The sequence below is a fragment of the Globicephala melas genome, chromosome 19, assembly GCF_963455315.2.
Source record: "Globicephala melas chromosome 19, mGloMel1.2, whole genome shotgun sequence".
NCBI lineage: Eukaryota > Metazoa > Chordata > Mammalia > Artiodactyla > Delphinidae > Globicephala > Globicephala melas.
In genome coordinates this window covers 29,154,981-29,297,770 of record NC_083332.1, presented here as the reverse complement: position 1 = coordinate 29,297,770, position 142,790 = coordinate 29,154,981, and the positions used below count along the sequence as shown (strand labels likewise).

Below are 142,790 nucleotides of genomic sequence, written 5' to 3'. Positions count from 1 at the left end.
ATGCTACCAGAAAACTACTAGAGCTAATCAATGAATTTGGTAAAGTAGCAGGATACAAAATTAATGCACAGAAATCTCTGGCATTCCTATACACTAACAATGAAAAATCTGAAAGTGAAATTAAGAAAACACTCCCATTTACCATTACAACAAAAAGAATAAAATATCTAGAAATAAACCTACCTAAGGAGACAAAAGACCTGTATGCAGAAAATCATAAGACACTGATGAAAGAAATTAAAGATGATACAAATAGATGGTGAGATGTACCATGTTCTTGGATTGGAAGAATCAGCATTGTGGAAATGACTCTACTACCCAAAGCAATCTACAGATTCAATGCAATCCCTATCAAACTACCACTGGCATTTTTCACAGAACTAGCACAAAAAAATTCACAATTTGTATGGAAACACAAAAGAAACCAAATAGCCAAAGCAATTTGAGAACAAAAAAATGCAGCTGGAGGAATCAGGCTCCGTGACTTCAGACTATACTACAAAGCTAAAGTAATCAAGACAGTATGGTACTGCCACAAAAACAGAAATATAGATAAATGGAACAGAATAGAAAGCCCAGAGATAAACCCACGCACATATGGCCACCTTATCTTTGATAAAGGAGGCAAGAATATACAGTGGAGAAAAGACAGCCTCGTCAATAAGTGGTGCTGGGAAAATTGGACAGCTACATGTAAAAGTATGAAATTAGAACACTCCCTAACACCATACACAAAAATAAACTCAAAATGGATTAAAGACCTAAATGTAAGGCCAGAAACTATCAAACTCTTAGAGGAAAACATAGGCAGAACACTCTATGACATAAATCACAGCAAGATCCTTTTTGACCCACCTCCTAGAGAAATGGAAATCAAAACAATAATAAACAAATGGGACCTATTGAAACTTCAAAGCTTTTGCACAGCAAAGGAAACCATAAACAAGACCAAAAGACAAGCCTCAGAATGGGAGAAAATATTTGCAAATGAAGCAACTGACAAAGGATTAATCTCCAAAATTTACAAGCAGCTCATGCAGCTCAATAACAAAAAAACAAACAACCCAATCCAAAAATGAGCAGAAGACCTAAATAGACTTTTCTCCAAAGAAGATTTACAGATTGCCAACAAACACATGAAGGAATGCTCAACATCATTAATCATTAGAGAAATGCAAGTCAAAACTACAATGAAATATCATCTCACACCGGTCAGAATGGCCATCATCAAAACATCTAGAAACAGTAAATGCTGGAGAGGGTGTGAAGAAAAGGGAACACTCTTGCACTGTTGGTGGGAATGTAAATTGATACAGCCACTATGGAGAACAGTATGGAGGTTCCTTAAAAAACTAAAAACAGAACCACCATACGATCCAGCAATCCCACTACTGGGCATATACACTGAGAAAACCATAATTCAAAAAGGGTCATGTACCACAATGTTCACTGCAGCTCTATTTACAATAGCCAGGACATGGAAGCAACCTAAGTGTCCATCAACAGATGAATGGATAAAGAAGCTGTGGCACATATATACAATGGAATATTACTCAGCCATAGAAAGAAATGAAATTGAGTTATTTGTAGTGAGGTGGATGGACCTAGAGTCTGTCATACAGAGTGAAGTAAGTCAGAAAGAGAAAAACAAATACCGTATGCTAACACATATATATGGAATCTAAGAAGAAAAAAAAGAAAAGGTCATGAATAACCTAGGGGTAAGACCGGAATAAAGACACAGACCTACTAGAGAATGGACTTGAGGATATGGGGAGGGGGAAGGGTAAGCTGTGACAACGTGAGAGAGTGGCGTGGACATATATACACTACCAAATGTAAAATAGATAGCTAGTGGGAAGCAGCCGCATAGCACAGGGAGATCAGCTCGGTGCTTTGTGACCACCTAGAGGGGTGGGATGGGGGGGAGGGAGACGCAAGAGGGAAGATATATGGGAACATATGTATATGTATAACTGATTCACTTTGTTATAAAGCAGAAACTAACACACCATTGTAAAGCAATTATACTCCAAGATGTTAAAAAAAAAAATGTCAGGCACAGCACTAAGCACAGAGGGGATCCAAGGTGGCGTAGACACAGCCCTGACTCCTCAACACGGCACATGGGATTGAGCCTCTGCTCTCTCTGGTTCAAGTCCTTCCCTCGTCGCAGGCCTGGGTCTCAGGTTGCTGATTCCACAGAGGAGTTTTCCACCATGGGCTTGAGTATCAGAACTGTCAGAGCAGGCCCCTTATCCAGAGACACCCCCAAGTTTCCTATCAGCTCCTTCCCCTTCCTGCTCTGCACCCTCCTACCTCCCATTTACTATGTGCCAGGCGCTGTGCTAAGTACTTTACATGGACGAGCCCCCACTTGAACCTCCTGGACCTTCTTCTGCTGGGCCCAGCCCTCCCCACACACCCCCAGGAAGAGGGATTGGAGTGGAATTCAACTTGGCTTTAAACAGATGTGGTTTCATGCGCTGGTTCTACCTTGTCCTAGCCACGTGACCTTGGGCAAGTCATTCCACTTACCTGAGCCTTTGTTCCCTCATCTGGTAAAGAAAATTCCACTGGTACCTACTTCACAGGGTCGTTGGGATTACCAAGGGGGCTAATACATGTAAGTGCTTAGCACAGCACCTGGCACACACTAAATGGTAGTGACAATGGTTCAAATGTCCCAGATATACATTAATTTAAATTTCATAGGGAAAGGTCTCAAACAACAGATGTAAACAGCCCAAATGTCACAGTGAAAGAAAGTCTTAGCCAGAGGATGAGGGCAGAGGCACGGGCCCCCTTGCCTCCTCCTTGCCCTCTGAATCAATGACTTGGAGAATTCTGTTAGGAGGACATGGGGAAACAGGAATTCATGGGCATTGCTGACGGGAGAATAGACTGTGTAGCCAATCTGAGAGCAGCTGGAGGGATTCAGCAACATAGGTCTACTTATGACCTGGTTCAGGGGTCTACAAACTTGCAGGCCAAATCTGGCCAGACCCTGTCTTTGTAAATAAATATTTATTAGAACATAACCATGCACATTCACTTACATATGGCCTATGGCTGCCTTAGTGCTACAGCGGCAGAGTTGGGTAATTGCAACAGAGCTGTATGGACCACAAAGTCAAAAATATCTACTATCTCACTCTTTATGGAAAATTTGCCAATAGATATAAGTATATGTGTAACTGAATCACTTTTCTGTACACCTGAAACTAACACAACATTGCTAATCAACTATACTCCAATATAAAATTAAATTAAAAAAATAAATTAAAAAAAAAGAAAGAAAATTTGCAAACCCTGACCTAGGACGCGTTGACCCCACTCCTGCAGGGAGAAATCTTCCTGCTGATCTGCACGAGGTGCTCACTGTTACATTGCTGATTGGGGGTCCATCTCTAGGGACTCAAAAAGTAAAATGTAGGCAATACACAATGTGGAATAAAATTAAAAGCAAAGAACCAGATATACATACAGCAGTATGGGTGCTTCTCAATATTGGGCTGAGTGATAGAAAACCAAAAACTGAGAAATAGAATAATGAAAATAGCTAACTTTTTTTTTTTTTTTTTTTTTTTGCGGTACGCGGGCTTCTCACTGTTGTGGCCTCTCCCATTGTGGAGCACAGGCTCCGGACGCGCAGGCTCAGCGGCCATGGCTCACGGGCCCAGCCGCTTCGCAGCATGTGGGATCTTCCCGGATCGGGGCACGAACCCGTGTCCCCTGCATCGGCAGGCAGACTCTCAACCACTGCGCCACCAGGGAAGCCCAACATTTTTTGAGCATTTAGCATATGCCAGGCAGTGTTCTGAGTGCTCCGTATTACCTCATTTAATCTTCCAGATAGTTCTATGACGTGGGAACAAATATACCATCCCATTTCACAGATGGAGACATTGAGCCATCAAACGGCTAGTGAGAGACAAAGCTGGGGTTTTGAACTCAGGCAGTTTGAGTCCAGAGCCTGTACTCTTGACTGCTACACTGTACAGAACACAGTACTTCTCTCTATATTAAAATTACGTACACCAAAAAGGTAAATTTTATGTGTATTTAACCACAATTAAAAATAAAAAAAGAAACACACATCCACATACAAAGCAACATTATGTATTCAGGATGTTTACGCAACACACTGAGAAGGCTGCCTCCCTGCTGGCAGAATGGGGGAAGGGATGAAAGTGACGTGACGGGGTGCGGGGGAGGGGGTATAAAACACAGACAAATGGTAGTAGCCTGCTACGGACTGAGACTCCATTCGGCGCACCTGAGATCCATACTGTCTTCAGCTTTAAGATGTTTAAAGAGAATTCTAGCACTCCCAGTCCGGCATGAGGGTCCGATCGCAGACCGTGCCCTGTGCCGCCAGCTGCCTGGTCCCCCACCCTCCTCGCCCTCACCTGCGGCCTGGCAGCTCGGTGGGCCGTCCCGGCAGCCACCAGCAGTGCGGGAACTGGGGCTGGCACAGGGGCCTGGCGGGGCCTGGCGGGCTGGCTGCCTTATCGCGCCGGACAGAACAAACAGCGTGGGGCCTGACACGGGCCTTCCCCGTGGCCGCAGCGGGGCAGCCAGCTTTTTTTCCTGACCATCTTTGAGCTCGAGATCAGACACAGGGAAAGATTAAAACAAATATGAATTTAATCAAGGGATTCTGCTGTCCTGGGGTGGAAACAGGAGCCTGCTGGCATAAAGAGGGGCTGAAGCGCTGGGGAGCCAGAGTCGAATCAAAGCCGCTTGCTTACCACTAACCGCTCAGATGATCCATATCATAACAACAAAAAAGAAAAACAATTATTTATTCTTTTTGATGTTGCAGCTCAGCAGCGACTTGCTTTTTGAAGAGAGCAAGGTCAAAACCAAGTTATTGTTTTTGCCTGAAACTTTGACAGGAACTCTGAGTTCTTCCGTGTGACCTACTTAGATGAGGGATGTGGGAAACTTGGAGATGTTCATTTCTTCTGGGCCACGGATTAGGGCCTCCTTTCTTCTCCTGCCCTCCCTCCTCCTCTCCGTTCCTCGAGCCCCTCTCTTCCCGTTAAGGACCTGAATAAGATGTCCTGGGGAACACAGAGGCCGCCAAGCAAAAGTTGTCTCCTCCAGGAAAGCCTGAAGCCAAGCTCTCTGGATGCACTCCTCTGGGCCAGGCCAGAGAAAAGTCACCCTTCCACTGCCTGAGTCACTCCCCAGACACTACGACATCCCCAAAGGCCAGGGACACGACCAGGAACAAATCAGATGCGGCCCCTGTTCAAAGAGAGTTCACCTTGCGTGAGAGCAACGTGATTAAACAACAGGTTATAATCCAGGGGATTACATCACCACAGGGGTTCCTGAGAAAACAGGCTCCTGTAATCCAGACTAGGGACCCAGAGGCACCCGCTCTGGGGAAGTGGCGTTTAAGCTAAACCTCAAGGATGAATCGAGGTTGGCCAGGGGAGGTGGGAGGAAGTGTTGGGGGCAGAGAGAAAGCAAGCGTTAGGCTAGCAGGTGAAAGAAAGTGAGTCCAAGGAACTGAAAGCACTTCTGCCCTGTGGGCATGGGCCTCCAGGTATTAAGGGGAGGGGAGAGCCTGGGGCCTGGAGGTTGGACAGGGACCAGCTCCTGGGATGGGGGCGGTGGGGAGCTTGTTAGACCACAGCAAGGAGTTTGAGTTTCCTCTTCACGGAGATGGGGAGCCACAGTCGAGGCCTTTCAGCGGGGAGCGATGTGGCCAAGGTTGCTTCAGAAGGAGGGGTTGCAGGGTCACAAGACTGGAGATGAGAGGTGATGCTGGCAGGGGCCAGAGAGGTGTCAGGGGAGGTGGGGAGAAGTGGAGAGCTTTGGGAAGGATGCACAGAGGACCAAAACAAGACCCTGTGTGACCGCGGGAGAGAGGGGTTGGCTGCAGTGTCTGTCTTCGTTGCCTGAGAGGAGGCATGCTGGGTGGGGAGGCAGGGGAGGGGTGATAAATTACATTTTGAGCTTTGGCCCAGGTGGAGGCATCTGGTCGGATGCTTGGGTCTGGAGCTCAGGAAACAGGGGCCTGGGCATGCAGATTTAAGAGGACGCAGCACCTGTAGACCGCATCGTCCCTGTCTGCCCTTCAGCCTTTAGCTGGGGCCTCCTTGGATCTGGACTTTGAAGTTGAAACCCTGGTGAGTCCCTCAAACTGTGCCAAGCCCTGAGGGGAATCAAAAAGCACCATCAGACACAACTCCCACCCCATCAGATTAGTCTCGTTCAGAAGCCAAGAGGCATGACACACTGTGTCCCAGGATGGGTTCCCCCGAAGCAGAGCCTGAGACAAGAATATGACTAACAGGGAAGTGGTCCCAGGAAGCCCCGGTAGGGACGTGGGGAAGCGAGGCGAGAGGAGAAGCCAGCCAATATGAGAGGGGTTACTGAGCAGGTGACTGCTGCTGTGGGCGAAATGGGTTCCATCCCGACCAGACCCCTGGGACCTGCCTGAGGGGTGTCCCACCCAAGGCGTAATGAAGCTGAGAGATTCATCCACCATTTGCCAACAGTCCTCCACTAAGGCCGCTCCTGGGACACTTCGGGCCCGTCCCACATGGGGCCACTCACCCTCTGGCATTCAGAGAATGAGCTCAGATAGTTGCACAGTTCTTTGTGGTGAGAAGCCGGAAGTGAGAGCTGTGAGTAGCAGGGCATCCACCATGTCTGCTGCAGGCAGCAAATCACCAAAATGAGTGAGTTCCCAATAAAGGAATGGATTTTTGCTATTTAAAATAAAAAAAACTACGGAGAGCATTTTCTCCAGACTCCCCAACCACAAGAAGGAAATACAAGAGGGCATAAGAAAAAGCAAGAAATAAATATAATTGACCCCATTTCCACCCCATCGAGGGCCAGACAGAAGCCCAGAGAAGGGACACATCTGAAAATATTCCAGAGAAACACCTCCACATCCAGAGAACAACAAAATGGTTTCATTGAATGTGTTAAAGATGTTTACTACATTTCTTGCTCGAGGGAAGCAGGTAATGTTTCTTTCAACGAAGGAGTAGTATGCTGGGGGAGAACGGGGTCCAGAACCTGGTGAGGGTACCCTGGAGGCTGGCATGTTGGATGCTTCATTTTTTTTTTTTATTTTATTTTTAGAAAAATGAAATTTTTTTAATAAAAATGCAAAATTCAAGGGTTTTTTTTAACTGTTAGATTTAACAGATATACAATTACTCTGGCAAATTGCTAGCAAAGTCTCTCAATGCTATACTTATCTCCCCGTGCACCAGTAACTGGCACCTAAGGACCATATGTTGAAGAGTACATATTGCTAAAGAGGTTGTATTATCTCATTTAAGCCCTCGTAGAAATCCTACGATGTAGTTAATATTTCCATTCTACAGATGAGGAAACCGAGGCACAAAGCAGTTATCATGCTAATGAGGCCAAATTAGATCCTTCAGCAGTCAATTAGCTTTGCAAAGAGGAAAATCTCTATTTTATAGCCGTGGAAGTGTAGCTCACCTAGTCATTGTAAAATTAAGAGTAGCTTAAGAAAAACAGGATGCTGCATTCTTTGCTCGCAATTCTCCAGTGGCCCCCATGGCAGACCTTACCATTTCCACATCCGCTGCGGCCCAACTGGCAACTTCCAGCCCCTGTGCAACCAGAGACCTGGCCAGAAGTGCCAGAGAATTACCATCCCCTAGGGAATACCCCCACCGAACAATGGACGGGGAGTTGGTGGGTGGTTACCCCAGCCCTTCTCCCCATGAGGTAACACAGAGCCCGGTGCTTCACGCCATTTCCAGCCATCCCAGTGGTACTGAGCTCTAGGGGCTCGCCTTGGAAGCTGGCTTCCGGCCACCTTCCTTCCCTGCCTCACTTACAGAGGTGTGCTGAAGCCAGCTCAGACCAGCCCATGACAACCCATTTTCCCCATCTCTTCCCAGCTCCTCATTCAGGTACATCATGCCAGTAGCTTGAAATCAACCATGGTGGAAACATTTACACCATGAAAATTGGCAGACACTGGAAATCAGGGTGGTTTTTTTTTTTCCAGAGAGCCAGTTTACTAGCACAGCATGGCTCCCCTATCAGTGTTTCTTGGCATTACCTCCCAGATAAATTAACTTGCACCCAAACCCTTGCTCAGGATCTGCTCCTGGGGAAACGAAAATGAAGACAGCTCCCCTGAGTCTGGAGACCGAGAATGGTCATCTGGGTCACACGGTGGTGTCACAGAGGCAGGAGGCCTTTTTCCAGTCCTTACATTATACTCCAGCCTCTTCTCCTGCAGGCCCTCCTTCCCTGCTACCCACACACCCAGCACAGCCACATCCAGCCCCCTCCCTCCCAACACCCTCAGTGGACATCTATTGTTTATACTCACTCAGTAACCATTCTCCTTCTGCTACTGACAGTGCCCTGGTTTTCTTTAGGGAAGGTGCTGATTTGTTTCCATGGTCCCAATTCTTCTCCCTTCTCCACACCTAAACCCTTCACCTTCGGACTTCATAGTTTATCTCATGAAAGAAGCAAAGCGTATATTCCCACCCCTGGAATCTGGGCAGAGTCCTGTGACTTTCTCTGGGCAATGAAATGAGGCAGAACTGATGGTGTGTCCAGTCCAAGCCTAGGCCTTATGAGGGATCACTGTTTCTCACCTTGTGACTTTGCTGTCACCCCGAGGAGGACATTCTGGGCTGCTCATCTGGTTCCAGGAGGAGAAGAAGAGAGAATGGGAACAGAGGCATCCCACCTAACGGCCTCAGATAAGCCCAGCCTGAAGCAGAGCCTCCAGCCAAACCACAGACATGCGAGAAATAAACATTTCCTGTTGCAGGCTACCAGGTTCTGTGGTTGTTTGATACGGTAGGGAACCATCCCCACCCATTCTCAGTCCACGTGGTTCAGGGGGAGAGAGAGTTGACCCCATCTCCCAGCTCCAGAAAGGACAGGTACCAGTCAGTACACTCTGTGCCCCAGCACGCTGGCCTCAGTTGCTATTTCACAAAAGGGCATGTGATCCAAGCCAGACCAATGAGACCCAACCCTGGGACATTTTCTGGGACTCCTGCAAAAGAGGTACTTGCATAGGTGCTGGGATGTCAACCAGCTGCTGTGGGCAGACTTCTTGCCACTACAAAGGAAGTGGCTTCTGGAGAATGGAGCCATTGTGTGCTTGTGAACTAGCTCTCCTCCCACAAAGAAAAAAGAAGAAGAAGAAGGAAAGAAAGCCCTGGTTTGCAGCATTTGCCAGTTTCCATGATATAAATACTCTCACCATGGCCAATTTCATGCTACCAATGATTTAACAACACTGCCCAAAATTCCTGAATGTTTTACAGTTGGCTCCAGCACACGCCTGGAATGGAACCTATACCATGGAAAACAGAGCCAAAAGATGGAGAGATAGACAGTATCCTGGTGATATTATTTGAGCCTCTGGATCAAGCCATGCCTGAAATTCATTAGCGCCCTTAGACTTTACTCTCATGTGAGCCAACAACTTCCTTTTGTTCTTTAAGCCAGTCTGATTTGGTTTTCTTTTATTTGCAACTGAAAGAAGACTGATTAATACACACCCCCTCATGCTCCTCCATGCTTCCATACCTTGAGAAATAATAATAAATAATTTAAAAAATAATAACAGTAACAAAGCAAGACTTTATTGAGCACCAACTATGTGCCAAGCACTTTATAGAAAAGTTCAACCTTACAAGACAGACATCATGGTGTCCACTTCTTAGATGAGCAAACTGAGCCATGGAGAGGAACTTGCCTTAAGGTCATCCACTTGAGCCATTCTGCCTCATGGGGGCCCCCAAAGCTCCAGTCTCACTTCCCCTCGGCCGTAGGTCTACTGGAAGATAGAATTCCCTTTCCCTAACTCACAAAAATAGTGGGCCTGAACTTCATTGCCCCAGATTGGGACAATGGGCATACTTAAACCATTTCCTGTGATCACGGGATGGATATATGAGTTAGCTTAGGCCAGGGTCACAATCTATGCCCTAGGTCTGGGTGTGAGGTCAGTCCCACCCACACTCTACAGACTGAGTTTGGAAGAGGAGTGGTTTCCCCAAGGAAAATGGGGACATTCTTACCAGAAGAAGCAAGAATGATTGCTGAACATAAAAACAACAAATTCCCATGATATCCATATCCATTCTAGGCCACCAGCCAACTCTAGACGGCCATCATTTCTCACCCAGTCTCCTGGACAAGTCCCTGATTTCATCCTCCCCATTTTAACTGTCCTCTACACAGCTCTGCATCTTTCCACCTCACTCCAAAAGAAAAAAACAAACACACACTTCAATGGCTCACTGTTGTCTAACCCATAAAAAATCCAAGGCCCTAGACCTGAAGCTCAAGACCTTCCCTGCTCTGACCCCAACAAAACTCTCCAGCCTCATTGCCTCCAGGTTTCATTTCCCCACTTACCTGACATTTCATCCAAACCAAACTAGCTGCTGTTCTTCTAATCCATGTTTGCTCTCCTCTGAGCCTTTATAGCTCATGCATTGCCCTTCCCCTGGAATGCTCACCTGTTCCCCTCTTCGTTTCTCTGAGACCCTGAAATCAAGCCCATCAGGAGGGTTCATATTCTGCTGAATCCATGCCAACTCCGATTCTCCAGCCCAGCCACCCTTGCTTCTGACTCCCAGCCCTTCATCCTCTGGTCCTCCTCAGCGTTCGTCTCCTGGTGTAGCTTCTCTGTTGAGGAAGCTATGAGTTCCTGTGAGTGACAGTAGCGTGAGCGTGAGATCAGGCCTCCTAGGCAATCAAGCCAGCCTTGCCACTGATCAGGACTCTTTCAGTTGCAAGAAACCCAAGTCAAACGCTTTAAGAGCCAACAGCAATTGGCTCAGCCACACACACATGCAAAATGGGGACACCTGCATGGCTGGATTCAGGGTTTCATTCTCTCTCCCCCCTCTTCATGTGTTGTTTCTCCTTTCCTTGACCAGATGGCCTCATTTCCTCCTACTGTAGCTTCCTTCATGCAGCTGGAGAAGGTGGTTTCTAGGGATTCCAGCTCACAGCATCCTTCGAACATGGGTCTCAGAAGATGGAAAACCATCTTTCCTGACAATTCTGGCAGCAAAATTCTGGGGAGGACTCTTGCCTGGTTTGGATCCTATGACCCCCTTAAGCCAGTCGATCACTCTGGCCTGAGGAGTAAGGTTCTCTAATTGGCCAGGCCTGTGTCACATGGGCCCAGCAGGTGCCACACCCCCTTTAGAACTACACGGAATAGGCCCCCAGGAAAGAGGGCCTGTTGTCAGAAGACAAGGAGAGAGAGAAAGAAGACAGTTGACTTACCCCAATAACCCAACAACACCCAAGCAGGAGAACTGGTTCACAGTGTGGATTGCCAACTGGGTTGTTGCTGACAATGATGGCTGAAGAGATTTAGATGGGGACAACAACAACAGTAGTTCAGATTTGTTGAGTACCAGTGTGTGGGCACTATTCTAAGCACTTTACATGTCATAAGTCATTTATTCGTCATAACAACCCTATGAGGTAAGTACATTTAGTAGTCCCATTTTACAGATAAGAAAAGTGAGGCACAAAAAGGGTAAGTCATTTTCCCAAGGTCCCCCAGTTAAGAAGTTGAGGAGCCAGGATCCAAACTTCAGGAATGTGGTCCCAGAGCCTGTGACCCCCGCAATGTGCATTACTGTCCACAAGGGGAGCTTGGTGGTGTCAGGTGTGCACCATACACACAGGAGAGCAGGAGAAATCCACCCCCACACAGTTAGAACCTGTAATCTGCCCAAATTCTCCTTCATTACAATAGCCCAGGGGCCTGGCAGGCCACTTCTGCCGGGCTCTGCCCCAAGGGAGGAAGAGCGATGTGACATGCCAGCCCTTGCCCCAGCACCACCCCTCCCCCCCTCCAGCGAGCCTGCACCCCTCAGTATCCAGAGGTTCTCCACCTCTCAGCACCCCGAGCTCCTCACTCAGCAACAGGCGCAGCAGGGAGATGAGGCACCTGAAGTACTGGGAGGCTATGGGGACACAGGAGGCTACAGAGGCCCCAGTGCCAAGAAAAAAATACCAGAGCCCCACGGACATCATGGGAGAGGGATGGGGAAGAGACAGGCAGACAGACAGACAGACAAAGTGGGAGACACACAGGGAAAGAGCAAAGGCAGAAAGAAAGAAAGAGATGGGACTACCGCCTCCCTCGTCCACCTGTCCACACATCTAACTCTCCCCTCGCTGGGGCTGAGAACGAGACGGGGAAAAAGGAAGACCTTTTAACACGAGCAGGTAAACATTGCACGGCTACTTCTCTTTAGTTTCAATTCTCCTCAAGTCTCAGATGCACTGCAAGAGCCTCCAGAGGAGAAGTGAGCAAAGACACGCCCACGGGGCGATGTCCCTCACTTGATCGCACCCCGAGCAAGGGACCTGATGCGCAGGGAGCCCCGGGAACACCTCTCGGCCAAGGCTCCAGAGGCCAAAGCCCACGGCCACTGAGCCCCGCCAAGTGGCAAAGGGAGAAGGCGGGGGACAGTGTGGAGGGAACGTGCCAGACCCTGTCCAACTCTCTCATCAGGCTCTGAACCCCCTTCTGACCCCACGCCACACAAGTCCCTCATTCTCACAGAATATCTGAGTCCTCCTGTGGAACATGGACTTGAGGGCTTGCTTGTCCCTAACCTGCCGTGTGACCTTGATTAAGACCCTCCCCTCCCAGGACCTCAGTCCGCCACCTGTACAGTGAGGGCCCTTTTAGGGCTGGCATTCTGGGGGGCCTGTGAGTCTGTCGGCCTTCACCAACCTTCAAAGCCAGTGATGCCTTCACAAGGAGGGCATCCCCCAAATGTCCACCCGGCCCCTCCCCTGGAAGCCCCCTTACACAGTCCAGTTTTCTGCCTCTTTCCTTCCCCGCCTATCAAATCTTAGCTGTCCCATTCCCACAAGGCCTTGCCAAGGAGCTGACCAACCACCCACAGGAGCTAAGATGACCCATGGGGAAATGGGAGGGGAGGCAGGAGCTGAGTGTAGCCCGGTGCACCCCCTGCTGGAGAACACGGCGGCGGCACAGGACAGGCTGATGGTGGGCATTTAAGACAGTACGTGCCGTGGGAGGACGTCTAGAGGCTCCCCCACCCCTCTGAGTCCCCTAGAACAGCGGTCCCCAACCTTTCTGGCACCAGGGACGGGTTTCCTGGAAGACAAGTTTTCCACGTGGTGGTCGGGGGCGGGGGTTCGGGCGGCAACGCGAGCGACGGCGAGTGCAGACGAAGCTTCACTTGCTTCCCCGCCGCTCACCTCCTGCTGTGCGGCCCGGTTCCCTGGTTCCTAACAGGCCCAGGACCGCTACTGGTCCGCAGCCCGGGGGTTGGGGACCCCTGGCCTAGAACAGGGCAGATCCCTATCTGAGAGAGCGTGTGCGGGCAGAATCGCAGGTCAGAAAACCCCTCCCCGGGTCCTGAGAGACAGACCTTGAAACCTTAAAGAAGGGCGAGCGGGAAGGGAGGCTGGCCCGTGGGCACCTTGGCCTTCTTCTCACGGATGACGGGCGTTGGCGGCCAGCGAGGGCGCTCGGACCCTCATGTGATGGAACGACGCATCACACAACACAGCCTGTGCCAAATGTCAGGCACGTGGCACGGCTCCCCGCCCCCATTCCCAAAAACCAAAGGCATCCCTTCCAGAGAAGAAAGAGGAGGAAGCTTCATCATTAACAGCGCTGGCGGCAAGGTAAAGGCACCCGCCCGGCGCACCCTCGCCCATAATTATGCCAGCCGGGCTTTCATCCCCACGCGCACGCGGAAAGTTTATTGTTGTATTGCGGCCTTTTTTCAGTCTCCTCTGCCTTTTATGCAAGGGGAAGGGTGCTGAGGGGTCAAAGCATCCTCCCCCAGCTCCTCTCCTTGCTTCAGTCCTTTTAGAAAAACACCCAAAGCCATAATTTGTCTTAGAATTTCTTTTGAAACAGCTACAAGAAAGACTAACGACTGCTCCTTTCCCTCTGTTTCTGATTCCAGCCATCCCTTTATCTGGCTTTCATTAGAGCCTCGGCCGCGCCTCTTTTGTGGGAGAGACTTGAGGGAGCCGAGGCAGTTTCCCAGCCGCTGTGATGTTGCTAAAGATTAAAAAGGAGCTTTGAAGCTGCACCAGTTCTCTCTGCGCCCCCTCGGTACAGGACCTCAGAAAGACCCAAGCCATCTGGCAAACCTGACATAAAGACAAAATAAAGTGATTGAAACAGTCTCTTCAAAGCCACAATGGCAGATTTGTTGATTTGGGCGTTATCTTTCATGCGAGGCCCTCAGAAGTCACCAGAACACCTAGGTAATCTCAGGCAGGCCTGACTGCAGTGGATGGAGCCTTCCAGGCCGAGGCTCAGAGACGGGCCTGGCCATGCCGGGCGGGACTGAGGGATGGATGGAAGGCCGCTGGAGGTGGGCCCTGCGCCCCCAGGGAGACTCCACAGTTGGATCCAGAGCCAGGCCCTGGCAATGGTTTCCAGTTAGGCCTGCTCATCCGGGCCCCCCTCTGGTGTCCCACCTCAGGAGGGGCGCCTGCCACCGGCCAGACAGGGTCAGGACAGGACGGGAAGCTGATGCGAGGCTGTCCTTAGCAGGAGGGGAGTGGCAGGGAGATGAAAGGCCGCTGCCCTAATTGCAACCGACAGCCCGTTAGTAACGCCCTGGCAGCTTCCACATAGGAACCTGCTTCACACAGCTCCTGGCTGGGCGAAGCCTGGGCAGATGGCTGTCTGCCAGGGCCCTTGGGAGGGTCTCCATTGGCTGACTGAGCCTGGGACAAACGAAAATCTGGAGGAACAGAACCAAAGGCAACTCTGACCCAGTGCTGCATTGACACCCTGGCTGCCATCCACGTAATCCAGAGGCTGGCCCTCTTGGGATCTCAGATGGCCCTCCTGCAAAAGGGACAGGGCCTACCCTCACAGGCAGAATTTCTCTTATCCTGTTGGGTAGCAGTGCCCAGAGACCAAAGCCTTGGTCACGGGTGTTCCACTGGCCCGGATGGGGAGCCTGGAGGAGCTGGTACCACAGCCAGTAGTACAGCTGAATAGACACCCCCATCCACACTGACTTTCAGTCCAGGAATTTGGGAGCTATCACCCCGCATACCCATTACTGATGCAACTTCAGACAAATCATTCCTCTCTCAGTGCCTCGGTTATCCTAGTAAAACCTGAGAGTTGGAGTTCACCAGAGACATTCAGGTGCGGGGAAGAATGGGGTTCTATGAACATTCCTCAGGGGGCCAAGGTGGGGTCAAGAGAAAGCTGAGCGGGCAGTCCTCTGGGTCCCTGCTTCCCTGCTTTTATCTGTTCAACACATTAGGCTTCCGGTAAAATCTCCAGGCTTGTTTCAAGGTCCTGCTGATAAAAACACACATATAATTTAAAAGGCGCAGATCTAGAGGGTCTCCGCTCCTTCCTGCTGACCTCCTTGAAGCTGTGATTCTAACTGGACCCTGATGAACTTAACTAAGAGCTACACTTCATTCTACCCAGTTTTAGAAAAATGATGAATTCGCAAAGTCTGACCATTGATCAACAACCAAGAATCTATGGAAGACCTACTCTGTACTTCCACCCAGGAGAATGTAGCACCTGCCTGTCTCCAGAAAAGATATCTAAGGGATGTCCACACTCACAGGGGGATGCAATAAACTGCCCTCTGTTTTTGAAACCACAAAGAGAGGGCCACTGGTCACGGGTCTGGGGGACAACTCGCCCATCCCCATCTTCCTTGACCTCCTCCTTCTGACCAGATGCAGGACTTGGGTCCCAGCTCCTCCTCCACTGCCCTGCCCTTTGCAGAGGGCCCAAGAGGAAATTTCTCATCAGAGCTGGCCCCCAACCATCCTTCCTTCTTCCTAGAAGCCCAGCTGGCCCTGGCGCCAGGGTGGAGGCTCACAGCAGAGACTTCCTGGCATCTCAGCAGTGATGTGGCAGCATAAGATTAGGCTGTGTGTCCTCTTGAAGAGAGGGAGGAAGTCCAGCTCCCGGAAAGGCAGGGCCACAGAAGAGCACATGAGGGAGGGGGCAGCTGCCCAGAAACCCCATATGGGAGTCTTCCAAGTAGACAAAACATCTCTCCTTTTCTAACCATGCCTCCCCATCTTCTTTGTCTGGTGAACTCCTTTTCATCCTTCAAAACCCATATCCAATGTCACTCATTCTTTGAAGCCTTTCTCTCCCTCATTTCACATGCCACTTCATACACACCTGTCTTAGGTAGCTCTGAAATTAAATGACAGTAATTTTTCCACAAAGAGGTCCTATGTCTGGAAATCAAAGAACCTCAGTTCAAATCTCAACTCCCTTATTTATCAGCTGTGAGACCTTGGACAGGTCTCTGAGCCCCAAGTTCTTCATCTGTAAAGTGGAGAAAATAAAACTTTTCCTCTAGGGTGGTTTTGAGGATTAAATAAGGTAATATACGTTAAAGAGCCTAAAATTGTGTCCAGTGCATACAGGTATGCAAGAAAAGTGAGCTTCATTCCTTCCCTAGCAGAGGGTGAGCATCTCAAGGGCAGAAACCAGGTCTTCATTCATTCATTCATTCATCATTCAGCCATCATCACTGAGCTCCTGACAAGGAGCAAGCCCTGAACCAAAAGCTAGGTTCTCCAGCAGGTCGCAAGACAGCCACTGGCCGGATGCCCATCAATCTCACAGTTGGTCTTCTTCTCCATGTATCTCCAGCACCCACTTTGGCTGACGCTGTCCCACCCTTCCCAGGCGGTTGGCTAAGGGCAGGCCTACAGAGTCCAGGATGAAAGCTGCCTGCCCACCAGGATTGTCCACAGACATTTCTCCAACACCAGACATCCGTTGCAGACAGACCCTTGTCTGAACACTCTTGGAAGAGAGAGATGAAGAGATGCCATCACCCCACTCTCAGGGAGCCCTGGTCCGATGCGGGAGACACTCACTTCATCCCTGGGGAGTTTTCAGCCTAATGGAAGAGACAAGTACATAGTTCTCAACCTTGAAAACGCCCAATCTGATGAGAGAGTCACATTTTCCTGACTTGGGGAACTCCTAGTCTGAGAGCTGAGAGCAGACTCTCATTTTCCGCGATGGCAGAGACATATTTATCCCTGGACTGTAGAACTCCAAGTCTGATGCAGGAGACACGTGGCTCCTAATCTTGGCCCAGTGTATCACTGATGGGGATGAGATTGTTCATGTCACAGGAGGGCACCTCCTCTGATGGGAGAGGCAGTCTGTGCCCATAGATAGCTTGAGAGTCAGATAAAACAACATGCATGGAAAAAAGAGATCAATCTAGAGTCCCTTTGAAAAGCTAGCCGTGCAGTGTCTCTGTTTGTCTGTAGCCTCAGAAGTGATATTCCTGGCTCTGCAGATGCACCATCCTAATCCACAGGGCTGGACACAAATGACACAGAATCGTCTGCCTCACAAGCATCCAGCCAAGGCCCCTCACCAGAGGATCCCAGCCAGAGCTGGCCCGAGGCCCCCATCACTGGCATCTTATGCCAGGCTTGCCACGGGAGCCTTTCTCAAGATCAGGGACATCTGGGCTGGCCCAGCTCCCAGAGGCCACCGACATAAAAAGAGAGGGGTCGGCGGAAACGCCATCTGCACATCATAAAGCCTCTTGGTGGTTCCCAGAGGCTGTCTCCAGCTGAGGCTGTGCTGCCCGGAAAAGCAGAGGAAGGTACCAAGTGGCCACGAGGGGGAGAGGGGGAAGGATGGCCAAGAGGAGAAAGCTGGGCTGCAGTTCTTCCACCCAGCACCTGACACACTTTGTAAATGAATGTCACCTGTTTGTCTTCCTGTCACTGCCCGGGACCACAGGTCATGCTTATCCTCGAAGGTGACTTGGTGACATGCGCAGTGTACAGGAGTGGTCATGCACTCCGATTTTAGAGTTGTACTGCCTAGGTTCAAATCCCAGATCCACTCTCCAGGCGAGTGAATGGACTTTGCTGAGCCTGTTTTCATACCTGTACATTAAAGATAATAATCATCACACCCGTAATCATGGAGTTGCTAGAAGAATTGCAAGAAATAATACACGTATTGAGCTGTACGCTTTATATTCGTGCACTTGTTATACTCTGATAAAATTTCATTATGAAAGAGGTAAAGTGGACTTCCCTGGTGGCGCGGTGGTTGGGAGTCCGCCTGCCGATGCAGGGGGCGCGGGTTCGTGCCCCGGTCCGGGAGGATCCCGCGTGCCGCGGAGCGCCGGTGAGCCATGGCCGCTGGGCCTGCGCGTCCGGAGCCTGTGCTCCGCAACGGGAGAGGCCACAACAGTGAGAGGCCCGTGTACCACAAAAAAAAAAAAAAAAAAAGAGGTAACGTGTGTCCAGTACCTGATTTAAAGAAGTACTCAGTCACTACTGACTCTTATTATCATTGTCTTCCCTCCCAGATACTGTCCTGAGGCTCAGGAAGCGGGCACCTAAAAGGGGTGGAGCTGTTGGGGATATTTCATTGGCCACCCACCCCCAAGGCCTCGCCCCCAGCACCAAGGCTACAGCTGATTGGACAAGAGGTGGGACCTGGTCCAAGGGAAGCTAGATATTGACAGTTGAGCAGAGCCTGTCAGATTCTCCGTGGAGAATTTGAACTGGGGTCAGTCTGTTAGGTCGTGTGGATCGATGGTCCTCTGAAGAACAGAGGAAGAAGACAGAGAGGAGGAGAAAGATACAGAAAATTGAGAACAGCAGAGATGAGAGAAACAAAAGATTCCTAAGAGACAGGAAGAGATGGGGGAGAGCCCCCGGTTTGGGGTTCTCACGTGATTTCCCAGTAGACAAATCTGTTCCGTAACTCCTGACTTTGGAGCCTGTGAGATGAATCCTGCCAAGAAGCACAAACACATGTGCACAAACACAAGAAGAGTACACACATGTGCACATACCACACACACACACCATACCCCATCCTACCAACGTTCACGCACTCCTTTTTACTTTTTCTTGACAATTCCCTCCCACATTTGAGCAACTTCCAGAATGGTAAATCTCAAAAGAGACTCATTTTGTTGAGTGGGTGCAAAAGCTGCGAGACGGAGATCAATCATTCTGGACAATAGAATTTTTGGAGAAGGCAGAGAGAGAAGAGAGGAGGTGGCTGGCTGTAGGAGAGAAAATACCGGTGCACAGAGAGATCTCATGGGGAATTTCATAAAGTGTCTGAACTGTGGTGTGTGATCCTAATAGCAAAACTTCATTAAAATCACCTCACTTGAGTAGCACAGACATATATACACTACCAAATGTAAAATGGATGGCTAGTGGGAAGCTGCTGCATAGCACAGGGAGATCAGCTCGGTGCTTTGTGATCACCTAGAGGGATGGGATGGGGGGGTGGGAGGGAGGCTCAAGAGGGAGGGGAGATGGGGACATATGTATACATATAGCTGATTCACTTTGTTGTACAGCAGAGACTAACACAATATTGTAAAGCAATTGTACTCCAAAAAAGATGTAAAAAAAAAAAAATCACCTCACTTGCCAGCTCGGTTCTGCTCACCTCCATGTCGGCTCCATTCTTGAAGGGTCTGCCCCCCGTGGCTGGCAAGACAGCTGCTGCAGCATCTCCTAGAGCTGCATCATCCCTTAACCATAGCCAACAGGTGTCTTGGTTTGGGTTCCCCCAGAAGCAGACCTCGAGACAAGGATTTGAATACGAGTCATTTATTAGGAAGTGATCACAGGAAATGCTGGTAGGGGAATGAGAAAGTGAGCCAGGGAGGGAAAAGAAGCCAATAAAGGATGTATTACTGAGCTAGTTATCTCTGCAGGCGTCCAGAGCCTAATCTTACTGAGGAGCTGTGAGAAACAGGGTAGAGCATGCATCCAAAAGGGAATTGCAGCATTTTTCTACCAGCTCCCATCAGCCATCGGTTGAGGGCTGCTCCAGGGCTGGGCCTCGGACTCCTTACATTTTACACACGAGGCATGCCACTCTCCTCACCCGAATCCCAGCCCTGGCGGTCCCTGGTAGAACTGACTCTGGTACTTTGGCCTGCTGCACGCATGAGCACAGTGGGCTCCAGCAGCCTGAGAGAGCCCTCAGGCAGAGTCCCAAACACTGGCAGTTGGAAGTTCAGCCAGCGTTCATGGAAATGGCAGATGCCAGGGGGCTATGGTAGAGGCACAGACAGCAGCTATACCGACAAAAGTCTCATTGTATCTCAAAGGTTCTGATTGGGTCATATGTTTATCCCTGGACCAATCACTGAGGCCAGAGTGATGTGCTATGCTAATTATATTAGGCATGGGGTGGGGGGGAGGGGGGAGGTCGGGAGGGGGTGGGCAGGGACATGAGAAGGTGGTGAGGAGGTGTTCCCTCTGTATTTCATTTAAATGGGTGAGGGTGGACCACAGCAGCCCTCAGCAATAAGGTTGATGGATGCTAGGTGGTCAGAAAAACAAAGCACGCAAAGGACCACTCCTCAATTGCCAAGTTAATTGGAAGGTGAGAAGGTTGTGTTTGGCTTGTCAAAAGCCCTTCTGGTCGAACATTTGAGCTGGCCACTTGCCCTTATCAGAGTATAAAGCATTAATTGAGTGCTGATTTGTGCCAGACACTGTGCCAGGCTCTGAGGGGGCACACACAAAAAGGTGTCACTTCTATTCTCTGAAAGCTCCTGGGCAAGGGTAGCGGTGGGGGAGGAAAAGACAATGACTACTGTTTCAACTACCATCTCATCATATCTGTTCATGAGATGCCCCTGATTGCAATACCCACAGTTTTTATGAACCACCAAGCAAAACTAAAAGCCACCAATTAAATTATGTTACACCACGGATTGTAATTCCTTCCAGTTTCAGAAATAGGAAATGTTTAAAAAGCCCATCTTAGAACTGATGGATTACAGTAATACTTTTATAGTTCATACAGGGTTTTTCCCAGGCATTATCCCATTAGATGCTTTCTACAAACCTATCAGGGGTAATATCGCTGCTATTTCCATTCCATGAAAATGCACTCAGAGAGGTCAAGTGACTTGCCCAAGGTCGTTAAGCTACTAAATGGTCAGAACAAGACTCCACCCCAGGTCTGTAGCTGCAGAACCAGGATACCATCAACCCTGCCTGGCAAACTTCTTTGAATCCTGGTTCTTCTTTTTCCCAGATGTCGACTCCTCCCACCTCTGCTTCCGTGCTGCTCAAAACTGACAGGCAGCCCAACGAGCACCACCTCTTTCTGCTACCACCCACCCACTTGCCCAAGCCTGAGATATTTCCAGTCCCAGAACCCTTACTCCTGAGAATATCTTCAATTAGAACTGCTTATTAAAGGTTTTTATGATAGTTTCCTCACACGTATGCCTAAATGGTCCCAGGCTGAGAACCAGGGCTGGGAGGAAGGCAGAATAGGCAAGGTCCCAGGACAGATGGTCATGCCGCACAATTACCACCAGAGGGCAGCTCTGCCTGGAGACAATGGTAAACAGGAGGTTAACACTAGAGGGCTGCCAGTGACTCCCATCCCTGCCTCAGAATAGCAAATAATAATACTTACTGCCAACCCCTACTAAGCCCAGCCCTGTCCTAAGCACTTTCCGTGCATCAACTCACTGAATTATCACCAGTGTGGTTGGTACATTTATTACCCCGTCCTACAGATGAGGAAACTGAGGCTTTGAAAAAGTTAAGTAATGGGTCGAAGGTCATACAACTAGAAAGGCGTAAGTCATGTATCTGTTCTACTAAAATCTGAGCCTCCTGAGCTCAGGGGCTGTGTCTTGTTCTTGTCTGAGGCCCCACAGACTCTAACACAATCACTATTTGCTTAATGAATTCTGTTAAAGTGAGAGCCTAGGGGCTCAGGGGCAGTTGCTGCATTGCCCCCCTCCCCCCCACCCCCGCACTCATCCCTGCCCCTGAAGGAGATCACTAGGCTTAGTTCAGGCACTACTTCATCTAGGTGTGCTGTCTCTTGGACAATGATTCTTAGAGCTTGTCCTGGCTCTGTTGTGTCAGAATCTCAGGATCCACAACTCACCAGTGGAAGAGAGAGGTTTACATTTTGCAATGGCTTGGCAACTCTGAAGTCTCATCCTGTAGGTTGCTATCTTTGCCACTTCCAAGAGTTGCTGGCTATGCAGTTGAGGGGGCGGGGGAAGAGCACAGGTAATGTGAATTCATTCAGCAATCCCCACTGGGCTCCCGCTGTGAGCCAAACACCAGGTAAGTGGCTTGAGGGAGATAGCAGTAAGTGTGACACGATCCCTAGTCCCCTCTTGGAAGAAAAAATCAGCCGCAGCCAGAAGGAAGAACACAGAGGAAGTCCTGCCCACCCTCAGAGAGAACCCCAGCTCTCTAATCATTTGGGCAACAAAAATGTATTATGCAGAGGCTAAGTGCCACGTGCAGGGGATATAGCAGTAAACACAAAAGAAAAATAGGACAGCTCTCGCCCTCATGAAGCTCTCTGTCCAATGGGGAGACTGATAATAAATAAATATGCAGTTACAAATGTGATGTATTTAAAGGAAACAGGAAAATGCAGTTGCAAATGTGATGTATTTAAAGGAAACAGGAAATGCACAGAGTGGTAGGAAAGAAACTATTGATAAAAGAGGCTCATGTCAGCAGGGTTTAGGGGGTTACCTTTCTGAGAATGATAAGAAGGAACCCGCTGTATGAAGAATGTGGGAACAGCTTTCCAGAATAAGAGAACAGCATGTATGAAGGCCATGCATTTAGAAGCATGTGGCATGTTTAAGACTAAAATTAGGGATATTGGGCTTCCCTGGTGGCGCAGTGGTTGAGAGTCCACCTGCCGATGCAGGGGACACGGGTTCGTGCCCCGGTCCGGGAAGATCCCACATGCCGCGGAGCGGCTAGGCCCGTGAGCCATGGCCGCTGAACCTGCGCATCCGGAGCCTGTGCTCCGCAACGGAAGAGACCACAGCAGTGAGAGGCCCACGTACCGCAAAAAAAAAAAAAAAGAAAAGAAAATTAGGGATATTATATCTGGAGTACAACGAGTCAAAATGGATTACAGCACAAGACTGGGTCAGAGAGGAGGGCCCAGGACAAAAGCTCAGATTTTTATAATTCAAAGATACACGCACCCCTATGTTCATAGCAGCACTATTCACAATAGCCAAAACACGGAAACAACCTAAATGTCCATTGACGGATGAATGGATAAAGAAGATGTGGTACCTACATACACTGGAATACTACTCAGCCATAAAAAAGCACAAAATAATGCCATTTGCAGCAACATGGATGCAACTAGAGATTATCATACCAAGTGAAGTAAGTCAGAAAGAGAAAGACAAATACCAAATGATATCACTTATATGTGGAATCTAAACTATGGCATAAATGAACCTATCTACAAAACAGAAACAGACTCATAGATACAGAGAACAGGCTTGTGGTTGCCAAGGCGGGCGGGAGGGAGAGGGATGAACTGGAGTTTGGGGTTGGTAGATGCAAACGATTACATTTAGAAGGGATAAACAACAAGGTCCTACCGTATAGAACAGGGAACTATATCCAATATCCTGTGATAAACCATAATGGAAAAGAACATAAAAAAAGAATGTCTATACGTGTATAACTGAGTCACTTTGCTGCACAGCAGAGATTGCCACAACATTGTAAATCAACTAGACTTCAATTTTTAAAAAGTTCAGGTTTTATTTTATTTTATTTTTTATTTTCTTGGCTGCACTGCGTGGCATCCAAGATCTTAGTTCCCCAACCGGGGAATCAAACCCGTGCCCCATGCTCCAGTGGAAGCTCAGAGTCCTAACCACTGGACCGCCAGGAATTCCCCCAAAGTTCAGGTTTTATCTGAGTGTGAAGGAAGGCCACCGAAGGGTTATGAACAGGGTGAGGTTATGGTCTAAGCTAATCTGTGTTTGTAAGGTCACTCTGGCTGTCATGGGGAGAGTGGATGGAGAGTGAGGCAGAGTGGAAGCTGGGAAACATGGCGGCTCATGCTAAGTCAATGTCAAGGACACATAGATGAGGGGGCTATTCCCTCCTAATGGGGACATATGGGAGGGCTTTGAGGAGGGGATTTTTCCCCAAGTGAAAGCTCAAGAGGCAGGAACAAAGGAGAAGGCTGCATTTCCCCCTTCCAAGCTTTTTCCTCCTGAATAAAGGGAAAATTTGTTTTTCCTTTTTCTGCCTCAGAAACTAGAAAGAGACGAGCATTCATCAATAAGTACCTTCCAAATCACCTACACGGAGGATTAAACAACAATTACAACAAACCATCGGCAGTTCCAAGTGAGAATAACCCAATGACATTATCAAATTTGGCATAAATAGACCTGGCTGAGCCTCACAGATTTTGTCCTGGGGCTGACAACGTCAGCAATTCCAAGTCTGATCCCCGCTGGCCTCTGAAAGACAAGATCACAGGAGAGAGAGGCAGAAAAAGCCTCCCTGGTTGCATTTCCCTGAGCAAATGGGCACATTCGCCTCTGGGATGAGCGGGGCAGCGTCCACGAAGCCGATCAGAATGTGATTAGTCAGGAAGAGTCTCTCCGCCAGCCCTTCGTTGGTGACCAGCCTCGCGAGAGCCAAGAGTCACATTTTGTGAAGCCTGTTGTGTTCGTTAAATACCGTATGTTTCTGTTCAACCAGGTATTGTCTGCCAGCCAAGTTTGCACAGCAACCTGCCTCCAGGCTGCATCCACCTCAGGACAGGGACCCGTCCTCCCTGTTGTCCACATCCTCCTCTCACTGGACCCTCACAACCGTGGTCCCCTCAAGGCAGGGAGAGAAACTGAGTTTAGAAACTGGTTTGTTTTTGTTTCTACTAAATGGCTTTGCCTATCCAGCATCCATTCTCCAATCCTGTGGTAACAGCTCCCTAATTTTTCTTGGGGATCTCAACTTAGGCCACATGGTTTAGGTGGCACCGGCCTCCCACCCAAGTTCCAGGGTGGACTTACGATCTAGACTTGGCTTGTCATTCAAATCCACCACTCAGGGCCACCTCCCCCCCCACCCCGCCCCTTCATGGTAATTGGTTCAGAGTGGACACATGATCTAACTCAGTTCAATCAGATAACCCCAAGACTTTTTGCTGGACCCCTGGGGGAAGGAGCATTCTCTTTTCTCTGAATTGGGATCTCTGAGGATGTCAGCGTGGAGCTGCTGGAGGCCATTAGAGCCTGTCTGAGAATAGGACCAGTGCAGAGCCAAGAGATAGAGAAAGCATGAATTTTTGACACCATTTGAGCTTCTGAATGGAGCCATACCTAAAACTCAACCTCATTAGGAGTGGGTTTCTGACACCGTCAAAAAAAAGCATTCTGACTTTCACATGAAGGCTACGATACAAGGATGAAGACCAGGCATTCTGATTTCTAGTCCGGTGCTCTTACCCTATATCATGTTCCAGGTGACTTTATCCAACCACATATCCAAACTTGACTAATCTGTATGGTTTTATGGTTTACTAAAAGATAAATATTTTTAAAACAAAAACATCTGACCACAACATTGTTTAATCTAACTGAATCACAGAGCCATGGGAGGATCCCTGGAGATCATATCATTGAGTGGTTTTCAAAGATTTTTAGCAACTTCTTATTTCAAATGAAATATTAAGCAGAGCTCTTGTGTGTAAGAAATAAAAGCACTGTCTCTTTACTGCAAATGTATTTTATCTTTTAAGTTAAAAGTTTTAACATTTACTTTTTTAATAATCAATGACCTAGTGGCATCCCTGGTGGCGCAGTGGTTAAGAATCCGCCTGCCAATGCAGGGGACACGGGTTCGAGCCCTGGTCCGGGAAGATTCCACATGCCATGGAGCAACTAAGCCCATGTGCCACAACGACCGAGCCTGCACTCTAGAGCCCGCGAGCCACAACTACTGAAGCCTGTGTGCCTAAAGCCTGTGCTCCGCAATAAGAGAAGCCACCGCAACAAAGAGTAGCCCCCTCTAGAGAAAACCTGCACGCAGCAACGAAGACCCAAGGCAGCCAAAAGTAAATAAAAAAATAATAAATTAAAAAAAAATAATCAGCGACCTAAATTTCAATGTGTTTGTTTCCAAGGTGTAAAAATTGGTTAAATAGGGAATCAATAGAGAAAAATCAATGAAACCAAAAGCTAGTTCTTTGAAAAAAAATAATAAAATCAATAAGCCTCTAGTCAGGCTAAGAAAAAAAGAGACACAAATTATTAGTGTCAGAAATGAAAGGGGGGGTGGGAGGAATTGGGAGATCGGTATTGACACATATACACTATTGATACTATGTATAAAATAGACAACTAATGAGAACATGCTGTACAGCACAGGGAACTCTACTTAATGTACTGTGGTGACCTAAATGGGAAGGAAATCCAAAAGAGAGGGGAATATGAATATGTATGGCTGAATCATTTTGCTGTACAGTAGAAACATAATATTGTAGAGCAACTATACTCCAATAAAAATTAATTTAAAAAAACAAAAAAGGAATGAAAGAGGGGATATCGTTACAGCTTGTACAGGCATTAAAAGGATAATAAAGGAATACAATGAACAACTGTATGCCCACAAACCTGATAACCTGGATGAAATGGACCAATTGCTTGAAAGATGAAATTTGCCAAACTCACAAAAGAAGAAATAGACCATCTGAATAGGTCCATATCTATTAAAGAAATTGAATCAATAATTAATAACCTTCCAAAAGAGAAAGCATCAGGCCCAAATGGGTTCACTGCTGAAATCTACCAGAAATTTAAGAAAGAAAATATACAAATTCTCTATAATCTCTTTTAGAGGATAGAAGCAGAGGGAATATTTCCTAACTCATTCTATGAGGCCAGCATTAGCCCAATACCAACACCAGGCAAAAACATTATAAGGGGCTTCCCTGGTGCGCAGTGGTTGAGAGTCCGCCTGCCGATGCAGGGGACACGGGTTCGTGCCCCGGTCCGGGAAGATCCCACATACCACGGAGCAGCTAGGCCCATGAGCCATGGCCGCTGAGCCTGCACATCTGGAGCCTGTGCTCTGCAACGGGAGAGGCCACAACAGTGAGAGGCCCACGTACCACAAAAAAAAAAACAAAGAACAGCTACCAAAAAAATCTACAGCTAACATCATACCTAATGGTGAGAAACTCGAAGCTTTCCCTCTAAGATCAGGTACGAGGCAAGGATTTCCCTTCTCACCACTCCTTTTCAACATTATACTGGAAATTCTAACCAATGCAACAAGACAAGACAAGAAAATACAGATTTGGAAGAAGAAATTGTCTTTGTTCACAGATTACATGATCATCTGTGTAGAAAATCTGAAAGAATTGTTTAAAAAGCTGGAACTAATAAGTGATCATAGCAGGTTGCAGGAATTAAGGTCAATATATAAAAGGCAATCCTTTTCCTATATACCATCAATGAACAAGTGGAATTTGAAATTAAAAACACAATACCATTTATACTAGCACCGCCCCTAGAAAAATGAACTACTTAGGTATAAATCTAACAAAATATGTACAAGACCCATAGGAGGAAAACTACAAAACTCTGATGAAAGGGATCAAAAAAGAAGTAAATAAATGGAGAGATATTCCATGTTCACAGATAGGAAGACTCAGTATTATCAAGATGTCAGTTGTTCCCAACTTGATGTATAGATTCAATGCAATCCCAGTCAAAATTGCAGCAAATTATTTTGTGGATATTGACAAACTGATTCTAAAGTTTATATGGAGAAGCAAAAGACCCAGAGTAGCCAACACAATACTAAAGAAGAACAAAGTTGGAAAACACGCAGGGACCTCCCTGGTGGTCCAGTTACTACTGGACCAGAATCCACCTTCCAATGCAGGAGATGCAGGTTCAATCCCTGGTCACGGAACTAAGATCCCGCATGCTGTGGGCCAACTAAGCCCGCACTCCACAACTACTGAGCTCACGTGCTTCAACTAGGGAGCCTGCATGCTGCAAACTACAGAGCCCACACGCTCTGGAACCCGCACTCCACAACTACAGAGCCCTGGAGCCTGCACGCCAAAACTACAGAGCCCTGGAGCCTGCACGTCACAACGAGAGAGAGAAAACCTGCAAGCCACAACTAGAGAGAAGCCCGAACGCTGCAACGAAAGATCCCACGTGCTGCAACTAAGACCCAACACAGCCAAAATAAATAAATAAATATTTTTTAAAAAATAGTTGGAAGACACACTACTCAACTTCAAGACTTACTATAAAGCCACAGTAATCAAGACAGTGTGGTGCTGATGAAAGAACAGACAAATAGGTCGGTGGAACAGAATTGATAACACAGAAATAGATGCCTATAAATATAATCTACTGACAGGAGTAAAGGCAGGATAATGGAGAAAAGAATCTTTTCAACAAATGGTCCTGGAACAACTGAACATCCATATGTAAAAAAATGAATCAGGACAGAAACCTTACACCCTTCGCAAAGATTAACTCATGTTTCCTATTTGATCGAGGGCTCCAGGTTTATCTTTATCATGGCAGAATCTGAGTCCAAATGACTTTGCGGTTGTCTGCAATGGGCACCGTGGCTTGGACTTACCACACTTGAGCAAGCGGCTCCGGGGCCACAAGGGCAGAGGCAGCCCAGGATATCTACATGGACAGCTGTCATCTGCCACCTCTCTTTTGTTCACTCAGAGGCAGGCGGCTGGGGCCTCATGAACAGCCCTGGAAGCTGCACCATCGACAGCCTGTCACAGCGAATCACCTCAGGCTGCTGCATCCCCAAAGAGCTGCTCATCGACCCAGCCTCGGCCCCCTCTGGGGCTCTCCCAGCAGCACAGACAGGCTGGTGCCAGGTAGGCCCATCCCTGCTGCCAAACTGGGGCACATGCTCCAGCTGCTGGGGGTCTGGGCTCGGGAAATGCCACCTCCCCCTTTACCCCTAGGGACAGAGTGCAGGGCACCCCCAGAGCATCTGGGAGAACAGCAGTTTCCTGCTCCATCATATTTACTTCGGAAGGCTTTCACTGTGCAAGAAGCCTTTTCACTTACCCTGACCCTCATGCCAACAACACAGGATGCACAGGGCAGGTTCTGCCCATTCCTCACAGGAGAAAACTGAGGCTCAGACAAAGGAAGACTAGAGAAGAAGTAGTAGCCCGAGGACAACAGGTGATGGGAGATCTTTGTCCTGCCTCTCTGCTGCATTAGGGGGCTTTGGTGAACACAGCAGGACAGAGGGGAAGGTCGTGGGAGCCCCTGATGTTCAGGCCTTTCAGTGTGTCTAGATCGGGGGTCGGCTCCCAGTAAGCATTTTTCATCTGGCAGCTATAAGGGGATTCCTGTAAAGGGTCCCCACCAGCTCTCCCAGAACTGTCCCAACCAAGGGAGACCACACTCTATCCCAGGGTCAGGTGTCCGGGACATCAGCTGTGTCCCAGGGCGCCCTCTCCACAGAGGCGCCAAGGTCAGAAAGAAGGCCCAGCTGTGGTGGGAGCCTGGCACACCTCAAGGTAATGAGTCTGCTCAGGGCCTGGCCTGCCCCGGCCTCAGGCCCACTGGGCAGCTGCAGAGAGGCCTGGGCCTGAGAGAGCCGGTCAGAGGCCATTTCCTGGGAATGCCACACCCCCCAGTGGCCAGCCTTCCCCAGTGCCTCTTCTCCCCCTCCTCATTCTCAGATTCTCCCAGAGGCCACCAGTTACCTCCTGTCCCCAACTAAAAGACCCTCGGAGAGGACAGAGAGGGGGGAATCATCTCACAAAACAGTGGTAATTATTCATTCCTTCATCCAACAAATATTTGAGGGCCTGCGCTGAGCCTGGCACTGTGCTAGGTGCAGAGGACACAGTGTAAGGGAGACAGACCCAGTCCCTGTCCCCAAGGAGCTGGGAGTCCAGTGGAGAGAGTGGACAAAGACGCACGCAGACGGGTAACTGACACGTAACTCCATGAAGAGAAGCAAAGCCACGGGGGCTGAGGAGTCAGAAGTGCTGCTGAGGCAGTCACTCTGGAGCCCAGGATGGCCCAAGGGCAGGAGCCAGGCCAGGAGCTGAGGGGAGAGTATTCCAGGCACAGGGAAGAGCAGAGGCTGTGGTCCTGGGTGTGTCAGAACAAGTGAGGAGGCCGGTGTGGCCCAGCCACGGTGACAGGGACAAGAAGTGGGGCTGGAGAGATAATGAGGCCAGATCAGGCCCTGAAAGCCAAGGTAAGGGTTTGGCTTTGACTCTGAGGAAGAGGGAGAGGCACGAGACAGTTTTGAGCAGGAGAGTGACATCATCTGAATCACGTTTTTAAAGGATCATAGAATATTTTAAAATTAGCACTTCCCTGGTGGCGCAGTGGTTAAGAATCCGCCTGCCAGGGGACATGGGTTCGAGCCCTGGTCCGGGAAGATCCCACAGGCCACGGAGCAACGGAGCCCGTGAGCCACAACTACTGAAGCCTGCACTCTAGAGTCCGCAAGCCACAACTACTGAGCCCGTGAGCCACAACTACTGAGCCTGTGGGCCACAACTACTGGAGCCCGCACGCCTAGAGTCCGTGCTCCGCAACAAGAGAAGCCACCGCAATGAGAAGCCCGCACACCGCAACAGAGTAGCCACCACTAGCCGCAACTAGAGAAAGCCCGCACGCAGCAATGAAGACCCAATGCAGCCAAAAGTAAATAAATAAATAAATTTACTTTAAAAAATTAATGCTAGCAGCTGACATTTACTGAGGACTTACTCTACACCAGGTCTCACTCTCGGTGTTTTGATTCTGACTTCCACCCTCTAGCTGTGTAACATAGGTGGCTCCTGTCTGGTCCTGATGCTGCCTCTGTAAGATGGACACGCTATCTCCTCCTCTGGGTGTTGCAGGGAAGACACTGAGGAAGGGTCCAGGCTGGTGAGTGCACAGCAGATGCTCAACAGGTGTCACAGCAGTTATTCATGCCCAAAGCATCAGGGGCTGTGTTCTAGGAATCTGGTGAAATGCATCAGGCCAGTCCACCTTGGAAAGAGAAAGCATCCATTCAGCCTCCACGACGGAGGTGCGGCAAACCAGGCTGCAAGGGAACTGACAGAGGCCCACAGATGTAAGAAGGTGCTGGGTGGGACTAAGCAAGGTACAGAGCCAATCTTGTCCTCTCCCACTGTGCTCCTCCTTTTCCACCAATAAGGATGCACGAGAGAGAAGCTCCCTCTCCTTATGAGGGGTGACCAGCTGCTGGCAAGGAGCCTCCCCTTGCAGCCCAGGTCAGAACCAGACCCCTACACAGGTCTCATAAAACCTGAAGTTTGGGGACTTCCCTGGTGGTCCAGTGGTTAAGCATCCCCCTTCCAATGCAGGGGACTCGGGTTCAATCCCTGGTCGGGGAACTAAGATTCCCACATGCCGCGGGGCAACTAAGCCCGCGCGCTCCAGAGCCTGTTTGCCACAACTAGACAGAAGCCCTCGCGCCACAAGGAAAGAGCCCACATACCACAACTAAGACCCGACGCAGCCAAAAAAATAAATAAATACTAAAAAAAAAAGACAACTGAAGTTTGGCCATTAGAGAGCTGGTCCATCAAGTCAAGCAGTCATCTTTTTTTTTTTTTTTTGCGGTGCGCGGGCCTCTCACTGCTGTGGCCTCTCCCGTTGCGGGGCACAGGCTCCAGACGTGCAGGCTCAGCGGCCATGGCTCACAGGCCCAGCCGCTCCGCGGTATGTGGGATCTTCCCGGACCGGGGCACGAACCTGCATCCCCTGCATCGGCAGGCGGACTCTCAACCACTGCACCACCAGGGAAACCCAAGCAGTCATCTTTTATTGGTCAACTTCCCCTTGTTCCATAACAGCAAAACTATTTCCGTTCTTCAACTTACCTTCTGATCCTTTTCAAGGCACAAACATCCATTTCTACACGTTTATGTGAGTATATGCATCTTCTTCTGGAATTTGTTTTCATCTAACGCTACTCCAAACATGCAGGAAGGGACTTTGGAGATTATCTGACCCTCTTTTTGAAGAGCAGTGTGAACTAATGGTGAGAATGTGGGGTTCGGAGGTGGGCAGACAAGGATTCAGATCCCAGACAGGCAAGCTGTGCGACCTTGCATAAACCACCTGACCTCTCCCGACCTCAGTTTCCTCACCTGTGGGACAGGGATAAGAGTGCTCTTCTCACCCACCTAAGAGGTTAAAAGGGGATGGCAGCGTGGGCAACACTCCAGCCAAGTCCCCTGCACAGGCAATTGCTCAGTTTCTGTCATTTCAGTCCTTCTTATTGACATATGTAAGAGGCTCAGAAAGCTTATTTGTATAAACTTTTTTTTTTTTTTTTTTTTTTTTGCGGTACGTGAGCCTCTCACTGTTGTGGCCTCTCCCGTTGCGGAGCACAGGCTCCAGACGCGCAGGCTCAGTGGCCATGGCTCACGGGAACAGCCGCTCCGCGGCATGTGGGATCTTCCTGGACCGGGGCACGAACCTGCATCCCCTGCATCGGCAGGCAGGCTCTCAACCACTGCGCCATCAGGGAAGCCCTGTATAAACTTTTTATACAAATACCATATAACAAATTACACTAAGACTTGGTGGTTTAAGTAAACATACGTTTATTATCTTACAGTTCCTGTGGGTCATGAGTCTGAGCATAGTTTCCCTGGGTCTTCTGCTTTGGGGTCTCTCCAAGTCTGTAATCAAGGTGTGAGCCAGGGCAGAGGTCTCATCTGAATGCTCCACTGAGGAAGGATTCACTTTGAAGCTCGGGTGGTTGTTGGCAGGACCAATGGCTCAAGGACAGCTGGACTGACAGCCTCAGCTCTTGGGGGTGTTGGTTAGAGGATGCCCTCCATTCCTTGCACGTGAGCCTATCCAAAAGGGCAGCTTGCTTCCCCGAAGCGTGCAAGCCAAGAAGACAACAGAGTTGGCTAACAAGACGAAAGCCACAATCTTCTGGAACCAGATCACAGAAGTGACATCTCATCACTTTTGCCATATTCTGTGGTCAGAAGTAAGTCTCTAGGCCAGCCCACGGTCAATTGGAGGAAGTGACACCAGGAGGCAGGAATTTTGAGGGGTCATTTTAGACTCTGCCTGACTCTACAATGTTCACTTCAACTAGAATTTTCTGGTGCCTTTTAGGCGCCAGGCACTATCCTTGGGCTGGGAATAAAAAAGTAGATGAGTTGAGGTTTCTATCTCCCAGGAACTTTTTTCTGTGAAGTGTTCTCTGCTTCAGGTTCTTACACTGCTGGGAATACTTTGGGACCTAGGTAAGATCTCTGTTGCGAAAAGGAGGGAAATTACTAACTCCCTAATGTAAATGAGTTAACTGGACCCTTTCCCTCCATCACAGGGCGCTCAGAGGGAAGACACACACACACAAACACACACACACACACACACACACACACAGTGAGCTAGTTCTGAGGGGCCTTTGCAGAGTAGTGGTCACTGTGCTGGGTGCTACGGACACAAAGGTCCTGTGCTCCCCAGACCAAACCCTGCCCTGGGGGAGCATACTGGGTGATGAGGAGAAGGCCTGAAAACTCACAGGTTCAGCCTGGAGTGAGGCCAGACCCATAGGGGGAGCTGGCATAGCAGTTCTCCTTAAAGCAAAAACAGTTACAGCCAGTAGTTGAAAAGCTGAAACCAAGCTTTGCTCTATACTTAGGGGGCTTTGGTGGCTTGATTTCAGAGCAACAGAGGTTCCCTTCGCCAACACCTCTCTTGCTCCACTCTGACATCCACCTCACAGATGCCAGAGAGGCGTGTTACAGGGAGCTAACAGACACAAACTCTTAGCCTTTGTGGAAAAGCAGCTCCCCTCCTCTAAAGGAACCTCATCTTCACTGACTCATCACTGGGGTCTGGTGGGGACTGCCAGTCATAGACTCTTAACTCCTCTTGGCCTTAGGGGTGGACTTGGTATCCAAGCTGGATCACTTGGTATCCAAGCTGGATCAATCTCCCGTTCCCTTGCCTATAAAACATGTGACCCAAGCCAAGCCAGTCAGAGCCCTCCCCTGAAATATTTTCCTGGGTGAAGCTGATAGGAAAGAAAGAGACCCGTTTCCCAATTAGTCAGGATACAGCTGCTGGTAACAGTGTTTTCAGCCTTGTAGGGGGAAAAAACTGGAGCCCCAAAAAATGGAGCCCAAGGGATGACACAAAGAAAGAGAGAGAGACGTCACAGCATCAAATCCCTGGTTCCCATCTTTCTTCAGGCGACCTTTACTCCTGTCCTTCCTGGACATGTGACCCAATACATCTTTTTTATTTACTTGAAATAATTCAAACTGGATTTCTGTCATTATCCAACCATAGGGCTCTGAATTACAAGTGTACCATTTCACCACTGCAGTTCAAGTTAAAGCTACAGATCTTCCTGGGAGAAGTAATCCCGAGGTCCAAACTCTTACTCAAGTATAAATGATTAATGTCAGCTCCTTTCTTGAGAGCAAGCTGTGATTATAGGTTTATCTGAAAACAAACAGGGCACTGTAACTCTAAAGGTAGAGACAATCAAGACCTCCTTCATCAGGTTCACAAGCTTATGATTCAGATTCAGAAAACCTGGATTTGAAGCCTGGCTCTACCACTAACTGGCAACTTACTTAATTTCTCTGGGTATCCATTTCCTCATCTGTAAAATGGGAATAAGAATATCTCTGCCCTTCCTACCTTACAAGGTTGTCATGTAGAAAAATATCAACATCATTTTGTTTCCCTGCAGCCATAATCCCTGGATGTGCTATCTTAAACACACCTTAACATTTTATTCAGGTAAATGCCGGTGAGCAAAAATGTGAATAATTCATCTCACCAGTAAGGCTCAGCATCTAAGGATAAAAGTGAATGAGAAGAAGGGCTTAAAACAGGATTGAGGAGTGGACATCCATCTACAGAGCAATACTGTTAGTCTGGACCCCCACTTGGTGTGGATCCAGATATATTTTCATCATTTTTTTCAATCTAATTTCTAAATTTTCTTTCTTTTTATTTCAAAAAAATTAAACATGCACATGAGAAACTTTTCAAACCGTACAGAGAAGCATAAAACTAAACCAATCCATTCCACCTCCAGTCCTATTCACCTGAGATAACCACTGTTAACAGTTCTTGTGTATCCATCACAGCCTTTTAATCCAGATGACATTTATTTCCATGCATGCATCTTACCAAATACACTCTGCTCCATACTTTGTTGATGTTGTTTTAATTAAGGTCTTGGAGGCCTTTACATATCATCACATAAGTTTTCTGTTGTTGTTGTTTTTTAAGTTACAATCCTTCAGTTACCAAGGTGCTGGATTTGCTGGATCTGGCATCCAGTACAGGGTTCAACAAATAATGTTAAAGGGAAGATAGAAGCTAGGGAAAGTGGGATAAAAGGGAGGATTCAGGAAAGGAGGAAGGGTGATGAAAAGAAAAAGGAAGGAGGGGGCGAGGAGGAGGGAAGGCATCAAGGGAGGCAAGGAAGAGAGAGAGATGAAGATGAAGGAAGGGAGAGTGACGGAGAAAAGAGAGTTTCAGAGTGGTGGATCCCACCCTGGCCCCGCCCCCGGGCCGGACTCCGCCCCCGGGCCGCAGGCTGCAGCGCTACCTCCAGCCGCCAGGGGCCGCCACGCGCAGCCGGCCGCTCTCTGCGCGCGCGGCAGGCCCTCTCTCCCGCCTCCGCCGGCCGCTCGCCGACCCGCAGCCGCTCCCGGGCTCCGGCTGGGTCTCGCGCGCTCGGCCGCTGCTGGGTCTCTTCGTGCGAGGCCTCGCGCCGTTCGGCGCACGCCGTACCCCTGCCTCGAGGCGCGGGGTCTCGTGGGCCCCGCTCCCGCCCTCCGCTCGCCTGGCCCGGACCGGAAGCGGCGCCGCACGGCCTGGGCCTGGCGCGGGGGGCGGGCACCGGGGCCCGGTCGGACATGGGCAAGAAGCACAAGAAGCACAAGTCGGACAAACACCTCTACGAGGGTAAGGAGTGGGCCGCGGTGGAGGGTGGCGAGCCCGCGGCGGCTCGGTGGGGTTTTCGTGCCTTCGAGACTACCCTCGAGCGTCCGAGGCGGGCCGGGGGCCACGCCTCCCGCGGGAAGGACCGGACCCGCGAAGGGGACGCGACCCGTCTGAGCCGCGCATACCCCAGGCTAGGGCGGCATTCGAACCCGGGACCCCCGGTCCGGGCGGGTCTCTTGTTGAGGGGTGTGAGGCGGCCCGGGAACGTTCGGGGCGTCCACTCGGCGAGTGCCCGTCATTCAACAGGTGCTTCGTGGGGCGCCCACTGCGTTCCCCGGGCCGCCTCGGCCTGTGCGCCTCCTTCTCTCCCGTCCAGCGGTCACTCTTCGTTGTGGATACTGCCCTGCGAGTGCCTCCTTTAATTGAAGCCCTTTCCTTTCATTTAAGAGTATGTAGAGAAGCCTTTGAAGCTGGTCCTCAAAGTGGGAGGGAACGAAGTCACCGAACTCTCCACGGGCAGCTCCGGGCACGACTCCACCCTCTTAGAAGACAAAAACGATCACGACAAACACAAGGACCGAAAGCGGAAAAAGAGAAAGAAAGGAGAGAAACAGGTTCCAGGGGAGGAAAAGGGGAGAAAACGGAGACGAATAAAGGTAAAGGTCGTTGCGTTGCTTCAGCTCTGCAGGTGGTACCAGTTTCTGAGGGTTGCCGCCTCCCGCTGTCAACCTTGCTTTATTTTCTTTGTGTCTAGTGAGATGCTGAAACGCTTGTAAAATCGGACTTGTCTTGAGCAGGAGCAGGGCAGAATAGAAACATGAATCATCTGAGTTTCAACAGCTCTGTCTTTAATTATACTCTTAGTTGTACTCACACATCAGGTGAGTGAGCAGCTAAGTCCTGATTTTCAGGAGCTGCTTCCTACCATCTAGGAAAGGTAAAAGTCATGCTCAAGAAAGCCTCAGTGTTCGAGGTTTGTGGAAAATAGTCATTTCAAAAGTAAATGGGGGGCTTCCCTGGTGGCGCAGTGGTTGGGAGTCCACCTGCCGATGCAGGGGACACGGGTTCGTGCCCCGGTCCGGGAAGATCCCACAGGCCGCGGAGCCTGCGCATCCAGAGCCAGTGCTCTGCGACAGGAGAGGCCACAACAGTGAGAGGCCCGCGTACCGCAAAAAAAAAAAAAAAAAAAAAAAAAAGTAAATGGGATCTATTGGGATTCAAGTTTTGTTCTGAAATAAATACTATAATTCCAAATACATAATGAACAACTTTCATATTTTAGAACAAAGTTTGAGTCTATTGATGAGATAATTTGATCAGAGACCTTTAAGGGATATGACATCAGTGATGAAAATAAGCATTTTCTTAACCATTTGCAGCTAATAGAACGTAAAAAAGAAAGTAGCTGCCATCTCTATATAAATAGTAATAATAATTAACTTTCCTTCCAAGGATGATCACATACATACCTGGAATTGTCCTAGGCTTCTTCGGCACTTCCCAAATTTAACCTGTCACGAAGTGACTTGTTTAATCAGTTACTGGATCTTGAAGCTAGATTTCTGTAGGTTTAGTTTTATAATTTTTTAATATTTATATACACAACAGAAATGTTCTAGTCCGTGTGATGAAACACATGGGTAAGTCACTAAATCTTAGAGATTCTCTTTTTGGAATTTCTTAATTATATGCCTTTCTGCCCCAGTGTTTATTGCCTTTGTCTAGATTGTGACAATATATAGAACTGTCTAATTTTTTATTCCCTAAACTATAAAAGCCATATATGCCTATGATTTTTTTTTTAAAGAAATTCAAGTAATACAGAAGTGAACAAAATGGAAGGGAAAAAGTTTTGCTCACTCAGGTACCTCATTTAATCTTCCTCTTCAGAGGTAACCAGTTTTGTTTCGTTTTTTTAAAATTATTTACTGTTAGGAGTAAGGTAATTCATGAGTAGGTTTGACATAAATACACTACCATGTGTGAAATAGATAGCTAGTGGGAACCTGCGGTACAGGGAGCTCAGCTCGTTGCTCTGTGGTGACCTAGATGGGGGGGAGGGGGGAGGGAGGGGATACATGTATACATATAGCTGAGTCACTTCGTTGTACAGCAGAAACTAACACAGCATTGTAAAGCAGTTATACTCCAATTGAAAAAAATTATATTAAAAAAAATGTCAAGAGTACTACAAGGCTTTTAACATAAAAGCGGTGTCCTGCTCCATCCTGGAGTTTTACTTCCCAAACTTTTTTTTCTTTGGATGTTTATCTCCATTTCTAAATGTAGGTTTATATTGCTGTTTACTGATTTATGTGTACATCTTTTACTGACATCATGTTGCAAAAGATGAGAATTTAAATTAGCATCCTTATATTGCTCCACGCCCCCAATTTCCCTTCCTGCATTCTCCCAGTGTAGATACAGCTCAATATTCAGTTTTTATTTCTAATTATTGTTCACTGGAGACAAATGGAATATACAAATACAGATCTGATCTTGACCAGTTAATTAATTGCTTTCATTTGTTTAGTTATCATGTACTAATTCTTCCCAAACTTCTAACAGATTTGTAAAACCCATCTGATTTCTGTTTTTCACATGGTCAGACACTTCCCCTTTTTTGGAAACATCCATCTTGCAGCCCTCTGTCCCTTCCTGCTCTAATCTGGACTAGTTGTTCTCTAGGCCTCCTTTGCATTCTTTCTGGATCCCATGTCTTCTTCTTGATTTACTCCTTTGTTCTGGTGGAGTCTTAACTCTACGAACTTCCTAAGAAAGCATTCATAGGAGGTAGATTTTTGTAAGTTCTTACATGTTTGAACATCTTTATTTTACTCCCATATACTCTCCTCATGTAGATTGATGGTTTGACTCAGCATGGAACTCCAAATTGGAAATTATTTTCTCCAAGAATTTTGAAAGCATTGCGTGTTGTTTTCTGGCTTCTAGATTTGCTGTTGAGAAGTCTGTTGCCTTCTGATTCTTAGTCCTTTGTACATGACCAGTATGTGCTCTCTCAAAATGCTTAGAATCTTCCCCTTTATCTTCAGTAGTCTGTTGCACAATGGATATTCTTGCCTTCAGGTCTGAGATGTTTGCTTGAAGTATTTCTGTGATAGCTTCCTTCCCTCCGTTCTCTCTCTTCTCTCTTTCTAGAACCCCTGCCATTTAGATGTTGGACTTCTGGACTGATTCTCTAATTTTCTTACGTTTTTTTCTCCTCTTTTTCCTCTTTGTTTTTTGTGTTCTTCCTTCAAAGAGAGTTCCTAAACTTTGTCTTCTGGCTCTGCTCTTGAATTTTATTTCAGACCTTGTATTTTGAATTTCCAAGAACTTTTTCATGTTTTCTAACTGTCCTTGTTTTAATAACATCCTGTTCTTGTTTTTACATGCAGGATCTTTTATTTCTCTGAAATATTAATTGATGAGTTTTTTTGATATTTTTCTTCTAAGTTTTTTTTTGCTCCTTGCACTGTCTCTATTTCCCCTCAAGTTCTTCATTTTATTTGGTCTCTTCCTTTTGTGTTAAAAGCATCATTTAGTTATCTGTTGAGTGTTTGTAATCTATTTGTATTTAAATGTGAAGCACAAAAAGGCTGATTATATGCTTTGTGCCTAGACAAAGTTTGTCAGCTGATGGACTTCACTGTGGGCGTCACTAAACAGAGACCTGATCATTTTGATTGGGAGCCGCCAAAGTTTTGTGCTTTTCCAGGTTTCTGAGGTTAGAACTTTTCTCAGCGGTGTCTCCCTCCTTGCATGCAGGAGGTATCTTGCTTTCTCTGATCTGCAGACTCCTCCACTTGCCTTTCATCTCCCAAGTGTGTTGATATCTTTCACCCACTGTCATCTCTTCTGTACTCTTTTTTCCCACCATCATCTCGTTTAACTGGAAGTTGAACCCCTTTTAACCACTTCTGGGTTTAGTTCTGGCAGTTTCTACCATTATGCCAGCTGATATACTCATACTCCTCATTTCTTGTTTTATCAATTATCTCATCTTTTTATTAACTACATTGTATTTGGTTATATTACTGTACCATATTTTATTTTATATAACTTTTGAATGTTACAAATAATGCTGCATTGAACCTCATTGTTCACATCGCTTTGTATACTTTTATAAGGATATTTTCAGGATAGGTTCCTGGAAGTCTCCCCCTCTGCCCTTTCTTGATGGTGGCTCTAAGTATCATTAGCCACCTATATATTTTTATTTCATTGCAAATTAACATGCTTTCTTATCCACAGTTTCATTTGGAAATTACACCCAAAGTAGGGCAGGGAGGTGGATGATTTCCATTGTACAGAAGGTAAAGTGGAAACTCAGAATTGAAGTGAATTTGCCCAAGGTCCCACTTCCCCAGGACTCAGGGCTAGGGACTGTGGGATACTTCTGGGGTGTCACTGGTTCTGTAGAGCCTGTTTGGGTTATCCCTTTTCTCCAGGCTGGACTGGGGAGGGGGAAGAGGGGTTCCTTTGCTAGGGAGACTTCAGAAGGACACCTTTCTCTGAGCTGTACTCTGGATCTCCAGAGAGTTTTAGGAACAGCAGTTGCTTCTGGTCTTTTCTTGGGGAAAGTCAGCCATGTGACACCTGTGGGCCTGAAAGGGGCTAGAGTATGTGTGGTTCTGAGGGACTGGTGACTCTTCTGTTAGTTCATGTAGCAGGAAGGGGGAAGGGCACAAGGAAAAGATAAAACATGCCCTTTCCCTTTTAAAGTGTTTTTCTAAAAGGCATTCATAACTTCTGCTTATATTTCATTAGCCAGAACTTAATCACTTAGCCACCCTTGCTGCTAGGGAGGCTGGGAAATGTCTTTTAGTTTAGGGAAAGGGTTGGGGGCATTAAATCCTAATAAAAATCAGGAATCTTTTACTTAGGAAAATAAGGAGAAGGTAAAGTTTTGGGAAAGCACAGATGTTTACAACACAAAACCCTGTAATTTCTCAAAGATGTCATATAAAGTTAAGTAATATTCTTCTTTTGAGTAGGAAGGCTCTGATTATACTAGTTTAAAATGCCCCAACAGATAGTATCAGTATTGTTTCTCCCTGTAGAGCAGTGGTACTTAATACCAACCATAGCATTAAAAGCACACCATGCTTTAGTTTTTTGTTTTTTTCGGGGGGGGGGGGGTTGTTTTTTGTTTTTTTAAGATTTTTTTGATGTGGACCATTTTTTAACGTCTTTATTGAATTTTTTACAATATTGCTTCTGTTTTATGTTTTGTTTTTTTGGCCACGAGGCATGTGGGATCTTAGCTCCCTAACCAGGGATCGAACCCGTACGCCCTGCATTGGAAGGTGATGTCTTAACCACTGGACTGCCAGGGAAGTCCCCATGCTTTAGTTTTAATCAGACCATAATCTGCACAACACCGAAGTGTGTTGGCTTTTTTTTCTTTTAAACATTTGAATGCCAAGCAGTTGGCAAAGAATTTGCCTGCTGGCATAACTCTAGTCTTTAGAAATCAGGGTACAGTGATGTTAACACTACAGTCAACATGGGGTCAACTATGTATTCTGAGCTATTACTGTAGTATAGTAGAAATATTCTTTTCATATCATACTATTAAACATAAAGGATCATATGTATAAAGCCATGAGTATTATACTTTATGGGCTACTTCAGATATTTTCAGAGGTAACCTGACAACCCACTTTTCATTTATATGCTGACTTGAGAAGCTGATACCTGAACAGAATGGTACATTACTGCAGAAGTAAGGAAGCTTGCACACCATGTGGAGAACTAAGAACAATAGCATGAAAGTGGGTAGATGTGAGGGTGTGTACAAGGGACATAAAGTAGTTCTGTTTTTGAAGCACAGAATACGTGAAGAGGAGTATGGGATAAGATCTGAGAGGCAGTTGAGATGGCAGAGTAGGGAGTTTGAACTTGAATGTGTAAGCAGTAGAGAGTCAAAAACTTTCTGAGTGGAAGAATGATAAAATGTTGAGCCTTAGTAACGGTAATCTGTTAACAGTATCTAGCAGATATTGAAGAGAGTAGAGACTGGGTGTAAGGAGACCTACTTAGAAGGCTTTTTATTGAAGTAGTTCAGATGAGAGGTCTAAATTCTTTCATTGAAACTCAGACTTGTTCTTCAGAAAAGCATAATCCTAACCCGAATTCTGTCTTAACAACTTTGCGAGTCAGCTTCAGGTTTAGATGCTCAAAGAAGTTAGGCTAGTCCCGTTGCTAGGGATGTTATCAGAATAAAATGACAGGTGTTTTTCTTTAAATTTTTTAAAATCATGAGCATTAAATATATAGGATATTATTCACAATGCTAGAGTTAAGTAAAATTTTGTTTTAATCTATTTTTTATTGATGTAACATTAGTTTATAACATTATATCAGTTTCACGTGTACAGCATTATATTTCTACTTTTGTATACAGTACAACATGCCCACCACCAAAAATTTAGTTTCCATCCATCACCATACAGTTGATTCTTTTTACCCATTTCACCCTCCTCCCGTTCCCCTCTGGTAACCACTACTCTGTGCTTTGTATCTATGTGTTCAGGGTTTTTTTGTTTGATTTGTTCATTTATTTTGTTTTCTTGTTTGTTTTTTATATTCCACATATGGGTGGAATCATAACAATATTTGTCTTTCTCCATCTGACTTCTTCACTTAGCATAATATCCTCAAGGTCCGTCCATGTTGTTGCAAATGGCAAAATTTCGTCTTTTTTTATGGCTGGGTAATATTTCATCATGTATGTATACATATGTATATATACACACGTGTGTGTGTATATATGCATCCTTTTTTCCATTCGTCCATTGATAGGCACTCAGATTGTTTCCATAGCCTGGCTATTATAAATACTGCTGCACTGAACATAGGAGTGCATATATCTTTTCAAATTAAGTAAAACTTAAAAATTTTTTATTTATTTACTTTTATCGGCCGCGCCAGGCGGCATGTGGAATGTGGGATCTTAGTTCCCCGACCAGGGATCGAACCCACGTCCCCTACAGTGGAAGCGTGGTGTCTTAACCACTGGACACCAGGGAAGTCCCAATGTAAGTAAGACTTCTAATGAAAATTTAAAACTTATTCATATACAATAAATTCCCATTTTTATTAAACACTATACTAGGTCCCAAGGGGCATACATACTCATAAAAACTAACATTTGAGTGTTTACTATATGCTAGGCATTGTTCTGACTTCTTTATATTTACTATTTTAATACTTAATAGCTTTATGGGGTAGGTACTATTAGTATCTCATTTTGTTGCTGAGTTAACTGTAAAGTAGCTTACAACTAGAGAGGAGAAATGAATGACTGTAATTGTTGAGCAAAGTGGGAATTCTCTCAAAACACAATTCATTGACTTCTTTTGTATGAATCTGCCATACCCAAGGTCTCAGGGCTGCTATGGCTTATTTGGGCTGGCAGAAAATCCTCTCCGCTTTTTCCCATTTTGCTGTTCCCTCCTGAGGTGGTCCTCTTTCTTTTTTTTTTTTAATAAATTTATTTATTTATTTATTTGGCTGCATTGCGTCTTCATTGCTGCGCGCGGACTTTCTCTAGTTGCAGCAAGCAGGGGCTACTCTTCATTGTGGTGCGCAGGCTTCTCACTGCGGTGGCTTCTCTTGTTGCTGGCACAGCTCTAGGCTCACGGGCTTCAGTAGTTGTGGCTTGCGGGCTCTAGAGCGCAGGCTCAGTAGCTGTGGCGCACAGGCTTAGTTGCTCCACGGCATGTGGGATCTTCCTGGACCAGGGCTCGAACCCGTGTCCTCTGCCTTGACAGGCGGATTCTCAACCACTGTGCTACCAGGGAAGCCCTCTGAGGTGGTCCTCTTAATCACAGAAGATCTTCCCAGAGAAGAAAGGACTCTGACTAAGGGCATAAGAGTAGTGTTGGTCCTCTGATAGAAGGATTATTTATTGGTTTGTTTATTCAGCAAATATCTACCAGAAACCTATGATGCACTGGACTCAAATGATAAATAAAATATAGTTCCTACTCTGCAGGAGCTCAAAGTTGGGCTGGGAAATCAGACACAAAAGGATAAATAAACTTCATGGCCTGGCAAGTTCTAATAGAGGTATGAATAAAGTGTTCTGGGAGTCCAGAGGAAAGTGTTTCTCATTATGCCTTGGGGAAGTAGGGGAAAGCATCATAGAGGTAAGAGCTAAATTATGTGGCAGATGGAACGGAGGGCCAAAGATGAGGTGTAGCTTCAAAGTAATAAAACTGATATTTTCATTTGAATTCTAAAATCAGCTGTTAAAACAAAGTTCTGAAATTGTTTTGTACACTGGAAGCATTATTTGAATATAGACATAGATACCTATGTATATATATCTCTCCTACAAAAGTGACCAATGTGAAGGATAGTACCTAGAACTTCAGCTGTTACTTCTCATGCTTTCACGTTACCGTTTCACGCTGTCTCTTGTGATTAATTAATTCTACAAATATTATGTATTAGGTATTATTGAGCTTGGGGGTACAGAGCTGAATAAGACTTGGGCCTCTGCCCACCAGGAACTCCAGAAAGAGGCAAATGTGTCTATGACATGCAATGAGTGTTATAATATTAATAATATGAGCAAAGATTTACTTCAGAGGTGTTATGAATTAATAAAATAACTTGCCGTTGAGTCATGGATAAATTAGAATCTAGTCTGACATAAATGCAATGTGTTTGTAGTTATGGAAATAGCCACTGTTTTTCTCTCCTGCCTCAGACCTTCATACACACAGGATATTTACTCTCCCTAGAATTCTGTTCCCACCCTCAACCTGGCTAAATTTTCTCTCCTTCAGATCTCAACTCAGATGTTACTTCTTCATAGAAGCCTTCCCTTACTTCTCCAGTCTAAATTAGATTCACCCAACAGTTATCCTCTCCTTGAAATCTGTTTGGGTTTCTTTTACTAAGTTGTTTGATGTCTGTGGCTTTTTACACTGTTGGCTTCCTAAGGGCAGGACTGTGTTTGTTTATCCACCAGTAAATATCCACACAGTAGAACCTCATTTATTTATTGAATGCATGAATGAATGAGTATTCACCATGTGCTAGGTAGGCACTGTGCTAAACATTCAGATACACTATCTTCTTTAATCCTCAAAACACTCTTCTGAGGTAGGTATTGTTGTGTCTATTTTAGGGAAGAGGAAATTAGTCCCCCCACAAAAATTATGTACTTGATCCATGATCTCATAGCTAATAAGTGGCAAAGCCAGAATTTGAACCCATTTTATAAACTGAAATTATAAACCCTCCTACCTGAAGTTAAATGGCTTTAGTATTTTTGTTCAGTTTTCTCTATGTAATTAGAAAAATAAACCGCTCTTAACCAGAACTGTGTTAACTTCCGGTTTTACGTATCTATTACAAGTGGAGTTAACAGTAGGGTTCTATAGTATTTTGAAATCATAAAAAAAAAATTGGAAGGTAGGAATCAGAATGTTAGGTGGAGAGAGAACTATAGAGATCAGAGCCTCTTGTTTTACAGGTGAAACAGACTAAAACAGTGGAATAACTTGTTCAGGTTTACATTCTGGTAAATTAGAAGCTAGATCTCCTAATATCTAGTCTGGCAATAACATGTTACAATATCTCCTTTCACTTTAGGGTAGTTTCCAAGTATATGTTTTTTATATTCTTTTTTTCTTTTGGACTCTGGCCCAGAAGGCAGTATTCTCTTGCCGTACCAAATAGTAAAGTGGTCACTGTAGACCAGTCTAACTAGATAAAATTACCAGATAGGGATAGTACAGAGACACATTATACCTTCCCTTGGTACTTTTTCAGCTTTTCTGTTTCATGGTCATTTCACCATCTCATAAACTCTAAAATAAGAATCAACAGTTGAATCTGTATCTTGCAGGTGATAAAGAGGCCTAGTGAGAGTAAATGAGTGCCTGAGAAGGTCAGAGTGTGTTAAGGATGAAGCTAGAGCAAGAACTTGAGCCTCTAGACCATGTGTCAGCAAACTAGAGCAAGCACCACCTGATTGTGTAAATAAAGTTTTATTAGAACATAGCCACACCCATTCATTTACATATTGTCTGTGGCTGCTTTCTTGCTATACCAGCAAAGGTTAGTAGTTGCGACAGACATTATGGACCACAAAGCATAAATTATGCTACCTGGCTGTTCACCAAAAAAAAAAAGTTTGCCAGCCCCTACTCCAGACTTCTTGTACTATGGCCTTAGTTCTTTCCACCTAGGAGAGTGCTTACTGCCTTTTCAGGCTGTCCTCTATCCACAATTTATGTTTAATAGGAAGAGATCTTGTCTCTGAGGGTCTTTTTTCCATTGAACAGTTGTTCTAAACCTGCCAACCTATAAAAGATTCATACTAGTTTTTCTGGGGAAAAGATACAAAACTTTCCTGAGTCAAAAATTGCTGCTCAGGGCTTCCCTGGTGGCGCAGTGGTTGAGAGTCCGCCTGCCGATGCAGGGGACATGGGTTCATGCCCCGGTCCGGGAAGACCCTACATGCCGCGGAGCGGCTGGGCCCATGAGCCATGGCCGCTGAGCCTGCGCGTCCGGAGCCTGTGCTCCGCAATGGGAGAGGCCACAACAGTGAGAGGCCTGCGTACTGCAAAAAAAAAAAAAAAAAAAAATTGCTGCTCCAAAATATGAGGCCATAAAAAAGATAGCAGTCAACTTAATGGAAACTGACATCAAGTGCACAATGAGTACAGTTTATAACATTGTTCTCTGGAGCTTCAGTCAGTCATATATTCTGTATTAGATGCTTTGGGCTCTGAGAATCAAATGTGAAGTTCTGTATCAGTGATACTCAAAGTGTGATCACTGCATCGGCAACACCCACATAGCCTAGAAACTTGTTAGTAATGCAGATTCAGAGGCTCTACTCTAGACCTACTGGATCAGTAATTCTGGGGACAGGGCCTAGTCATTGGTGTTTTGTTTGTTTGTTTTTTGGTGGTACAAGGACCTCTCACTGTTGTGGCCTCTCCCGTTGCGGAGCACAGGCTCCAGACGCGCAGGCTCAGTGGCCATGGCTCACGGGCCCAGCCGCTCCACGGCATGTGGGATCTTCCCGGACCCGGGCATGAACCCGTGTCCCCTGCATCGGCAGGTGGACTCTCAACCACTGCGCCACCAGGGATGCCCGTCATTGGTGTTTTAACAAGACCTTCAGGTGATTCTGATGCACACTGAAGGTTGAGAACCATAATGAGACCTCAGAGTTTGCATTTCTAGCAATTCCCCAGATGATGCTGATGTTGCTGGTCTGGGAACCACACTTTGAGAACCACTGCTCTAGATACTAGAACAAGAAATTTGGACATGGGCCAAGAAAATTAAGCTCCTATTGAGAATCTTGAGCATAAAATAGACATTTTGGGACAATTTTACTATAAAGTTTAATTTTTAAAATTCAAAGAACAGAGAATTAAAAAAACAAAAACTACCACCTGGATACCAACCATTCAGCTTTAACAAATCGTAACATTTTGCCTTTTGCTCGTATTTTTGGGTTTTGTTTTTTTTAAGAAATTAGAGTACAGACACAGATGAAACTTTCTGTGTACCCTGCCAGAATCCATTCCTCTTCCTCATTCCCTACAGAGGACCATGAATTTGGTGTGCATCACATGAAAACTTGTCCTTAGAATTTTACTCCTTCTGCATACGTTTGTAAAATACACTAATATATTTTCAAAACTTGCATAACTAATCTTGTAATAATTCTCAACTTTTTCCTCCAGAAATTGTTTCTGAATATAATACATGCTGATACAGTGTAACTTTAGACTATTAATTTTACTTGCTATGTAAATATGCCATAATTTATTAATCCATATTCCTTTTAGTAGGTTGTTCCTAATTTTTTACTATTTCACAGAGTCCTGTAATAAACTTGCACATGTCTACATGTACACTTGTGAAAGGAAGTTTCTCTAGGGTATATGCCCAGGAGTAGAATAGCTGAGAAGTAGGATAAAGGTAGCTTCAGCTTCATTAGATATTGTTTATTGTTCTCCTAATGGTTGTACCTATTTACTCACCCATCTGCAAGGTATGAGAGCCCCATTTCTCCACATTTTCATCAAAACTTGACATTTTTAGACATTTTAATTTTTACCAATCATAGAGATGTGAAATGCCTTCCAGTTTTTAAATTCATAATTCCCAGAGTTCCAGGAAGCCTGAAGCTAGTTTTCATGTTTCTTAACATTTCCAGTTTTTTTTCTGGGAATTACTTATGATACCCGTTACCCATTTTCTATTGGGTTATTTACCTTTTTACATGAATCTGTAGGTGCTCTTTATGTAATCTTTGCTAATACTTTGAGTTATTTGTGTTTCTCAGTCAATAGGCTAGTCTTTTAGCTTTATAGATAAGAAAATCCCTCCTCTTGAGTCATAAAGATTCTTTTACTTTATCTCAAGTTTTAAAATTAAGTCTTTAATTTATCTGAAATTTACTTTTACACGTGGTATGAGGTGGAGATCTAATTTCATATTCTTTTTAAATGTAGATAACCAGTTGTCCCAGCACTACCCTTTTGTCATTGATTTATAATGCCAATCTGTGATACATCAAAGACTTTTCTATGTGCATGGGTCTGTTTCTGGGCTCTATGATACGTTCTATAGGTCCGTTTGTCCCTGTGTCAGACCCACGTTGTCTTAATTATCATTTTATACAAATACTTAATATCTGATAAGACATTTTATTGTGACCTTTTTCAAAACTGTTCTATTCTTGATGACTCACTCTTCAAGATAGATTATACAATTGGCTTATCAAATTTCATGAAAAATCCTGTCTTACAATTTTGATAGGCATTACATTTTTTTTTTTAATTTTATTTATTTATTTGTTGGGTCTTTCTCTAGTTGCGGTGAGCGGGGGTCACTCTTCATCGTGGTGCACAGGGCTCTTACTGTCGTGGCCTCTCTTGTTGTGCAGCACAAGCTCCAGACGCGCAGACTCAGTAGTTGTGGCTCACGGGCCTAGCTGCTCCGCGGCATGTGGGATCTTCCCATACCAGGGCTCGAACCCGTGTCCCCTGCATTGGCAGGCAGATTCTCAACCACTGCACCACCAGGGAAGCCCCAGGCATTACATTTTATTTATAGATTACTTTGGAGCAAATTGACTATCTTTCAGTTCATGAACATGGTATATCTCCTTTATTCAGATCTTCCACAGTGGCCTTTCAGTAATGTTTCATGATTTTTCCTAAAAGGTATTGCTCATCTTTTATTAGATTTACTCCTGGGTATATTATCTTGCTTTTGTGAATAGTATTATTTTTCTAATTGGTTGTTTCTACCATATAGAAGCACTTTTTTTTCCCCCTTTATGAACATATTATTCTCTCATTTTCCAGCAGATGGCAGTAAAATACATTAAGATTTCATTATTAATAATCTTTTCAGTGGTGTCTTCTTTTTTTCCACTGAAATTAAAATGATTTGTTTTAGAGGTATTGATTCTGGAGTATTTCTAAATTATCTCCCTTTGTTCCATTTAGGAAGATAAAAAGAAGCGAGATCGGGACTGCGTGGACAATGAGGCAGAAAAAGACCTCCAGTGTCAGGCCCCTGTAGGATTAGACTTGCCTCCTGAGAAGCCTCTTGCAAGCTCTTTAGCCAAACAAGAAGGTTGGAATAACTCTGAATTAACTGTTCTGAATGAGGAGGCTGAAATTATTTTAAAGATGGTAGCCAGGGAAAGTGACTGGGTTTTTAGCTTTTAAGTTAAAGTTTAAAAGCTGTTAAATTAAATTTTCTTTTAAGTTTTCTTATTTATATCACTGCTTAAGAGCTTTAAATTAGCTTCAGTTTTAAACTTGATATTCTCATACTTTACCATATTTGAAAGATAAATGGAATTTCTCTGAGATGTTTAATGATGGGTATGAGATAAGTCATATATAGAAAGAAAATAAGCTAAACAATACTCTCTAGAATCTTCCTTTTTAAAACACTCTGTTCCTTTCTTCTTTACTTTAGAAGTAGAACAGACACCCCTTCAAGAAGCTTTGAATCAACTGATGAGACAACTGCAGAGGTGAATGTTTTTTCCAACATTTTTATAACATGGAAATTGAAATGGGAAATACAGGATCCAAACCACGTCTTTTTATTATTATTATTTGTTAAAGCCATATTTTATGGCCTGTATCCAAATGTACTTGATTTTAAAGTGGATGATAAATATTTTGCCTGGCAATAGAAGTACTCCAAGAGACTGACTTCTAGATGTTCTCATTTGGTTTGTTTTAAATGGCAGCTTGAAGAGTGTTACTTAATACTCTTAATGGAAAATTTCTCCTTAATCTAAAGTAACTTCTGATGTTAAAGCTTTAAACCAGGATTAAACAATATAGATATTTCCATTTGCTAATACATAAACACACCTTCTGTATGTTTGTGCAGTGCTTATCACTGCTGTCAATATTCAACAATTACCAAGTCTGGGAGAAGAGACAAAATGCCATAAATAAGATTTGTGACCCTCTCTTAAATGCAGAAATTTGTTCTAAAAATTACAATATCTTGATAACACTAATGATAAGTTCTTAGAAAAGAATAACATGATCTTCATTAAAATATTTGTTTTGATACCTCTCTTTACTCAGAATTTGAATTCTCAGCTCAAAGACATTTACATTATTGGCAGAGGATTCATGGGTATAGGGCATGCATTCTCACAGTGAGTTTTCTTCTTACCATGTTGGCCTTGTATGTCAACCCCAGAACATATCATAAATAATTTTTTAAGGTAAAGCCTCTACTGCTATCTGTATTCAACACCAATTCAGCTTTGCAGTGAAAATCAGAAATTAGTGGTCTCTCTTCCTCTTTGGTGTTACAGAACAATTGAGATACTTACATCTCAAGTCTTTACACTTGAGTAAATCATTCATTACTTGTCCCAAAGGAGTGAACAGGTAAGTATTAAGCATTCCAACTCAATTAGAATGTGTGACTATAAAGCATTTTGGCTACCTTTTAATTTTGTTTCTTACAACGTAAGACCGGAATGTAGGGTAATGACGTCTCCTTAAAAGAAATCTACTTATCAGGGTCTCTCTTAGTCTAAGGATGTTCACATTGCTCAGGACATTTTGGGAATTAGAATCCAGAGCCACATTTTTTTGGAATAGCCTCAGTGATTCTTCATCCTTGAGGCTCAAATGCTGGTAAAGAATATAGTTGACCAAGTTTAATAATAGCATTTTTGGTCAAACCAAGTGGGACTCTGTATTAAAGTGACTGATTTTAGGAGGTATAGATAATTTGCTCTGAAGAGGCCCTCCAGAGATGCTTCATGGTGTTATTCACAGTAGCTTTCATGGATAATATGCATTTGGATGTATAAGTTCCAGACTGGACTTTTTTGCTTATTCTCGGTACTTTTTAATCTCACTGCTTAGGCGTCCTGCTGGGAAGAACAAAGGCAGATTCACACACACCTAAATTCAGATTCCATCTCTGTATTTTATCAGATTTATGACCTAGAACAAATCATTTGACCTCTGAGCCTCAGTATTCTCATCTCTAAGTGAGGATACCACCTCCTTGATGGCTTTTGTGAGGATTAGATATAAAATACTTCAATTCCCTACCACTGGCCCTGGCATGTGGTAAATACATCTTTTAAATTGTTGCTATTCTTATTTTTAAATAATAATAAATATATTTATTTAATAATAACCATTTTTATTGATGTGATTATTTGGAGTAAGAAAGCTTTGATATGCCAGAGTTCCAGAGGAAAATAACAGTCTAATGAACTAATCTTATAGAGCAGTGGTTCTCAACCCTGTCTGTCCTGGAAATATCAAAATTCAACCCTAGAAAAACCATTGCCTGGACCACCCTCCTATAAGAGATTCTCATATAGTGGGTCTAGGGTAAGCCTCCCACCCCACTGGAATTTTTTTAAAGCTCCTCTAATGATTCTCATGCACAGCCAGAGTTAAGAACCTATGATGGAAAGCGCTGGGTCTCAAGTATGGGGGTATTATGAGGACCTTTTTAATGTCAGTTTTTTGAGACCCCCCCCCCACCTACACACACAATAGAAGTTGTATCCATTGATTAAGAAAATATATATAGTCATCCCTTGGTATCCACAGGGGATTGATTCCAGGAGCCCCCGTAGATACCAGAATGCAAGGATGCTCAGGTCCCTTATATAAAATGACAGCAGTCCAGTGAATACAGTCAGCCCTCCATATCCACATTGAGAAACCCACGGATACAGAGGGCCAGCTGTACTCGTGAGGAGGCAACAGCTCTGTGGCCCAAGAGTCCAAGCCTAATTAGAAACCAACATGGAAGATTGCAGGTGTGCATTCATTGTTATTGTTTCTGCTTTTTCCTCTATGATTGATAAAAATACATAGTACTAATCTTCCAGAGTACAAGATATTGGTTAGTTAATCTAGATTTCTTATTTTGTTTCATCTTTCCCTGTGTTGGAGATGCTGTGAATTAATTAAGCTGCATATTTTAAAAGATTCTCTGTCTTAAGGGTACAATTTATATGTGAAGCATCTTAACCTTATTAAATAGTTAGTAGTCTTTAAAATTGTTACTTCAGTTTTCAGTGAAAAACGCATTAGCCTACTACAAATTCTACATCTGAAGGGTTTCCTCTGACTCATGCTCCTTGACCAGTAGATTTGTTTGTGGTAGAAATAAAATTGCCTTTTTCCTGTCTTCACAGGAAAGACCCAAGTGCTTTCTTTTCATTTCCTGTGACTGATTTTATTGCTCCCGGCTACTCCATGATCATTAAACACCCAATGGATTTTAGTACCATGAAAGAAAAGATCAAGAACAATGATTACCAGTCCATAGAAGAACTAAAGGTAACTCTAGCTACTTACCTCGTGTTGGAGAAATAGACTGAGCTGTGCTACAAAGTAACATACCTATTCAATTGAGAGTCAAACTTTTGGATCCTATATGTACAAAAATCCTGGCAGAAATCTGCACGTCTGGTATTCAGAATCTTTCTCAAGTTTATTTTAATACCTAAAATCTGTATTTTTTTGTCTTAGAAAACATCTTTGAGCTTGGTGATTAAAAAACCAGACAAAATAAGCCATCTGCTGTCTTTTATTATTTTGTGGGTTTTGGTAAAATTTTTAATTTCATGCATTCTATAAAATATTTTCTCAACCTTTAAAATGAAAAGATGTTTGATTTTTAATTTCAGATCAATGCAGGTAAAATGGATTTTTTTAAATTAAAGTATAATTAACTATTGTATTAGTTTCAGGTGTACAGCAAAGTGCTTCAGTTATATATTTTTTCAGATTATTTTCCATTATAGGTTATTAACAAGATACTGAATAGTCAGTATTTTAATGGAAGTTGATTTAGAGTAGTTTCTTTTTCTATTTCTAGACATCTTCCTAATACAGAATAAATTGGCTTGTCTAGAAATACTAAACAGAAGTTTAATTACATTTTCTTGGGGCTTCCCTGGTGGCGCAGTGGTTAAGAATCTGCCTGCCAGTTCAGAAGACACGGGTTCAAGCCCTGGTCTGGGAAGATCCCACGTGCCGCAGAGCAGCTAAGCCCGTGAGCCACAACTACTGAGCCTGTGCTCTAGACCCCACGAGCCACGACTACTGAACCCACGTGCCACAACTACTGAAACCTACACGCCTAGAGCCTGTGCTCCGCAACAAGCCACCGCAACGAAGAGTAGCCCCTGCTCGCCACAACTAGAGGGAGCCTGCGTGCAGCAATGAAGACCCATCGCAGCCAAAAATAAAAATAAAAAATAAATAAGTTTAATTACATTCTCTAGTTTGATGAAAGTCAGTTGCTCCCTGTGTTCACTTCGGCTATACTTGTTTAGCATATTTTCTTCAACTTTAAGAAGAGAGAAATTTATAAATTACAAGTAAAGAACCTACAAGCTACCAAGATGATGCATATGCCTAATGTTATAGTTGAAGTTTTTTCCATCTTTAAATAGCCTTGGTATATATGTTGGTTTCAGAGTTATACTTTACATTTTAGTCATCCGAAGAAAAGGAACCATGTGTCTTCTTTTTTAATTTGCTCTGTACCAAACCATTACAAACTTAACTGGTTTAGATAATATCTATTCTATCTTTGTTTTTTCTGGTTGAACATTGTAGCGTTCACCTGACCTAAGGGCTAGACCCTAATCAGTTACAGAAGGAAAATAAGACAGTAAACGTTTACTTGGTCTCTTTTTTTTTCATCCACGTTGATCGGTTGAAATTTATAACACTACCATTTAGTTCTGTCTTTACTATCAACTTGAATGTATAGATAATATTTCACTTTGAAAAACCTGAATTGTATTCTCTTGTATTCAAAGAAATGGAAACTTTTCTCAACTTTTCATCTGGTGAAAATTAGGCTAGAACTGTTTATTTCAGCATATTTCGGACCTTATATATTGCTTAATGGAAAATTTTTCACAGTTTTTTTTCCTTGGATCTTTTCCTTATGATGACATGAGGGACTAGAAGTATGCCCCCTAAGTGTTTTTGAGCTATGGTCAAGATTTATCATAATTGAAGTGAACAAGTATTTTTAACTTTTTGGAGTTTTCTACATTACTACACTTTTTTCTCAGGAAAATTCAATAGCCCAATGTAGTATTTATTAGCTTATCCAGCTCATTAGGCTGTTCAAGGTTTTTTTTTATTATTACATGAAAAGTATGCAGAAAGGTCATTCAGCTTTATGAATGATGAAGTGCCATTACACAAAAGTCCAGTAAAGCCTAGCACGTGGCAGTTAAGATTCATGGAATCTACAAATTGCCTTAACAGATCAGACCTGCAATCAGAATAGTCCAGTACTCTCTTGCCAGTTAGAGACCAATGGTCATTTAGTGTAATAGTCATCTAGTGTCTCCCCTCATTTGCTTCTCCTACCCCCAAATATATGTTTAATAATTCTTAATGGAATGGAAGCTTTTCAGAATATCTGTAAAAGGGTTCTTAACCTGGGGTCCTTTGGGTAGCCATGGATGAGCCTCTAGGGGGACCAGGAACCTTATAAAATGACATGAAAATTTTGTGTTCACCTTTGTATTACATGTATGTGCTTGAGGAGTGGATCCATAGCTTTCATCAGATTCTTAGGGATCCAGGACCGAGCAAAATCCTAACTGATTAGAGACTTGGCCAAGAACTGAGGAGCCACATATACTTCGTTTCATCTCCTTTAAATTTAATATCAAATTTATTGTGACCCTTGAACAGTCTTCTCATATGCTTTTAAATAATATTCAGTCTACCTATCTTCATTACATTAAGTGTTCTAAGCTGTCATCACTAGTTATTAAATAATGGGGCTTGAATGTTTCGTTTTAAATTCAGAGGAGGAGTTTGGGGCTCAGATTATTTTTTGTTGGGTTTTTATCATTTTAACTTAGCAAGGCCTTGGCATAATCGCCCTCACGTTTATACAATGTAAAAATTACTTAACCATGAAAATATGCAGTGGGATTGAGTTCCCCAGCACATGTGCATACTTTGAAATTTAAACCAAAAGTACAGTTTTGATAATTTGCCTACTGCAGTTACATGTTGTAACTCTTTGAGGTTGTATGGTTTTTCAGGCATGATTTTGCAACATTCTGCAAATTATGTTTAGCTTATAACAGTATCCAAACACTTAAAAGAAAATTAGTGTAAATGTTTCGCCATTTTTGCTCAGTTAATTTGAATCTGGTAGGAAATATTGTGATAATTTAATATTGTCCCAGTTTTCAGTCAGGATCTGAAGTAAAACATTTAACTCATAACTGGAGAATTAAGATGTTTGTTTTAAAACTAAGAATATTTTTTAATTAAATGAAGTACACAGTTAAAATTATTAAATATAAGATAGAAGTATTTTCTTCTAATTCTTTTTTTGTGCAATAAGATTGTACTGAAGAAACCGATTTTAAAATTTTATCTCGGGATCTAAAATTTATATAGTTACTATAGAATGTTTAAGAATTTGGAAAGGAATGTAGTAGGATATTTAATTTAGCAGTATTCGTTTTGTTAGTGCGTTTTATTTTTTTAATTTTTTTTTAAGTTTAAGTTTTTTCTTTCTTTTTTTTTTTTGGCTGCGTTGGGTCTTTGTTGCGTGTGGGCTTTCTCTAGTTGTGGCGAGCAGGGGCTACTCTTCGTTGCCGTGTGCGGGCTTCTCATTGTGGTGGCTTCTTTTGTTGAACAGCATGGGCTCTAGGTGTGTGGGCTTCAGTAGTTGTGGCGCATGGGCTTAGTTGCTCCACGGCATGTGGGATCTTCCCGTACCAGGGCTCGAACCCATGTCCCCTGCATTAGGAGGCAGATTCTTAACCACTGTGCCACCAGGGAAGCCCTGTTAGTGAATTTTAAAACTTAATAAATTGCTGTTAACGTTGCTTAGTAAACAGTAAAAGGATGGGAGCGGGTTTTGTTGGTTTGTTTTTGTTTTGGGGGGGTTTTTTTGGTGGTGGTGGTTGTTTTTAATTTCTTGAAGACCTGCATGATTTCAAACAGGACAGGAGGGTACTTTGTTTCATTTTAACGTATTTCTTCCTAATATTTTCTCTGCAGGATAACTTCAAACTAATGTGTACTAATGCTATGATTTACAACAAACCAGAGACCATTTATTATAAAGCTGCAAAGAAGCTATTGCACTCAGGGATGAAAATTCTTAGCCAGGTAAAGGAAATTCTTTGTCATAAATAATAATTGTTATAAAAATCTATATCCCTTTGTTTTTTGGTTATAGTGATACAGATCCAATACAGTACTGGTTTTATTTTATAGGCAGATGATATTAAAAGTAGGAAATATTAAATGAAAAAAAATTTTTAACATAGAAAAGAAAATTAAAGCAGGAAGATTCTCATTTGGAATTGATAGAAATAAATATTGGCAGTCACTTGTAATTATTTACTTAAGAGGCTCTTGAGTTGGTATTCACCAGATAGACTTACATTGGCTGTGAAACAAACATCAACATGAATTCCAGGACAGGATAGATTACATGAATTATGAGACCTTTTAGAAGGAAAGCTCTCTATTTCCCTTTGTAGGGATGGAATCTAATGTTCTGGTGAAGCACAGGAACTTCTTCGAGTAGAAAGAAACAAAATACACAAATGAACGATAATTTGGAATTGTCTCAAAGCCACCTCCCCACAGGAGCAGACTTTCCTTTGAAGGATAAGAACTGTTGCACATAGTAAGGCATTTGACATGGGAGAAACGTGTGCAGAGACGCAGACACATCATCATCATCAAGCTTCATGAGGGAGCTTAATCTGATAACTTATTCAAAACAGAGATACTGTAGATAGTGGCAGAAAGTGACGGGAGTCTCATCTCAGAGTGATGGCTGATGAATGACCTTGAAGGGCAAATTGAGGTGATCATGTGCATCTGCTGGGAGAAGAGGAGAGCTCACAAGATAAATCACGTCTTTCGAGGTTTTACTCACAACTCTGCATAGGATGGAAAATTAACTGAGACAAACCTGGCACCTTATCACAGCGGGAAGTCAGAAGACTGAGTTCTAGTTTTAGCTCTTTTCCACTAACTTTTGAACCTTGGCCCACCCTGGGCCCATTAACCACCCTGGGCCTCAGTGTTCTTATCTGTAGAGAAGAAGGTTTAATCTGAGATCTCAAAGATAATTGCTAGCATTAATGTGCTGATTTTAGAAAGAGCTAGAGTAAGGAGGAGATCAAGAAGAACAAGATGTGAGAGGGATTTTGCAAAGAGAAATGAGTGGGTATGAGGAGAAAGAAATCAGAATCAAGGGCTCGGGTTCAAATTCAAGGGAATTAGAGAATAGTAGAAATGAGTCATGTGTAGATGCACATGGTTTTCCAATTTTTATATCAAATGTGATCATTTGTATCACAGTTTTACATGTAAAGAATTGCCTTGGTGCGCAGATGTCTTAGTGTCTGTGTGCTTGGCTCTGAAAGATTCTTGTATCCACTTAACGGAGGAAAGAAAAACATTTGGATTAATGTTCATTCTTGCACTCCTAATATTTAGACAACATCAATTCCCACCCTTTCCTAGAGACTTGGGAAACTGTAATGTAAGCCAGTTACCCATCTTTGGCAAAATATGCAGAGGAAAGGAGAATATAAAATGTTTATCCCATTCTTTGCAGAAAAACTCAGAATCCAGAACCAAGCCATATTCCAGTTTTAAAAACCTGCAAATACTTGCTGTTTTTGTATTTGAAGTAAAAGTGCACCCAACAAATGCAGTGTTTAGTCACTCCAAAATATGTACATTGAATTTTTAGGATAAAGTTTAATTCGCAAACATAACATATACAAGTAAAATTTTCAACTTTGATCTACCACTGTTTCCTCATCTTTAAATAATGTAGTTAATATAACATGTAAACGACTCCAGTATCTCTTGTATTTTATTGGGGATGGGATGGCTGGAAGCACAGGAAGAAAACCTTTCTTTTCCACTTTCCCTTTTCTCTCTCTGTTGTCTTCCCTTTTTTCAGATCTCTTCCTGTTGAGGAGCCCTACGCATCCTGTGTTATAGCTTCCTGTTGACTGTTCTCTCCACCCTAGATGGGAGAGACCCTTACAGTAGTGATTTTTAAATGTTTAAATTTAGACCTTCTGAATTACTCTTTTAATAGCACATCTCCCAAGAGAGCCCAGTACACCCTTCCGTTAATGGTGTCTTTTCAAAGATAACTGTTTTTGAATTCAGTGTAAAGATTGTAGAGCAGTCATTCATCATTTTTTCAGTTACACACAAGTAGTGACTATTAGGTGACTATTAGATGTGTTACTTTTATAAAAAGTGGACATATGCAGAATAATTCTTTTGATCTCCCAAATACTAAATGCTGCATTATAGTATAAACAGTACTATTCATAGCATAGTGGCTTTGGATCAGACTAATCAAGGTTCAGGTCCTGGCTGTGTTATTGAGACTCTGTGTGATCTTACGCAGGCCATGTAACCTTTCTCAGCCTTTTTCCCATCACGTAAAATGGCATAACAGTAGTACTTACCTTATAAAATTATACCTGCTATGTGAGTGAGCACTCAGTAGGTGTTAGCTGTTATTAATGGCAAAGAATCAAACCCTTTAGACATTTGTAAAATTGAGAATTAATAAACAGTATGCTGATTTGGAGACATTTTAGTTACCAAAAAAGAAAGACATTGCTTTCAAATTAAAATTAATTAAACTCAATTTTTTTCCATGACTTGTGTTGAAATTTAGAAAATTTCTCTAATTGAATTATTTTAATTTTATGCATATTATGTTTTTCTAAAAATCTGAAAACATTATTAAATGTAGGTTCTGCTTTATAAAACTCTAGAATGGAAATTAAATAGGTTACTGAGAACTTTGTGATCTAAGCCCATTCATTTAACCAGCATTTATTGAGTGCCTACTATGTGCCAACCTCCGTTTCAGGTGCTAGAAATAGATGAGTTAAGAAGTGGCTTAAGTGACATGCACAAGGGGAAACACGAATGGCCAGTAAATGCATACAGAAAGAATCACTAGTATTTTTTAAGTGTGTATTAAAATAAAACCTGTTTTTAAAAATCAAATTAGTAATTTTTTTTTAATGGTACTAATCAGTTTGCCAGGGATTCAGAGAAAATTTCAAACACTGGTGAAACTTTCAAATACTATTAATTGTTACAGTTTTTCTAGAAAGCAGTTTGGTAGTACACATCAGAAGCCTTAAAAATACTCATTCCCTTTGACCTAGTATTTTTACTCCTAGGATTTATTCTAAAGAGATAGAGATTCCTGGAGACTTTTATTTATAATAGGAGAAACTTGGAAATAAGCTAAATGTCCAGTAAGGGTCGTTAATTAAACAATGAGACGCACTGGGATGAAATACTATACAGTTGTTAAGAATATTTTATGATACAGAAGGGAGATACTTGCAGTTTATTAACTGAAAAAAAAAAAGAAACTTTGCTTGTTACAAAATGTTCATTATAATTCCGATTTGCTAATATGTGTAATGCTTAGAAAAATACTAGAATGTTAAACCTGTTAACACTTTTCCTCTCCGGATAATAAATTAACAAGGTATTTATTTTCTCCTCTACCCATGTCTTTGTCTACCATAAAATATATTACTTAAATAGTTTTAAGATTATTTTAAAATTATAGTCCAGTAAAAATAGCAGGGTTCATTTCTTGAGGCTCTCAGTCTGTACTGCTAATACAGCAGAGTATGATGAGGAAAGTCCCCATCGTGAGAGACAAGAGGCCTGGTCTTGGTCACTGGTTCTGTGACTTTAGGTGAGTCATTTAGCATTTCTGGGCTACACTGTTCTTATTTGAATGACCTCTGGTCCCTTCCAGTTCTAGTTTCTATTATTCCACAGAAGTCTTCCCTGCTGTTGCTGTGCAGCCCTGAGGAGACTGCAGTCCATATTTTATCCAGTGACAACACTCAGAAATAAAACGCAGAACAGTCACTGGGAACAAATCTGCCTCTTTAACATTTGTCCAGAAACCTCAAGTCCTTAACCACCATGAAAATTTCACAGCGTATCGATGCAGTGGAAAATTCAGCATGTTTCACAAAACAGAAACAGTACTTCTTTGGTTAGAACATTATGCACTCTGAAAAAGAAACTATGCTAGCAGCCTTTTTATTCTCCTTGAGGCATGTTTTCACACAGAGAAAAATGCCAGAATCATCATTGATTATCCCAGGATACCAGAATGTAAGGGATCTTCACATGTTCACATGCTCTAGGTTTTAAATACCTGATAATTCTTAAATTTCAGAAGATAAAACCATTCTGTTAAATATAAAACTTTAACATCCTATTAAACTAAATTTTACTTTTTAAATTTAGTACTGCAAAGAATACTTAGTATTTATTCACACTTTCTCTTCTGTGAACTTTTTGATAATGCAGCAAAGTTATAGAGCATTCTCTTATGTTGGAAATTATCTGCATTGAAGGAATAGACTTTATTGTCCTGGTTCCTAAATATTCTACTCTGTTGGTATGATTACATTTAATTGTTTTTCTTCCCTAGTTAATAACAGGATAAGTGCAAACTCTGGGGGGGAAAAAATGCATTACTTTCAAAATGAATGACAAACATTCAATAAGAATATTCTTGAATATTTTTAGGAGAGAATTCAGAGCCTGAAGCAGAGCATAGACTTCATGGCAGACTTGCAAAAAAGTCGAAAGCAGAAAGATAGAACAGACACCTCGCAGAGTGGGGAGGACAGCAGCTGCTGGCCAAGAGAGAGGGAAGACTCTGGAGACACTGAGGCACAAGGCTTCAAGAGTCCCAATAAGGAAAATAAAAAGTAAAGAATCTTTGGAATATTAAGGTTAAGCTGTCTTTTTTACACCAGTATCGGGAGAAAATACTGATTGGGGGCCTGCCTTGGGTCCATGGTTGGTTGGGTTTTGTCCTGAAAGTCCATTTTGATGATTTGATACCCTTCTTCTCATGCAAAGCATTATATGGAATTGTCCAAACACAGTTCAGAAAATAGTTCTGAATGTCTATTCTGTATGAAAGTAGTTTTAAAACCAGTAAATTACCTTTAGGGACTCATAATTGTCTGTGAGTTTATTTTAGTAGAACTATTTGTTTAAGAAAAAAGTGTATTCATTATTTCATTCCACAAAGGAGTTCAGACCGTACTTAAGCCTAAGCACAGTTAAAGCTACCTTCTAAACAGATGGGCTATCGCTGAGATGTGTGCATGTTTTCCACTCAGTGTCAGCTGGTAGGAGCAGTAATGAGCCACTGGTCCTACTGGACAGCAGCTGGCATGGCCGGACGCAGTCGTGTATATCCTGCTCACACCACTGCCTACTCTGATGCCCAGCACCTCGCTGTCAACTCTGGGAGAAGGGTTTAGTTAGCAGTGTGCGATTTCTGCTGTCATAATGCAAAGAAAGTAAACTTGTGACAAGTTTTTGTTATATTTCTAAGATTTATACATTTTAAATGTACATTTATTTTAATTTTAAATATTGAACTTAATAAATACAAATTGTATGCCCCTCCCCTTTTAAAACATATTTGAGGTGGAGTTTCATTTTTGTGAATCTTCTAAGAAAAACGTTTAGAGCAAGTAACACTGGACACAAAAAGGGAGGGAACTAGCCAACTACTTGGTTTGCCTTACTGTTGGTGTGTTATTAGGGCCCCTTACCAGGTCATTAAGGAACAAAGTTTTAATTGGTGTCAGTAGCGCAAATTTCTCCACTTCAGTTGTATTCATATTTGGAATTACATTTTAATGTTTTCATCTTATCTTTTTTTTTTTTTACTTAGTACTAATGTGTGTTTTCAGGAAAGACAAAGATGTACTTGAAGATAAATTTAAAAGCAATAATGTAGAAAGAGAGCAGGAGCAGATTGACCGCATTGTTAAGGAATCTGGAGGAAAGCTGACCAGGCGGCTCGTTAATAGTCAGGTGATCAAGCTTTTCCTTTCGTTTCATTACCTACTGATTCGGGTTGTCTGAAACTTACAGTTTTTAAGTTGCTTGTGTCCTTTTAATCCATATCTGCCATAGAGTTCTTAAGGAGAACACTCACAAAAAGAAAAAGTAATAATATACTTGGTTTGTAAAGTATATAGTATTGTCCTCTGTTACTGGATAAAGGGATTTGGGTTTGTTTGTTTTTTTAAGTGATGTTAATGTGTTCTAAAGTTGGAAAATGAACCACAGACTTAAAGCTTACAAAGAAAACATTTATGTACTGGTCTTTTCAAGTCATATTGTATAGCACGTTGGTTCTAAAACCAAATGAATTAATACATGACTTTGGGCAAGTCACTCCCCTTCCCTGGCCTTCAGTATCCTTTTTTAATAAGAGTGAACAGAACTCGGTGACCTTAAGGACCCACACAGCTCTTCAAAATTCTGAGATTTCTCTAACCTTCATTTCTTTAACCCATCAACACCTGTGTGCATGGAGACAGGTGTGAAAGTTGATATCTGAGTATAGTGATGATCGCTACCTGTAATATTAGCTTGACTAAACTAAGGTAAGGTTTTCTGATGAGCAGCATATGTACATATGGTATGTAAAACTGTTCATGCCATTTGAATACTTTGGGTCATTGCAGTGTGAATTTGAAAGGAGGAAACCAGATGGAACAACAACATTGGGACTTCTCCATCCTGTGGATCCTGTTGTAGGAGGTAAGTTCACAGAATTAGACTGTGCATGAACTTTGAACTTGATGCTAATTTGGAAAAGAGCAGTAACCCGGGTTAACATTTTAAAGCAACAAGTCTGAATATCGATAAACCTAACTGTATCATCATCCGTAAAGAACTTGGCTAGGCATGGTGTACTTCACGCTAACAGCTAGCCTAACTTTATTTCATCCCAAATAAGTACACTACAGATCAAGTTTTCTTTAAAATATAAAGTGCCTGGAGTATCATACCCACCATTAACAAAGCCAAAATATTAGGCAGTCATTTCTAGCCCTGGTTTTAAGAGACTCTGGTATAAAGGCTCAGTTATTTCTTAAAGTATCTCAAAACCCTCAGACTATGGCATAATAAATTTAACTTGACTTTTTAATTTCAGGGAATAAAATGAATATATATGCCATGTAGTACTTTAATGGGAATGGAATAATATATAGTTAATGACATATCTTTCACTGTGGTTGATAGAAAGTTTACAAAGGTTGGGGATCACTATTTTAGAAACTCAAGTCATACTTACATTTTCTCAAATGATATTTTAATGGAAGTAGTATAGGGAATATTTTAAACCTTGATGTAAGAATGGGAAATTTATGTCATTCGTCTGAGGGGAAAATCATGTGATAAGCATGAGAATATTTTATAAATATCTGTTTTCATACTACCATTAGGAGAGAGTTAATTGGAGATACAAAAATGAATAATGACAAAATTCCTGCACTTCAGGAAATAGTCTCCATTATTTATTGTTTGCCATGAGCAAGACACTGTCTTAGAAGCTTGAGGTGGAGCTAGGTGTAAAAAGGGAGCAACACAAGAAGAGACAAGTCCCCCTTACGTTCTGTGGAGTGGGGAAAGGAGGACACAAACAAAAAGAATCATGTAAAGAGATGGCAACTTGTCCACCATGAATCAGTACATCAGAGGAAAAGAGCGGCAGAGTAGTAACAGGATATATCTGTCTCGTGTCTGGGGGTCAGAGAGGGCTTCCTTAAGAAATGTTTAGGTTGATCCCAAAATGGTGGGTAAGGGATTGGGGAATAACAGGTAAAAAAAACACCTTGAAGCAGAGAAGAGCTTGATGCATTTGACGCAAGCCTGTCAGTGTTCTCTTTGAGCATTGCATTCCACTCTTGAAATGCTGAAGGAGAACATTAATAGCCTCCTTACTTAGAAGTGCTATGTTTTCAGAACAAAACTCAGTTTTTACTTTTATATGAACTTTTCATACGAACTTTTTAGGGTCTTGGGTCAAAGAAAATGCCACAGGGGAGAAAAATAAAAAAGAAAATGCCACAGGATTGAGAGTATTGCTCTCTGTAGTATAGCCGTGATGAAAATGTGGTGACGCAGCTAAGTTGATTTAGGTCACACCTTAAGATCTGCCCCTTTCTTTGTACTTGGGGTCTGGTCTCTGCTCTTGGTCTGGTTTTCTGGATTTCCTGCTTCTGTAGGCATTATCAAATGTGGCCAGCGCTGACCTGACTCCTCACACACACAGCAGCTCCCCCAGGAGGCCAGTTTACTGGTTTAAGGCAGAAGATGTCCCTGTCTCAGCTCCATCCTCCTGGTTGGAGGCACTAGTACCAATTAGGACACCAAATTCCAGAAGATCTGATTTAGGTGTTTGAAGTTTCTCTCAAGTGCGTTTATTTTATCACACTGATCACATGTGGCAGTAGACTCTATTCCAGGGTGGTCATGCTACAAAAATCATCTTGTCTCTTCTTCAAGAGAAAATATCCTTTCTGTTGGAATTTGTTAGAGACCACGTTTTCTCCTGATACCATCCTTCTCAGTTCTTATGCTTGTATCACAGATTTCTAGCATCATTACAGGGGTTCGTTCCTGGTTTACAGACATCACATCTTTAAAGACTATTCTTCCCTGCAGTGCAAGTCTGCCTCAGATTAATTCAGATTAACTTATCCTGAATATATTATGAGTTCTTGTCTTTAATCATGTATTTTCCCTTAGTCTTTTACTTGACCTTTTCTACTGGTTTACTTGCATCATCTTAACATTAAAAGATCCGACCTTCAGGACTTCCCTGGCTGTCCAGTGGTTAAGACTCCACACTCCCAATGCAGAGGGCACAGGTTTGATCCCTGGTGGGGGAACTAAGATCCCACATGCTGCGGGGTGTGGCCAAAAGAAAAATTTTTTAAAAGTCCATGTTTAAAAAACTTTAAACATGTTTTTTAAAGTGAAGTGCAACATGATTATAAAGAATTCCAGGATGCAGTAGAGTATAATGAAAAGGACCAGATTTTGGTCCGCGTACGTTCCTGCCTTTCTAAGCTCAGATTTTCTTATGTTAAAAATGGGTAGAGCAAGGGCTGCCCAGAGTCACGTGAATGGCATGAAGCAGTGTGCGCACAGACGCTGAGTGAGAGCGCCATCTGGATCACTGCCACATGAGCTGCCTCCACCGTGCTCACTCTTATGTTTTAGAACCAGGCTACTGCCCTGTGAGACTGGGAATGACGACTGGAAGACTTCAGTCTGGAGTGAATACTTTGCAGGGGTTCAAAGAAGATAAAAGGAACAAGGTAACTCCAGGTAAGGCTCCCACATGGTAGTCAAGTTTTTTCTCTTCTGTCTTTCTCAAGGAGCTGAGGAAAAGAAGCACTCTCTTTATGGTATTTTTGCAACATTAATTAGCTATTTTATTAAGAAACTGAAAAATCAGTATTTTTTTTCCTAAATTTATTTATTTTTGGCTGCGTTGGGTCTTTGTTGCTGTGCGTGGGCTTTCTCTAGTTGTAGCGAGCGGGCGCTACTCTTCGTTGTGGTGCTGGGCTTCTCATTGCGGTGGCTTCTTGTTGCGGAGCACAGGCTCTAGACGTGCAGGCTTCAGTAGTTGTGGCATGTGGGCTTGCGGGCTCTAGAGCACAGGCTCAGTAGTTCTGGCGCATGGGCTTAGTTGCTCCGCAGCATGTGAGATCTTCCTGGACCAGGGCTCAAACCCGTGTCCCCTGCATTGGCAGGTGGATTCTTAACCACTGTGCCACCAGGGAAGCCCCTGAAAAAATCAGTGTTAGTATTCAAAATGAGTTTTGTTATTTCTTTTTTTTCCTCTCTGCTTTGTGGGCAAAGATTCACCTGAGTTGTGACTTCACAAATACATGTTTGGAGAAAATGTTTACCCTAAATTTGTATGCCAGTCAATAAAGTAGCAAAGTTAGAAGGGAATAATCTTTAATAAACAAAAAAATAGATTGACATACAAGTTAAAGAATGGTATTGTGGTTTTGTGTGTGTGTGTTTTTATCAACAGTGTTATACTTGAATTATGGACCCTACAGTTCTTATGCACCACATTATGACTCCACATTTGCAAACATCAGCAAGGACGATTCTGATTTAATCTATTCAACCTATGGGGAAGACTCTGACCTCCCGAGTGATTTCAGGTGAGTCACCAGTTCATCAGTATTCTGAGTGCTACATTGTCCTAAAATACTGATATACATAAGTGATCTATTGATAGACTTACAGAGTTATTCAATTGGTAGAAAATGTGTTCAGTAATTTTTTTAATTGACAGTAATTAAATAGACCCTTAGTTATCATCGTTCTTTAATAGAGACCATATATTTTAAAGAAAGAATGTATCTCCCTAATATTTTCTGATGTTGGCATCTGTAGTATTTTAATTCTTACAAAAATATCTTTTTAAAGATGCTTACTAAAATTCAGGAGCTTGTTGCTTCAAAATGTTGACGTGCCACCTGCTTTACTGTAACAGTTTTGTGGATCAGTGAGTTGTTCCAAATTTGATCAGTTTGGGAAGCCACAACCCATTTTCCCCAAGATCAGAGGTAGGACATGATTCGATTCCTAACGCAACCCACATCCAGGCCTGTTTGACCTGTCACGTACCAGTAGACCATTGCAGTTACACTCAACTATCCCTTATTGTTTCTGTGGGAAGATAACTTTGTGTTCTTATTTAGGATGTTGGGTCCTTTGCATCCCATCAACATAATGAAATGTCCTGATTTACTGGGATTCTGGCTTGGGGTGGGACACTGAGCTTGGGTTATTCCTCCTGGGCCCTGGCACTTTGTTAACTTCGTCATATGTAAGAATTTAACCCAATAGATTAACCAGTCTCCTGGTGTTCTGACAAAGGGGGGATTGTTCACTTCTATATATGTATGGTGGTAGTGGCGGCAGTGTTTTTATAAGGCAGGGGTCCTTAGTCAGTGACTGTGGTTTAAGATCAAGCCATTTGTATGTCCTTTAGACCTCTTCTCACCAGCTTGAATAAATTCTTTCTGGATTATTCATCCATGCATTCCACATACAGGCATTGCAGGTGCCTTATTTTCCAGGCATTCGTCTAGATACTGGGGATTCCCCTGGGAAACAGTGCTGACAAAGACCCATGCCCTCCTGTCAGGTGGTAACAGGTGTTTTGAAGAAAAGTAAAGAAGTAAAGGAAGATAGTGCTAGGATTGGGAGAGGGGTGCTGTTTTAAATAGGGTAGTCAAGGAAGGCTTTGCTAAGTGAACATTGAGCAAAACTGAAGGCAGTAAAGAAGCAAGCGTTGCTGCCATCTGAAAGAAGAACATTGCAGCCAGTGGAATAGCTGTGCGAAAGCCCTGAGGTGGGAACCTGCCTGACACATTAGAGACCAAGAAGAGCAGTAAGGGACAGGAAGAGTAGGGGAAATAGCCAGTGGGAGTAGATCTTCGTAAGGACTTGGCATTTCATTCTAAGTGACATGGGAGAATATTGGTGGCTTCTGAGCAGAGTAGTGACCAAGTCTGGCTTATAATTTTAAAAGGCGCACTATGGCTGCTCTGTGGAAAACAGATTGCAGGGGGGCAAGGGAAGAAACAGAGGAACAGCTGTCATAATCCAGATGAGAACTGGACCGTGGGAGTGGTGGCTGAGGTGCTGAGAAGGGATCAGTAGTCAGCCAGGAGGATTTCTTGACTCACTGAAGTGGGGTGTGAGAGAGCAAAGTCAAGGAGGACTCCAGGGTTTTAGACCAAGCCTAAAAGGATGACATTGCTCTTTACTGAGAAGGGGAAGATTTTAGGACTACTTCGGGAGGAAGATCCAGCAACTCAATTTTGGACTTTTTGAGCCTATTAGACCTCCAAATGGAGCTGTCCAGAGTGTGGTCCAAACTGGATGTGTGACTTTTAGAGTCTTTTAGTATATGTGAGAGTCCTGAGGTGAATACGATCACCTTAGGGAGGAAGTGAAGGGGAGAAGCAAAGAATTCCAGAGGCTGAGCCCTGATCCCCTCCATCACTGAGGTCTTGTTTCTCTTTGAAGTTTTCCCCAGGAGCATTTCCTTTTCATGGTGTTCTTGGTATTGTTTAATTCTCTTGTGATGATAACTTGATCACTGGTAAATATGTTAATACAGTGTTGTGTCCAGATGGAAAGTTTCACATCATGGGGTATAAATTAAGGGCATCTAATGAAACAGTTGGCTATGATAGGAAGATTACGCCAGTGGAGATGATTTGTATGAAAGTGACTTTCCCAACACGCTCTCTTTCAGCATCCATGAGTTTTTGGCCACATGCCAAGATTATCCATATGTTATGGCAGATAGTTTACTGGATGTTTTAACAAAAGGAGGACATTCTAGAACCCTGCAGGAGTTGGAGATGGTAAGAATGCTGCTAAAGAAACAGTGATTTATCATTGGCCCTCAGGTGTTAGTCATCAGTGTTATGAAACCATGGGATTTACCAGTGTGACAGCTGAACTCCATTCCGCTGAAAAGACAGCCCAGCCCGGGTGGAGACCATGGGTGGAGGACAATGAACGGAAACGCGTAACTCAGCTACCAGGGTCTGTGAGGGCCAGAGGGTTGTCTTTATCTCCTCATCTTGGAAACGTAGGAATCAAAAACGGGGTTATAACTCAGAAGTCAGCTCGTGTTCTGTGCCCCAACAAAAAAGGAAGTCTTGCTCACTGGCTTGACATTAAGTTGACTAAAATGATAGGGAATGTCCTTTTCCTTATTACATAGTAATAATACAGTGGTGGAGCCTCAAGTAAAAAAGTAACAAGCTTCCTCATTGCTGTATTGTATTAACACTTGTAAACTAGCTCCAGTTCAGTTGGACATAGTTCATAATCTGGGATAATTCAGAGACCTGGCTCAAAGATTAAAACCAGAAAGTGTTCCTTCAGTGTAGAGGAGAGTTGGTCTCCAGAATGTCCTTGTCACCATAGTTAGAGGAACCCTGTATCTCCTGGGGGTCATAACTCTTCCTGGTGGCTATTACTGTAGTTGCCTTGTCCTCTGCCCTCGCTGTACCTGTGGCTGCTGGTCCTTGGGTGACCTGTCAGCAAAGCTGAGTCAGCGCCTGAAGTTCAGTGAGAACTGCTGTACAGTCTTATATCTTAGCACATAAACTGCATTCACATGACCTAGAAAACATTCAGCTTTACATCAATTCAAAAATATTTTTACTATACCCTTCCCAGCAGTTAACCTGAATTAATTAAAAGTCTTGAACTAAAATTGCATGTCTTTCATTTTGTTGATATGGCAATATATTTCAAATTTAAAGTTCCTCTGCCCTTTGATCCAGCAGTTCCTCTTAGAATTTATACTAGCAAATTAAGATAGAAGTGATATATAAGCAATACAGTGTTTATAATTTTTTAAAACTGGGAATCAGTTAAATCACTGTATAACCTTTCAAGAAAAGATAACAGATCGTGATTGATTTTTTTTGCATGATACATGTATTGTTCATATATGCAGTATCTCTGAAGACTAGGATTATGGGAAGTTTTCATGTTCTCTGTAGCATTTGAATATTTTACATTCTCTGCTGTCTGCAAGTGTTGCCTCTTTTTATGCAGAATACACCCTGGAGTACTCCTGTCTTCTCTTTGTCAGAGATTTCAACCACCTATTGCTGAAAATAAGGCTCCATTTATTTAGGTCCTTGTATGCTATTTACCAAGTATCTTCTTAAACATGTATGGTGCTTCTTGATTGGTCATAGAACTGTCAGTCTTAAAGTCACCAGTAATATGTACTCTGGGCTCACAAAATACTCTCAAAATGCTAGTAATTATATCTAATTCATTTTTGGTTTAAAAAATTATATTTTGATAATACATATTCTTATTCCTTTTATCTTGCCGTGAAACTCTTGATGTTTTTCTATTTTCCTTGATATTTGCCTTTTTATATGTCTTTTAATAAAGTGTTTTTCTTTATCCTTATAGTCATCTCCTGAAGATGAAGGCCAAACTAGGATGCTTGACACAGCAAAAGAAATGGAGGTGATTATATTTTTTACTCTTTATAAGAAATATTTAAATGGCGAATAAGCTAAAAAGCCTAAATGATAAAGCTTTTATTTTAAAAGAAAAATATTTATCGAGTGTCTCCTGAGATCGAAGAACTTTTTTTGCCTGTGGGGAATGTAGTAGCAGCGAGTGCAGTAGATAAGCACGCACGTAAACAAGGGAGCCAAAGCCAGTTACCGTACAGAATAAATGTACATGTTGTGGGAACGCAGGTTGGGGAAACCAGCTGCTTTGGACAGCTGAGGAGATCCTCACAGAGGGACTTCCGGATGAACTGGGTCTAGAAGGATGAACAGGGTTCCTGCAGCACAGGGCCAGGTGTGTGAAGTGGGTAGAACTTCATGTGTAATGACCTGAATAGATCTGAGCAGGCAAGGCACATGTGCAGAGCACCCAGAAAGTGAGTGACCACAGGGTACCTGGAGAGAGGAGGAAAGGTATTGAGGACCAAATGATGACGAGTCATATATGCAGTGCTTAAGAAGTTGAGATTTTAGAAGTTAGACTGCTGTGATCAAATGTGGAGGCGAGAGAGGGGCTGGAGGGAGGGGACCAGTGAAAAGCTATGGGACTTACGCTAGTTAATTTTTTGCTTAGATAACAATACATTGGAAGAGAATGAAGATGTACAATAAAGAGAAATACAGTAGAACTAAAATTGACAGGACCTGCACGAGGTAGATATTAGTATTGTTAGCTCATATTCGACATACAGGAAAAGGAGCACACCTTTGGCAGGGAAAGAAATTTCACTTGGTTTCGGGGCTGGTGAGTGTGATTTGAGACATCAATGGAGGTGTGGATCTGGAAGTCACTGGTGTCAAGGTAGAATTATTGTAGGTATTAGGTGACTGAGATTGTCCAGGCAGAACACATAGCCTGGGAAAAGGCCAAAGAACAGAACCTTGGAGAGACCAGTAGTTAAGGTGGGAAAACCATGGAAGACTAATGCAGGAAAGAGTCCAGCAGTGTCAGATGCTGCACAGAAGCCCAGTAAGAGGAGACCAGCAGGTGTCATTTGTAACCTTAATCAGAGTAATTTCAGTAAAATGGTGGGGACAAGATAAAGGTACCGTGAGTTAAATGACTGGAGGAAAACTGGGACATTGAAGATCAGAGAGATGTAAGCTCTTTGAAGGGAAAGAAAACTTGAAGATGTGAGATCAAGTAAAGACAGGTGCAAATGTAGATGGTAGTGTAGATGGTACTGACAAAATCCTGTCATTTTCCAAGAAAGAGGAGCCAAGCAAGGTCATGTACTTGGTGAGCAGGCAAGAATGAAAGAAAACTTCAGAATGGGAAAGAAAGCTGGGTAAGAAGTTTGTTGAATAGAGAAGTAAGGGCCCAGCCGAAATGGCAAACCATAAGTATCAATATGTACCGATACGGTTTTCTCCGCCACACACTTTTAGCCCGTATGTCGGTAGAGAAATAGGATGTTCAGACTGTCCGAGCTGAGAGTGCAATACCAAAGTATAAAAGGAACCATTAACTTTTGTTTACTCATTGTCAGGATTGATCTGTTCCTAAAAAGCAGTGTTGGGGTTATGGAAAACTCCGAGTCTTGTGATTCCAAAAATAAAATTCCACCCTTTTTAGGATTTTGTTTCTCCCGTGCAATACTACGGCCTGGCTTTGGGGCCTGGAGGAGACCCAGGAAGTATCTTATTATGTTCAAGATCTACCACAGGGGAGTGCAAGTGTATAGACTGAAACACTGCCTGTGAACCTCAGAAACTGCAGCCTTGTCACAGTCACCAAAAGCGCTTCACAGTGTCGGCAGTAACAAGGCTTATCTTTAGAGTGGTGATGAAACAAGTGATGCAGATTGTGTAAGACACACCATTCCATTACCAAGAAGTGTGATTTATGGACACTTTTGCCAGGATTTGGGAATGGCATTTTAAAGGTTTTTATAGGCATCAGAATTATAACTCTATAGCTTGGCTTACAAACACAAGCCATCTTCTTAATTTCTCATTCTAGCACTGTCAGGGCTTAGCAAGCTCAATTAATCTTTTTTTTAAAGCAGATTACAGAAATCGAACCAACAGGGCATTTAGACTCCAATAATCAAGACAGGCTTACAGCACTGAAAGCAGTAGCAAACTTTGGAGCTCCAGTTGAAGTTTTTGACTCGGAAGGTAAGTGTCTCCAGAGGGTTTGAAGGAAGTACTTCATGACACAGGCAGTCAAGATTTAATGTCACAGTAGCACAGATTAACATAGCCATTCACTACAGGAACATCTTGACTGGCCATGCTTCAGTGGAATAGTAAAGCATGTCTGTGGTGTTGATTTCATTTGAGGGGGATTACTCCTTTGAGGAGAGAAGACTAACCAATAAATAGCAAAACCCCAGAGCATAGTACTCAATTTATTGCACAAGATCAAATACAAGTATGTCCATGTTGTCCTTAGTAAGTTATTTTTCTTACCACACAGAAGCTGAAGTGTTCCAGAGGAAACTTGATGAGACCACCAAACTGCTCAGAGAGCTCCAGGAAGCCCAGAATGAGCGTTTGAGCACCAGACCCCCTCCCAACATGATCTGTCTCTTGGGTCCCTCATACAGAGAAATGCATCTTGGTATGTTGTACCTCTGGTAGGAGAATAAGGGTGCTTAAAGGGAAAATTTCTGAGTAGTGATACCACAATAAAGTAACACTGAAGTGAATACCATGGACAGTTTATTTTTTGCCACTTATATATTTATTGGGCTTTTGTTTTTTTTTTTTTAAGTTATCTAAAGGAACCACATTTCAGTACCTTGAACTGTCTTTATGTTGATTTTTCTTTCCAGCTGAACAAGTGACCAATAACCTTAAAGAACTTGCACAGCAAGTAACTCCGGGTGATATTGTAAGCATGTATGGAGTCCGAAAAGCAATGGGGATTTCCATCCCCTCCCCGGTGGTTGAAAACACCTTTGTAGATTTAACAGAAGGTACGTGCCCTGTGTCTCCGGGAGAGTGGAGGGCTAAGTGTGAGTAAAAGTAAACATTGGTCTTCCCCCTCCAAGTAACATCTGAAAGGTTTTGTCTCTGCTGTTAACATATAAACTATTTATTTTCTTTCCATCTTGTCTAAGGAATAAAGATTTCACACATTTGCCAAAAAAAAAAAAAAAAAGCCACAGTGATGCACCTAGTCTGTAACCTGGAACATAGTAAAGAAGGGCTAGCAAGTCACCCTTTTTTTACCTTCACATACCTTTTCTAATTAAAAGGAAAAAAGTACTGAATGAAGGGGGTTTTTTTCTTCCAGATTTTGAAGAACCTAAAAAGACTGATGTTACTGAGTGTGGACCTGATGGGATTTGAAGCTAACTGGTATTTGATTATATATTATGTATATATTTTTTTCATTCTTAACTTGGAAATGCTTTTTCAGAAGATATTAAATATTTGTAAATTGTGTTTTTAATTAAACTTTGGAGCAATTAATTTTAATGTTCCAGAGATTGGACTTCTATTAGGTAATAAAGCTGAACCTGGGACTGTGAGCTATATTGTGCATATCAGCTAAGTTACCCCTTCACCTTTCCCTGGGGCTGAATCTGAGGATGAAATGATAGAGAAAAGCTCAAAAAATAAAACAGCCTTTTTATGACCATCCATTAAAAGAAGTTCCCCAAATAACTGAAATCCCTCATTTTGCCACATTGCCGTACTTCTCATTAAGGAAATTATAACCAAATGGTTCCTGACTTACCAGATTTCACCTTGATGATTTATTCAAAAAGTGGCCTTGTGAGGAATGAATGATTTTGACCTGTTGCCATACTGAGCAGAAAGTGGGTGGGAGTGGACCTGGGCAAAGTTCTTGCAGAGCAGTGATAGTGCTGCTTCCTTATGTTTCACAGGCAGGACCACGACTGAGAAACTCTTCTTTAAAATCCCCATCCAATGAGATTTTCCATTGTTATGCCATGAAAACAAATACACTTAAAATAACTTTAGAATTTACTAGTGTGTCCCCTGTATACCTGTTGGGAATGATGTCCTTATGTAGAAGGATTAGGGGCTTCCCACCACCACAAAAACAAAACAAAACAAAACAAACAGAACATATCAGGAGTTTCATAGCACTAACTTGTCTAGTGTTCCTTTTTGGTTTGTTTTTGCCATTTGTCAGAGGGTTATTTGGAACTACAGTAAAAGGATAAGCCAAATAAGATAACAAACTAAATCATCCATGAATACATAAGGAAATCACCAAGCTTAAAGGAAAGTTTACGTTTCTGTTTACTGTTTCTCACAGGTTACCTATGCCTCTGCCGTACGCCCTAAACTAATACTCATCTACTCTTACCTGAAATGCAAAGGTCAAGTGCCCAAGCAGTCTGATTACTTAAGTAGGAGACGATGATGTGGTCCTCTTCTATAACCAGGCACTAGACTGTAGCCTAGTTCAGTGAACAAATTAAGCTTAAGACCCTACTCAGACTGCATGGAGCCCTTCTATAAAACATCCAGGCAGGAAGCTCTTTTATTATTTTCTTGACTTTGAAAACTAACACTTAACAAGTAGGGTGAAGGAAAATTGAATCTCTCAAGAGAGTTAAGATGACCTAATCTTTCAAAAACATACTTGAAATCATATGCCAAGAGAATTAAAGAATCAGTTCAAATATGTATTTATCAAGTCTTTTTAGAGTTTGTCTCTCAAACATAATTCAGGCAGTAACTGACTCAAACTTTAGATCTACTTAGCTAATAAGGTAAGTTCCCGAAGACCAAGAAAACATTTAAATTCAGAACACCTTAGGAATCAGGCTCCCTGATTTCAGACTATACTACAAAGCTACAGTAATCAAGACAGTATGGTACTGCCACAAAAACAGAAATATAGATCAGTGGAACAGCTTAGAAAGCCCAGAGATAAACCCATGCACATATGGTCACCTTATCTTTGATAAAGGAGGGAAGAACATACAGTGGAGAAAAGAGCCTCTTCAATAAGTGGTGCTGGGAAAACTGGACAGGTACATGTAAAAGTATGAAATTAGAACACTCCCTAACACCATATACAAAAATAAGCTCAAAATGGATTAAAGACCTAAATGTAAGGCCAGAAACTATCAAACTCTTAGAGGAAAACAGGCAGAACACTCTATGACATAAACCACAGCAAGATCCTTTTTGACCCACCTCCTAGAGAAATGGAAATAAAAACAAAAATAAACAAATGGGACCTAATGAAACTTCAGAGCTTTTGCACAGCAAAGGAAACCATAAACAAGACCAAAAGACAGCCCTCACAATGGGGGAAAATATTTGCAAATGAAGCAACAGACAGAGGATTAATCTCCAAATTTTACAAGCAGCTCATGCAGCTCAATATCAAAAAAACAAACAACCCAATCCAAAAATGGGCAGAAGACCTAAATAGACATTTCTCCAAAGAAGATATACAGATTGCCAACAAACACATGAAAGAATGCTCAACATCATTCATCATTAGAGAAATGCAAATCAAAACTACAATGAGATATCATCTTACACCGGACAAAATGGCCACCATCAAAAAATCTAGAAACAGTAAATGCTGGAGCAGGTATGGAGAAAAGGCAACACTCTGGCACTGCTGGTGGGAATGTAAATTGATACAGCCACTATGGAGAACAGTATGGAGGGTCCTTAAAAAACTAAGAATTACCATACGACACAGCAATCCCACTACTGGGCATATACCCTGAGAAAACCATAATTCAAAAAGAGTCATGTACCAAAATGTTCATTGCAGCTCTATTTACAATAGCCAGGACATGGAAGCAACCTAAGTGTCCATCATCAGATGAATGGATAAAGAAGATGTGGCACATATATACAATGAAATATTAGCCATAAAAAGAAACGAAATTGAGTTATTTGTAGTGAGGTGGATGGACCTAGAGTCTCATACAGAGTGAAGTAAGTCAGAAAGAAAAACAAATACCATATGCTAACGCATGTATATGGAATCAAAGAAAAAAACGTCATGAAGACCCTAGGGGTAAGACGGGAATAAAGACACAGACCTACTAGAGAATGGACTTGAGGATATGGGGAGGGGGAAGGGTAAGCTGCGACAAAGTGAGAGAGTGGCATGGACATATATACACTACCAAACGTAAAATAGATAGCTAGTGGGAAGCAGCCGCATAGCACAGGGAGATCAGCTCCATGTTTTGTGACCACCTAGAGGGGTGGGATAGGGAGGGTGGGGGGGAGGGAACCCAAGAGGGAAGAGAGATGGGAACATATGTATATGTATAACTGATTCACTTTGTTATAAAGCAGAAACTAACACACCATTGTAAAGCAATTATACTCCAATAAAGATGTTAAAAAAAAACTGACAAAAAAAAAACCTTAGGACATCAGGTTTTCCAAATTGCTAATTTAATCTATGAAAAGCTAAACAAAGGAGAAACACTGGTATAAAAATGAAATTATAACATTTTGAAACAAATGTTACAGGTCTATAAATATTCAGTATATAGAATAACCCCTAGTCATTTGCATGTACTTTCTCAAAGCATATTTCTGTACATATACACAATGTATACAGTGGTTAATGATCTTGTCTGTTAGGAAATGTTCTTAATAAGTAAACCAGAAAACTTCAGGTGTGATTTTCACTAGCATCAGTGAGGCCACCTCAGTAGAAATCTGAAGCAGGTCCCTGACCCATAGAGAGAAGGTCAGTGTTAGGAAAGATACTTGTCATAAAGCAAAATGACACCTGTGAAGAAATGACTTGGTAATTGGAAAACAAATTTTTGAAAAATAAGTGATTTTTATGGTCAGTTATACACTATGATCTGATCATCAAAAACTCAAAACTTAGGGACTTCTCTGGTGGCGCAGTGGTTGGGAGTCCGCCTGCCGATGCAGGGGACGCGGCTTCGTGCCCCAGTCTGGGAGGATCCCACATGCCGCAGAGCGGCTGGGCCCGTGAGCCATGGCCGCTGAGCCTGCGCGTCCGGAGACTGTGCTCCGCAACGGGAGAGGCCACAACAGTGAGAGGCCCGCGTACCGCAAAAACAAAACAAAACAAAACACCTCAAAACAATATTCTTATCTGAGCACAGTGAAAGAAAAATACATAAATGGTAACCAATTATTTTTTAAAACTCCCAACTGGGATTTCTTTGCCAGAGGAAGAAAGTAATTTGCATATTGCAAGAGCAGAAGTATGCCCACCTCAGAGAGGCCCAGCACACTGATGTGTGTCTACAGCATATCCGTGACAGAACCTTCCTGACTTCCCAGGAGAGCCCTATTGAGCAGCCCTGGTCACTCCTGATTTAAGGGTATAGATTTCAGCATAGTACTTAGATGAAGAATTGGTGTGTAAAAAGGGCAATTTAAGTACGGCTTATTTCCCTTACCAGCGTTTTCACAATGAAATTCCTTTAGGCCAGCAAGTTCTTGTGATTGATTCCTACCTATTCCAGTTTCATGCAGAGCATCAGAGCTGCCACTAGCCCACCCAGCCCCCAACAAGACACAGCACCAGCAGGCAGCAGCTTCGGCTGCAGTCCCCTCCCTGCCCGTGGCTGGGGTGCCAGTGCACCCCACAGCCCTCCGTCCCAGGCAGACCTGGCTGCTTAGTCACCTGTCCGCAACGCTGTGTAATCGTTTGAAGCCTCACGTATGCAAGATTTTCTGTATAATTTCAGGGGAGTTCATGGATGACTTCTGGCTAAGAATTCCCGCTAGATAGTGAAATTCAGCTGTATTTATCAGAAACCCCAGGGATACTGTGGTTATGAGGCAATGACGTCAGTTCAGAAAAAGGAACGGGCAGTTTGGTTATTATTATTTCTCACCTTGAAACAACATAGGTAGACTTCTTTCCATTCTTTTAGAGCTAAAGTGCTGTAAGACACCACCTCACAGACCTGGCGTTTTCCCTTGCCTTGATTCATTGAGTTGAGAACAAGGACATCTGAGCACCTGTGAGAGGGAGGGCTGGCCTCCCAGATACAGGAAGCTCTACACGTGCTCATGCTGAGTAGATGCTCTCAGTTTTGAAGCTCTTCAGAGCTAGCTATGAGGACTGAAGGAAAGGAAAGAACTACAGGCTGTCCAGCTTCTCTCCACACAGACTCCATTCCTTTCCAGTAAGTATAAAGCTAAGACAGAGTTGAAGGTTGCAGCGGGTGCTCAAAAATGCATGAGGAGTCAAGGAAGGGCTAAGAGCTTATACCTTATTTTCTAGGCTTTTCTCATATTAAACCTAATCTCAAAATTCTGGCTTCCAAGTTGTTTGATTCAAAGCCAAGGCTGTGACACTCGTGCCTTCCTGCTATGAGCCGCATTCCTCTGAGCTCCATCCCACAGCTGAGCTGATCTCATATGCTCACACTGGACAGTGGTCCCACTTACGTGTCAGTGGTTACAAAGGCAGAGACTACGCTGCAGAGAAGATAATTTGTCTAGCATCTCAGAAGTCATTTAAAGGATAAGAAATACCTCCATTAACAATGTATCCATTTAAAACAGACATATACCAAAGATGACAAGAAGTAAGAAGTGTCCACTGTGGGGTTTTCTCCCAATTGCTTGAAACCATTTATAGATTTAAAACAAGCACGCTTTCAACTCTTTACCAGAATGCCTGTATGAGAAACGTGGACTCTTGTAGCTGTTCTGCTGGGGAGAAAGGAGTCTCCACCCATCCTGGACAAGAAAAGACGAGTCTCGCCTGTGCAGCTCACAGGCCAAGGGGGAGTAGGGGTGAGCAGGGGTCTCCAGGTCACGCTCTGAGGTCTCATCCACAGCAGCTGGGGGGATGAGGGTCTAAAGCTCACAAATGAGCCGTTCCCTGCTGTGCTGGAGGCCGAGCTGCAGACTCCGACAGCACAGAGGTTCTGGCTGCCTGTGTGTAAGGCTTGGTGGTCGCCTCAAGCTGAGAAATCCTCTAGTGCCAGTTCAAGGAAGCCATGCACAACCACCTGCTAGGGGTGGTAATGGCCAAACCCTTGGACTGCCTTTGTGACCGCCGTGGGGCTGAGCCTTCCCCCTGGCTTGCTTCAGGGAAGGAAATCGGCTTCCGGCACGTTCTGCACCTACCTAAAGCCCTCCGTTCAGCCCCAACCCTTGAAACTTGGCAGCATCCGTACAGACAAAGTAAGTCCGCAGTTCGCCTTTGCCTTTGACGTTAATCAGTCCACGGCATTCACAAGAATAACCTAGTCCCTGGAGGATGGTACATGTCTCTTCAGTAACCTGAAAAGGAAAAGAAACCTAAGTCTTCAGGAGCAGAAAGAAAATCTGCTGTGGGAGGGATGAAGAGAAATCGGCCAATGGGGTCTGGTTTCCCTCAAGCAGCTGACTGATGCCCAGGCTCCCTCACCTCTGGGAAGTTCTTCCCCCCTTGGGCACAGGTTTCCCCAGGTGAGCTTTTACCTGGATTTTCCCAAGTTCCCCAGTGCTCTCCATTCGACTGGCAACATTGACCGTGTTTCCCCAGATGTCGTACTGAGGTTTTCGTGCCCCAATCACTCCAGCAATCACGGGCCCATGGTTTATGCCTAAAGAACATGTTTGCAGTTAGCAGATCATAGAGGCAAAGCCTCGGGCTTATAAGGCCACAGAATCCACCCGACAACCACAGAAAGCGTTGACAGAACAACTGCAATGAAGGTTGGAAGGGTGCTTCCTGAGTCTGACGGGAGGTGGTACTTGCGATGGGAGGAGAGCGCTCCCTGGGCAGTTCTTTTTCAGACTGTGCTGGATGTGAAACCTGAGTCCACTGTTAACACTTCTTGAATCTGCTAATCTCTTGAACAGTAAATGGGCTTTGAGCGCTGACCCTGCTAGCTAACAGTGACTACTTAGGTTAATGATTTTGCTTTGTTCTCAGTGTATTTAAGGTCACCTTTTACAGCCAGGGATTTGGGCTTTCCAGTCCCCGTAGTGATATATTCCTGTTTACTTAAAACTTGCCAAGGTAACTTCATAAATAGTACGCAAAGAATTCTTATTACCCAGTCACTGGGGTTTTAAGATCAGAAAGGGATTTCTAAAACTTTTCATGGCAGATGACAACATACACCGGACTGAGAGTGGATTTGCCAGGAGGCGGGAGCTGCACAGTCCCACCCAGAGCTCAGGCCCAGCCCGCCTTCCCAGGGCCTCACCAACTCGGAGGCGGAAGGAGTTGAAGGAGTGCCGGTTGATGCCATCCAGCTTGCTCATCAGGGCGGTGCTGAACTCCACCATGATGCCGATGTGGGCGTGCTGCCGCTCCAGGTCCTGCAGGACAGAGCACTCCATTGGGGCCAGGGCCAATCACACCCCGTCTTCCTGCCTCCACCGGCTGTCAGATGGACGCTCCAACACCCTGACCTGCTGAGCGCTGTGTGCCAGCCTGGGCATGAAACCCATGGGGGACCACTGATGGGCAGAGATGTACCCAGGCTCCTCCACAGAGGGTCTAGGACCTGCTCACCCACCTAAGCTCCCCTCCTGGTGAGGGGCCGCCTGCCCCAACCCCTCCACCAAAAGGCTCCCTCAGGCTGAGCCATGAGCTCCTCTGCCCTTCCCTCAAAGGAGGGGGCACGGAGAGGTGTCGGTCGGGGGCTGTCTTGAATTTCCCCTCATCTGGGGCTGGGACATGAGACCACCAGATTGCCTGGGTACCTGGTTCTCGTGCCCTGAGGGGATGCTGAGCCCTGCAGCTGCCATGTACGTGCTGCCGATGGTCTTGATCTTCTCCACACCACTGAACTTGGGCTTTAACAGCAGCTATAAGACGAAAGGAAGCAGGCCATACAACACAGCTGCAGCCCAGGCCTGTCCCAGGTTCTGAGAAGGGCGTAGGATTCTCTCCCACCACCACTCCTAATGCAAACATTTCTCATGCGGGGGCCCTTCCCACCTGAGTTCACACCTCCGTACAGGTGGGGACACAGCCTCTGGGTTCTCTCCCTGCTGCTCCCTCGTCTCTGTTCCCTGACATTCCCTGTCTCTTCCATTCTCATCTGGTCTCACGCCTGCGAAGGAGCAAACACCCCGCCCAACAGTATCTACACAGGAATGTCGATTATTTGCAGCTAAGAGTTAAGCCCAAACTGAGTGACTTCCTTTGAAACAGGTTGCTAGCACGGGCTTGGCAGGAAATCAGACTGTTCTACAACCTAAATCTAAGGAAGCTGCCCCTCACAGAGGAGATAAATTACATCGTGACAAGCAAGCAAACGTGTAGGTACTTTTTATAATTTGTGTGCCACGTGTTCTCCCCAAGGGCGCCGCAGCACACGTGTTCAGTGGGCGCAGGGTGCCCCCGGCCCCAGCCTGCCCTCTCCAGGCTGTGTGGAGGGAGGCCTCACCTCATCAAAGTCAGCTATGATCTCGTTCAACAGGCGCAGGCACTCCAGCCCTTCCTTGTTGACGTCGCACTCCGTGTAGAATACTTTGAAGTCCGGCACGGATGCAAACATGACACACACGCAGTCATAGGACTGATGGTACCAGTCCTGGATTGGGGGTGGGTAGAAACACGACCCTGTGGCCACCAGACCTCGTTGGGGCGGGTGGTGGGGGGAAGCAGACGGGAGGCGATTCCTCGCGCTCCAGGAGCAGATGCTGGCTGTACATGGGACTCAAGTGGGGGCTGTTACAAAATAGGAGATTCTGAATCAATGTGTTGGGGAGGGTCAGACTCAGGTTGGTTTGGGGCTCCTTTAAGTACCCTGGGTCTGTACAGCTGGGCTTGAGAACCCGTGGGTAGCAGAAGGTAACAGGAGGCCTGGGTTCCATGCCCACTGGGCCTGCGTTTCCACAGATAAAAAACTCTGCTACACGGAACTGGTAAAAATGCATGTTTTCATCAACAGATGGTCCAGATTGCAAATACCTGGACATCTGATCCTTGCAACCATCCTGCCAGCCAAGTACTATCGGCCCCATTTTATAGATGTGAAAATCAAGGCCCAGGGCAGTGAGCGATCTTGTCCACAATCACACCTGAACCCTAGTCTCCGATCCAAAGCCTGTGTTCTTACAGCTAACACCACACATGGTGTCCTGGGCGCATCAGTGAGGCCAAGAGCCATGGAAACCAAGTGCAGAAAGCACCTTGTAGCTATGGTGCGTCCCTCCACGGGACTGCATCTGTACCTTCAGTCTCCCTGTCCTAGTGACTGAGCCCCCTCTCACCCACACCTCATTTAACTTGTCACCAATGAAGTGGGCGGCCACATGGGCTGGCAGGACATTCTCTAGAAGAAGGCGGTTCACATTCTCCATGGTTTCAAACTCCTCGTGTTCCTTCTTGAACTTCTTCTTCCACAGACAGTCCAAGCGGCAGTAGTAGTCAATCTGCAGACAGAAGGGAACATCGGTGTCCCGGCAGCAGTGAGCGAGGGCAGAGCGCACTCGTAACCCTGGGGGCTACGGAGCCGCCCATCAGCACTGCAGCCTGTGCCCCTGGCAAACGTCCCCAACTCAACAGCCACTCCCCAGTCAGCCAAGTGACCCACAGGATTAAATGTCACTCGTGTCCTGATGGGAGGTAAGGACACTTGCCCAGGACCCCGACCCAGGGACCGGAGCTCCCCGAAAGCCTGCAGTCCTGTGTGCTGCTCCAAATCTGAGGCAGCCCCCGCCCCACCCCCACCCCCAGCCTCTCCAGAAAGAGGTACAAGCAGCCAGGTAGAGCTAGGGACGCAGAGGGCGCCTCCTGGGCCATACCTGTCTGGAGAGCATGATGAGGGTGGTGTAAAACAGGACCAGGTAGAAATTGATCATTGTCTTCAGATCCCATGAACAGGACGGGGAGCTGCCGGATATGAGGGGAAAGGCAGGCGTCATCCCCACTTCCGCCCAAAGCCCCCCACATTCAGGGGATGGCACGAGGCCCAGACGCAGGGCCAGCCCACGAGAAAGTGAACAAGATGGGAGATCGTTGCCCTCGGAGCTCACGTTCTCGGGGTTGGCAAACAGGACGCTTCAGGTTGTAAAGAAAAGGGGGACGTACAGTTGACAGGGAGGTGACATCTGAGCTCACACCTGGGTCTCAAGGGATATTCATGGCGAAGTCTGAAGGAAAGCACTCTAGGCAGGCAGGGGAGCGGCCACAGGCCTTGCACGTCGGCAGAAGCAAGGTGCAGGTGCAGGCCAGATCCACGGGAGCACACCTAGTTCTGGGTCCCCAGGCTCCTGCCTTTTAGTTCAAGGGGAGCCAGTCCCTGCTCCTCAATCCACTTGAGGCCCAGAGCCCCCAGAACCACGCACACGCCAGCGCCTCGCATCAGTCTGGGAAGAGATCAGAGCCAACTGCTCTCTCCAGAGCTCTGCAGACCCAGGACATGGCTCAAAGCAGGGGACTGGGCAAGAGCTGAAGCCTCCGCCTCCCACCCCCAGGCTGGCCTAGAGACAGGATCATCCAGGTGGCCTCCTGGGGCCGGGGACACCCCCTGCACATGAGTCACACTCAGCTCTGAGTGCTGCAGACCCAGGGCCTGAGCCCATCACTTCCCCTCCTGTAAAGCAGAAACCATGCCACCTGCCGGTCCAGCCCACAGGGTGTCCAGTCCAGAGGGGACTGTGAATGCAAAAGCACCTTAGTTTGAAATGACACTAAGACGAGACAAAAAGTGCTACAATGGGCCACAGTCGAGACAGGCAGTGGGCAGGGGTCCCAGCAGTGTGGGGTCTGGGCCCCACCTGAGGGTGCCATTGGTCTTGGTGAGGTTGCCCAGGCTGTAGCCACAGCAGTCCCACTGCCAGCACGGGGAGATGTTGAAGAGCACCAGGTAGGCCACCAAGGCCACTGTCAACAGTACGACCTTCAGCTCCAAGCTCATCCGCAGGAAGACAGAGCAGGCGATGAAGGCCAGGATGCAGCTGCAGGTGTAATACTGGGGAGACAGGGACGTCGGTCACCCCACCATCTCCCGTCACCAAGAGGCACCTCCCGGATCAGAGGTCACCCAAGGGACGGACACCTTTAGCCACAGAGGAATCCGTGAAGATCCAGTGTGTCTTCAGCACCACCCTCCTGCCTCACTGACCTCCCTTAACAAAGAGCAGGCAACGGAATCTAAAACTTTCTATATTGTGTTGTTCTTACTATATTTTTACTTCCACTTATGGCAAGTGAACTCAAGGAAAAAGAAACACAGTAAATAAAAATGCAGGTGCTGGGGAGGCTGTGACAAGGTCCAGGCAGTGATCTGAGTTCTGCCATGAGCCGGTGCCTCCCAAAGTGCATCTCTGCCCACGTTACTCTCCTGCTCAAGAGCATGCTGTGGCTCCCTACTGCCCCCAGAATAAAGACCAAGCTCTTCACCCTGGCACTCATGCTCCACTGGAGCTAGATCTAACCTACCTCTGGCTTCATCTCCCAATCCTCCCCCACCCCCTCCCCGTGACACGACCACCTGAAACCTACTGTGCCCACTACCTGCCTTGGTTTTTTTCGCTGTCCCCTCTTCCAACCCCCGTCCCATAACCTTTGTGCCCTTTAGAGACCAGCTCAAATTCACCACCACCCCCCTCAAGTCCCACAGCCCTCATCCTGTCCGGGAGGGTGCTTCAGGCACAGCTTCTGGTGTCAGCCCACCTGGGCCCAGTCCTGGCTCCGCCGCCTATGAGGCAAATCCATCGGCCTCCCCGCGACCACTCCCCCATCCATGAAGTGGAGATCATGACGAGCGTGGTCAGGAGACAACCACCAGCGCAGGGCGCTCCCACCCTCTTGCCTTGGACCCAGGCGGCAGCACCTGGACCCCTTAGCCCCACCCGGCCCTGCTCTGTCGCCTCGCCTGGGAGGGGGGGGACTCAGCTCTTCCATGCCCATGGGCTCCGGTGCTCAGTGTGTTCTGAGCACGCAGGGACAGTCCGAGTGAGGGCACCAGGAGCCCCGAGGGACACACTCACCGGGAGGAGCTTGCACAGGGTCCTCTCCCAGCTGCTCACGGCCCCCGGGCCCGTCTCGTTCCCAGCAGGCAGCCCTGGGGCCGGGAAAGGCATCAGCGGCTACGGAAAAGACAGGTCCCCGTGAAGGGTGGTCCAGGGGCTCCAGGGTCTGCCCCGGCTGAGCGGGGCTGGGGACCTGGAGCGGGCAGAGGGCAGGGCCGGGGCCTCCGAGAACGCCATGGGCATCTCCTGCCAGGTCTGGCTCTAAGCCTGGCCGGAGCCTCTGTGCCCCCGATGTCCCACCACAGCTGGCAGCTTCACTGCGGGAAGAGGGAGCCCAAGGAAGGCACAGGGACGCCACCCCAGCGCCTGACTCGGGGCGGGGGCAGCAGCTGGGAGCAGCGTTTTCAGTGAGCCCCCTTCTCCTCAGGTGACACTGAGGGAGGTGGTCACAGAGTCCCTAGTGCAGGGGACACGGAGATGGGAGAGACTCTGGCTCTAAATGTCGGAGCGGGGGAGGACCGGGTGGGACAAGTGCTGTCTGAGCCCAAAACACACGAGCCCGGCCCGAGAAGCAGGGCCCAGGCGTCCCCTCCAGCTTGTGCCCAGGGCTGCTCATCCCCAGCGAGGAGACTGGGTCTCAGAGAAGCTGAGACAGGACCTCCTCAGGGGCAGGAAAGAAAGACCGGGACGTCAGGACGCCGTGGTGGCCCTGTGGGGTCGGCCACATGAACGCTCTGGGGGCCCCCAAGTCCTCATGTGACAAACACAGGGTGAGGAGCTCAGAGCCGCCACGGGAACCTCACAGGGCTCTGGATACAGTCACACCAGATGGGCTTTTAGGCAACAGGATTATAGGATTCTAGAATTCGGAGGTCCCCAGGGTCAAAGACTGCTCCTTCCTCCCCGGAAGCATGCAGGGCCCGAGGGGTCTTTGCCAGGCCTGCCGTCCCCGCCGCAGAACCCACCAGGTTGACCACGGCGACGGCGAGCAGGCTGCCGATGGTCAGGACGGCCAGGGACACCCGCAGCAGGGGCTGCGTCTCCACCCTCTCGGAGATGGCTCGGAGCGCGCCCCGCGCTGGGCAGCACCTCTGCGGAATCACAGTGTCATCACCCAGCACCCACACCCAAGGTGCAGGGAGAGCCCGCAGGAGGCCTGGCCCGGGGGCCCACAGCCCAAGGGCCCAGCAGAGCGAGAGCTTCTGAGAGCTCTGCTGGGGAGTCAGGGGTGCTGTGCCCGCCTGGCCCAGAGCTCAGGACACGTGTGGTGCGTAGACAGAAGGGACAGCCCCACCCTTGGGGCTGGGGACAGCCACAGCCGCTTGCGGACTACTAGCACATAGGACGGAGAGCCCTGGGAGAAGCCTCCAGACGGCGCTCCAGGCCGGAGGGGCAGGGGTCATGGGGCCGGGGCTCGCACCACCACAGTCCCGACACCTGGGGGGCCCGGCCTGCCCACCACCCAGTCAGGGGCCTCCCCACTCACCAAGAGCTCACGGGCAAAGCACAAGCCTAGTACCAGCCCGAGCATGCAGGCTACCAGCCCAAAGGACACACCCAGAGCCGCCATCCTGGAGACGAAGGAAAAACCTAAGTTCTGGGGGACCCTCTGCCCGGGGCCAAGCCACCGGCATGCTCCCCACCCCCAGCGCCTCAGTTCACCTTCTCCCCCCTCCCAAACGGCTCCTCTGCACTCAGCCGAAGGGGCACACTGCACACCGTGGTCCAGCTGCCCCACGAACAACACACAAGGCCTGGCCGAGACACGAGGGCCAAGGTCAACATCACGCCCCGCTTTCGAGGCCAAGTATACAAGAAATAACTGATTATACAGCCTTCAGACTCTTGCCCGGCACACAAGCACCATCGAAAAGCGTTCCCTATTTCGTCTTTATTAAGCACGTCCTGAACCACGATCCTAGTGGATCCTTTGGCCTAACTACCCTTCCAGAAGCCTCCAACTGGCTGACCTTCCTACCTCCCTGGGACCTCAGCCCCCTGTCCCCGCCCCCAGCAACAGAGCCCTTTCGCAGAAGCGTGAATCTCAGCGGCTCCTGTGTACTGGCCACACACCCTGGATAAGGCATTAAGCCCCCCGGGCCTCAATTTCCCACACCTAAGAGGGAGGTGGCAGCAGCTACGGTTTTAGGAGTCTGCCCTTCTAGGACTCCAAACACCTAAGGCAACAGTCACAAAACACTGAAATGCCTGAAGGGCCACACAGAAAACAGGTGACTTTGAAGGCAAGAGGCATCTGGGAGTGGGGAGGCCTGCGGCTTGAGCGCGCAAGCATGTTCAACTAACACTAAAACTAAACGTTGGCAAATCCAGGTATGGGGGCCACGGTGCCAGGTCCAGTTTCTGGGGCTCTGACGCCTAAAGGTACTAACTCTAACAGCCAGCCCCTTCCTGCAGGTCTTCTGGTGGGATCTGCAAGGTCACCACACCTCCTAGCCTGACCCCAGCGTGCCTGACCATCCGGCCCACCCCCCGACTGACCTGGGCATCAGCAGGGCATGGACTAGCAGGATGCAGATGAACACAAGGCTGGCACAAGCGAAGTAGTAGCGGGCCCGCGGGATGGGTGCCAGGCGGTACTGGGGGCGACAGAGACTGTGAGGGGTGGCCGGGCGGCCGAGGCCCCGCCCACAGGGCAGGCTCCTTGCTCTGACCCCTTCCTGGGCTCCACCCTGGCTCGAGTTAATCATCTCTAAGAAAAGCCTTACACCCGCTCCTTGACTTCCTCCCCTCCTTGACTGTTACATCATCACCGAACAAACAATTTTCATCTGTTTCCATTCTGCAGTCTCTCTTTTATGTTTAGAGGCGCTACCTTCCCCTCCCCCACCCCGGCCAGGTCTCTGACTTCATTTCCAAGGTCCCTGTAAAGCCCGCAGCCCAAGTCCGTGGGCGAGAACCAAATGGGAGCTCTGGGGCTGCTGCGACTGGGGCTATGGGGCTTCTGTTCTCACCCCAAACCGAGGAGCACCGCCAGGCCTGAGCCCCACGCCGTCGGGCGGGGGGCCTGTGCCGCCCGCCCCGCCACACCCGGTACCACCTCAAGATCTCAGCCCACGGGGCTCCTGCCGCAGATGAGCAAACCGAGGCTCAGGGAGCCCGGCAGCCTGTCTAGGTCTCACAGCCAGCAGGTGGCCCGCCAGGCGGCTCTGCTGGTGACCACACCTGCCTCCAGACCCCAAGCTCCCCACACAGGGAGCCCCCAACTCAGGGAGACCCCCAGTCCTGGAGGCTGAAGCGGCAGAGAGGTCCCAGCACCAGAGGGCCGTGGGCTGGGTCACTCTCTCAGGCCACATCTGAGGCCAAGACGCCCCAAACCTTGGGGTCCGTGACATGGGTACCGTCGCCCACCTTGGCCTGCAGGTGAGGGCAGAATGACACACGCGTGCCTCGGACGTTGCCAGAACCAGTAGGCTCTCGAAAAATAAGTGAATGGTCACTAGCGGGACACAAGCATGGTGTTACAGCAGCCAGAAGGGGGAACCGGTCAGGCCCCGTCAAACTGATACTGAGTTTGGGGCTTTTTCCTACAAAGTGCAGAGCCAAAGGTGCACGCTGGCCCCTGACAGCACTGGCTGAGGCTTGGCATCTGAAGGGAGCGAAGTCTCCCAAACCCAAGTCGGGGAACCACTAACGGGAGTGTCAGGGGCAGGGGGGCAAGGCCAACAAGAAGAGAACCCAAACAGGCTGCACTGAGCCCCGTCCCCACCCCAGTGGCAGCTGGAGCGCCTCCCCGGCGCCCTCCCTGAGCAGGCCTTCTGGGGGTGTTGGCTGCCCTGTGGCCAGCACCCGCCCCCCACCCCAGGCCTTGTTGCCCCTGTTCCTGGGGCTGCTCAGAGGTCCTCACCTCTCGCTCGAAGCCCTTCTCCAGGAAGATGGACCCAAAGGTGTAGAAGTCATCAGACTTGGAGCAGCAGGGTCTGTGGGGTGGAGACACAGGCAGTGAGAGGTGGCGCCTGGAGGAGTCGGGGGGAGGGCGTGGGGACACAGCCACTGGGCATGAGGCACAAGGCGAGCACAGGTCTCGGAGCCTCACCTCGTGGAGCTGAGGCCCTCGATGGCTGACAGCATCTCATCATCGTATGAGTCATCCTCTGACCGCCCCTTGGGGGACGCACTTCTGGAATCAGACACCCGCAACGCCATCAGCCCAGGAACCTACATCTACTTGCCCAGAGGCAGGGGTGTGGACGAGATGGCTCACCCAAGTGGGGTTCCCAGGTGCCTGCAGGAGGTCCCAGAGCCTCGTGCAGGGTGGAGGAGGGACAGGCGGGTCCCATTGAGGCCCAGAGAGGACAAGCGAAGGCCCAGCATCACCCAGCCAGAAGCAAAGGGCAGACCCCCCAGGCCCCGGTCCAAGGTCTCTCCCACTAAACCCCAGGGTTCCATCACACCAACCCCACTGACCCCACTACAAGGTGGGTATACAACAGCCACTCGATCACTGTGAAGTTTTGGTTCCTAAAAACACTCTGACCCAAGCCATGGCGAAACCCATAGTCAGGGCTGGGCCTTGTGGAGCTGCCCTCCTGGACAGAGGCTGGTCAGGGCAGCCTGCCTGGAGGAGGTGACTGGGGCAGGACTTGGCCAGGGAGGCAGGAGACAGGGCACAAACCTGTCAGGGGTCCGGTGGCGCCGTAGGGGAATGGCCTGGAAGGGAAGGGAGGGGGAGACGGTTATTCTCCAGGACCCGGGGCCCTGATGCGCCTCACCGGACTGGATCTATCATCTCTGGCACTCTCGGATGCAAGGACTGTCCAAGCTGCAGGCACCCAGAACTGAAACTGAACTTGGTCTGGAGAACCAGGAGGCCAGGGACATCCCCCGCCACCCTGGAGCATTCTCCAAATGCCTTCACTTCCCCAAGGGCCCCAGGAGGGAGCGAGGGAGGGCAGAGCCTGGAACCATCCTGCAGATGCGGAAAGTGAGGCTTGGCCGGAAGGACACCCTTAGCGGAAGGACACCCGTAGCATGTGCTCTCCCGCCCCTGCCCGCGGCCCCTGCTCCCAGCTCTCTGGGAGGAGAGGTCCTACCTTGGGCCTCCGCCCGTGGGGCACAGGGGTCTCGTTGCTGCTCACGTTCTCGCGTTGGTTGAGGTGTGCAAAGGGCCGCGCCGCCCCCCAGGACTCGAGGTAGCGGGTCATACGCACGGAGGCCCGCATCTTCAGGGTCGCGTCCCCCTTGGACTTGGTGAGGTGTAGGCTGGGCGGGGGCGGCTGCTGGCTCTGCGGGCAGACGCAGACACGGCCTGTCCCACCCCTCCCCTCTCAGCACGGGAACGGCCCGCTCCCATCCCGCTCCCCCAGAAGCGCGATGCTGCCCAGAACGCTGGCCCATCTGGCGAAAAGGGAAAATGGCAAAACAGCTGCTGGGTCTGCAGCCCCTCGGGGACTGGCGGAAGCCCAGTGCTCTCCCTGGCCGGGCACCGGGGAGGCCCCAGCTCGGGGTCCTGTCCCTGCCACAGGCACAACTGTGCACAGCCCCTCAGGCCCTTCTCTGCCTCCCCAGGGCAAGAGGTGGGGTCAGGCCCCAAGCCCGAAGGCTCCACTTGGCCCCTGAAGCTCCCTGGGTCTGAAAGCCCATCGGCCCCTCCCGGTGGACGCACCCCAGGGAGATGGCACCCAGGGAAGAAGCCACAGGCATCCTGCCCTGCCCACCCACATGTGGCAGCACACATCATTCGTGTGGGAGCAGCCAGGAGGAAGGGGAATGCTGGCCAACCCAGGGCTGCTCCCCACGGGGCAGCATTCCAGGGAGTTCCACCCGTACAGCCCCCAAACCACAGCATGGGTCCAGTATCTGCCACAAGCCTGCCGCAGCCATGCCAGGGACACGGTGGCTTAGCCAGGCCCTGAAGGAGGGGCCCAGCCCTGCCTCCCTCTCCCCCAACCCCCCGCCAAGAACAACAACCCGCCTGGGACCATCCTCAGCTGGCGAGGCCGGACAGGACTGGAAAAGGGGGAGGGAAGAGAAAGACCCCCGAGACCACCAGGGACAAGCACGAGGCCTGCTGAGTCCCCCTCATCCCCTCACAGCCCTGCCCTGCAGGAGTCCCAGTCTCTGGCGGCTCCCACAAACACCCACACAGACCAACACCTACTGCCACAAACACTCGTTAAGCCATAGGCAGCAACTTCCCTGGAAACTTCTTGCCTCCTCCTAGGACAGAAACATTCTTAAACTCTGAGCCATGTCTGTCTGCCAGGCCAGAGGGAATGGCATGGAATTCAGTCCTTGTGAAGAGAGTCCTGGGGTCCTGAGAGTGAGCTAAGCCTTGTGGTGAGTGACCTGCCCTGGGGGTCTGGGGAGGTTACATTTCTCTGCCTCCCCCTCCACCGTCAGCAACTCTTGCCTACACGGCAGCCAGCTCTTCAAGTTCAAGGTCACTGCCACTTCCCTCTTAGGGCAGGGAAGCCAGACACTGTCCCCAAAAATTAAACGGGTCCTGATGATCCATCACTTCTGAGCAAAAACGCATCTGTTGAGAAGCAGGGCCCAGGGAGGGCACCTGCAACCTGCACCGGCCACGGGCCCCCTACCAGCCACCTCTGGACACTAATCCCTTGGGGCACCTCACACACACGTAAGCCTACAGAAGCCAGAGCTGGGAAAGGACCTCTCCACCACGCCTCGGCGCGGCGCGTGCAGCACAGTCATGAGAAGAGATGAGGGCGGTCTCTGTGCGCAGAAGACAAGGTCTCCAAGTTACGTCGCTGGTGAAGCAAAGTTCACACTGGTGGAGGCGCTACCGCCAGCTCAGCAGAGAGGCCAGAGGAGTCTTCCCCCCTCTACTTAGATGCGCACAGACACCTCTCACCACACGGGTCCCCGTCAGGGGGGACGTGCCGGCGGCGAACAGGGATGCACGAAAAACTTTCTATAGCACACCCTTCATGCTTTTTGAATTTTCAACTATGGGAATGAATAAAATTAAACAAAGATCGGGGAAGGTAGCGTTGCCAGATAAAAGACAGGGTGCCCAGTAAACCCTGCATGAGACACTCGTACTAAAGCCTTCTCCCTTGTTCATCCGGAACACGAGTCTGACTGGGCGCCCGCGGTCATACCTGCTGATCCGGCAGCCCTGCGGGGTGGGTTACAGGACTACGCCTGCCACCACCTCGGGGTCAAGGACTCTGCTTCACTCGTTCACAAGCTATCTGGGGCCCTGCTCTGTACCAGGCGTTGTCCTAGGACCGGGGGTTGAAGCCTGGAGAATAGGGACCCCCATCCCGAGCCTGCCCCCATGGAGCTCACACTGACAATAAACAGTAAAAAGGATAAACAGGAGCATTTGGGACAGAGGGCTCTGGGCGGAGGGGGCAGCAGTGACAAGGGCTCTGCAGTGGAAAGAGCCTGGCAGTGGAGGGACAGGAGGCTGGCACAGGGCGGGGGAGGAAGGAAGCGGGGGGGGGGGGGGGGGGGGGAGGTGTCAGAGGAGTGGGCGGGGCCCAGAGCTGCAGGGACAGGGCGAGGGGCTGGGTGGTTTCCACGATAGTGGGCTGGGAGCAGCCCCAAGGTACCAGGAGGGGTTCCCCCAATGCTCGCTCAGCATGGCTGACCCACCTAGGGCGCACTGGGAACGTCAGCAGGATGAAGCCCGAGGGTGTCGGGGGAGGCTCACAGGCGGGCCCGCGGCTGCCCCAGAGACTGGCAGGCGGGCCAGCCCCGAGGACGGCAAAGGCCAGAGTGAGACGGAGCTGGAAGGAGCCAGCCACTGCCGACATTCTTGAGCAAGTCCCAAGGATGATTCACCGAGGGCCCAGACGAGCTGGCCTCCCACGGGCGGGAGCGAAAGGCCCCTGCCGGCGCAGGCCTGGGGCCCACGGCCCAGAAGCAGGCTCACAGCCTGCCCCACCACGGGGTCCTGAAGGGAGTGGGGCCAACCGAGAACCTGGGCGGGTGCACGCGGCGGGTAAGAGCCCAGGACACACAGGGGCTCCTGCCTATTGGTCCCCTGGCCATTCCTTGCTTCCCTGACTCCCATCCAAAGCGTGTTTTTAAAACGTGTCTTTTGAAAATCTGGACGATTAGTGACAACCTCATGGAAAATAAACTAACAGTGACTATTGTTTCTAGAACATTTATGACGCACCCAGTTGACAGGGAGGGCTTCACTCAGATTAGCTTTTTCTCCTCTTGAGGTAGGCGCCGTTGTTATCCCCGTTTCATAGAACAGAACACTGAGGCCCAGAGAAGTTGTCCCTTGGGGCCTAGACCATGCCTAGTAACGGGGCACTGCCTCCTACCCCGGGCGGGCCCCACCTCTCCCTCCACGGGGGCCATGCCCCGGGCATGGGCCCTGCTCCCAAGCACAGCCCCAGCGCCGCCCCCCAGCCTGCCGCAGCTGAGCCTCGTACCCGGGGGTCGATGACCAGGTAGGTGCGGATGTTCATCTCCTTCAGGTAGGGGTCCCGCTGCTGCCCGTGCCCGTCCTCCACCTCATACGCCTTGTCCAGGTGGTTCAGCGTCGCCTCTGTGATGTGCACCCGGCTGGGGGAGACGAGAGTCAGACAGCAGCAGGGCCCAGCAAGGGCAGACACCCACCCGGGGGTGCAGAGCAGGCAGGGCTGAGCAGGCCGGACCCTGGGCGGGCTCCCCCCACCTTCAGGTCGCTGATTCCCTCTCTGACCCCATGCTGATACCCCACCACCGCAGCCCAGAGTCAGCCCCAGACCTGTGACCCCACCGCCATCCAGCTGAGCCTCACCCAGGGACTCCAGCTGCCTCCATCCTGTTGGCCAGGGACACGTCATGGGACCACACATCATACTGCCACTTGCGCAGCCCGATGACGCCGCACAGCACATTCCCCGAGTGTATGCCCACACGCATGCTGATGTCCACGCCTGTGGCCTCCCGCACCTGCCTGGGGCAGAGGCCCGTCAGCCCACCCCAGCCAGGGCTGCTGGGGGGCCCTGAACCCTAGGACAGGCTCAAGGTCCCTGGTAGGGGGTGTGGCACGGGGTGGGGGCAAAGCAAGGGTGCGGGGAGCGTATGGGAACAGGGCAGGCCCAGCTCACAGAAGAGAACGTTCTCAGCCTGAGGGGGCTGCCTCCTTGCAAGGGGATGAGCCCCCCATGTCTAGGAGTGTGCAAATGGACGTGGCCGCCCCAAGCTCAAAGGCTGTTAAAAGGAGGAGGAATTCCAACTGTCACTGGTCACGGTGGCTCCTGCTGGAGGCCCTAACACACTATCACTGGGTGTTACCCCTGCCTGGCAGCCCCAGCTGGAGTCTGCAGAGGAATCCAGACACTGCCCCAAACCCAGGAGAAACAAGGAACGTGGGGCCAGCCCTGGGGGGCCTTACACACCCCCATCTCTGGGAACCGGGAGTACTGGGGGTTGCCAGCACCACTTAGTACAAGGAGCCCCAACTTCAGAGTTCCCTGGGGCCCAAGGCACCCCCAACACGAGCAGGCCTCCGGGTCCCTTTGATAAGTGCGTGAGGGCTGGGCAGCAGCCAGTGCCACGTGTCCGCCAACGGGCTAGGGATGGACCGAGCCTGCCGGGGTCAAAGCCAGTGGGAGCAGAGGGCCCCGCACAACCTCCACATGCTCCAGGGAGGGAAGGAAGCCCCAGGGCTGTGGCACCAGCCCGAGGTCACACAGGCGGTGACGCAGAGCCAGCCTGTGACCTGGACCGACTCCCTGACCGGGTTTTTTTCTGGTGAGACTTCAGGAGGACAAGCCGGAGCTGGGTTTGCGCGGAAGCTGTGCGCTGCCCGGCAGCCCAGCCGCGCCCGGCTCTGCCCCGAACGCTGGGCCGTTTGGCCAAGCCCGCCTGGCCCTCCGCCACCCGCTTGACCACCACAGACCACGGCTGCTCGGGCTCCAGAGAGCCTTGTGGGGAGCTGGGATGTTGGTGGCAAGGAGCCGCAGGAGGCTGAGGGCTAGTCCCCCAACTCTAGGGTCTTCACGGGGGAACAGGAAGCAGACGGAGGCCTGGAGCCCAACCCTGCGTCTGCCAGCTCCCCTGCTGCTGCGAAGGCTCAGCCTCCGGAGAAACGGAGCCCAGCTGCCCGCCCTCATGGCCCTCAGCTCTGAGACTCTCTGGAACTCGGAGTCCCAGTGGGCCCAGAGGGAGGGATGCAAACACACTGCTGAGTGGTCCAGGTAAGCCTCCTGCGCCCCTGGAGCCTCACTTTCCTCATATGCAAAGCAGGGACAATGCATTCCCCAGCATGCCTTGGGGAGCAGAAGGGGCCCGCCGTGGGAACAGGCCCCAGTGCCCCAGGCTTGTGCATGGTACCTACTTAATGGCCTCACACATGTCCAGCCCCATCTTCACACAGTTGCGGGCGTGGCTGGGCAGGGACACGGGCAAGCCTGACACGCAATAGTAGCAGTCGCCCAGGATCTTGATCCGCATGCATTCATTGGCCTGCAGGGCAAGGGGAGGCCTGGTCAGCAGATGGCCCAGGGGCCAGGGAGCAGGCATGCTGGCCACCTCCCCACACCCTCCAGAGTCAGCCAGGCTCTCTTCTGGCCAGGGCCTTTCTCCTGGGGCACCAGCCACCAGCAGCTGCCTCTGGGCCCGGCAAAAGGACGGGGAACACGGGGGGTCTGCAGGAGGAACCCCAAGCAGGTGTCAGGGATAAAAGCAAGTGTTACCAAGGGCGGCCACCTGAGGGCCTCTAGGGAGGCGCTACCTTCGTTTCATTCATCTATGCAATGTCTGAGCATCTACGGAGTGCCCTGCCCTGCCCCAGACACTGGGACACAGCAGTGAGCAAAACAGAAAACAATCCCTGCAGCCAGTGGCAGAGCTGGACACTAAGCTACATAAATAAAATCTGCAGACACCCATGATAAGTGCTATGGAGAAAAATGAGGAATGGGAAGGAAGAGGAAGTTCCCAGGAGGCCAGGAAAGGCCTCCCAGTGAAGGTAACATTCAAGCAAAGTCCTAAAGGAACTGAGGGAGCAAGCCATGCCAGGATCTGGAGGAAGAGCATCTGGGCAGAAGGAGGCAGCATGTGCAAAGGCCCTGAGGCCAGAAGGGTGTTTGAGACACAGCACAGCAGTCAGTGTGGGTGGAGTGGAGAGAGCAGAAGGGATGAGAACAGAGGTAGCAGGTGCCATAAGCTATGGGGTCAGCAGGTGTCAAGGTGACCCAAGAGATGACTCTGCTGCTAGGGATACAGGGTTTGGGGAGTGGGGGAAGAACAGAGACGAAAGATGGGAGTGGGGAGAGAGGGTGGGGTCACGTAAAAAAAATGCCCCTGGAGGGGAAGGGGAGGCCCAGGTAGGCTGTCTGAGGTTCCATCTGAGGTGGTGCTGCAGCTACTCGACCTCCATAAGCCCTTAGCAAAGGTGGCCATACATATCAAGGCCTTGAGGGTGGGGTTTTAGGGAACAGGAAGGAGAAGCTGCCTACTGGGCTCCAGTGAAGCCTTGCCCCAGCTCCCTCCTGCCTTTTCCCAGAGGGCTGGCCCCTAGAACCAGGGCACCCTCTGTCTCCAGATCCAGTGCCCACTCCCTGGCATGCCCACCAGGCCTGTGGGTGGCCACCCAGCGCCAATGACCAGGCCAGGCCCCACGCCTCCCTCGAGGTCCCCTGCCCGCCAGGCCTTTGTGAGCAGTCCCCTTCCTAAGCCCTCCTGCAATGACCCATCTGAGCGTGTGCCAGCTGCTTCCCGGTGTGCTCCGTCTGGTACGTGCTGAGTTCTGAATGGCCTAACGGAGGTGGGTGAGGACAGCGCTTTCCTAGAAAGCAGCAGAAGCTTGGCGAGGGCTGGGACACCCAGGCACAGGCTCAGGGCACCGCTGCCCTTATCTCATCTCCTCCAGAGCCAGGCGCAGGATAACAGTCTGGATCCAGCCCCGCTGTCAGGGATTTACAGGAGGCCACGTTCCCCAGGCTGCTCTGCCCCGCGCCTTTGAGACTTACACACTGGAGGAGTTGTGTGAGTGTGTTGGGACAGAAAATGCCTGAGCCCAGACGCAATGCGGACACCTCTGAGAGGAGGCCCTGGCTCTCGCCAGGAGGTTACAGTTCTGGAATCTGATTGCTGATAGGAGAAAAGGCTGGGACCAGCTCTGCCTGCTGTGTCTGCCCAGGGACTGGACACTCTGGCCTGAAGACTGGCACCTGCCATAGCCTCCCTCTTCTCATCTATAAAATGAGGCTGCCTCCTGGGCCTGCCATGGAGAGCGGACTGTGTCCAAAAGGGCAAGGGCAGGTCCTTGGCTTTGTGGCAGGGGAAGAGCCAGCTGTGGCTTTGCGTAGTGAGGATGGAGCCTGGGCCCACATGAGGCCCAACCTCTAGGAACCTCCACCAGAGAAATCACGAAGGAAGGAAGCTCCTAAAGGAAGGCTCCCGGCTAAACAGACCCTCAGAGTCACACAGTCCACAGTACCCAGGGGGGACAGCTCTCCAGAGCACCCCTGGCCAGTGGTGTCCAACTGTAATTTGATTACCTCCTGTGACGGGAAGCTCATCTCCTGAGATGGAGCCTGCTCCTGGTGAGGTAGTCCCTCCCAAGATTGAGTGCGAGGCCAGAACTTGTTCCCGTCAAGTTCTAAACCATCGATTCTCTGCACATGGAGTCACCCGGGAGGCTCTGAAAAACTCTCATGGGTGCGGGCATGGGTACTGGGGTTTTACTTAAGCTTTTCATGTGATTCAAACACGCAGCCAGGATGGAGAGCCACTGCCCTAAATCTTACACTTGAGTCTCTACTCAGTGGCTACCACTTCCAGGAAGCCTTCCTGACCACCTGGGGCTGGGCTAAATGAGCACCCCCAAGTCCTGCCCCCTGTACCCCTCTCTTCCAACCACATAGCACGTAGCCCGGGAGCAACTTGAGGGCAGCCCAGGGCTGCTACTCAGCAGGTTCCCGGACCAGGTGGTAAATTAATGAATAACTGAGGCTCCTCCCCAGCCCCCTACACACACCCCTGGAGCTGGGTGTTGCTTGTGAAGACAAAACAGTGAGATCTCAGCTCAGCCCTCTTTGGTCTCCAGACCCCTCCTGCCTTGGCCGAACCCTGGAGGCTCTCCCTGCCCAATGCCCTCCCTGCTTGCCACCTGCTATGCTCCCCAGGGTCCTGAGGTCAAATCCCACTCCTCAACTCAGCCCTCAAGTCCTTGAATGTCTGACCCTGTGACCATGTTCCCCGCCAACACACTCTGTCCCACTCACACTGAGCCACTTTCATTGCATGGACACACAGAGCTTTCTTTCTTCTCTAGGTTTTTGCATATGCTGTTCCCTCTGCCCATAACACTGTTCCCTTTCCTCTTCAGTTTCTTTTTAGGTTTCTCAAACTTTAACGTGCAGACTATTCACCCTGCGATCTTGTCAAGAGGCAGATTCTGGGCGAGGCCTGGCATCCCACAGTCCTCCCATGCTCCCAGGGGAAGCTGAGGCTGCTGACCTTGCGTAGTGAGGATGGAGCCGTCTCCTCCTCCAGGCAGCCTTCTGGAGTCCCCCTCTAAGCTCGTGAAGCCCAGTGCATTCCCCAGTGTGCACTGACAGTCTCCCCAGAGGCCTCACACTCTGGGGGACAGGATCCTGGCTCAACATCCACTTTGACCATGGGGCACTTGAAAGCTTTGCTGACTGAATACTAAAATTCAGCCCAGGCCTCCCCACACCCATCTCAGCACAGCGCTGGACACAGGACACGCTGTGGATGCGGTGGGAAGGGCTCCTGACTTTACCATCAGCGGAGGGGAGGCAGCACAGGTCAGTGGGCTCACCTTGGCGATCTGGTCGAACTTTCCGAAGAGCTCGTTCAGCACCACCACCAGCTCTTTTGGGGAGCAGTCGCTGGCCAGCTGCGTGAAGCCCACGATGTCAGCATAGAGGATGCTGGGGGTAGGGGGGGCCAGCAGGAGGGTCAGGGCCAAGAGCCCCTGAGCATCTGCCAGCCCTGCACCCAATCACCCCTGCGAGCCCTCTGCCGCCAGGGATTGGGAGAGAAACCCCCCGCCATAAGGATGAATTAAAGTTCCAGAGGCTTCACATCAAAGCAAAATGAAACAAGCCCCAGTTTGCAGGGGCCCTCGGGCACCCCCACCCCTTTAGAGCCTCACCACAGATGACTGAACGGAGCCCTTACAGGTGGGTTCTCGGGCACCTGGGAACTTCTCCCCTTCCCTATACCTGGATTTCACCTCTGCGCAGACTTCAGCGCTAAAGCCCTGGTAAGATGTGACTGCACGCTCCCTCCAGCTGAGCTCCACACCCAGCGCTTTCACACATCTAGTCCTCAGGCTGCCCTTGTAGGAACCCCATTCTACAGACGAGCACACTGAGTCCCAGGGAGGTTAAGACTTGCTGGGAAGCCAGAGCTGCATTTTGCGCCAGATCTCCCCGCTCCTGAGTCTACAGTTCTGGACCGTCCACAACCCAGAGGCAGCAGGCCAGTGTCGGGGGTAACGCTGAGCCTGCAGGCGGAGGACCAGGGTGGAGCTCACAGCGCCCACATCTGTGCTTGCTCAGGTCAGCGCCGCTGAGTAAGACTCTGCAGCCCCTTCAAATCAGTCAAAGATGGTGTCAGGACTGGGGGGGTCCCTGGCGGTCACCTGGGTGGGGCTTCATCTCCTTTTGGGGGGCCTGTGCCCCTTTGAGAATCATCTGAAAAGACCCCTTTCTTCCCAACAGTCACGTTCGTGCACAGAGTTTCACAATTTTAGGGGGCAGTGGATCTCCCCCAATACTAATCTAATCTGCCCCCACCCCCTGGGGGAACAAGTGGGAGACTGAGGCCCAGGGAGGCGCCTGGATTTACCTCTCCCCAGTCCCCGTGCGGGCTGGGACCTGGGCCTACAGGTAGGAGGGCAGTGGGCCACCTGCCGGGGCCGCCCTGGGAGACACTGTGCATACGGGCCCGGCCAGCCACCCACCTGACGTTCTGGTGCCGCTTGACGTAGAGGCTGTGGAAGTTGTTGTCAGGCAGGTAGCGGCGGTCCCCGCGCTCCTTGAGCCGCTCGATGATGGCCAGCTTCATGCCCATGGAGATGTGGGCAGGCAGCACGGACAGCAGCAGGTTCTCCTGGCACGTGGGGCACAGGCAGGGCGGCGTCAGGCCCCGGGTCTCCATCCTCTCTGCCCTCCTGCCCCTCTGCCCACCACGTGCCCCATTGCTGCTGGCCTACACCCTGCTACCAACCCGGCAGGCACACACCCTCCCGTGTCCCCAGCAGCCCCCGGGATGACACCAGCACAGGTGTCTGGCCAGGTGCCCCAGGCGCCTCACCGTGCCGTTCAGTGAGCACATCCTCAGAGAAAGGATGCAGGGCGTGGGGCCCGGGGGACAGCCGGGGGGCCGGGCAGGGCCAGGCGGGTCCCACCTGCTGGCGCTTCTCGATGCGCAGCTTACGGCGGATCTGAATGCACTTCACAGTGTAGGTGAAGAGGTCTCGGGAGGCATCCTGCATCTGGTGCTTGTGGAAGGCGCCCGTGAGGTTCCCGCACAGGAAGACCACAGCGTTGGCCAGCAGCTGCGGGCGGGCCGTGGCGGGCTCAGCATCAGGCCAGGCCCGTGCCCCAGGACACCGACCCCCTTGCTGGGCTGGTGACGGCACCCCCTCCCCGATCCCTGGCCTCCCAACCCACTCGGGCTGCAGCCTCCCTGGGGTGGGCAGGCAGGGAAACAGGTTCAGACTCACTGGTCTCCTAGACTCACTGGTCTCCTAGTAGGTCACTGTGACCCCAGGACCAGGACTCAGGCCTGTCTCAGCATCCGCCAGACACTCCCTGGTGCAGAAGGGCTCAGGCCCCAGAGACCAGAGCAGCCAGCCGCTTCCAGGGCGGCAGGAGCACAGTCCCTCACAGAGCCCAGAGCCCAGAGGGAGAGCCAAGGACAGCCACGGAAGGCACAGGGCCAGGCTGGCTGCCCAGAGCTCGGGCCCCCACCTCCCAGACCAGACACCAGGCCTGCTCAGGAGGAAAACACATCTGCGCGTCACCGCTAACTGTTCATAATCACTCAACGCAAAGGACACCAGACGCGGCGTCCGACCCTGTGCAGATGGGGCTCTGGGCTGAACGAGCGAAACCTCGGGAACAGGGCCTCACCCAGCAGTAATGCACTGGACCCAGGAAGGAGGCCCGAGGGTCAGGGCTCGAGGGAGGGGCTGAGCCTCTGGGGTACCCCAGGCCAGCAAAGAAAAGGCTTCAGGGCAGGGCACCTGCCTACTTGGACGAAGCCCGGCCTCGAGGCCACCCGTCGGCAAACACCTCTGTCTCCAAGGCCTCCAACTCACCCGCTCCAGCCTTGGCTGCCCTCGGCCCAAACCAAAGCCCCACCCAAGGCCTTAGCCGGCCCCCGCGCCCAGATCCACACGCCCCTCACCTGCAGCCCTACCCGGACGCTGGGCGTGGTGAAGGCCCCCATCAGAGCGCCGAGCACCAGGAGGTGGGAGGTGCTGGAGACGACCCCGGCCACGACGGCACCCCGCGTGCTGAAGGGCAGCAGTGTGTACACCACGAAGACCACGAACAGGAAGAAGGGCACCTGCACACAGAGGCGTCGTGAGCGCGGCCACCACGCCGCCCCCGCCCGGGGCCCAGCTGGGGTCACTCGCAGCCCCGGCTCGTGGGGATGGCCCTGGAAGCCTGAACTCTGAGGCTACGCCCCCCTCCCCGCGCCCTCGGCCCTCAGGTCGGCCCCTTCCCCCACCCTGTGTGGCGAGAGGCAGCGACAGACACAGGATAGAAGGAGAAAACGATGCCCAGACAGCATCATCTCCTACAAGCTATTTACCGTCTGGGGCTGAGGCTGCGCCTCCGCCGCCCTCGTGACCCAGCGAGCTCTCGCCTGGTGCCCACTGCCCACGGCCCTCCCTCCGCAGGAATGGTAACTACTGCCACCCCCAGCAGCCCAGCTCACCGGCCCCGCCCACGCTCTGAGCTGGCCCCTGCTGCTCCCCACCCCCCCCACCCCGCCCAACCCGCCCGCTCCCACCCCTGCTGGGAACGGCACCCTCCCCCGAGCTTCCCACCTGCATGGCTTGCCCGAGCCTCACCCCACCCCAGTCACAGGACCCAGCCCCAGTGGTCAGAGCCGCCCCCCTCCCCGGTGACAATGACCGTCCAGGGCTGGGCCCATGCCCCAGGCCAGCCAGCGCAGCTCAAGCTGGTTGAGAAAGGGCTGTCTCTTTCAGCTGGCCTGGGTAGGCTGGTGGACGGGCAGCCCGGAGGTGCCGCAGGCACCTCTGTCCCGAGCTGGGGGTGGCCTGACAGGGAATGAAAGAGCACAGAGGCAAGCAGAGCCGGGAGAACTCGGGACCTGGCCTTCCTGCTGAAGCCGCAGACCAAGCCCTGGGCCCCTCCCGGCACGTGAGCCACTTTGTGCCTTTTTGCCTCTTTGAGCTGGAAATGTGTCATTTCCAGAAAGAGCACAGCCAGACATTCAAGTGGACACTCTTCTCCCACCTCACCCCCATCTCATCAGCACAGGCCTGAGAGAACAAGATCAGCCCAGGGCCCATCTCAGTCACAGAACCACAGCCCGGAGAGAGGGAGGGGCCCGTGGCTGGCACACCCAATGCGGCCGGTCTCCAGAAGGGATCTGATGCCCAGAGTGCACAGCTGGCTGGCAGCCCCCAGCCCCCAGGGGCGCCAGGGTCCCCTGCCCTGTTACCTGCTCCCAGTCACAGGCCTCCTTCATCCATGAGTCAAACACCAGCACGTAGCCCAGCGTCACAAGGCAGGCCCAGATGAGTAGCGCCGAGGCCCTGAGCCACCGGCGGACGAGGCACTCAACATACACGAGCGCGTAGAGAGCCACAAACACAGCAAGCGTGAAGAACGCCGTCCCCAGGACAGCCTGGTGTCTGGAGGGGTCCTGGGGGGGGGAGGGGGCGGGGGGAGAACACACACAGAAATGCCATAGCTTTCCCCAGCAGGGTGCCACCTCCTCCAGAAAGCCTGCCAGGTTAGCCTGTCCAGCCTGCCCTAAGCAAGGTCACTTGCTGCTTCCTCCACGTGGGTGGTGTCCATCCTGCCTCTAAACATCAAGTTCTTTCTTACCTCAGGCTTTGTGCTGTTGCCTCTGCTAGGGGTGCCTTCACCACCACCTTTCCCCAGTCACCTGTGGGGCCCAGCCCTACGACGTTCTCACTCCCCACCCCTCCCCCTCAGGCGTCCCCCGGGGTCCCCAGCAGCTCTGTGCACACCTGCAGGGCACAGGTACAAGAGCACAGGAGCAAAGTTGTGCAAAGCCTCCTGGGGGAGAGGCCAGTGCTCCTAACTCATAAAGAATGAATGGATGTTTATGAGGAAATATGACCAAAGGCATCCCAGACAGGGGAAGAGCGGAAGGAAAGGTACAGAAATGTGACACTGTGGGGAGAAGGTAACAGGCAAGACGTTCACAGGTGGACAGCACCTGGTTTCCCCCAGAGGCCCGTAAGCTCCATGAGCACAGAGACTAATCTGGGGCCAGCACCCAGTGGGTGCTCAGTAACTCTGTGCCGGATGACAAAACAAAGGCCCTCGGGTTTACATCCACAGAGATACAGGCAGCACCGGCAGAGCACCTACTGGGTGCTGGCCACCTTACACATATCACCCTGTTAACAGCCTGTAGTCTCTGATGTCTTCTTCTAGAACTTTACTGTCCCATACAGCCACCACTAGCCACATGTGGCTATTCAAAATTAAATTTCCAACAATTAAAGATAAAATTGAAAATTCAGTTCCTCAGTCATACTAGCCACATTTCAAGGGCTCAACAGCCACGCAGAGGTAATGGCTAGAGCAGGACGAGGCCTAAGGCAGAGATAATATCAGTGGTGCCTGCTGTCTTAAGAAGGATTCTGAGACACACACGCCCCCACCCCGGCCGGCTCCATGAGAAAGAGTGCTGGGATTGATGCATGATGTCTGCCACGGTACTGGAAGTGGGAGTGGTGATACACAGGCCTTCAGTAAAATCAAAGTCCATTGTGGAGAAAAGTGAGGGTAATTTATTGGGCCAAATTAATGTAACATCTAAAACCACCCCAGACTTAAAAATTAAAATAAAAAATGTGTCTTCCTCCAGCCTAAATATGCTCCGTAGCACTTTACAGATGCAGAAACTCAGGCTTTAAGAAGGTGATGACTTGCCCAAGGCCTCACAAGTACAAAGCATCAGAGCTGAGACCCGGAGCCCAGGGAAGCCCCCAACGCCCACGGGCTGCCCCCACTCACCCCGTAGCTGAAGGCGATGATGATGAGGACGGCGCAGGCAGTAATGGCCACCAACAGGAGTGTGAGTAGCAGCGGCCCATGCTGGCTGGTGAGGCGGTACTTCTCGTAGAGCGTGTCGTGGTTGGGGCCCTCCTCGCCCTCGTTGAGGAAGTAGCGCCCCTTGGCCGGCATCCTCCACCTCTGGCACACCCGCCCAGCAGTCCACGCAGGAAACCCTGCAGCCTGGGGAGCATCTGTCTGCCGACACCCACCCCTGTGCGCCTAGGCCTCTGGTTTCTCCGAGCCAGGCAGGCGGAGCTGGGCAGGAGTCCCCTCAGCCAGCAGCTCCATGGACACGCGGGGCCTGCACTGCTCCAGCCGCCAGGCCTCGCTCACTGCAGAGCCCGCATCTGCTTTTGCCTCCAGGCCCAAATGAACAGACACGCAGGGTCCTCAGCTCTGCAGAGACACAAAGCAGACCAAGATTTGACCTGGACTGGGAAGGCTGGCATCGGGCGAGAGCAAGGCCAGGCCTCATAGCCCCAGGTCTGATTTATCAAACTTAACCAAACCTAACTTTTAGGTCTTTAAAGCTTGGCCCACCCCAAGGTCATAAGGCTGGTCTCCTGTGTTTCCGAGAACTGCGCGGTCCGATGCAGCAGCCACTAGCCACATGTGACTATCAAAAATTTAATTTAAGTTTATTAAAAGTGAAATTAAAAGTTCAGTCCCATATAGAGGCTACGTGGAGAAGACAAATGGTGGCAGGAGGCGGCCAAATCTACGACGTGGGCTAGTCAACAACAGTGGTACCCAGGAGAGATCCTGGAGGGCTTGTTAAAACACAAATCACGGGGCTGCGTCCCCAGTGTCAGTAGGACTGGAAGGGGCCTGAGAAGAAACGTGCATTTCTCACATGTTCCCAGAAGCTGCTGAAGCTGCTGGTCCACACTTTGCAAACTACTGGCCTACAGGACAAATAACCCACTATTAACCAGTCAGTACCATGAGAGAGAGTGGGGGTGTTACAGAATAAAATAAATCTAAAAGGCTTACGAACCCAATGCGATATAATGGACTTTACCTGGATTTTGATTTTTAAAAGCTGCAACTACAAAAAAAATGTTGAAACGACTGGTGAAATCTAAATGTGAACTGAAGGTGGGATTAAGTTAATAAATGACACTTAATTTTTTTGAGTATAATAATAGCTTGATGATTACATTTAAAACATTTTGAAAATTAAAAAAAAAAAAGTCAGCCCCTCAGCCACAGCAGTCACATTTCAAGCGCTCAACAGCCACACACAGCGAGCGTTTATTACACTGGGCAGCACAGAGATAGAGCCCTTCCATTATCCAGAAACTTCTACTGGAAGGCACTGCTCTAGAAGTTTGAACAGTTTACTTTCACATGTAGGTCTCCGATCCATGTCAAGGAAGTCCTGTGTATGGTGTGAGGCAGGGACCAAGCTTCTTTTTTCTGAATGGATATCTAATTACCCCACCAGCCTTTCGTGGAACCGCCATCCTTCCTTCAAGAGTTTTAGTGGACGCACCTCTGTCCTAAGTCAGGTGGCCACGCATGTGAAGCCTGTTCGCAGGCTTTCTTCTGTTCCAATGGTTCTTGTGCAAAGACCTCACTCACTCGATTACTGGAACTTCTCAGTGAGTCTTGTGTCTCAGACACTAACGCCAGCTTCACTCAGAGCATACCCCTTGCATTCATGTTATGTTAAGCTTCCACGTAAGACTGAATTTTTCTAAAAGGGCCCACTGACAAGAATTTAAGAACCTTGCAAGCTTCGCTTCATAGATAAGGAAACTGAACCTCAGAGAAGAACACGGTGGACCCTTTATGACAAAGTTGAGAGCGGACCCCAGGCTTGCAATGCTTAGCCCAGAGGGGCTCCCTCTTTCCCCAGCACCATTCATTTATTTGCCCATTTGTTTATTCCCAAACAGCTCGTTAACCATGCCTAGGGCACACCAAGCCCATTATATCTCCTGTGTGTCAGGCTAGCTCTCTCTCCCCCTAGGGCTCCCAGTCTCCAGGGAGAGAAAGTTACCAAAAAAATGTGCAATCCCTAGATGCAGCGACTGGGGCTTGGGGTGGCTGACATATTCCCAGCAGGAAGCTTGTGTCAAGGGAGCAGCCCTGGACCAGGAGTCCAGGCCCCCAACATCCTCCAGGCCTGCATCAGCAATAGGAACCAGGACAGGGCAGGGGGCAGGGAGGTGGACATGGGAAGGCTCAGGGCAGTCACAAAGGGTGCAAATGGCCACTGGTGGAAGCTGTGAAGGAAAGTTGGTCCACAGCCCCCAAAGGCAAAATAGCAGGGCACCCAGAATCCCAGAGTCTGAGTGAAGTCCCCCAGTGAGTGCCAACTGCCTTGAGTAACCTGGGGCCACCTTGGATCGAGAGTCACCTGCGGCACTATTCCACCTGGGAGCTCCTGTTCCTCAAACCCCAGGAACAAAATGGAAAAACCACATATTTGGTGGGGGAGGAAGGGGCTGTCTGCCTGGAGTCCTGGCCCCTCTGCTCCTTCTGGGCCCAGGCAGGTGTCTACAAGCCTTGGCAACTACCTGTTTAACCCAGGCAACCCTGAGGGGGTTGGGCCAGGACCGCCAAAGTGTGCAAAGTGTTTGGACAAAAGCTACAAATCTGATTTCTACGTGAAATACTGATTTCCAACTGTTGCCAGCTGATTTCTAAAATGTGCTTGGTGCCAACAGCCAAAACGTGGAAACACCTGAATGCCCATCGACGGATGGATGGATGAAGAAGATGTGGTGCATATGTACAATGGAATACTACTCAGCCATAAAAAAGGATGAAATAATGTCACCTGCAGCCACATGGATGCAACTAGAGATTACCATGCTAAGTGAAGTAAGTCAGAAAGACAAAGACAAATACCAAATGATATCACTTATATGTGGAATCTAAAACATGGCACAAATGAACGTATCTACAAAACAGAAACAGACTCATAGACACAGAGATCAGACTTGTAGCTGCCGGGGGAGAGGGGAGGGAGAGGGATGCACTGGAGTTTGGGCTTGGTAGATGCAAACTATTACATTTAGAAGGGATAAACAACAAGGTCCTACCGTATAGCACAGGGAACTATATCCAATCTCCTGGGATAAACCTAATGGAAAAGAACATAAATATATGTGTAACCGACTCACTTTGCTGCACAGCAGAGATCTGCACAGCACTGTAAATCAACATTACTTCAATTTTAAAAATTTATAAAATTTGCATAGCGCAGCCCACTAGTTTGCCACCTCTAAAGCTATACTCACCAGTCTTTGTTCCACAAGAGGCATTTTTTGAGTACTAGCCATATATGCCCAGCCCTGTGCTAAAGGGGTCACGAAACAAGGTAAGGTCCCTGCCCTGAGAAGCCCCCACTCCAGGGCACGTGTAAAACAGCTGTCATGCTGTCACGCCAGGTGCCTGCACATCCACCTCCACTCTCGCCTTCATAACCTGCTAAGGCCAAGGTGTTACAGCCATTTCCCAGATGCAAAACTGAACCCAGAGAGGGAGCGTGCCTTGCCTAAGATTACACAGCTGGAGCTGGTTGGTAGAAGGGCTGGGATTCAAACCTGAGTCTGCCAGCTTCCAAACCAAACCAGGGCTCCTTGGCCCAGCCTCACTGTCTTACTGAAATGAGAAAGGCTTCCCCATGGAGCTCCTTCCAGAAGCAGCAGGTCCCAGTGACTGAACCAGTTGTCAGAAGTATACACAACACTGCCTGTCTCTCCGGCCTGGTGCAAACACCAGTGCACCGGGACTGCCAGGCTGAGAAACCCCAAACTCCAAGGAGCCAAGGCAACTCCCCAGAGCTGCTCCATCCCCCAGGCAAAGCCCCCAGAGCAGAGCTGTGGGTGGCCAGGACATGCACAAGTGTGCATGTGTGTGCACGCGCGTGCGCGCACACACACACACACACACACACACACACACACACACACACCCACACCCACCATGGAGCCTTTCACCCCAGATGCCAACCTGCCCTTCCAGGCACACAAAGCCGGGCTGAGCCAGGCATGGAGAGAGAGGGATTAGTTGGAAGATTCCGAGAGTCTTGGGAATTCAGGCCTGGTAAACACTCCTCTTGGGGATCTAATTAGGCCACTTCCTGGGCAACGGCAGGCGGGAGAGGAGGCAGACAACGGGCAGTACTGGGCACGGAGACTAGGCCCCCCAGGGACCCCGTCCAGCTCCGGCAGAACGAGGCAGGGCTGGGAGGAAGGGCCGCACTTCTCCCTCCTGCAGACAACCCAGCACCGAGAGGCACCTGCACAGGCCAGCTCCTCTCCAGGAGGAGACCCAGAGGCCCCTCTGTCAGGGCAGGTTTCAAGGCCCCTCTGTCCAATCTCCAGTTCTTCTGCCAGCTGCCAACTCAGCTGATAACTGGGAGGGCCCCATGAGGCCCTGGATGAACCCCTCTGCCAGGTCTCCAGCAAGTGTTGCCGCAAGCTCAGCTCGCAGGCCTCGGCGATGGGAAGCTCATCCCCTCTCGGGCCAGTCTTCTCCAGCACTGGGCGCTGCTCGGACTGTAAGTCCGACCTGAGGTCAAGCCAGGCCCTGCCTCCCCGTCACTCCCTCACCCACACCCCGCGGGTCCTCTGTGAACTCCAAAGACACCAAGAGCAGAGACATCGAGCCCTTTTACCTGGAGAGGCTGGGTTCCCAGGGCTCCCTCACCATCACTCACACCTCACAATAACTCTGGCAGGGGAGCAGTCCCATCTCACGGAGGAGGGGGACCCCAAGGGTCCAGTTGGGAGGGCGTTTCCCGCTTCTGCTGGACACGGTCCTCTCCCCCTCTCTCAGCCCTGGTTCCGGGGCCACATGACCCAGGTCTGGCTCATCAGCACAGTCTCTCCCAAGCCGCAGTGACTGGTTTCAAGATGCACATGTGACCAAAACCATGTCAGCGAGATTACTCTTTGGGACGTTTGCTGGCCCACGAGGAAAAGATGCTCCCTTTGCCCGCGGCCTGGAGCCGCTGGCACCACCTGAGCCACCACAGTAGACAGCCCACCTGAGAAGGAAGCCCACCCGGAGAAACGATGAGAGACAGAGCCCTGAACACACCCGCTGGGGCCGCCAGATCCAGCTCTGTCTGAGGCTCAGGCAACCCCCAGATATTTCCTCCAAGGGACAGTCAATACCCCTCCCAGCTGAAGCCAGGGGAGCTTCCGGCACTTGCAACCAAGAGTCCCAAGGCCCATGTTGGGCCTCCCGCCCCAGTTTGCTGTGTCCAGAAAGCCCTCGTGGCCCCTTGATGAGTCCAAGTCGGGAGAAGTTAGCTCAAAGGTGAGAGCGGGCCCCTGCAGACGCAGCCAGTCCTGGCTAAGACCTCCTCTGGAGGGACGCCAGCCAGCGAGGGGAACCCTTCACCATCCCCACCCCAGCTCATACCTCTGTCACCGTGTCCCAAACTAAGCAGGGCAGCAGGGGGCTCAAGGCTGCGGGAGGAATTAGGGAGCGGAGGGATGTACTTAGGTAGAAACTGATACCGGCGGAATCAATCTCTTCCCCCAAGCGATCCTGGTGGACTCAGTTCCCCGCAGCCGCAGGGCCTGTGACTGAGCAGGACAGACCATCACAAAAGCTACTGACTGCTTGCTGTGTACCCAGCACTGTAGTCTCTCTAAATCTGCACCCCTGCCCTGGAGGTGAGACTGCTGTGTCTGTTTTATGGATGTGGGAGCTGAGGCAAAGAGAGATTCAGTTACTTGCCTGAGGTCACAAAGCGAGTAAAAGAGAGCTGAGATTTGAATACAGGTCACTCAGGGTCCTGCCCGTCACCCTCCCAATGCTGACATTCAAAGAGCCCATAACATCTCAAAATGTCAGCCCCTTTCTGCCCTCCCCCTTCAAGGCCCCAGACAGAGGGTGGGGGGCAAAGTGGACTCCATCAAGGTACCTCCCTCTGCCTTCCAGGGGCAAGATGAGGCAGCCATGCCAGGGAGCCGCCTCGAAGCCAGCAAGATCCAGGAGGGCCTCTTCCTCCAGGAAGCCCTCTGAACTACCCCATACACAACGTCTTCTCCCTTCCCTGCAACAAGACAGGACTGGGGTCTTCTTGCCAAATACTGACAGGCGGGGTCCAGGTTCCTCAGCTAGAGGAGCTGCTGGAGATAGGGCGCTGGGACCTCGAATTATGAATGCAGGACGGGGCCCTCAGGGGTGCTCAGGAAATCCTTCCCCAGCGGAACTGGCTGATCTGGCAGCACCCCCAGCCCTACCACACCCCTGGGGGAGTTCTAGCCCACCCCAGCTTTCACAGACACAGACAGGATACCCACTTCCTCACCCAAGCAATACTGGCAGGAACCCAGCCCGGCTTCCTCTGGCCCTGCCCTGGCAGGCCCCAGAGCTGTACAGGGCCTGGTGGCCCCAGAAAGGGGAAGTGGGGCCTCGGGGTGTGAAGCGGGGCAGGCAGGCAGGCCTGAGGAGAGGAGAGGGCCCACTCGAGCCCCTCAGGCCGGACCCTGTACCCACGCCGTGCCCAGGTGACCGCACTGCTGCAGCCAGGAACCCACCAGCACTGCCTTGCCCCCTAGGCCAGCCCAGTGCCTGGTGGGCTGGGTCACTGGCAGACATTCTGTTTGCTGAGGGACTCATGTTAATGCCACCTCCCTCAGGAGACCCAGAGCTCTGTGAAGGAGAGCCACCAGCCCCGGCCTGGCACCTAGGGGCACCCAGAAAACCTCATGGGACTAAGGGCCTCCCCAAGCCTTAGTCGTGCCGAGGCCTAACCTCCCTCCCCATACCATTCTCTCCTGGACATCTGCGCCCCTCGGGAGGCCTTCCGAGACGTCTATCAAACATCCCCGCACCTGCCTCACCAAATTGTGGTGGGATTTACGTCTGTGTCCTGCAGCGAGGCCCCGGCAGAGGCTTGTGGGATGACAGATGGATGAGCCAACCAACTCGAGTCCTGAGTCAGGCAGAAAGGTGCAGAGAGCAGGCAGGGCGGCTTTGCTGAGGGGGCTGGGCGGCGGGCATTAGGGCAGAAGATGATGAAAACAGACAAAACAGTCTCCCCCAGAACCGGAAGTACCTGCTGCATCACACCTTTCCGCAGGTGAGCTGTACCTGGAGGGAGGAGGCCTGGGTTCAAATGCCAGCTCTGCTACCCTTGGCCATAGGAGTGGGCCTCAGTTTTCTCATCAGTAAACTGAGGTGCTGATACCCAAGTTCGGGGGAGAGCGAGGCACAGGTCCCCACGGCCAACAGGCCAAGTTTGTGAGGACAAAATAGCAAATGCACCCAGAAGGAAGGCTCAATTCCTAGAGCTGAGGAAGCCCAACCATGAGGTCCAAACAGGAGAGACAGAGGTGCACAGGGGGCAGAGCCCTAACAACCCTCCACTTTATCTCCCCACCTCCTGGCGACAGTCTGCAAAGCCACCAGGCAGGAGCAGAAGCCGAAGCCCCCAGTAGCATGTGCCCCCAGGCAGCCCTGCTCCCCAAGAACTCCCAGGCTGACTCTACCCCAGCCTCTAGGGACCACAAGCTGTCACTCAGTCTTGGGGTCTAGAGACCTGTGTTCCAGTCCCAGCTCTGCCACTAACGTGTTCTGTGACCCCTACCTGATCCGGGCCTCGGTTTTCCCTCTGCCAAAGGAGATGGTTATGTCAAACCTGTGAGGCCCAGCTCTGGGCTGGGCTAGGAACGGAGGTTAAATCATAAAACAAAGAGAACTGAGGAAAAGCTGAAAAGCCTGCGTGTTGCCATCTGGCCCCAGAGGGCTCATTCCAGGGGTGGGGTAGGGAATTGTTCTTTGCTCCTGAAATCCTCCCTTCCACTCTTTCTCTGGATTAGGCATTACCCTAGTCAATCTCTCCTCTAAAACACAAATACCTTGTCACCCCTCCCCCTCAAGGCTCCAGCCGCCAAGGATAATAAATCCAGTTTGCCATCTCCTGTGCCAATTCTAATGATGGTTAGTAATTGCCTAGAAGAGTTCATCTATTCATTCACGCATCTTGACAGAGAGTCACGCATTCACTCCTTCAGCAGATGTGCACTAACACCTTCTATGTGTCAAGAGGAAACTCAGCTCCAGGCACAAGTTTTCAGAAGGCAGAGACCTTGGTGCCCCCTTCCCCCAGGTGTCTGCAAATGGCTCTGCACACAGGAGGTGTTCAGGCAACAATGTTTACTAACTGACCAACTAAACAACCAGGTTCCCATATTGGAAAGAACAGCTATATCTTCCCCCAACTCTTGCCTGAAATTCCACCATTAGTTATTCATTCCTTTAAGCACTATCTTCACTAGGCTCCCCCTTTAGAATGAAAACTTTCATGCCCATGTTTCATTCCTGATCCCTTTCCCCTCGATAACAAAGAACAGAAAGGGGAAGTCTAGCTGGCCTTCAGGGACCTCATGTGGTGCTACTTCTGCCCAAGATGGCAGAACACTGGGCTTCCCATGGCCCACCCAGACAGTGGTTCTGCTGGTGACAGAAGATTTAACCCAGAGTAGCCACTGTCCTGGAAAGAGCAAGAAAGATTTAGGTTTAAGTCTTAACTTCTGCACTGCTAAGTTGCCTATTTAAAAAGTCAGCAGAGCCCAGAGGAGGGAGAGAAAGCTGGAGGCATAATTTATACCAGGATGATTTCCAAAGAGCAAGAAACCATGAAAGAATTCTCATATAATGCTGTAGTGAGTAAGTCCTTTCTAACCTGACACAAAACCTAAAAGCCACAATGAAAAGACTGATAAATTCGATTACAATTAAAAATTCTTTTTCTACATAGTAAAAACTATCAAAAGCAAAATCAAAAGACGAGCAAGAGATTATGGAGACATTTGCAATTTTTATCTCCCTAAAGAGCTAATCTCCCTAGTATGTAAAGAGTTCCTACAAATCAAAAAGAACAATAACCCAGTAGAAAAATGGGAGAAGAGGATGAACAGAAAGTTCACAGAAAGACAATACAAATCTCTTAAATATTTGGAAAGAAGCTGACCTCACCCATAACAAGAGAAATGCAAATTAAAACTACTATGGAAAACCATTTCTACCTACCCAATTGGCAAAGATCAGAGCATTTCATAAATCTGTGTTGGCTAGGCCGGGGGGAAACAGACACTCACGCTCACCCCTGGCGGGCGTGTGATTCAACACAACGTCTGGGGCAGGCAGTTTCATCATATCTAACAGACTCACTAATACACACACACACCTTTTGACCTAGCAAACCTACATCAAGTAATTTACCCTATAAACACTTTCACATGTGTGAAATTTGACACATGTACAAAATTATTCATTGCAGCACTATATGTAACTGCAAAACACTGAAAACAATATGTGTATCAGTCTGGGGAAGATAAATCACAATACATTCTTACAGTGGAATACAACGCAGCTATCAAAAAGATGCAGCAGCCTGAACCACACTGTGGAAGGGCATCCTGTGAAAAATCCACATGGCGAAGGTCACGCCTAGGATGGATTAGGACTGAACCAGGACACAGAAACACCAAAACTGCTGCTCTGTCAGAGTGAACGAATCTTACTCCTCCTCATTTTCAGTTTCTATTTCTATTGTTATAATGTAGCTTATGCAATTTTTTTTTAAGTTTTCAGTAGAAAAAACAAGATCGACCATATACATAGTGCCTATCTTTAACAACACTGTATTGTATACTTAAAATTTTTTCAAGAGACTTCCCTGGTGGCGCAGTGGTTGAGAATCCGCCTGCCAACGCAGGGGACATGGGTTCAATCCCTGGTCCGGGAAGATCCCACATGCTGCAGTGCAACTAAGCCCGTGCGCCACAACTACTGAGCCTGCGAGCCACAACTACTGAAGCCCACGTGCCACAACTACTGAAGCCCGTGCACCTAGAGCCTGTGCTCTGCAACAAGAGAAGCCACTGCGATGAAAAGCCCACTCACCACAACGAAGAGTAGCCCCAGCTCGCTGCAACTAGAGAAAGCCCGCATGCAGCAACAAAAACCCAATGCAACCAAAACTAAATAAAAATATATTTAAAAAAATTTTTTTCAAGACGGTAGATTTTATGTGTTCTTATCTTAAAAATAATAATGATAAACTAAAAGTGGGGAGGAAAATTTAGGCTGTGAGGGACAGGTTTATGGCATGGGTTGTGGTGATGGTTTCACGGGTGTATACTTATCGCCACACTTATGAAGTTGTATACAATAAAAATGCACAGCTTTTTGTACGTCACTCATACCTCAATAAAGGGTTTTTTAAATAAATACATAAAGTAAAAAATAACGACCCTAACAGAAAAACCCAAAGGGCAATATAAAGCGACTGATCACTGAAGTGACGCTCTAAGTTTATTAACATGGAAAGATGTGTTCCTGGCATGTTTGTCGGTGTGTGTGTGTGTGTGTGTGTGTGTGTGTGTGTGTACATATATAAATAGGTACGTGGGGACTTCCCTGGTGGCACAGTGGTTAAGAATCCAACTGCCAATGCAGGGGACACGAGTTTGAGCCCTGGTCCGGGAAGATCCCACATGCCGCAGAGCAACTAAGCCTGTGAGCCACAACTACTGAGCCTGCGCTCTAGAGCCCGCGTGCCTAGAGCCCGTGCTCTGCAACAAGAGAAGCCACCGCAATGGGACGCCCACGCACCTCAAGTAGCCCCCGCTCGCCACAACTAGAGAAAGCCCGCGCACAGCAACAAAGACCCACCGCAGCCAAAAATAAATAAATAATCTTTTTTTAAAAACTTATAAAATATGTATGTGAATACACAAAAAATAAATAGAGCCTATAAACGAAAGAAGAAGAAAAGGAAAACGAGCCCCAGGTCCGTCAGGTCTAAGACGCATGACCCTGAAAAAGTTACTTATCCTCCTTGAGCCGCACTTGCCTCATTTGAAAGAAAGGGAGAATAACGTTCAGACCACCCAGGGCTTTGAGGGGATTCAGTGGAGGTGATGCAAGCAGAGCACGGTGGCGGGGGGCGGGGAGGGGGCTGCACCTGGCACAACACACCAGGTCAAGACGACAAGTACTACCAAGTTGGCAGAAAGGGCCTCAAGGGCTGTGGGTGGGCCCAGAACCTGCCCCTTCCCCTTCAGCCCACTCTGTCCTGAGCCTCAGCACCAAAGAGGTCAAGGCACCCCGGCCCCCTCCCTGCTCTGGAAGTGGCCTCGCCTCTGGGGTGGATACAGCAGTGTCAGCACCTTGGGACTGCTTTCTGGGGTACAAGCAGCATCAGCATCGCGTGGGCTCACACACCCACGCAGAGCCTAGCTGGACCTCAAGGGAGCAGCTGTCCACTGGGTCAAGGAAAGCGGGAAGGTGGGCCTGAGCCAGAGAGAGCTTCCAGGCAGCACGGGGTCCTCACCCCAAGGCCTCTAGGGTTGTGGAGAGGAGAGGAGAGGAAACACAACGCCCGGCCCTCCAGACACGTTCTGCACACCCTGAACCCAACTGGGAGACAGAGGGCAGGAAACCCGACGGGAGGCGCCCCTGCCATCAGCCTCCAAGCACCTGAAGGGAAGAGGCAAGGTCCTTGCATCCAGACCCCCAGGGCGGGTTAGGGTGCTCTCCCTCTGTTTCCAGCCAGGGGAACCAACTCTGGGATCCTAAGCTCCTCGTCCAAAGCCTCCTGGCTGGGATTCAAACTCAGAGCTGCCCACTCCAAGGCCCAGACTCCTTCCTAACCCTGCGTCTGCATTTCCTGAGGTGTGCCCTGCCCAACAGCAGGGCCGTGAAAAGCCACACGCACGCCAGTTTCTGGTCACAGGCAGTGCTGGGCTTCGCATTCTCTTCCTCCTTCTCTAAAGATACCCTGTGCACATTAGCAAATTCAAGGTTCTGAGAAGTCCTGCAGGAAAGCAAGCTGCTGAATTAATGAACACAGCTAAGCATTTCCCAGTCTTTTTGGCTCACGAGGCCCTTTTTGCATTAAATCTCTAAGGGATCCTCTTGGGGAAATGCTGACTTTGGCATCTCCAAGACTTGGCTCAGGGATCCTCCCCCAAGAAGACTCCTTGGGCAACTGTGGCCCACAGAGGCCACGATCTGCCCCTTTTCTGAGAGCCTGGGAGCTCCCTCAAGCTGGGCCCCGACTCCCCCGCCTCCACCTTCCCCTGGGCTGGGCTGCTGGGCTGCGTGGGCGCACAGGGACCAGCCCTGACCTTGGCCTTCAGGGTAGCATTCGGGGAAGACTGGAGGAGGCCCTGCCCTAGGGCAGTTTTCAGCTGGGGAAGCAATCTGCCCTGGGGAAGAGAAAGTGGGAAAAGGCACTGAATACCAACCAGGAAAGACCCTCCTGTCGTACTTCCTGCCTCTCCCGCGCAGGGCTGCGAAGCGCCCCCTGCCTCAGTCTCCCCACCTGCCATAAGCAAAGCAGCGCGGGGGACAGAGACCTAAGGTCCAGCCCCGCTCCGTCTCTCGCCCTCTGTGGGCCTGATTCCCCCAGGGGCAGGGAAGGCCCCCAGGGTGTGCGAGGCCCCTTCTCACTGAGACTACCAGAGAAGCTAGCCACAGAGAGGGCAGCGGGAAAGGCACGTGGAGAGGCACCTCCACGCAGAGCTCAGCCGGCCCTGTTGGGGCCGTGGCCTCCCCAGCACCCGTGAGGCATCACTGTCTCCCTAGTCTGGCTCCCAAAGCCAGTGCCTCCCCAAGAGGTCCTCCCTCGGACTCCCGCCACACCAGCCACCAAGAGTGCCCGGCCCTAACCCAAGATGCTAAGACCCCCCTTCCCCAAGGCTTCCTGGGGACTGTGCGAGGTCAAAGGGGCACATGGGGGACAGGGCGGGAGGGCTGCCTGGTAAAGCCCAGCCCAGAGCCCGGAAGAGCCCTTCTGCGGGGGAAGCAGCCCCAGCTGACCTCCCCGGCACCCCTAGAAGCCCGGCTTCCGGAGCCACAAACACAGGGGCTCGGGAGCCCCTCCCCACGGCTGTGCTTGGGCTCCCCTTCCTTCCAGGCTCCGCCGGGCACAGGAAGTCGCCGTGATGGAGGCCAGTCTCCGGCAGCCACATGCCCCCCAAACCCAAGCCTCCCCTGGGATTTTCCACCAGGGCTCCCCACGCCTGTCCGCGACCCCAAAGACAACGAGCCCCGTCCTGCTCACCGCCAGCCAACCAACTCCTCCAGGGCTTCCTGAGACCTTCTTCTCGGCTGTGTGATTTGACTTATTTCGGTTCCCCAAACAAGCCCCACCCTTTTGTCTCCAGGCTCAGACAGTCTAAAAGCACTGCCTACCTCCCCACCCCCAAACCCCCTCTGCCTGGCAAACTCCTACCGGCCCTTGAGAGCCAGGCTGAGCTGCCACCTCCTCCAGGAGGGCTGCCCAGCCTTGACTCAGTGCCTGCACTTCCCACCACAGAACAGGGCCCCTGGCCTGTCGCTGCCCGATCACGTGACGCCTCTACCAAGGCCGATGTCTGGCCACGCGCCTCCCTGCTTTCAGGACCCAACAGTGCCTGGCACATAGCGGGCACTCAAACCCCAAATTCACGAACTGAGTCAAATACAGCCCGCCCTGAACTGCAGGGTCTGGCCCCCAACCCTGGGGTCCCTAGTCCCATCTGCTTCAGCTTTGGCACGTCACCTGCCGCTCAGGCCTCGATTTCTCACCTGAGCGATGGGGACGAAAACACTCCCCCACTCCCCGGCCTGTTCTGGCAGTGAAATGACCTCGTGGCTAAAAAACTCCTTACAAATCCAGGAACTTCGCACATGGAAGGGGGCCAACCTTGCTGTGTTGTTTCTACCACAGGAAAACAGGCCCCAGCCTAAGGCTCCCGCGCTGCCATCCAACAGGTGCCCACTGGGCTCCTGCCCGTGCCAGGTACCAGGTGGAGTGCTGAAGCAAACAAGATGGACGCAGGGTCCCTTGGGAGCCCATGTTGCGGGGAGGGAAGACACGTGTGCCAAAGAAGCCACACGAGGCAAAGAAATGCCAGGGTGGGAGAGGGCCCAGCCTCTGGCCGGGCAGCCTAGTGGTTGTGAGCACAGGCTCTGAGACCAAACAGGCGAGAACCCCAGCTCCACATCAGAGGAGCTGTGTGACCTGAGGCACGTTAATTAACCTCTCTGGGCCTCGGTTTTCTCATTTGTAAAATGGACTGGTGATGGTACCGAATGCCCAAGGGCCTCACACAGAGGCTGGCACACAGAGAGTGCTGTTACGTGGGTCCGCCCCAACTGGCTCCAAACAGGAGGGGTGGGCCTGAGAAACTCTGACATCACTCCCACCCCATCATCTCCAGCCGGGCCCAGGAGAGACAGAGAGAGAGGAGGTGGGCCTTGGGGGGCAGGAACACGGCCGAGGACTAGGGCACCCACAACAAAGACCTCAACAACAAAGACCTGAGGGACACACTGCGAGTCCCAGGGGCCTCAGCCTCACTTCCTGTCAGCCCCCAAAAGGCAGCTCTTCTCTTCTCTTGGTCCCCTGCTCAGAAAGCGGGGTCTGACAAAGGGATGCCGGGGTGCCAGCCCCTGTCCCAGGCCTTGCCTGGCACTAAGGCACCCCTTCCAGGGAGTCTGAATATTTCAAAAGAGGACACTTCCCCATTAGCCCAGGACCCCATTAAAGCAACGCCTCCAGACGACTTATTCAAAGGGCACCTCCTCCCCCAGGCGGATGGGGCCCGAAGGAGAGGCCAGGGAGTAGGGCTTGGGCAGCAGGGGTGGGCGGGCCCGGGAGGTCCCTGGCCCGCACAGCAGGGAGGTGCGCAGGGATAGGGTCAGCCTGACTACTGCAGAGATGAGGAGAGAGGCCAGGAGGAGAGGACGACCACCCCAGATCCACGTCCCCCACTGAGCGAGGCCAGGGAAATGTGCCTCCGAACAGCCCTGGCCAGGAAAGCGCACTCGCCCCGGGGCTGTGGAGCCCTCCGGGCCTCAGTCTCCCCATCTGTGCAAGAAAGGCGCAGCCCTGGATCCTGGGCCTCCCCCTGCTCGGCCAGCCAGTGACGCCAGGAACCGTCGACCCAAGTCAGCTGCCCCTGAGGTAGTGAACTAAGCCACTTCCAAGGGCAAGAAGGCCTGGATTCCTGGAAGACAAAGAGGCCTCCGGCAGGGATTCTGGGTCCTGAAGGCGGGTAGTGGCACCACTGACGGCGTCACCCCCGGGGGCCTCACGACGCCCCAAAGCCAGGCCTGCCACGCTGCCACCCCCAAGTGGGCACGAGTCCCCCCTGGGTCATCCACCCCATCACCTCCAGCTCAGCTCAGAAGAAAGCAGAGAAGGTGGGCCTTGGGGGCCAGGATCGCGCCTGAGGACCAGGGCACCCACAACAAAGGCCTCAGTTTGTTTCTTTTTCCTCAGGCACAGCTGCAGGGTAACTCCTTTCAGAGCTCAAGGCGGGTGGGCTGACAGAGACACAAAGAGGAGGGTGTTCCTGGTGCCCCAGCAGAGCCCAGGGGGAAGGGGGAGTAGAGCAGACACACTTGCACCCCGTCTTCTCCTGAGCCCGAGGACCCCGAGGGGGTGACACGAGGCAAAAGGGGGCTCGAGGTGGGGAAGCACTCTAAGCAGAGGGGATGCATGGCAAAGGGCAGAGGGGGCAAGCCGACCTGCTGCCCAAGCCTGGGGGTGGGCCCAGAGCGCCTGAGACATAGAATCGGGGGCGGGCGGGTGGTTCGCCAACACGGCGAGGGGGGCAAAAGCCAGGAGAAGGGGTTCAAACGTGACACCAGACAGGAGGAACTCACTGACATGTGTGTAAGAGGAACCCAGGAACCCCACGGGCCTCCTCTCCAGGGCTGTCCCACCCCATCTTCACAACAGGGTGGGCTCAGGTCTATCCCCCAGCACAGCATTTAGTGCCCCAGAAAACGCCTGTGAAATACACTCGTCAGAGATCAGCACGTGCAGGGAGAAACGACCATCCCAGGCATCACGGCGAGAAGGGTAACCGAAGAGGGAATGAGGCCACCTCTGCCCAGGGCTCACGCCCCACCCCATCCCGACACCTTGTCCTCCTCCGAAGGCTTGGGGTGGGTGTGGGCATGAGGAAAGGGGAGCCCAGGGAATGGAGGTGCTTCAGCCCAGCAGGTCTGCGCCCGGGACTGGGCAATGCCCCAGCCATGACGCAGCCCCTTGTGAAATGCGTGGGCAGCGGCAGGTTGAGCCAGATGCCAGCGGCTGTCAGGTGGGCACCGTGCCACCCTCCTTGGGGGGTGTTGGCAGGAGCCACAGGTGGGCAAGTGGAGACTCCACAAGCAGGCTCAGCGGGGAGGGTGGGGGCAGAGCTGGAGGACCCCTGGAGGGGCTGGCAGGATTCCACACACACAGGCTGGGGGGCTCGCCACTGCCAGGGACCTCTAGGCCTCGGCTTGCTGGTCTCAGATGCCTGGGAAGCATTTTTCACGCATTTAACTTTCCCAGCAACCTGCCTGGGCACTGCCATCGTACAGATGAGGAAACTGAGGAATAGAGAGTCAGTGATTACCCCCAGGCCCACCGGCTACCAGGGAGGCCTCTCAGTGACACCCCTCAGCTGGCCCTGCCCATCCTCACCTCCGAGGCGCCCTTCCCTAGGGAGGTCCACCCTCCCACCCAAGGCAGGACGGGGCAGTAACGACAAACACCTCCACTTGGGTAGTGGCTTCTCTGTGCCAGCCGTACCACGTACGTCCCTTTGTTTAATCCTACAACTACCTGGCACGTTGGGTAGCACGAGCAGCCCATTTTATAGATGCAAGAAACTAGCTCAGCCCCTCGCTCATCTCACACGCTGCCGGGAAGAGGCACAGTGCGGCTGAACCCAGGCCATCACCCAGCTCTACCTGGAGACAGGCTGGACGCGGCGACCTCCGGAAGACCCAGCTCCTCTGGCGACTGTTCAGACGCCAAGGCCTCATTCACTGAGCCAAACTAACTCCCAGCTCTTTCTACATAGGCCCTTTTAAAGACAGTAAACGCCCCAAAGGTCCACCATCAGCACTTCCCTCTCATCCCTAAGACCCGACCCCACAAAAGGCTAGAATCAGCCACTCAGACTCAGGTGCCCAGTGTGACCCACTCTGCCTGCTCCCTCAGGGGGCCCTGGAACTTTCCCGGGCGAGTTAGGCACTGCCCTTGGCCTGGGCAATGGGATGTGGAAAGCTGCCTTCTGCTCAGTGCGATGTGCCCAGGACAGGAGGAGAGAGGTGAGGGACAGGCCACCGGCCACCCCTTCATGACCCCTGGTAATGGTGGGATGGCAAGTCATGGAAAATGCAAAGGGCTGGGTCATCCACCTCCCCGCTGAGGCAGGACTCGAGCACGGGTCCAAGAACACACGGCCCAGCTGGGGTGCGAGCCCTGACTCAGCCCAGCCACCCCGCAGCAGGGACAGGCAAGACCCTCCGCCAGGAAGGCTCCCCGGCACCAGCCCTCCATAGCCACCCAGAGCCCCTGTTCAGCTGTGCTGCCCCCCACCAGCCTCCCCAAAGGCACAGCGTCCCTACCCAGCCCCAGGCCTCGAACGCGGCGGCTCTCCGTGAGAGGTGGTGTGTGCAAGTGGACACCCCCGGGGACCGACTCCCTGTGTGGCCCAGGACGAGATGGTGCCCTGCTGGCCTTGGGCTTCTCCTCCGTCAACTGGGGACAGACGACACTACCACACAGGGTGGCGGGGAGGCAGGGAATGGGTTAGACCAATAGTTACAAACTGTAAAGGAGGGTGCACATGCCCAAAGTGATGTCAAGTTGGGCCTCTGTCTCCTCTTGAGAAGCACCTCTGGCTTGTGTGGAAGCCCCACTCCTGCCCCGTTCCCCACCCCTACCCCCGGCTCACTGCGCCAGCCCCCAGCCATAGGGCCCATGGGAAGACTGCCTCTCCCCAGACCCACTCCTGGCAAAGACGCCCCGTGAGACCACCCTCACCCCCGACCCCTGGGAAAACGGCCGCCAGTAAACAGTCACTTCTTTTCGATGAATGACCACTGGCGACTTCCCCGCCAGAGCTCACACCTTCCCCACTGAGGGCAGAGAATGTGCACAACCTGAGCGTCCCCTCCCCTACACCAGGAGCCCCAGGAAAACTCCAGGGAGCCCAGGGCCCACCCGGAGCAGGGAGGTCCGCAGCCTGGTCAGAACGGAGGGCGCTCAGACGGGCCTTCCAGACTCCGCGCCCCGCTGGACGCCCGCACTTCCTGTGGAGCCAGTCCCACTATACTTCCTCTTAAGTCTACCCGTTTCATTTCTGTGTCTTCTTCGGCCTTGTCCAAGGCAAAAATACGTGCATGAAGTCACAGATCCAATGTCCTATTTCCAAATTTTTTTTCTGAAATGTATGAAAACGAATACCTACATGCGAAGCATGTTCACCCACGTCCAGGCTAAACCGTCCGAGGAGCAGGGTCCCCACCCCGAGAAACGCTGGTCTGGTCACCCCCTCACATCGTCCACCTGCACGTCTGTGGCAGAGAGCCGGTGACAGCCCACAGTCACACAGCCATTCCAGGCACCCGTCCAGGCCTTGCGGACCGGGGTTCTGTCTCCCAGAGGCCCAGCCCAGGCCTCTGCTTTCCCAACCCCCTCCCCTCCCCCTCCCCTCAGGGCTGGCCAGGAAGGAAGCCCCCAGGGCCAGCTGTCCTGAACCCCATGTGATGACACGGACAGGAGATGCCTGCTTCGCCCTGTGTCTGTGCACGTGTGTCTGGATGAGCGGGCAGAAAGATCCAGAAAGACCCACTCCCCATGGTCCACACTGGTGGTCCCGGGGCCTTGGGCTAGGAGGACTTGGAGGGAAAGAGAGGCTGTTCCATTTTCTTGAGGCATCTCGGTTCTTTGCCTCATGGGCACGCATCACTTTCAGGGTTTGGTTTTTGCTTATTCTTTTTCAATCTAACAACATAAATTCAGTTGCACTTCCCCAGTTAACTTTTACTTTCATTGAGAAAAGTAGTGTACTTGTAAATGTAAAATTACAACCCTGCAAAGAAACTCGGGCACCTGAGAGACAGTCACGGCAGTCTAGGTGGACCAAGCCAAATAAACACCACCACAGTCATAACAGCACCTTCTGGTCAGGCCGGGAAAAGCCGGTGACAAGGCATCTCCTTCTCGTCCAGAAGCCCCCCCACCTTGCCGCCTGCCCAGCAGCCTCCAAAGCCTCCCCTACCTCCAGTCCAGACCCTGTCCATCCGCTCCCAGGCTAGGCCCGCCTGGGGAGGAGGGGCGCTGCCCAGCGGTCCCCTCAGGCCCAGGCCACTAGGACACATGGTGCCCCAGCTCCCCTCCCCACATTACCTGGCTCTCCTCCAGGGCCCCTCGGCAGCTGGGCCAGGGTCAGGGCCAGCGTGGAAGTGGCCGCCGCCTGCCCCTCCTAGGCCAGTGTCCAGGCTCACACGTGTGAAGGCTCGTTCCACCAGCTACCTAATGAGAGTGAGTCACATCTGGGACCCACAGCTTCCTGCTCTGGCGGTGGGAGCAGCAGAAACCCTCACGTTCAACCCTCAGCTCAGGGCCTCTCGGGTGTGCAGTGGGGCTCTCCCAGCCACACAGAGCCCTCAACAGGAGGGGCAGAGCTGTCAGGCCAGGCTCCTGCCTCCAGTGACTTCATGGAAATTGGAAGCTTTAAGCTGGAACCATTTTCAAGAAGTAACAAACAAAACAAGGACCAAAAGCCTGCATGAGAAGCCCGGCGACAGCTTCTGAAGGCAGGGAGTAAACGCCTCCCTAATGAGCAATTAGAAGCAAGAGCGGCCTGGCAGGGAGCCGCATCCTGGCTCCGCCACTCACACAAGGCTCTGAGCCTCAGTTTCCCCACTGGGATCATGGGGTGCTCAGTGGTGAGGCAGGAGACTAGGAGGGACTGGGAAGCAGGGCGCACAGACCTCCCAAAACAGAGGGGGAAAGCACCTCCTGGTCCTCAGGGAGCCCTCTGGGCATGAGACATGGGGACCTGGGATCATCTTCCACCTTCTATCCTGACAGTAAACCCTACTGTTCAGTAACAAAGTAGGGAACGGTGTCCAATTTTCCCAGCTGGCACGTCCTGCCCTCCCCAGGTCTCCCTTCCAGCTCTTTCCTCAGAGGAAGCAGACTCTTCTCTGCTGACCTGCTGCACCCCGAGGCCCAGCCCCCCGGCACTTGACACCTCACCCCTCATACCAACTGCGAGGTCCCAGCAGGCGGGACCTGTGCACACAGGCTAACGCACCCAGGATCACTCTTTAAACACTGACAGCCTCATGAGGAGGTCCCGCTATTGTGCCCATTCTACAGAAGAGAAAACTGAGACTCAGGCTACCCACTTGCCCAAGCACACACAGCTTTAAAAAAAAAAAAAAGGCAGAGCCAGAATTCAGACTCAGGTCTGTCTGACTCTATGGCCTAGGCTCTCTCAACCACTCACATCATGACCCTCCCCAGGAGCAAAGAAGGGCTTCCCTGGAGACAGGCTGATCCAGATCCCACTACGCCCTCCTTGGCAGGGGCCGTCGCCCGAGGTCTCCAAGCCCTGGCACTCGGTGCTCCCAAACCTGCCAGCGAAACTTCCCCAAAGGAGGGGCAACCGCGGGCTTTCTCAGCATCAGGCAGGGAAGACTGGTTTCTGTTCGCTAAGGTGCCAGGCGCAAAGCACAGCCCCACCCTCTCCTGTCCCACTCAGCAGCACCCGCCCTCCTCCCCGTGGGCAGGACTCCCTCTGGGCTGGGGACACAAGCGTGACTTGGACACAGCGTGCCCACCACCCATGACATGGCACGAAGATCTGGGAGAAGCGTCCGTGAAGGCAAGACATGTGGTCCGGAGCTCAGGGGAGAAAGACCTCACCCACCTGGGGGAGGTTCAGGGCCTCCCTGAAGAAGGGGACCCAAGAGAGGGTGCCCCAGGCCCGGGAGATGGCCCAGCCAATCCCTGACTGCTGCGTGGGAGCAATAGGCTGTAGACAGTGGCAAGGCTGTCAAATAGTGGGCAAGAAAGAATAAAACTGCAGCAAAAACAAGGCAGACACAGTTGGCAGTCGACCAAGAGACAAATAACACTGAGCTCTGAGCACATAGTTTGGCCCCATTTGACAAACCCAGATGTCAATCCCTTTCCCCTTGGGAAGAAACCCCACAGTACCCCAGCGTGTTTCAAACTCCAGGCAGATTTATGAGAGGGAGTGTGAGCACGGAAACCATCAATACTACAGTCACCACACCCCAGAGAGGGGTCTGAGCAATCAGGTCTGGCGATTCACCCCCAACCCAGTCCCTTGTCCCATGAATGTGGGATGAAGAGGCTGAGAGCTCTGCAATCAGAGTCCCCATCAAGTGACCTTGGCCAAGTTACACGATCTTGGCCGCTCAAGGAGCCCATCTGTAAAGTCAGGACAACATCATCATCCAGCTCCTTGGGAGGCTGTGAGGGTTAGTGAGAAATGTGTATAAGGCACACAGGAAGTGCTCAGTTACAGCTGAAGACAAGGGAGGCTGGACAGAGGGCGCTCTCTCAGTTTTAAACCCTAGATCCTGGGCTTCCCTGGTGGCGCAGTGGTTGAGAGTCCGCCTGCCGATGCAGGGGACACGGGTTTGTGCCCCGGTCTGGGAGGATCCCACGTGCCGCGGAGCCGCTGGGCCCGTGAGCCATGGCTGCTGAGCCTGCGCGTCCGGAGCCTGTGCTCCGCAGCGGGAGAGGCCACAACAGTGAGAGGCCCGCGTACCGCAACAAAAAAACAAACAACAAAAAAGTAATAAACCCTAGATCCTGGCTCTACTGCACACCTGTCCTGTTCAAAGAACTTCCATGGCTTCACGGTACCTCCTGAGTCAAGTCCTGGCTCCTCCTCTCGGGCCTCCACACCCGGCCCAATTCGTCTTTCCATCCTGATCTCCTTTGACCCCATGATCCAGCTGCCTCACCCTGCTATACCTTGGCTCAAGCCTTTCTGCAACCAGGAATGGTCAAAATGCTACTCAACCTGCCAAGACAAGTACAAACGCCACCTCTTTCAGGAAGCAACGCCCCATCGTCACCTCCGCTGGGCCACAGTGCCACAGGCCTCTCCTTAGAGGACATACACTGTTCCCTTCCTTCTGTAGCATCCATTTTCACTTCTAGTAACAGCTCCCTATTCCTATGGAGAACCAGCCCTGCAGGGGTGGGCTCCTGATCAGTGTTCATTGAGGAACGGGCATGGGACTCACAATGTTGAATTCTGGGACTTTTGCTGGAACTAACTGGAAAAAGAAGATGCTCTCATTTCACTAGGCTGGGAGGATATGAACTGGAAGCTGCTGGGCTCATCTATGCCACAGTGGTAGTCAGCCTCCAATGACCCTTGCCTCCTGGTGTTCACGCCCTTGTATGGTGTCCTCCCACATTACCTGGGCGACCAACAAAATACTGCAGAAATCACATGTTTGACTTCTGAAGTCATGAAAAATACTTTGGCTTCCACCTTGCTGCCTCTTGGATTACTTCCTCTGGGGAGAAGCTAGCCAACGTGTCGTGAGACACTCAAGTAGCCCTGTGGTGAGGAACTGAGGCCTCCTGCCCACAGCCAGCACCAACCTGCCATCCATGTGACTGAGTCACCTCGGAAGCAGATCCTCCAGTCCCCATCAAGACTGGACTGATGCGCTCTCACTGTAGCATCCCGACCTGATCAGGAGAGACAGGGGGGCACCTCTGCTCTTCCAGCAGACCCACCCATCCCCAGTACCAGGCACTTAGGAGGCCTTCACGACATCTCTGCCAAACTGATCTGCACCCAGAATCTCCTGACAAGAACATAAAGCAGAAACACAGAACCCACTCTGTGCAGACAGCAGCACTCCCCCTGCCTGGGAGGACAGAGCAGTCTGGCTCAGTACCGGTGTCAGGTCTGCTGGCCCCACTCCTCCAGGCCCCCAGTTCTTCCACGCTCTGGGCCAGGAGATCCCCAAGGAGACAGCCTCACCGAGGCAGGCACAGCCTTGTGGTCCCATCACTCACCCTCCTCCCAGAATGATTTTTCACACTGGGGGGGTGGGGTGCATTCCAATGCAGTGACTCACCTCTGGCCCCTCTGCCACCATCTCTTCCCAGTCGACTGCAAACTCAGGGATGTGCTAGGATCCCTTCCTTCCCCAGGCTGGGAACATATGGAGATGCTCTGGCGCACTCCTTCAGTCCAGAGAAGGGGCCGACTGAGGTCATGCAACCAGTTACAAGTTATAGGATGGAACAAAGGCCTTCACTCCTAATCAGTGGTGGTCCTAAGGGGTGAGATACAAAGCCACTCCAAAGAAACACATGTCTTAATAAGTAAACAGCACCTTTGCAACCAAACTCAGCTCCCTTAGCCACTGCCCCTCCTATGCAGAAATCTAAATAGCTGCTGCTTGTCTCAGTTAGAATGCCAGACAAGGAAAAATGAACCACCCTGCATCATGTTGGTGGTACAGCCTGCCAGAGGGCAGGGGGCTGGCTCCCATGACCCCCATGGCCCCAGCCTCTGCCAGGCCTCGGGGACAGGGCTTTGGAGAAGGAAAGGGGCAGCCCAGGTCACAGTGTGTTGAGTAACTGCAGAGAATCCTAAAAGAACAGATGTGAAAGCAACTGCCCTGCCAACCAAAAGTCCTTATTTCCTTTGAAAAACTTGGCAGCTGGGCTACACCAGCGGCCGCCTGTCTTCCCCACACCCCGTCTGGTGTGAACTACTGATGGACAGGGAGGAAAACCATGACCCTCCCTACAGATCCTGGGAAGGAGGTTATGGAGGTGCCACGAGGTGAAAACAGACCTTTCATTCAACAATATCACAGATTTACGTATATTTTTTAACACAGAGGAAAATCCAGAAAAATATACTCCAAATCTTAGGAGTTATCGCTAGGTGATAAAATTTAGCACAGTTTTAATTGCATATTTTCTTATTTATGCCTGTTTTCCAATTTTCTCTAATGAAAATATACCTCCCATGTAATTAAAAGATAACAGGGAAAAGCAACTACTATGAAGAAAAAGCAGGAATAAGGAAAAACAATGGCCTGAGACTGGAAGGTCTCCACCCAATGCCAAACTCAGCACCACCTGTAACCAAGTGAAAATGGAAAGTTTTTATGATAATTTAAAATATTACTACCTTAGGGACTTCCCTGGTGATCCAGTGGTAAAGAATCCGCCTTCCAGTGCAGGGGACACAGGTTCGATCCCTGGTCAGGGAACTAAGATTCCACATGCCGGGGGGGCAACTAAGCCAGCATGCCACAACTAGAGAGAGAAAACCCGCATGCCACAACTAGAGAGAAGCCCGCAGGCCACAACGAAGAGCCCGTGCCGCAACGGAAACATCCTGCGTGCCGCAACTAAAAATCCGACGCAGACAAAAAAAATAAAGAAAATAAATTTTAAAAAAAGCCACTGAAGATCACAAAAAGAGATTGAACCAGACAATGTGAGCCTCCCAGTAGAAGTTTGCAACCCCATTTCCAATGTGCTCTTGTGTGGAAAAAAAGTCAAAAGTAAATTAGATCAAGGCTCCAGATACAACTACCAATCTATAGGAGGTTCGGTGGATAAAAAACACATTAAGCATTATAGGAAGCAAAAAAAAAAAAACATGGCATGAGAGAGAGTGAATGAATATCAATCATACAGATGAAAGAAGACTTGAGAAATATATCAACCAATCTCATTACATAGACCTCATTTGGACACTGATTTTAAAAAACTAAAATAATATATATATTTTTTTTGACATTTACGAAACAATTGGAAATTTGAACACAATACACTGCATGGATAGCTATGATCTTAAAGAATATTGCTAAGTTTTAGGTGTGGTAATAATACTCTGGGGTTTTTTTGTTTTGTTTTGTTTTTCTACTCTTTCTCCTTTAGGAATAGTTCCTCGGTATTGCAGGTTCAGTTCCAGATCACTGCAATAAAGCAAATATTGCAATAAAGTGAGTCACACGAATTTTTTTGGTTTCCTAATGCATATAAATGTTATGTTGACACTGTACTGTAGTCTGTTAAGTGTGCAATACCATTATGTCTAAACAATGTACATATCTTAATTTTAAAAGACTTTATTGCTAAAAAATGCTAAAGATCATCTGACAGGGCAAGGTGGCCACAAGCCTCCAATTTATAATAAAAAAGAAACACGATACCTGCAAAGCACAATAAAACGACATATGCCTGTACTACAATTTTTACAGATGAAGTGATATGAGGTCTGAAGGAGGGAAGTGTGTGGGAGGAGAGATGACTCCAGGTTAGCCAAGAGCTGGAAACCGTAGCATCTAGGGGTTGAGTATATGGGGGTGGACATGCTATTCTGTCTTCCTTTGTGGGTGTTTAATTTTTCCATAATGGAATGTTGAAACACTGTCACTGTAAGAGCTCTGGTGTCTGTTGTCTCATTTGCGTCTCACTTGGTGAAGGCGACATGTTCAGCCCCTTCCTACAGATGAGGAATGCCCCCCACCCTGCCCCCAGGGAGTCTCAGAGCCAGTAACACAGAATCAGCCTCAGCCCTGCTCCCGACTGGGAGGGGTGGATGCACTCTCAGCCTGAAGCCTGAGCAGGGCAGAGACGCCCCCAGGCCCCTCTGCGGTAGCACAGGAGGCTGCAGGGCTGCAGGCTCCACCGTCATGTACTAGCCTGGAGCAGCGGCCACCTTCTCCTTCGCCTCCACCTCCACCCAACTCCCCGCACAGGAGCTTAAAGGCTTCCAGTACCAGCCTGGACGGCGGCATCTTAACCCCTTTTCTGGCAAAGCCCTCCGGTGGGAGCCCCTCCCCGTCGCATCCTCTGACCGCAAAGCAGTTAACCGGGGGAGTGGGGCGCCCAGGACCTCCACGCCTGCAGACACGGCCCAACCACAAACCTGCATCCAGTCTGCAGTGCCACAAACCCTACAGAAAATAATCCCCAGTGTGTACGAAGACTTAACTTACGGACTACTTAGCGCTGTGAGCTAACTGCAAAAATACTGGAAAAAACCCTAAATGTCCAGCAATAGGGTACAGAGAAAATCAACCAGGGTTCCTAGTATACCAAATGTTGGAGCGGGCCTGATATGTGTCTGAGAACTCCAGCAACTCCACTCCCAAAGCCTGGGGGCAAGCAGGACAGACACAGTAAGAAATGTTGTAATGCTTTTTTTTTTCTTGTCACATGCTTAAAAAAAAAAAAACCCCAAAACAAGAAATCGTCTGGAAAGACGTACACCAATACACTAATAGGTTACATTAATGGGTACAGATTCTGGCTTTTCTCCCCACTTTTTTTTTTTTTTGCAGTACGCGGGCCTCTCACTGTTGTGGCCTCTCCCGTTGCGGAGCACAGGCTCCGGACGCGCAGGCTCAGCGGCCATGGCTCACGGGCCCAGCCGCTCCGCGGCATGTGGGATCTTCCCAGACCGGGGTACGAACCTGTGTCCCCTGCATCGGCAGGCGGACTCCCAACCACTGCGCCACCAGGGAAGCCCATCCCCACTTTACTGCTTAGGTTTTATGATTTTTTAGTAATAAGTGTGAATTATTTGGGTAATTAACACAAAATTCAAGCCATTTGAAAATAAAAAATGAGCTGACCTTCTCCTCCTCCCCAGGAATGCTGCTCAGTCTTGGCCCAGGAGGCAGAAGTTGCCTGGCTGTGGGACTTCTCAAGGCCACACAGCCTCTCTGAGCCTCAGCTTCCCCATCTGTCAGACACCAAATCCACCAAGTGAGCTCTTCCCACCTCCTCACAGAGCCTGTTCCCTCCTGTGTGAGATGGGTACAGTAAGGCACACCCACAAGGCCACATAAACACCACCTGCCTAGCCTCCCCTCCCCCACTGCCCGTGGACTGGTGCCCTCATTTCCAGCCTTTGCTCATTCCTCTGCCTCTTGGGCACCTGCTGACTCTACACCCAGCGTGGTGGGGAACCAGGGGCATCAGAGGCCAAACGTGGAATGAAACAATCCCCACGACCACACCCCCAGATCTCCAGCTGCTCGAGGCTGACAGGCTAGCCCCTCCAGCCCTCTGACCACCCTCCAGGAAGGTGGAATAGCCCCGATTTACAGAGAAAGAACCAGAAACTCAGAGAAAAGAAATAACCACCCATCTACATATACCAAACCAAGATGAAGACTGCAGCCTGGGGGCCCTTCTGTGAGCTCCTCCTACACCCTCCTCATGGGCTATCAGCAAACCACCCTGTACCCTTTCTGAAGAGCCAGGCGCACTGCTTAGGGCCACGGGCAGGACCGAGGGAAGACGAGGAACGTCGTAGGACACACCAGGCTGGAGCCACAAAACTTCCGGCACCTCCTCCTATCCGGCCCCCCAGCCCCTCTCCACACAGCTGATAGGCGCTCAAGTGTAGGTTGAGCAAAGGACGTGCAATGCTGCACCCTCTGGCTGGAGGAGCAGGTGGGCGGAGGGGAGAACCCAAGGTGGGGCATCAGGAGGGAAGGGAAGAACCCAAGCCTTGGCCTGGAGCCCTGGGATCAGGCGTACAATGGCACTCTCCCAGAGGCGCAAACTCAGAGCCCCCAGAGATCAGACGGGACATCAACCAGAGATGCCAGCTGGCTGGCTGGGGACTAGGGTAAACTGGAGGCCCAAGCTCTGTGTAAAGAGAAGCTGTGTAAAGAGCTTCAGCCAGTAGCTGCCACAAAGGAATGTGGCGAGTGTTGCAAGGCTTCTGAGTTATCAAAGGAAATCAGAAATCTGGGTTTTTACAGAAACAGACTCACAGACGTAGAAAACAAACTCACTGGTTACCAAAGAGGAAAGGGGGGGTGGGGGGTGTGGATAAACTAGGGGTATGCGACTAACAGATACACACTACTGTACATAAAATAAACAACAAGGATTTACTGCATAGCACAAGGAACTATATTCAATACTTTATAATCATCTATAATGAAAATAATCTGAAAAATATGTATTTTTTAAAATTATATATATATAATTACATATAGATAACAATATATATACATTACATATATATAACTGAAAAAAAAGAAATTGGGTTTTTTTTTACATAAAATCTCATGGTTGCAGATGCTGGCGATGAATCCAAAATAAATTTTAAGCAGTTCTCCTACCAGTGCTCTGGACTCACTGCTGTGTGGCCCTGAGCAAACCATTTAACCTCTTTGGGCTTCAACTGTCATCTGTAAAGTGGAAAAATAACACAGGGTATTGTGACAATGAAGTAAGACAAAGACAAAGATGTATACTTTGTCCATATTAATGATAACAAAAAGCAACACTAACAATAACAGCTAATGTTCAGGGAGTGCGAGGCACTGTTCTAAGTAACATCAGTTAATGTCATTTCATTCATACTATTAGATAGGCATTTTTTTGAACTGTGTATTTTGAAACAGTTTCAAACTTTCAGAAAAGTTAGATGAAAACCACAAAGAACTCTCCTATACTTTAATTCATATTTGCCTATTTGTACCATTTTGTCTCACTTTCTTTACTATCTGTCTATACATATGTTTCTCTTTAATATTTGAGAGTGGTTTGCCTATACTGTGAGCCTCTACCCCTAAATACTTCAGTGCATGTTTCTTAAGAACAAGGACCAATATAGTTATCAGGTCATTTAATATTGACACACTACTTTAATCTACAGTCCATATCCAGTTTCATCAGCTGTCCTAATAATGTCCTTTATGTAATTCTTTTCAGCCCAGGTTCACATAACTGCATTTGGTTGTCACGTCACTTTGGTCTCTTTTAATCTGGAACTGTTCCTGGCTTTTGAGATAAGTAGTCTTATTCTGTCTCCATTTTATAGATAAGAAACTGAAGCTCAGAGAGGTTGAAGCCCCTGCCCAAAGTCACACAGCTAGGAAATGTTGAGCTTGGACTCAAGCCCAAGAGGTTCCCTCCAGAGCCTGTGTTCTTGTCCTCCAAGCATAAAAGCTTGCAAATAGTAACCTTTGTTGTTAATAACTGAAAACAGTGGTTCCCTCTGCAAACAGGTGGATGACTGATCACAGCCACCTCACTCAGCAGGTGGTCATTAACTGAAGGGGTGGCCTCCTGTGCACACACTGGCTGGACCTCCTGCTGCCAGCTCCCCACACTTGGCAATGGCCCTGGCCCAAGGCCCACCACCCCACCCTGTGGGGCCCCATTTAGCTCCCTCTATACAAGCTGGGCGGTGGAGAGCTGGAGGGGCCCACAGCTCCTACCTTGCTTTTTCCCCCTCTTAAAGTGACAGTCCAGGTACAAATGCCCATGTCCCAAAATCAGAGCAAGGCAAATACCCCAGGGACAGAGCCTGAAGTCAAAAGGGCCCTCAGGCCATGTCCCTGACCCACAGAGCATCAGACTGAAGGGGACCCGTGAGGTCAGTTGTCCAAGAGGGGGCTGAGCACATCCTAAGACACATGACGGAGTTGCACTGGAGAGGAGGGTTTATAGGAAGAAGGAATAGCAAAAGGAAGGGCTGGAGGTGGGAGCGGAGCTCTCGCAGCAAGGACTCAGGACTCCAGGGCATCACGCAGCCTGTGTTGCGTGCAAAGAGGACCAGGAGGCTGCGGGCTGATCCCACAAACTCAGCTTCCTCAGGGAGGACCCACGTGGATGTGGACTTGTCCACTCTTCTCTGGCCAAAGTCCCTACCCCCAATTCCAACCTAGGCCGGGCAGCATCAGCTTAAAAAACCACTCTCTTTGGTTCCCAGATGGGTGTGGCTCAGGGCCTGGAAGCTGCCACCAACCTTGCCTCCATCACCTCTAGCTCTTGCCCACCCACCAGCTAGGCCCCATCAGATAGCTCTCCAACAGTTGGTCGTGAGCCACAAATACCAGCAGACTCGCAGTGGGAGAGGCAACACTGTCAACAAGAAGTTTGCAACTTCTGCCTGAGCTCCAGGCCATTCTGTAGACTAATTTGTGCTGAAATATCTCAAAATCCTGGGACCTTCCCTTTGGATGCCCTATTAAATTCGGAAGTTTACCGACCTCACCTGCAAACCCAATTCCAAGTTTCAGAAGCAGAACAGCTCTTGAAAATTTTCCAGAACAAACAAAAAACGGAATAGTTTTGCTTTTCTTCTTCATTGTAGACAATTTTGAAAATACAGAAGGCATGAAGAAATAAGAAAATGACCTATCGACAAACTCTCCCAAAGATATCACAATGAAGACCCCTCCGCCCATCCTTCTAGTGCACAGACCGGCCTGCCTGCTCTGTGAGCCTCTCTCTACAGAGGTGTTTGGGGTCAAGGTGCAACCACTCTGTCGCCCCTGTTGGCAGGGGGCAGGGACCACGCCTAACTCGCTTTTCTGCCTCCTACCAGGGCAGGCCGGTCGAGGCTCCCTTGCTGGAGTTAGCCACAGAGGCAACATAAGCCGTTATCCCCCCATTAGCAGTCCCTTTGAGCCCAGCTGCAGAGGAAGGGGGCCCAAGAGGTGAGGTCAGCAGCAAAGTCCAGAGCATCTCCTGGTAAGCAGTAGGAACAGGGGGAAGAGAGGTGGGCAGGTGGGTGGGCAGGCAATGTGCTCTACCCTTGAGGGGGATTTAATGCGCTCACTTAAGACTGCCTGCTGGGATGGGATCAGGCTCCCAATGGGTACTTAGTCAGACTCCACCAGAACCAGGCCAAAACGGGATGGGAAGACCAGAAGGCCAGGCCCTAGTCCCCACTCCAGGCCTAACTTGCTACAAGACCTTCAAGCACTTCAGCTTTCCCACCCATAAATGGTGCTCGTCATTCTGTTCCTAACAGGATCAAATGGTACAAGGGACATGCCATGGCTTTGTAAGCCATCTGGCCTGAGAAATTGGAACTCCCCCACCTCTTTCAGCCTTCCTCCATAAAAGGTCCAAGAGCAACCGCTCTCAAAAGCCCAAGGGCATCGAGGGCTGAGGAAGAAGACCCAGCCTCTGAGGATCCCAAACATTCAGCACTGGGGGAGGCAGCTCCAAAGGTCACCCTGTGGACCCAACTCCATGCCCCAGACCCAGCTGGCCACCCCTGTGGGGCTTCCTCACTACACTGGGGATCTGCCCCTATAGCTCCAGGTCCACAGCGGGACACGCTCACCTCTCCTAGGAGGGCACCTGCCCACGTGTGAGAGCGGTGATTGATTGAATGCCAGAGGCCCTCATCTCTGAGCCCAAAGCCCCAACCTGCCAAGTGCCCTCAGCCTCACGCCCTGAGACCATTGCAGTCCTGCTGGTCATTCGTTCGTTCATTCATTCATTCATGCTTCTGTTGACCATCATCCTGGACCAGGTCTGAGGAGGCTTCAGCAAGCAATGAGGGCCCTGAACCTAAGGCCAGTCCAGATCTGGCCATTCCAGGCACAGCCTAACCACCAAGGGCACCAGTGGTCCTCACCTTAAAGGCTCCACTTCTAGTGAAAGGGCCCAAACTCTCATTTTCCAGCTCTGGCTCTGGGACTCAGAAAGAACACGAATTCTTCGCCTTTGAGGAAGGGGACCCGAGATATACACCAGGAGAGAGAACAACTCCAGCCCACAGTGAGAAAGGCTCCATCATCTCACCCCCAAGCAGGGATGGTTACCATGCCGTTCGCGTAAAAGGGTAGGTTTCGGGAGTGTCCCAGTGGGGACGCAAGCCAGAGCAAACGCCTCACCGGCTCTCCCATCTACACACCGCCCCCCTTAACTGGTGAGGCGTCCTGCTCACTGTGGCTGTGACTGGACTGCTTCCAACCCCAGGCCGTAGTCTTGCCCTTACCTGAGCCTTCTCCCTTTGAGTTATTTTTTACTTTAAACAGACCATATTGACCCTCCTGGGGCCCCTGCCTTGCCTGAGTCTGAGAAACCTGAAAAACCAGCCCCTCTTTTTACCATCATAAGCCAATGGGCGTTCCAACAGAGTGGTCAGAGCGTGCCAGACCCAGGGGGGACGCAGAGCCATGTCCCTCAGTGAGGTCTCAGTCTTATCATCCGGGAAGTGGGGTTGGGCCCCAGTTCCTGCGCTGAGGTCCTATGTGGGAAACGTCTCCCCGCAGTGCCTGAGCGAGGGGGCATCTGAGAAGACCCACCCCAAGCTTGGGCCAGAGAAAGAGCAAGGCCGGGGAACGGGGCGGGGGCGGTTCCGCGGGGCGGGGGAAGAGGGCAGTCGGCCGACCCCGCGCCTCTCCCCGGCTCCCGAGGCCCGGGAAGGCAGGCCGAGCGAGGGGCCCGGCTGCAGCCGCCCACGCCCACCCCTCCGCTCGGGTGCTGCCTGGCGGGCGAGCAACGAAAAAGCCGCAGACGCCCCCCACGCCGAGGCCCTGCCACGCGGGGGTCCAAGGACCTGGCCGGCGGGCGCATCCCCAGGCCCCGAGCCGCGGCGCGCGCCCCCTCGGTCCGGCCCGCCCGCCGCGCCTTTCCCCGCCACGGCCGTCCGGACCGCGCTCACCTGCCGCCGTCGTCGCCGCCGCCGCCGCCCCGCTCCTGCGCCGGCCGTCGCCGCCGCCGCCGCCGCCCGAGTGGGCGCGCCGCCGCGGGCGGGATCGGGCTGTGCGGGCGGGGGCGGCGGAGAGGCCGCAGGCGCCCCCCGCTGGCCGCCCGGCCCAGCCCGGAGCTCCGGGCCCCGGGCCCCGCGGCCGGGAGGGAGGGCGGCCCCAACGCCCCGGCCCCCATTCGGGCGCCGCGTGCCGCCACCCTACTCGGTTTTCACCAGAAACGCGGAAAACGCACAAGCATCCCACAGCCGCCGCCCGCCTTCCCACGCGGGTGTGGGAGCGAGCGGCCAGGCACCCTCGGAACGTGAGCAGAAAACAAAACCTTTTCAAAACACATTCTCTAACTCAAGGCCACGCACGTGTTTGGACGCGCCAGGTGCAGCCCCAGCCCCGGAGGAAAACACTTTCTAGCAAATTCTTTCAGCTGTTTCTGCTCCAGATTCCCATCCCACCCCCACCAGTAACGCCGTTTCTAGAAGGACCCATGGACTGTGGTCTAGTGCCCTCCTGCCAAGATGAGGGAAACTAGTCGAAACCTACTGTCTCACTCAGGCCTTAAACTCCTAGGGGTCCGGAGGCGGGAGCTGCCCCAGCACCCGCGAGATTCAGCCCTTTATTGACCTTCTTCTCGGGCACCAGGAAGACCAAGCTCACTTCAGAAAGTAGTTGTCCTCAGAAAGCAGGTACCGAACCTCGTCGTGATCCCACTCACCGCTGCCTACAACCCGGGTGAGGCCCCAGAGCTGGCAGCAAAAAAATCTGTCCTGTTTCCGAGGAACCCAGGCTGGGAGAACAAGAAATCCCTCCTCTGAGTCACCACTGGGAGGGACAAAGGAGGCTGACTGAAGGGGTAATCAAGAGGAGGAGGCATTTAACTCATACACCTGCATGAGTTTCTCCCTTCCCACTTGTCCAGAGCGCCCTTATGCCCACCGTGGAATCCCGAGGCTCCCACTTTGCTGAGAGGAATCACGTGAGCATCTGTTATACCCATTTCTCAGGTCCAACCTCAGAGGCCAGAGCCCCACAGGAAAGATTACTGGGAATCTGCAGTTTAACGAGCCCCCAGGTGATCCTATGAGAAGCAGGTTCATGAACTCTGGTCTACTTGGGACCCTGTGGTGGAATCCTGGAGCAAGGTACCACAGCTTACTCCAGGGGGAAGAGACCCTGGATATGTCACAGCCTTGACCCTGCAGTGGGCCTAGAACCCAGCCCAGAGCCCACCTACTTTGGAACTATTATGAGGAATCAGATGATGGGATGCTGGAAGGTGAACATCTGATTTCCATTCCAGATGGCAGGTGGGAAGATCCCAGCTGAAACGTCTGTCCTCAGCAGCAAGCCCTCCCTGGTTCCCTGGAGACTGGTCAGGCACCTCCTTGGGCTCCCACAGCCTCTGGGTGTCCAGACAGTGGCCCTTGGCCCTCTAGGCTGGAGCCCTGGTGCGGTCACTGCTGCTTCCCGAGGGCTCACAGGGGAAGGGCTTCCCAGCTGCTGGGACTTCCCCCCGCAGGAAATGGGAAGCCCTGCAGTGTGCAAGATGGTGGGCACATCTCATGCTCAGCAGAGCTGACTTGGGAGCTGTGCCTGCCTACCTCCTGCAGCCCTTCCTCCTCAACCACCCAGGAAGTCAGGGAACCCACCTGTTTAACCCCAAGGCCTCAAGAACAGTGTGTGTCTCAGCCCCGCAGCAGTGCGTTCTGCTGTGTGAGGTCAGCCCTGGAGAGTGAGGTGGAGCCCTGGGCATGGGATGGCCCAGTTGGGGCTTGCTCTCAGCTGTCTCCCTCCATTGGCCTCTCCATGCAGAGCGCTAGAAGCCTTCTGCCCTTCGTGATGTTGCGGGGCGGGGGGGGGGGGGGGGCGGGGAGCTATGCTATGATTTCCCACCCTGTTGTGTGTGTCACCTTTATGCGACTCTGTGACCAACTCTCTTGACAGCGAACAGAAAAGCAGAGCCAGAGAAAGTGAGTTAAGCATGATGCCTGCAAAAGCGTTTGCCATGAACTGCCAGGATAGCTCCATCACCCCATCAGTGCTGTGGTCACCTCAGTGGCAGTCACCTCCTTGCATACTCAGTCCTCAGTCAGTGATTCTCAAACTACAGCCAGCATGAGAATCGCCCAGAGCCCTGGTGAAAACACACCCTGCCGGGCCCCGCTTCGAGTTTCTGATGCAGCAGGTCTGGCAATGGCTACCAAGAGTTTTACCTTCTACCCAGCTCCCAGGTGATTCCAATGCTGCTGGCCCTCAGGCCAGCCTGTGTAGCAAGGCTCTAAGGCACTGGTCTCCAAATACGGTTGGATCCTATTCCCAGAGATTCTGATCCTGGGGTAGGTCTGCGAATATGCATTATTGAAAAGCCCAGAGTGAGTTTAGTTCATGACGAAGACGGCACTTGAAATCAGAAAGGGAAGGAAGAGCTCCTTCAATCCAGTGCTGAATTGGCTACCGTGGAGGCAAAACTATTAGAAAGCACCTCAGTAACAACAACGGTCAACCAATAGAATCAGATCTTTGTGTATGAAAACAAACCTTATAAAAGAAGATATTTTAGTAATTTTGGAGTGGACAAGTCTGCACAGGAAATCAAATCCACACTGAAGGGCTGCAGTTAAAAGTTGAACCTCTCTCTCCAGGTGAGGGGTCTCCAAATGTCCACATCGAGTATGTTTGTGATTTTAATTATCCACTGTGTTGAAAACCTCCAGAGCACGTTTGTCTGAAGAGTCCCTCATTAACTGCCCCAGGGACAGAGTCCCCCATGGAGGGCCAGCATCTGCCGCTAGAAAACCGTCAGCATTTGTTGCCTGAATGAATTTCTGTGGTAGGCAACAGTTCAGGGGCCTTGATTCACTTGTGTAGGGAGAAGATTCAAAAACCTAAAATAAATCACTACAATGGAAGCTGTGATTTGCTTATCTCAGTAAACTCAACCCTTCTCTTTATCAGGCCAAGCAGGAGAGCATGCCAAGTTGGTGCTTTTGTCATTGCAGTCCTGGTACAACTTCTTCACTCGTCACTACGTGAAGCCGCGTTAGCCTTCCCAGCCGGATGGTCCTTGTCACTTACCGCTAAGGAAGAAGGAGCTTTCTTCTTGCCCTCACTCCCCCGAGTAGCACTTGTCGTGGACAGGTGTTCTTTGGGTACCTGTGGAATGGGCTATGCAGCTATCGATTTTTAATTAGAAAGGGGATATGTACTTCACAGTAGAAAAATGAAACAATCCGAAGGTATGAAGGATTGGAAATCTGTCCTCTCCTTCATGCCACTCCCTGAGAGAACTGACTCTCAAGGCTTGGGATATATTCTTTCTATACCCTTCTCCTTGGCAACCCAATTTTACGTTAGAAAACTCACCAGATTAAATCATTAGGCTGTATACCTTAAACTTATACAGTGCTGTAGGTCAGTTGTATCTCAATAAAATTAGGGGGGAACAATGGTCAGAAAAGATGGTGGACTGAACCCGTTATCTACTCCTGCTGCCTCCTTACACCTACTAAAACAGCAATGAAGGGATTTTTTAAGGCCCATAAAAATGAAGAGAATGAGAGGGGAAGTAAAGAGTACAAACTTGGAGGGTGGAAAGCAGATGGACCAGTGGTACTGACTTGGCAGACACAAGAAACTGAATCACCCACTGGCAGTTGGGAAAGACTCAATCCCAGTTATACTGGAGTAAGCTCCAAAGTCTCCGAAAGTGGAAGTGCTGGGTATCTCAGGAAGCAAGGTAGAGCTCAAGTAAAGAAGGTAGGTTGAAAACCTAAGAAGCAATTAAGAGTGCCAGTCTCTCCCCCACCCCTGACTACCACCGCCCAGCTGAGTACCCCTCCCCAGGCAAGCAGAAATCTGCAGGGTTTTTCTCTAGAAAAGCTAAAATAGTCTCTGGATTGGACCACACTAAGCCCAGCTGTGGGAAAAGAGAAATTTAAAGGGCACATTTATACGGGAAGCTGAGACATACCCCGCCCCAAGCCAGCCCTCTTCTCCACTCAGCTAGTCCCAGGGTGTTGGCAGCCAGACCATTACCCCCAGGCTGGAGGGATTCCCTGGGGAACCCCTGAAGATCCTCTCCTCACCGCCATCAAGCCTGATCACCCTGAGAGAAGCACACAGCTGGCTGCCACACTGAGTGCAGAGCTTCCCACGAGCTTGTTAGGCCCCATTCTTACACATGTGCAGGCAAGCAGAAGACATCAGGAATCCGAGGAAAGCCTCTAACCCAAGAAAGCAGAGTCCAAGACAGCAAGAGGGGGAGAAACATTCACAGAGACTATACAGGCAAACCATAACTGTATCATTAATATCTTCAGAGATTCAAAAAATACATTGTAACCATGAAAACAAATAGGGTACTATTTTTTGACAAGGAACATATGAGGAAAAAAAAAAGAATCCTCAAATGAAAACATGATAGCAGAAATGAAAAGCCAACAGAAGCGTTGGAAGATAAGGTTGAATAAAAAGTCAGAGATGGAAAATAGGGAAGAATAGATAAGAAAATGAGAGATTGATCCAGGAGACACAATAGCGGAATAATTGTGGAGTTCCTGAGAAAACAGAAGAAAGGAAGATAAGAATTCAAGATTTCCCAGTACTAAAGGTCATGCGGTATCAGATCAGAAGGGCCCGTACTATCTAACGCCCCAGTTCAAGTGACAAAAATAGAACCACCAAATCTCCATAGTTGTGAAATTTCAGACCACTGGGAACCAAAGAGAAGTTCTTAAACGTTTCAAGAGAAAAAAAAACAAACAAAAGGTTACAACCAGCTTTTCTCACAACAGTGGGAGTGATGAAGGAATGCTTTCAAATCCTGAAGGAAAAATGTTTTCTAACCTAGAATTCCATACCCAGCCAAACTATCAGTGGAGCATAAATGAAGAACAAAGACATTTTCAGATGTTTACTGTCTGTGCACCCTTTTCCAGGGTACTGGAATGTGTGCTAAGGAAAGGAGAGAGTTTATCAAAAAGAGGGAAACGGGATACAGAGAACAGGAGCTGCAACACAGGATACGTGATAGGAATGTCCAGGTGGAGGTTGGACAGACCAGGGTGACGTGTGCACAGGCACAGCAGGCCGTAAGCTCCAGGAGAGATGCCTCTGATGCACCTGAGCATTTAGAGAGGCTTAGAAAATTGGCAGAGTTTAGGGTGAATTAATGTGGAAAGCTGAAAACAAAAAACTCCAGGAAAAACAAAAAAACTTGTGCAGAAAAGGGAGTCATATTATCATCCAGCTCAACGGATAAGCACAGCATCTACACAGTCATGATAATGCAACCACTGTCTATTGTGCTAAGCAAAATTCAATACAACTGTGTTGGGAGGTTGGGGCACAGAAGTTTGGGGTTGGTGGGAAGTCAACACACAATTTCAAGAACAAAATATCAAGAAGTGTATTAAAGGTATATTATTTAGAGACAAGGAGGTAAACACTCCACCCCCCAAAAAAGCGGGGAGGGAGAAAGCAGAGGGAGGGAATGGGAGACAAACTTTTAGAACTATTGGTTTTAAACTACAACACAACTCCTGCTCTGTCCCTATCCACCTGCTTTTCACTTCCTTGGCAGGGCCCCTCATGCCAGCCTGGCTGCCTTACGCACCCCTATCTCCATAGGCTGTTCTGTGTCGCCGTTTCCCCTTCACTTGGGTCTTCCTGTGGAGATGTCTTGCCTACTTATGTGAAAGCACTGTTTCCCTGAATTGGATTTTAGAAAACAAAGATGCATGATGTAATCACCTTTCAACTATTTTGAGTGCTTGCACAAAACCACATTCCTAAAGATACCTGCTGAGTGATTTAAGTACAAAAGTGGTTTGCAACCCACATTGAGCAATCGCTCTTTTGAATATTGATTGACACACCATTTGATTAGGCCACTCGATACTTTTAACCCTCTCCTTTCCCTTCAATTTCATCTTGGCATTAAACACTGACATTTTTATCTCTGATGGGTTTCTCTTCAATGTTTTAATCCTGTGTTTTCAAATTGGAGTCAGTTACTCGCTTTAGAAACACACATATAACACAAATTTATACTATTTACACCCAAATAGATTATTTCACATATTAATTTGAGTTGTTGATGAAAAAATTTAAGTCAATCTAAGAAAGAAATGGTAAATT

At 49.2% G+C, this 142,790-nt stretch overlaps 2 protein-coding genes across 11 annotated transcripts; one reads left to right on the top strand and one right to left on the bottom strand.

The window, feature by feature from the left end:
• Nucleotides 1–35,538: 35,538 nt before the first annotated feature.
• Nucleotides 35,539–73,808, top strand: BRD7 (bromodomain containing 7). Of its 3 annotated transcripts, none has more exons than XM_030833006.3 (17): nucleotides 35,539–35,810; nucleotides 36,237–36,445; nucleotides 49,292–49,421; nucleotides 49,773–49,830; nucleotides 52,498–52,642; nucleotides 56,363–56,473; nucleotides 60,935–61,119; nucleotides 62,122–62,245; nucleotides 62,905–62,980; nucleotides 65,453–65,560; nucleotides 66,279–66,414; nucleotides 68,526–68,637; nucleotides 70,220–70,276; nucleotides 72,336–72,447; nucleotides 72,749–72,892; nucleotides 73,107–73,250; nucleotides 73,571–73,808. In XM_030833006.3, the coding sequence occupies exons 1-17, from the start codon at nucleotides 35,762–35,764 to the stop codon at nucleotides 73,624–73,626; spliced, it is 1,956 nt and encodes a 651-aa protein (XP_030688866.1). In that variant the 5' UTR covers nucleotides 35,539–35,761; the 3' UTR covers nucleotides 73,627–73,808. The 3 variants fall into 3 exon arrangements, with proteins under 3 accessions (XP_030688866.1, XP_030688865.1, XP_030688867.1); XM_030833005.3 differs by having other exon boundaries at nucleotides 72,333–72,447; XM_030833007.3 differs by lacking the exon at nucleotides 65,453–65,560 and having other exon boundaries at nucleotides 72,333–72,447.
• Nucleotides 73,809–76,673: 2,865 nt separating this feature from the next.
• ADCY7 (adenylate cyclase 7) lies at nucleotides 76,674–136,672 on the bottom strand. Of its 8 annotated transcripts, none has more exons than XM_060289026.1 (27): nucleotides 136,610–136,672; nucleotides 107,429–107,469; nucleotides 104,334–104,771; nucleotides 102,781–102,984; nucleotides 101,491–101,652; nucleotides 100,487–100,636; nucleotides 100,040–100,188; nucleotides 98,891–99,002; nucleotides 95,438–95,565; nucleotides 93,893–94,051; nucleotides 93,543–93,675; nucleotides 90,216–90,407; nucleotides 89,798–89,832; nucleotides 89,219–89,302; nucleotides 89,030–89,102; nucleotides 87,664–87,761; nucleotides 86,651–86,735; nucleotides 86,130–86,255; nucleotides 85,183–85,281; nucleotides 83,968–84,161; nucleotides 82,993–83,080; nucleotides 82,465–82,620; nucleotides 81,630–81,776; nucleotides 80,941–81,045; nucleotides 80,439–80,553; nucleotides 79,705–79,829; nucleotides 76,674–79,524 (listed from the first exon to the last, which is right to left on the bottom strand). In XM_060289026.1, exons 3-27 carry the CDS (start codon nucleotides 104,502–104,504, stop codon nucleotides 79,369–79,371), a joined length of 3,246 nt encoding a protein of 1,081 aa, XP_060145009.1. In that variant the 5' UTR covers nucleotides 104,505–104,771; nucleotides 107,429–107,469; nucleotides 136,610–136,672; the 3' UTR covers nucleotides 76,674–79,368. The 8 variants fall into 8 exon arrangements, with proteins under 8 accessions (XP_060145009.1, XP_060145011.1, XP_060145010.1 ...); XM_060289028.1 differs by lacking the exon at nucleotides 136,610–136,672 and adding an exon at nucleotides 123,544–123,747; XM_060289027.1 differs by lacking the exon at nucleotides 136,610–136,672 and adding an exon at nucleotides 117,427–117,500.
• Between the last annotated feature and the right edge of the window lie 6,118 nt (nucleotides 136,673–142,790).

Excerpts from the sequence above, each read along its gene's own strand:
- BRD7 (XM_030833005.3), top strand. The coding sequence starts at position 35,762 with ATGGGCAAGAAGCACAAGAAGCACAAGTCGGACAAACACCTCTACGAG. Across the intron at positions 52,643-56,362 it reads AGTCCATAGAAGAACTAAAG|GATAACTTCAAACTAATGTG; the intron begins GTAACTCTAGCT and ends TTTTCTCTGCAG. Across the intron at positions 70,277-72,332 it reads ACACAGCAAAAGAAATGGAG|CAGATTACAGAAATCGAACC; the intron begins GTGATTATATTT and ends TTTTTTTTAAAG.
- ADCY7 (XM_060289026.1), bottom strand. The coding sequence starts at position 104,504 with ATGCCGGCCAAGGGGCGCTACTTCCTCAACGAGGGCGAGGAGGGCCCC. Across the intron at positions 85,282-86,129 it reads CCGTCGCCGTGGTCAACCTG|CCGCTGATGCCTTTCCCGGC; the intron begins GTGGGTTCTGCG and ends TCTTTTCCGTAG. Across the intron at positions 82,621-82,992 it reads TCATCATGCTCTCCAGACAG|ATTGACTACTACTGCCGCTT; the intron begins GTATGGCCCAGG and ends TTCTGTCTGCAG.